We start from the raw sequence: 144,179 nt of genomic DNA, 5'->3' as shown, positions 1-144,179 counted from the left end.
TCACCAGACTATTGACCAGTTTGAGTTTGATGGTTGTGACAACTGTGACTCCTATCTCCAAATGAAGGGGAACCGTGAGATGGTTTACGACTGTACCAGTTCTTCTTTTGATGGGTAAGTGTCCTTGTATCAGTTCCTCACATAACTATCAGGGTTGTTTTCAGATAAGTCTTGAGGGTGAGATATCTGCCTGAAATCCAGCATTCTTTTGCTGTTGCTGGTTATAAATTATCATTTGATAAATTGGTGAGATAATAATCTTTAGCAGAACTTTTCCTTTTCAAAAAAAAAATGCAACAAGCTTTTTAAAAGCTTGTTTACTGACCTTCCAGCCTGATGTTATAGTAATGTAAAAGATAACTACTCAGAAAACCAAGTTTTTTCCATTTGCACGGTCTGGTCCACCCATTTCCTAGCTGTCAGCCACCTTAACAATATTTAAAGATCCTTGGCTGCTAAAAAGATATGCACATCTAATCTTTACTAGGCAAAATTAAATAGGGTATCGTTTAATTCTCCAGCAATGGAAGGTTACTAAAGGAATGATTATGTGCCAATAATATTCTGCAAGTTATCCATCTTGTCTCTGATTATACCTTTGCAAACATAATACCTCTTTAATTTTATTTGTATAGTTTTAAATTAGTTGTGACTTATGGTAAATACAGTAAATAGGAAATGCAGAATTGCTCTTCCCCCAAAGCTACATTTTGACTATAGTTTCTAGAAATCAAACTGAGATGCAAAATGAATACTCTTCTTTTATGAATGAATTTGCAGTTGTGCAGAGTCCGCAATGGGACAGATAACCTTTCACATTTAATGTTTTGTGTATTATTATAACAGGAAGTCTTCATTTAGCAACTGCCTTACAGTTAACAGCGGTGATGAAAAAGTAACTTTGCAACCATCCTCATCCTCTTTATGACCTTTGCAGGTCTGCAGAGGAAAGGAAAGCAGAAGTAAGATTATCAGCAAAGTTGTGGTTTCACTTAGCGACTACTTCATTTAACTACCAAGTTGTTGGTCCCAATTGTCAGTTGGTAAATGAACACTATCTTATATTAGACACCTTCTTACTTGGAAAAAAATAAGAATTCAAAAAATGATACCACTGGCATTTTGTCACCAAATTTCAGCAGCATGATCTTATGTGAAGGAAGGGGGTTCAGAATTTAAAAAGAGTTGTGATGTCTGCAGTTTGTAAGTTATCCACTCTTGGCCTACAGGAAAAGTGTGACTGGATTCATGAGAATTAAACAGGCGGTTATTTACATAGATTTTGAATTAGCATTATGGAGCATGATGTTACCAATAAGAAAGCAAATCCTTGATAAGATGTATACATTTTAATAAAGGTGTGGATCTCTTGAAAAAAAAAATCTGTTTAAAAAGTTGAGTGATCTTTACCAAAGATGTAGAAAAACTGCTAACTGGAGAGAATATTGTAGGAAATAGCTTTCCTCCTGAATATAAGAAATAGATGACAAATTACATATGTTACATATACTACATATATATGTAATTACATATATAAACCTCCTGCTTACCCTTTTAGGAATAAACAATAGTTCATTTATCAAGTTGCTCTTGATTATACATAGTAATTTGTATAGTTTCCTTTTTTTCTTGGGAATTGTACAAGACAATAATTTGAACAAAGAAACTTTGTTTCTAATTCTAATATAGTCTCCTTATCACTTATTTCCTTTCTGTTCTTTATTTTGGGCAACTTCTCTGCTATTGTAATTGCTTCTAGCTCATTCTGTTATATATCCTAAATATGGTTGTTGTTATGCCTATTAATATTTACTGATTTGGGGATCCAATAGTATAATTGGATACGTTGTATTGCTTTTGTTATTACTAACTTAAATGCTATATTTATTTATTTCATTAAAACCAACTGCAATCAATTTCTGGCACTTCACACAATAAACAAAAATAGTTTAAAATATTCATACTAGCAGTAAAATCAGCATAAAAATTTAAAAAATATATAGCAGTACAGTAAAATAACAAAAGAATAAAACCCTAAAATAATAAATCAGATGGCTCTTTTTGCAAAACAATAATTCCTGGAGACTGAGCCATTTACAGTCATAATTTGAGTAAGCATCAGTCAAGATAAGTATAAACAGTCAATTCAATGCCCTCCCATTTCTTTTTCTTCCATTCAATTGTGTCTGAGTCTTCCTGGATAAGTCCTTGCAGTTTTCTTGCCAAGGTATGCAGAAATAGTTTGCCATCGCCATTTTTCTAGGGCTAAGACAAAGTGACTAACCCAAGGCCACCCAGCTGGCTTTATGCTTAGAGTGGGACTAGAACTCTCTGTCTCCTGTTTCTGGCCTCATGCCTTAATAACTACAAGTGGTACCTCGGCACTCATTGTTAATTGGTTCCTCAAGGCACGACAAGTACTAAAAATGATGAGTTCCAAACAAACCATGTGACTTACCACATGACCCTTTGTTTCGGCTGGGAAGGACTTCCTGCCTGTCTCTTCCTATGCTGACTTCCTGTCCATTCTCTATGACCATCCCCCTTTTCCTATTGCAGCATGTCTAGTAGTAACCAATGAGTACTGGGACAACATTTTCACATCAAAATGCACCAAGTACCAAATCTGATGAGCTTTGAAGCAGTCGAGTACTGAGGTACTACTGTAAACCAAACTACCATTTTATTCATTCTCATATAGCTTTTGGAAGAGCATATTTTGTAGCTCTCCAAAAATTCAGGAAAGAGAGAGTGGTCTGGATATCCAGGTGTAAAGGAGAGTTTCCAAATAATTGATTTTGTCCAGAATCTTTTGTAGCTGCTTCCCTAATACCTCCTTATAATTTTTACTGGGAAGAGAAAGTAGGAAACTGCACCTCCACTTCTTTTAAAGCAGGGGTCCTCAAACTTGGCAGTTTTAAGACTTGTGGACTTCAACTCTCAGAATTCTCCAGCCAGCATAGCGTAGCTGGCTGGAGAATTCTGCATAGCATAGCTGTCTGGAGAATTCTGGGAGTTGAAATCCACAAGTCTTAAAACTGCCAAGTTTGAAGACCTCTGTTTTAAAGCATGTAGTAATGTGATACAGTAATACAGAGAACCATTGATTTTCTCATGGAGCCAGCAATCATGCCCTGTCTAACTATGTGTGGACTCCAAGAGGACAGAGAGGTGGCAGAGTTCAGACTGCTGCTGAAGACTCAACCATCACTCCATAAGATCAAAAGAATCCCAGATCACAGCAGAAAATATTACTTTGCTTATTACAGTGGACAGCAGATACAAGAGATGTTGTTTGCCATGAAACCTGGGCGTTTGGATGGCTAATTCATGCTGCATCCCTGCAGGTGTTCAGTTGCACCCATTTTTCTCTAAAAGGCTGCCAGATAATTTTTTACATGTCTGCTATACAGGAATTTGCAGGCACAATAAGTACAGAGAATAATTGTCACTTCAATAGTCTCATTGTAAAGTCAGTTTTGAACTCTTACCCCAATACACAGTTGTGTCTACTTTGTTTGGGAATTTTCCTTCCAGTAGTTTCTCAATTAACTAAGGAGTATCTTGGGATTGGCAATTGGTCAGACATCCTGATCCAGCATCCAGGATCTTCTGCTTACTCTTGTTTCATTTCTCCTATCACCCTGTCACTTCCACTCACTCTTCCAGTCCTCCATTCTAGTTCTTATAGTGCCTCAGATTCCATCTTTGGTTGTCCATCCTTCATTTTTATTTTGTAAATTTTGAACTGACTTCATATTTCCCAGAGGGGTTGAAATCTTATTGCTGCTGTTTTGGCTAAGCAAATCTCTTCCTTTTTTGGGTGTGTATGTGTATGTGTGTGACTTTTTTCAATTTTCTGACTTTCCTTGTCTTCTTGCAGCATTATTGCAATGATGAGTCCTGAGGACAGTTGGGTCTCCAAATGGCAACGGATCAGTGAGTTTCCATCTACCTTATATTTAATTATATAATTAAGATGTATTAGACAAATGACTGCATTCAAGTTTGAGAAAGATTGATGAATAAATTAAAGACAAATAGTAGATTGCTGAAAGGGAAATTTCTGTCTACAGGAACAAGTAGGTCACATTACTGATGTTTTTCAGTATTAGAAGCTTTCTGCAAGAGGGGTTCCTCCCATGCTGACAGCAGAGATGAAGTGAAATTTGCTAGCAATTTGGTGTTGTAAGAATTTCCTCACAACAATGTAACAATTAACAAAACATCATTATGGTCCAGGAGTGAAACATCGGCCCATGGAATATGCTTCACCTGTGAGAAAAAATTTCAGAACTCAGGGACATTCTTAGTTACATTTTTTGAAGGGACACTGCTAGTATTATTCAAAATGATTTCTTTGAATTTGGCACTATGAGCTCAAAAGCATGACATTTAAAAGGGTTAATTGAACATTTGAAGCTTAACTGTCCATTGGGAAATATAGTGATGAAATTATTTGAAAAAAAAGATAGTAGACACATTATTTGCATGTGTATTTGTTGATAGTTATTATTTTCAGTCTCTTGGAATTGTATTTACATGTGAAACAATCCTGAAATATTTTAAAGATAAACATTAAATCTGTGGTGTAACATTCTTCAATTGTGAACTTTTTAATGGACTTACTTAACACTTAACTTTGTACAAGGAATGTAATTTAATGACATGCTCACAACAGCAAGAATAAATATTGCTCAATACTTGAAGAAAAATATAATTCCGATAATAGCTAATTGGGAACTTAAAACTTGGACAATATACAACAGTGGCAAAATTAACACTATGTATACACAATAGATGTTTAACCAAATTTGAGCAAAAATGGTTTCCACACATATCATGCAGCATGGCAAATATAAGCATTTGTAATCTGTTTTTAAGAATGCCAAATGTTTACAAATATGGTAAATTAGCAGATGCACAAAAAGGGGCAAGTTAGAAATTGAATAGTCTCTTTTTTAACATTCTGGCTTGCTTTGCTTTTTTCCTTATCAACCTGCACAAAAACATTAGGTAACAACACAGTGGTAACCTTAATCTAACTAAATAGTTTAAGACCAAAATTTGTACTGTTTTACTGTTCAGCAAATGCTTTGAACATTGTGAAGCAGTTTTTAATTGTTAATAATCAATTCTGGATGTAATAGGCAAATAGTTTTATGTTCATTAATATTGATATTTCAGTTTGTAATCAGTATTGGTATATTATTTCTTTTTTTATCCTCAGTTGTCTACATTTATGTAAACATTAGAGCGTTAATTATCTTCAATCAATACTATGCTGTACAAGTATCAAAATAATACAATGCATTTTACAACAACACAAAACATATTTTAAAAAGCTTTCTGACAACTGATTAAAGTAACTTAGACTGAGAAAATAAGCACATGACATGGATACCCTTCCTGAAAGTTATATTATTTAAGCCATATTATTAAGCAGAAGACCCTGAGTTCAAATCCTGCTGTAACCATGAAAGCCAGCTGGATGACTCTGGGCCAGTCACTCTCTCATAACCCAACCTACTTCCCAGGGTTGTTGTGGGGAAAATAGGAGGAGGAAGGGGTGTTGGATATATTTGCCGCCTTGAATTATTTGTAAAAATAATAAAGGAGGGATACAAACAAATAAAAGCATTATTTTGCACTGCAATCTTCAGCAGTCATAATTCGCATTTGTTCCTGCTTTCCTAGGTAATTTCAAGCCAGGTGTGTATGCTGTGTCAGTGACTGGCCGTCTGCCCCAAGGTAATCTACAGCAGCGATCCCCAACCTTTACGGCTTGGTGGCCCGGGGGTGGGGGCGGTGGAGAGAGGGGAACTGGGCTGTGCAACCGGTAGCCAGCGTGTGCATGAGTGCACGCTAGCCCACCACTCACACAAGTTGAGCCTCGCACGAGTGTGTGCCAACCCACTACTTGTGCAAACCGAGCAGCGTGGCCTACTGCCACGGCCCAGGAGTTGGGGACCCCTGATCTACATGATCCTCTTCAGGAGGATGGATTTGGAGATCTTTTCTCCTTTCTAAAAATCCAACAATTGGAATAGAAATTTTTGCCCTGTTTGCTGTTGAGCCAAGGACACTGCGAGGGCCGCAGCTTCAAGGACCAATCATGGCTCTCCTTTTTTTAGCATCATTGTAATTTTGAATGGTCACTGAGCAAGTGGGTGGTAAGCAAGGATTAGCTGTACTTCATCCAAGTCCATTAAATTAATGGATATTTTTGTTATTGTTGTTGCAGGCATCGTACGGGAGTTGAAGAGCCGTGGAGTGGTCTACAAATCTCGGGATACAGCCATAAAGACCTAAGAATACCTTGTTTCTCAAATATGTCTTTCCAGCTTCCTTTTTTTGTAAATGCTGCCATATGGACTATTCTAAAGATATGGAGGATGATCTCTACATGGATCAGGTTTTTATTAAGGACTTTTAATGGGCTGCCTACTAGTGGTTCCATTTTTCTGGTTTTGAGGTAAATATGAAGGGGGGTTTCCTGAAAGACTTAAGGAAAGGGGTACCAGTAATTCCCAAGTGTTTCTGATTTCTCTTAGCTGTTTTTAATAAATTTGGTCATAGCATCAGAAATCTGCGCTCTGGCTTTTGCTGTTACAATTTTTTGTCTTCCTGTAATAGATGAGGTTTTTCTAGCCTGCCTGGTCTCAATTTGTAGGATTTTCTCTGAGAAGAGTATTACATATTCCATGAAAGACAGAAATAAGATTTTCTCTATCTTTCATGAAATATGTAGTATTATTTTGGATTCAAGACTTCCATGTTAGTTAAATCTTTAAACAATCTTTTCCTCACTTGGCCATATTTTTGCATAAGGAAGCTTTTTGCACAAGGACATTTCTGAATCAACTCATTTTTTTTTATATGCACTGAACTGTAAATTAATTAATTGGCTTGGGTTCAGTCAACATACTAAGACATTAAAAGATTGGTCTATCCATACCCTGTAAGAGCAACTAAGAGTGTAATAGACCTGTGTAAACACAGCAAAAATTGGTCAGATTCAGGATCAGCCCCCAATTCACTGGGATTTTGGCATACCAAACCTCTTTCCCCTTCACAATTATTGCTGGGACAATTATGTCAGGAGAGCTGCTGATGGGGATCATCTGTCCATATGATGATCCTGGTTAGGGTTATATGTGCATCTTTCCCTACTCCTAGCATCCCACTGTGTATCATCAATTTTCGGTTGCTCTGAGCAGCACAGGACACCAGTAGTTTCAGCAGGGGACCAGCAGACTGGCAGAGATCAAATTGCAGGTTGTCTGCTGCCATTTGTGTGGCATGAATGATGATCATTCGCAGGGGACGTCATGGGGACAGGAGAAGGAAGAAGTATTAGGTATGTTCACCACCTTGTATTACTTATAAAGTAATAAAGGTGGGATAAAAACCTAGTAAATAAATTGATGGATAATACAAGAAGGTAATATTTTCCATGATGGGCCACTGCACTAGGGGTAAGGGTTATGGGTTACAGGTTGTTTGCCTATGTCTTAAAACATGGGTGTAAAATGGTCGTGTTGGAGCTGCACACAGTCTCTGAAAGCTGTAATTATGACTTCAGAGCCCTAAGTTGCTATTGAACTGTCATGTTTGGTGTGAAAGAAGGAAAGAAGTAAATATATTGGGAACAATAATATTAATGGCAATGTAATTTGCATTACATGAAATTAAAAATATTTTTTTTTGCCCTTCATTTCAGTGTCTTTATCTCATTTGTTCTTTGAAATATGCTCACTGGCACATTATTCAACAGCCAGACATGGTTTTTTTTATAAATGTATAGTGATAACTTTCCACAGTCAATAAAATATAAGATTAACAGAGTTGGAAGGGACCTTATAGATCATCTAGTCCAACCCCCTGGCCAAGCTGGAGACCCTACACTAGTGATGGCAGACCTTTTCGGTATTGAGTGCCCAAACCGGAATGCGCATGCGTGTGCATGCATTGGAGCACCAGAAACCCGAAGACCAGCTGGCTGGTGAGTGTGTGCCTGTTTTTTGGATGTTTCAGGCTGTTTTTTGGGCCTTTTTCAGGCCATTTTTTGGCAGTTTTCAGCCTGAAAATGGCCCCAAAACAGCTCGGAAAACAGTCTGTTTCTTGGCCATTTTTGGACCATTTTCAGGCTGTTTTCCAGCACTCCAGCGCCCGTGAAGACCAGCTGGCTGGTGTGCATGTGCGCACCGGAAACCAGAAAAGCAGCTGGTGATGCCGCAGGTTCGCCATCATGGCCCTACATCATTTCTGACACATGGCAGTCCAGTCTCTTCTTGAAAGCTTCCAGTGATGAAGTTGCCTGGCATATACTAATGAAATATTTTTAATTGCTTTTTTTCTTATCCCCCTCCAAATATGTGGAATATCCAACTAAAATATTATTTTATATTATATTAGATCAGAATCAGATTGCGCACTGGAAACAATTACGAAGCAAAAGTTTAGCTGCCTTGACACGAAGGCACAAATCACTGCAGAAAACTCCAGTGGTTTGAAAAACTGAAGACGGTTGACAGGAGACAAGATAGCTAATACCATCATTGGTGGAGACAAACAAGCATGAGTTTAAAGCCTCAGGAAGTAGCTATCGGCAATCTGGAAAAATTGTGTCATGAAGAAGCCACTGAACAACAGCAAGAGGATATGAGCGACAAAGCCTCAAAGCCACAAGTCTTTCTCTTCTACATTTATACATTCACACCCACCATCCTAATTCTTTTGGGAATCAGCAACTTTATAAAGCACAGAGACAGAGTAAGAACAGTAACCCCCAAAATTGAAGGTCTGAGATAAGTTTGGTCTGGTGATTAAGGCACCAGGCTAGAAAGTGGGAGACTGAGTTCAAGTCCCGCTTTAGCCATGACAGCCATCTGGGTGACTCTGAACCCAACCTACCTCACAAGGTTATTGTGAGGGAAAAGAGGAGGAGGAAGGCAGGCTGGATATGTTTGTCACCCTGTAAAAAGGATAAAAATGAGATTCAAAACAAATTAAGAACAATTACTGTCTCTCTATTTTTCTATCTGCAAATCCTCGCCTTCACCATTTCCATACACTTTATTTTTTTTCCTCTAAACATCTTTTTGATGATCTTGCCACCTCCGTCCAGCCACTTCTTCCATCTTCTTTGCTTCCATTTTTCTTTCCGTTTTCATTATATGATCCAACCACTTTAACGTACAGTAGCCTTTCATAGTTGTTTGTTGGTCCCTTTCGGTTTCTTTTTTTTTTTTTTTTTTTTTTTTTTTTAATTAGATTTTATTATAACATATAGTAATACAATCGGTACATTTTCGGTTCATTGGTGCAGTTATATACATATATACATCTGCATACATTATTGCTTGTCTTTTGTTGATATTGTTTCTTGGAGCTAGATTTAATTTCAAACACTTAAAAATAATAGTGCTCAGCTCCCTAAGACTAAATCTAATACTATTCATATAGATTTTGTTAATTAGTTAAAATTTAATCTCTATTACCTTCTTTATTTCTTTCCCCCATCCATTCGTACCACATGTCCCACACGCTATAAAATTCTGAATCTTCTCTGTCATTAATTTCTGAAGTCAATTTGTTCATTTCGGCGCACTCCAATATTTTTCCAATAACATGTTCTTGAGGTGGTATTTGTTTTTCTTTCCAATACTGGGCAAAGGAAATTCTAGCGGCTGTCAGAATATGTATAATTAAATACTTTTTCTTTTTTGCATATTCAGTTTTCAAAATTCCCAGGAGAAAAGCTTTTGGGTCAAAATCAAAATTTTCTTTTATTATTTCTCTAATCCACACCCATATCATCCTCCAGAATTTTTGTGCCTGATTACATGTCCACCAGCAATGATAAAAAGTACCCTGCTGATGGTCACATTTCCAACATTTAGGGCTCGAATTGGGGTAGATCTTCGCTATCCTGGCTGGGGCCATATGCCATCTATAAAACAACTTGTATTGGTTTTCCTTATAAGCCGTCGCCTTTGTCATTTTAAGGTTATTATTCCATATTGAATCCCATTCGTTCAAATTTATATTCTGTCCTATATTTTTGGCCCATGCTAACATCGGTTCTTTAACTACTTCCTCTGCCATATCATACTCCAATAAATAATTATATAATTTAGCTAAAATTTTGTCGTCCGTACCCATCCATATCTTATCAAATCCATTTATGCTCATTTCAATGCCGAATTCCTCCTTATCTTTTTTATATCTGGATTTAATTTGGTTATATGGCCACCAGTCTATAGAAATACCTTGTTCCATCAATTCTTCCCTTGTTTTAAGGTTCCCTCCCCCATCTAATAATTCATTGTATCTGAACGTTTTACCCATTTCTAATACATTTGGATATATTATAGCCTCCATGGTGGAAAGCCATCTCGGAATTTTCCTATAGTGCTTCTGTCTCATCTCTCCCCATATTTGTATCAAGATCTCCCTTATTTTATGTCTATGGAAGTAAGTTTTTATCTTCTTCCCAGTATCCCAAAGATATGCATGCCAACCCTTCTGGAGATCATACCCTTCTAGAGTTAACAGTCTTTTATTTCTTAGGGTTGCCCATTCTTTCAGCCATACTAGGTTTGCAGCTTTTTGATATAACTCCCATTTAGGTAATCCGAAACCCCCTCTTTCCTTCTTGTCCTGTAAATTCCTAATTGCTATCCTTGGTTTCTTTCCCTCCCAAATAAATTTCCTGATGATGCTATTGAGCTCCAGAAAGAATTTTTTATCTAATTTAACAGGGACCGTTCGGAATAGATACAATAACTTGGGTAATATGCTCATTTTTATTGCCGCGATTCTGCCTAATAATGATATCTGTAGTCTTCCCCACTTTTCCAGATCCTGTTTAATATTTCTAATCAATGGTAAATAATTATCCTCTCTAAGGGCCGAGCACCTTGATGAAATCCAGACCCCCAGGTATTTTACCTTCTTGGCGATTTGGATCTCCATTGATTCTTCCAGTACTTTTTTCCTTGCCTCCGTCATATTTTTGTTAATAATTTAGTTTTGGATTTATTTAATTTAAGGCCTGCTACCTCCCCGTAATTGCCCAATTCTTCCAGAATTTTAGTGCCTGATTCTAATGGTTCTTCCATGATTAATACCACATCATCTGCAAATGCCTGTGTCTTATATATCTCTTTTCTAATTGTCAGACCCTTTATTTCATTATTGTTCCTAATCTTTCTCAAGAATACTTCTAGTGCTAAGATAAATAGAAGTGGGGATAGAGGGCACCCTTGTCGGACCCCTTTTCTAATTTGAAAAGCCTTAGTTAGTTCTCCATTCAGTAATATATTAGCCTTTTGTTTTTGATAGATTGTGGATATCGTATTGACAAAATTTGATCCGAATTCCATTTGGATAATTTGTTGTTTCATAAATTGCCAATTAAGATTGTCAAATGCCTTTTGGGCGTCGACAAAGACCAATGCCATTTCTTTGTTCGGGTGTTCCTCATAGTATTCCAATATGTCTATTATCATCCTTGTATTATTCCTGATTTGCCTCCCAGGGAGGAATCCATTTTGGTCGCTGTGTATTAATTTATTCAAAATTATTTTTAGCCTTCCTGCTAAAATACCCATATAGATTTTGTAGTCCGTATTCAGGAGGGATATCGGTCTGTAATTTTTAATTAATTTTGGGTCTTCTCCTTCTTTTTGGAGAAGAGTAATATACGCCTCTCTCCTGTCCCTTTCGGTTTCAATCCATATTTATTTCTATCCTGCCTTTATTAGGAGCCTGAGTGGCGCAGCAGACTAATGCTGTTAAAGGTAGTATTTAGCTTCCAGCTGCCTGCAATTACTGCAAGTTCAATTCTCACCAGGCTCAAGGTTGACTCAGCCTTCCATCCTTTCTAAGGTAGGTAAAATGAGGACCCGGTTTGTGGGGGCAATAAGCTGACTTTGTATAAAATATACAAAAGCATGAACGCTATTGCTTAACGCATTGTAAGCCGCCCTGAGTCTCCGGAGAAGGGTGGCATATAAATCAAAATAAATAAATAAATAAATTAAAATTATTTTTAGAAATAAGGTGGCAAATATTCAAACACCTTGCCTTCTTTTGGTGTTCATATTTTCACATGGTATACGGAGGCCCTGTCAAGTAATAGGCATAACCTCTGCATTTCGAATATAGAAAGATGATCAATGTTTAGGGACAGTGCAATAAGATGCGTGAATAGTAGCAACTGATGGCAACAGAGATGGAAAATTATGGGACTCAAAAGATTGGTGGTCCTCTTTAAGTTTTTTTTTTCTGCCACTTGGAGGCAGTACCAGACTGCCTTTTTTTTTTTAGCATAGCTTCCTAACTGCATGTCTCCAAGAGACTGCTGCAGTCTTCAGTACAGTAAATCAATGAGATATACTGATGGTTTCTGCAACTTGCGCTAATTTCTAAAAGTGATGAATGACTGACCATCTAGATCAGTGTTTCTCAACCTTGGTAGCTTGAAGATGAAGCCATCTTCAAGCTTCAAGGTTGAGAAACACTGATCTAGATGATATCTGTGTTGGAGATCACTAAGACAGCCACTTTTTCAGAATCTAAGAGAAAGCCTTGGCAAAGACTATATGTAATATGGCCCATAGAGTGAGTGTGTATGTGTGTGTGTGTTGCCCTGCACATACGCGCACACACACACACACACATACTATGGGACATATTACTGTTTATTGGGGAGGGAGGGACTCCAGTGGGCAGGGCAATATTGCAACATTGCATCAGAAAAGCATCATTTGTTTTACTGGGCCTTTGATTATTTGGAGGATAAAGGTAAAGGCAAAGGTTCCCCTCGCACATATGTGCTAGTCGTTCCTGACTCTAGGGGGCGGTGCTCATCTCCGTTTCAAAGCGGAAGAGCCAGCGCTGCCCGAAAATGTCTCCGTGGTCATGTGGCAGGCATGGCTAAACGCCAAAGCCGCACGGAACGCTGTTACCTTCCCACCAAAGGTGGTCCCTATTTTTCTACTTGCATTTTTTACATGCTTTTGAACTGCTAGGTTGGCAGAAGCTGGGACAGGTAACGGGAACTCACTCTGTTACGCGGCACTAGGGATTCGAACTGCTGAACTGTCAACCTTTCGATCGACAAGCTCAGCGTCTTAGCTACTGAGCCACCGCATCCCTTATGGGGATATATATTTGGGGGGATAGGGGATTGGAAAGGAGATCTTTTCTGTCTGTTAGTATATGTATTATTTCTCCTTTTATTTAATATATATTCCGAAGTTATTTTCAAATGATTTGTAGAAAAATGCCAAGAATATAAACATTTATGGTGTAATAATAAATAATTGTGTTACACCAATAGCACTGTACTATTAGCAAATAATATGCCTCCGGGAAGACAGGTGCAGAAGACACAACAATATAAATATCTGGGCTGCATATTGAATGATAGATGGGATTATAGCATGGACAGAAAGAGCAGGATGAACAGGTGAGGGTAGCTTTTCAAGAATGAGTAAACTTGTTTGCTCTGGGACCTAAAGACTGGAGCTTCGCTAGTCAGAAGTTGTTGTCATGTACAGCAAATTCTTTCATATGGAATGGAAGATGAGTAATGGCTCAAATCACAATTAGTAGGATAGATGCCTTTGAAGTGCAGATTTACAGAATACTTAAAATATCAAGGAAAATGTAGAACGTGTGTGGGAGAAAGAAACAACACACATTCTTGCTGAAAAAACATGTTTGTGTTTTGGCAGAAAGGCAATGGCTTTATGTTGGAGAGAAACATCAAAAGAACATACAACATTGTTGGATACCAATCTTTGAAGAAGAAGGCATTAAAAGAAGAAACTGTGTGGGACTCAGTTTTTGAAATGTGTCAAATCTATTCTAAAGATCAAATGATTAATTTACCTTAGACACGAATTCTTATTTCTGCATAAAATGAATAAAAATTGGGGATATTCTCTGGAGTATGAACATAGTCCTCGACTTAGCACGACAATTGAACCCAATATTTTTGTTGCTAAACGAGAGTCTCCTGCTTGAGCACGGGACTGGACTAGATGACTTCCAAGGTTTTTTCCAACTCTGTTATTCTGTTAATGAGACAGTTAAGTGAGTTTTGTCCCATGTAATGACCTTGCTTGCCACAGTCGTTAAGTGAATTCCTATAGTTATTAAATTACCAATACGGTTGTAAAGTCAATCTGGCTTCCCCATTGACTTTGCTTGTCAGAAGGTTGCTGCAACCGTCATAAATATGGATCAGTTGCCAAGTGTCTTAATTCTGATCATATGACCATGGGAATGCTGCAATGGTCTTTAATGTGAAAAACAGTCATGTCACATTTTTCAAAGCTGTTGTAACTCTGAACGGTCACTAAATGAACTGTTGTAAATTGAGGACTACCTGTACACAGGAAGTACGATTTTGAATTAAAAATCCTTTGAATTGACAATTCTGTGTTTACATGCAGCTGTTTAGACTTTGTGAGTAGTATATGCAATGCAAACCACGAATGTTACATTTATTTTGATACAGTTGTGAACATCTCTCTATGCAACTTGATTATTTTATGATGGATTATTGTTGGCTGCCTGAAGCACTAGCTATGGTGGAAAAACAAGATACTAAATTAAAGATGTCTCTTCTAGCATGCCAGAAATCTAGGGAGCAGGTTTCTTCCACAGTCAGGATTTTGATCATTAGCTAGGTAGTTATCAAGAACAAATGCAATATAAATAGCAACACCATTTTTTTTTATATTCTTGCCAAACTGGCAGAATGTGGAGGGAAATTACATAAGGGAACTCAGGACTCGGTCTGTCTGCAGAATAACTCTTTGAAAAATCGACAGAATGGGACCAAATCTGGTGCTGGGGGAGAGGCTGGCAGAAGATGTTTCCTCGTTTTCAGAAGGAGGAGAAGGAAACCGCTGGGTTTTCATGAGTGTATCATAAAGCAAAGGCTGGGCTGCAGTTTTATGTCGCTGCTCATAACAGGGCTCATCTTCTTCAGAATCTGGATTTTTGGCTCATCCGTGCTGCCTTTTAATGGAGTTATATTTGCTCACAGTGGGAGTCATCTTGCCCCGCTCCGCCTTGCTTTGCTGCCTTTCCTTTGAGATGACATGGGGGGAAAAATGTAATTACTGGGTATACTTTTTTTCTTTCTGGGCCAGAGAATGTCTTTTAATTTGCAGTGTAGGAGAAGGGTTTGCTCCTGAACCGCTGCTCTTCTGTTTTAACCCTTTTTGTCTCTGACAAGGCCTGCCTTAGGGGATCTGTCACGTTGGCGCTTTCACGCTGTGCTCATGTCTGCTGCCCGGGTGTCAATTCACATTTGACTTTTTGACTTCCAGATCTTAATTTGTTTAAGCTCTCTTGGGTGATGGCTTGAGCTGAAAAATCAGGGCTTTCTAATTAGGAAAAGGTGGCAGGTAGGTCAGCATGAATCTCTCTAAAGTCCTTAGCTGATTGGGGACGCTGCCTGTTTCCTGGTTACCTAGGGTTTTAAATCCTGTCTGTTAAATTCTTCTTTTTAAAATAGAGATGTTGAGGATTCTCAAAAACATGGATCCTTTATCCTTCTGTTGCCAAGTTCCTAAGTCCCTTCTTGGGACTTAGATTATACACTCAGACTCTATAATGATGAGCTATGCCCTTAAACATGAACACATCTTCTAATACAAGTGTATCAGGGGTGGGTTCTACTTACCTTTACTACCGGTTCGCAACGGGGCCGCCTGCACATGCAGAGAAGCTCCCTGATGACGGCCAGGTCAGTGGGCGGAACCTCCCACCGATTTTACTACTGGTTCTTGCGAACTGGTCTGAACCGGGGGCAACCCACCGCTGAAGTGTACACATGTGAACAGTGCAAAACTAAATTATCCAGTTTCAGAACCTGGAACGGAAGAGGTTTGTCTCTGATTCTTAGTCTTTATCCTAAATTATTTTTAGGGTTTTTAAAAAGTTTGTTCATCTGAGCAGAGGCATAACACATTTATTGAATGATTATGTTTCCCATTTCTTTACAAAGGATTTGGAGAAAGTAGAATTCAGAGAAGGGCACCACGGACTAGAAACCCTTAGGAAAAGAGATTGAAATAATTGGGAATGTATGTCTTAAAACAGGGAGGATAAGAGGGCATTCGTCTCATACTTGAAAGGATATCAATCAGAAGCTGTTTTTTATCAATTCAGAGCTCAAGTTGTGAAATAAGGCATTTAATTTTCTGAAAAGCAGGGCCAGAAACATTAGGCGTGCTGAACAACTTCCTAATTTAGGAAAATTTTCTTTACTGTAAGAGCTGGTCAGCAGTCAAATCAGTTAAAGGTAAAGGTTCCCCTCGCACATATGTGCTTGTCGTTCCTGAATCTAGGGGATGGTGCTCATCTCCTTTTCAAAGCTGAAGAGCCAGTGCTGTCTGAAGACGTCTCCGTGGTCATGTGGCAGGCACGACTAAACGCCAAAGCCACACGGAACGCTGTTACCTTCCCACCAAAGGTGGTCCCTATTTTTCTACTTGCATTTTTTACATGCTTTCGAACTGCTAGGTTGGCAGACGCTGGGACAAGTAACAGGAGCTCACCCCGTTATGCAACACTAGGGATTCAAATCGCTGAACTGCCGACCTTTCGATCGACAAGCTCAGTGTCTTAGCCACTGAGCCACCATGTCCCTTCAAATCAGTTACTAAACACCTATTAGACTTTGTGGATTGATCACTTCCATCATGTCAGTGGCACATAGACCTACCGGTATTCTCCCTATGATGAACCATGAATGAAGGTAAATATACGTGTCCCAGGATAATACTGCAAGATCCAATCTGGGTCAGTCATTGGGGTTTTGTCTTCCAAGTTTTCAGATTCGTGCTGGAGCCCATCTTCAGGGAACTTCTCTCTAGCAGAATGAACCATCCCTAACCTAGTCCTTCAGGTTCTCCAATGCTGTACTCATGGCCACTATAACTGAGTCCATCCACACATTTATTTCACTTGATATTTGGGGGGCTTAGTTCTGCCTATGAGCTGCCTTCCATATTTTAGAACGTATGACATCAGAGGGCCTATTTTGCTGCATAAACTGGTTATAAAAGATAATGTTAAGTCTTGTTAATACTGTCAGGCATGTGGTAGGAGTTTGACAGGCCCAAATTAAGTCCTAGATGTTTTTTTCTTTCTTTCTCTTGTGCAGCCCAGCCTTTCTCATCTTCTTTCAAATGTGCTGGCACTCCTTTGTATGCTGAATTTCAGAGGCATGATTCATCTTGTCTGATGGCTCTTGCTCTGTTGTCAAAATAATGTGCATGTTGTCCCCTTTTTATTAATGCAATCTTTGTATTGAGGGTATGAGTGCTCTCCTTTTGACAGCAACGATACTAAATCCATATCACGCTGCATTGGGATTAAAATGTGTCCTTCCCCCCCACTCTGAACTTTGAATAGGAATGAGGTAAGGAAGTGTGACACTTTAAATGCACCTCCTCTGCCTATGCATTTGGAAATAGTACTGACCTATTTTAAGTGCAATGTTGAACCACAGGCATTTCTGCTTAGCCTGGTAATATTTGCAGCTTAACTCTTAAGCATTTCCAAGTTGCTGCCTTAAGATTTGGAATTAATGAATGAGCAGGAAGGGACCTTGGAGGTCTTCTAGTCCAGCCCCCTGCTGAAGCAGGAGAACCTATACTATTTCAGATAAGTGACTGTCCAGCCTCTTCTCTTCTTAAAAACCTCCAGTGATGGAGCGCCCATAATTTCTGGAGGCAAGCTGTTCCACTGGTTAATTGTCCTCACTGTTAGGAAGTTTCTCCTTAATTCCAGGTTGCTTCTCTCTTTGATTAGTTTCCAACCATTGTTTCTTGCCTTCTGGTGCTTTGGAAAATAATCTGACCCCCTCTTCTTTGTGGCAGCCCCTCAAATACTGTAATACTGCTATCATGTCATCCCCTAATTCCAGTGGTGGGCTCCAAATTTTTTAACAACTGGTTCTCTGCCCTAATGACTCTGCTGGGTGGGTGTGGCTGGGTGGCATGGTTGGGTGGGGTCATGTGACTGAGCGTGGCGAACTCTACATCATTTGGGTGGGTGGTACCTGTATGGGACAGGCAGGGTTGGGGAGGGAATCCAGAGGTCTCTGGTGGGGGAGTGCGGGGGGGAGGAAAGAAAGATCCAACCTGTTTGTGTGTGTGTGCCAGAGTTTCAGCAGGTTCTGACCAGTTCTGGAGAACCGGTAGTGGAAATTTTGAGCAGTTCGGAGAACTGGTAGTAAAAATTCTGACTGGCTCCACCCCCATCTATTCTCTGCCTCCCAAGTCCCAGCTGATCTGGAGGAAATGGGGATTTTGCAGTAATCTTCCCCTGGATTGGGGAGGGAATGGAGATTTTAACAGTATCCTTCTTCTGCCATGGCCACCAAGCCATGCTATGCCCACCAAGACACACCCACAGAACCGGTAGTAAAAAAATTTGAAACCCACCACTGGTGTGTGTGTGTGTGTGTGAGAGAGAGAGAGGGGGGGGGAGAGAGGGAGGGAGAGAATGTGTCAAGCTAGACTGGGAAAGCTGGCTGCGAGAGGAAGAGAAGCTGGATAAGCTGCACCCAGATCCCCTTCTTCTCATGGCATCCCCCAGCAGAGGAGAGGAAGAGGGAGAAGAGGGCAGCGGTGGCCACTAGCATTGAGGGGAGAGTGCCACACAGAAACACCACCCCCTTCTCCCTCTCCGTTGCTGGGTGATCCTGTGCAAAGAAGGGTGCTAGCAGAGAGGGGAAGAGTGTGAGCTTGCTGCTTCTGGGATGAGGGGACCCGGGACACATCTGGTTGCAGCTCACCTGGCTTCTCTTCCTTTCACAGCCAGCTTTTTTTTGGCTGTTTTCAGGCCATTTTTGGGCCTTTTTCAGGCCTTTTTTGGGGCTGTTTTCAGGCCATTTTTCAGCCCAAAAAATGGGTGGGGGCAGAGCTAGCTGGTGGTCTGATTTGCCAGTTGTCCAAACTGCACAGAATCGGAAGAACCAGTTCAGGTGAACCAATCCAAACTGGCAGCAGCCCACCTCTGTCTAATTCTTCTTTTCTTTAGATTAGCCAAACCCAAATCCTGCAGCCATTCTTCATATGTTTTAGCCTACAGGCCTTTGGTCATCTTAGTTGCTCTTCTCTTAACTTTTTCCAAAGTCTCAAAATCTTTTTTGTAATGTGGTGACCAAAATTGGTTGCAGTATTCCAGGTGTGGTCTTACTAGGGTTTTATAAAGCTCTGAACATTGTCCCTCTGAAAATGTGCAAACTGTTTCCTCTTCCATTGCGGCAAATCTTCATGCACACTTAAGGAGTTGTGGAAAGGGGAAAGCAGTCCAATATTTTAAAATGGTTGCACCAAGTAGACCACCAACTATCCCACCAGTTAGCAGATAAAAATTTCCCATCGCGTCCATCTCTGCACATTCGAGGATTTTTTTAATTAAGTCCTGGACAAGTTAACAAAGGAAATTAACAAAAGAGAGGATACAGATTATTATAGATTATAGATTATTATAGAGTGTGGCACAGATGGTATGATTGGTGGGAGAAAAGGAAAAATGAAAAAAAGGAGTAAAAGAAAAAAGGGGGAAAGGGAAAAAAAAGGAGATTGTGTTGAAGATCAAACTATAGTGTAGTCGATATAAAGGAAGTTAGATTGTTTAAGCAGATTAATGAAAAAGTTAGAATATATGTAATAATAAAAAGGATCACCTTAAATGAGCTGATAACAACAGAAAAATGATATGTATATAAGTGTTGTATGTTTTGTGTTTATTTTAATGTGTTTAAAATAAAAAAACTTTTTTTAAAAAAAATTTCCATCGCTCTTGTCTCCATGTTAGAAGGAAATGAAAAAATGGACATGCTTGGGGTATGTGTGTCAAAACAGTCAAGATGGCAACTACACAATTGAATCCAACCCCTGCTCCCTTTTTAATGTGTGTCCTTATATGGCATATAAAAAGGGACAGGACTTTAATTATTGGCTTGTGGCTGCCACCTTGAGGGTTTTAATTTATCACCCTTCTGCTCAGTGGTGAAATACAATTTTTTTTTACTACAGGTTCTGTGGGCGCAGCTTGGTGGGCGTGGCAAGAGTAGGATACTGCAAAATCTCCATTCCCACCCCTGGGGGAAGGATATTGTAAATTCTCCATTCCCACTCCACTCTGGGACTAGCCAGAGATAATATTGCCTGTTGTCCAAACTCAAAATTTCCGCTACCGGTTCTCCAGAACCTGTCAGAACCTGCTGGATTTCACCCCTGCTTCTGCTCCATGGACATTCTTGAAATACTAAGATTTCTATGCAAGACAGCTGTTAAAGTTCGTTCGTTTGTTATTTCCTGCCATTATTATTTTTAGAAATAATTCAAGACGGCAAACATATCCACTTTCCTTCCCCCATTTTCCCCACAACAACAACCCTTTGAGGCGAGGTGAGTTGAGAAAAACTAACTGGCCCAAAGTCAAAATCGGTTTTCATGGCTAAGGTGGGACTAGAACTTATGGTCTTCTGGTTTCTAGCCTGATGCCTTAATGTATAGGAGTAGGCCTAAGGAAAAAAGTTGACAGGACATTATTGAAAAGCTGGGCAGGAGCTGCAGTCCTGCAGAGGCCAGCTGATCCTATTTATGCCTGCTTCTCAGGGATGAAATCCAGCAGGTTCTAACAGGTTCTGGAGAACTGGTAGCGGAAATTTTGAGTAGTTCGGAGAACCGACAAATACCACCTCTAGCTGGCCCCAGAGTGGGGTGGGAATGGAGATTTTGTAGTATCCTTCCCCTGCCACACCTACCAAGCCACGCCCACAGAACCGGTAGGGAAAAATTTTGGATTTCATCCCTGCTGCTTATCCTTGGTGCTCCCTGTTGTAAAGTGAGGGAAGAATGATTATCATTCTTCAGACATCCATCCGCTTCTAAACGGATGGATATGGATATGGTTTTTCAATGTGCATGTAATAACTGCATTGTACAGCCTTTCATTTCACAAATGGTGTGTAGATTTCATTCTGTTGTTAACCAAGCGGGAGGACAATCAGCTTTCAAAATTAGGCAGCAGCTGTTGCTGCAAAGCCAAGTCACACATCTGGTGGAGAAACTTCTGCCAGCTGATTGTGGGGAAGACTTGCGCACTCTGCCCTCTTAAGATGAAATTTGCTGTTATGGGCATATCACTGTTTTTCATCTGAGAGATTTGGGGTGAATTGCCAACTCTCTCCAGTTTTATACCAATGCAATCAGAATGTTGTTGGGTCCTTGTGATTTAGAGGCTGAATGTTCAGATCTCCCATTTAATGTTTTAGTCTTTGGAGCTACAGGAACTGCAATCTAAAAAGCAACAGATCTATTGCTTTTTAGATGATGTCATCCAAAGCTTCTATAATAGGCCAAACATCAGTAAGTGAACATTTCAGTTCTCTGGCAATGACCTCAAGTTGGCCTGTAAGAAGGAATAAAGGAACTGCAAACAAAGACTGATTTCATCATGAAACAGGTGAGTTGGAATTTACAATTGTATAGAATAGGTTAGACAAGCTAAGTATTTTTAATGTCACGATCAATAGTGTCCTGGCCTCCTGGTTTTTATGATAAATCCTTCAAGATAGCCTTGTAGTTATAAATCCAGTTCAAGTTCAGAATGCAAAACCATTCTGCTGGAGGATCAATGCATGTGAATGAGCAAGGAAATCACAAGTTGGGCTGAAGTCAAATGCAAGGGATATTCTTACAGCAAGGATGACCTTCAGAAGATCAGTTTTGTTCCAGTTGCTTTGTCATGCCCAAGTTGCTCCCCAATTATCAGAATTATCTGATCTCACTGCTAACCTTGATCAAGTCTAGTTACACTTGCCAGGTTAATATGGAAGGGCATTATTTGATTCAACTGATCATCAATAAAGGTGAGGATTTTATAGCTTTCCATCTTGTGCTTTTATGCAGTGGTGAAATCCAATTTTTTTTACTATCGGTTCTGTGGGCATGGCTTGGGGGGCGTGGTTTGGCTTGGTGGGCATGGCAGGGGAAGGAGACTGCAAAATCTCCATTCCCATCCCACTCCAGGGGAAGGATACTGCAAAATCCCCATTCCCTCTCCACTCCTTGGGAAAGGATATTGCAAAATCTCCATTCCCACCCCATTCTGGGGCCAGCCAGAGGTGGTATTTGCCGGTTCTCTGAACTATTCAAAATTTCCACTACCGGTTCTCCAGAACCTGTCAGAACCTGCTGGATTTCACCCCTGCTTTTATGTCTTTAGTAGATGAAGGTGCTTTAACAACAGGGTAGAAAAGACTCTGCATAATCTAGATCAGGTCCTTGGGTCCAAGCAAAGATGGTGGGATCTTTTGCTGGCTCGGCATAGTTGCTAAAGCTTGCAAGTATGGAATCTGGCTGTTGATAAGTCTTTTCCTGGTGGTCTTCTTCATCTAAGAATGACTCTAAAAGACAGAACCACGAGTGATTGATAGACAAGCAAAGTAAGTTGGACTGAGAAAAAGAGAGAGGGTGGGCCCAACTCACCTTGTGAATTCTATGTCCCTGAGTTTTGAACCTGAATTTCACCAGTCCAAATCCAATACCTTAAGCACAACACTACATATGCTGTGTGTAGTGCTGTTAATGCTGTTAATCCATTCAAGAATGCCTAATTGGTTCATCAATTAGTATGACATTCAGCAACTGTTTTGTTAATAGCCACAATTTAAAGGAAGTAATTTTTACTATGAGCACCTCCAGTATACCACCTCCTCCAGATTTTCAGCTCTTGGCCTTGTCTTTTCAACAGCTGAGTTCCTCGGTCTGGATAAATAGCAGCCATAACCAACCGATCAATACACCTCTGAATCACACTGTGAGCATCATATAGGGCACAATAAGATCTACCCCCAGTTTCTGGTTACCAGTTTTGAGCCATATTCTTCCACCACACCCATGAAGGGAAAACACTATATCGCAAGAGTATGCAAAAATAATTAGTAATATTCACCTGCCAATCAATGCAGATATCAATGATGCTATCCACCTATTAGGACTGTCAGAAACTGACTGGATAACAAGTTTAATCTGCTTCAGGCTTGGAATGATTTTTTTATTGCTCCTCCTGTGTGGCACAATATTCCCTGCTTTACAGCTGAACTAAAAAGATTAAATCTACCTTGTAAGACCTGATCAATCTTCAATAAAATTAGGACTCAACATGGCAGGTGCACTAGCCTCCTTCATAAATGGGGAAAGCTCTCCTCTTCGGAATAGTAGTTGCGATGTGGAGTAGTGCCCTCTGAGCACATATCAGGAAAACCTCAGAGACTTTCTGAGATTTTCTGAATGTAACTCCATCACGTATTGACTGTATAAATAGTCTACCTTTGAATTTGTAAATAGAGTAAATAGTTTCATGTTTGCTCATTGAGAATGTAATTATGATGGGCTTTTTAACATTTTTGCCACACGCTTCATAAATAATCAGCTCCTTCAGACTGCTTCTTGCTCTAAAAACAGTGGGTTGTAACTTTTTTCGTGCCCTGGATGTCCCTGAAAGTTTGGGGAAACCTCAGAAAAAATGAATTTAAATGGGTAATGTGCCATCCAAAAATGAATAGATATGGGTTGTATTAGAAAGTAAACCATACTGTTCAAGTATGGTTATCAAAATGTTAAAAAACAACAAATGTATAGTAATGTGTGTGTGTTTTTTTACTCATCTCTTAAATCAATAACAAGACAATATATACTGTTTTAAGGGCATAATAATTTTTTGATAGTGAGAGTGATTAAAATTAACAAACATTTTTGGAATCTGCAGACCATAAATCACTTTGCCAACATAACATGACTGTATTAAAAGCTAAATTTCAGTTAGAGGTTAGGGAAAATAAATTGGTATATTTTTCAAATCCATTTTCACAGATTCCCTAAAAATTATTCACAGACACCCCCCCAAGGGATCCCTAGACCCCCAATCAGAGTGGATAAAAATCAATGATTTTTTTAAAAAAATCAAAAAAAATCAGATTTTTTTTATTTAAATCGGATTTTTTTTAATTTAAATCAGATTTTTTTGATTTTTATCAAATTTATTTTAATAAAAAACTTTTGCGGTAAAAATCTATCGTTAAGATAGTTTACTATTTAAGATACATAAATAATTTAGTTTATTCAGCATGAAATGGAGCTTAGTTATGTAGCATGAGGCTGTATATTCTGCAACACTGGGACTATCGGTGAGTCAACAGTGGGTCAAAGGAATAGCAGAGATGACAGTTGCTCTTTAAAAATTATGATTTAAATCGAGTTGATTTAAATCAAGCCTTTTTACTAGTGATTTAAATCATGATTTAAACTGTGATTTAAATCAACTCGATTTAAATCAAACCCACCCTGCCTTGATAGTACAGTGGTTTAGTGCACCCTGTTATTAACACAGCTGCCTGCAATTTCTGCTGGTTCGAATCTCTCCAAGGCTCAAGGTTGACTCAGCCTTCCATCCTTTCTAAGGTAGGTGAAATGAGGACCCAGTTTGTGGGGGCAATAAGCTGACTTTCTATAAAAATATACAAAAGAATGAAGGCTATTGCTTAACGCATTGTAAGCCGCCCTGAGTCTCCGGAGAAGGGCGGCATATAAATCAAATTAAAAAAAAAAAAAAATTAAAGACTTTGACTTTGATTTGTCCCCTTTCCAATGGTATGAACTCAGCATAAGCAAAACGTACTATTAGGAGAATAGAACTTCCCTTTGATCCGGCTGCTCTAGGGTGGTCTGGCATTTTTCCAGGAGTTAATCTTCTGAATTGGAAACAGTTTGTGGTACATAGGGAGTGGTGCTCATTCTGAAACAGGCTTGTCTCATCTGGAATACCATCTCGAACACCACAATTTTCCGATTTGGCGAACTAACTTTTACAGAATCACTGGACCATGATTGACAGAATAGTATAGTCCAGAAAAGGAACAGAAGTATAACCTTTGTACATCCACATTTCTACATACTACTAACAATTGTGTTCCTGCAACCTCTGACTGTGGTTTAAACAGAGATGGGACTGGGTGCAGCTGTGAAATACAGGTGCAACTGGATGAAACAGAGCATCCTAGGGCAATGGCTTTGAACCAATGTACTCAAATGGGCTACTTTTGAGAATGCATCCAAAATCTAGGATCCATAATTTCCGTAGAAATGAAATTCAGCAAATTTTATAAAACACTTTATGACATAAAAATTATCATAAAACAATTTATGACAGAATACAGAATGCCATAAAACATTTCCTTTGCTGATGTTTCATTGTGCTATACCAGTGATGGCGAACCTTTTAGGCACCGAGTGCCCAAACTGCGCATGTGCACATGCCCAAAATGAAAGGTGCGTGCGAACACGTGCATGTGTGGATATGTGCGTGTGTATGCATGTACATGTGCAAATGTGCACATGCACAGACATGTGAATCAGTGCTGGGTTTCAAAATTTTTTACTACCGGTTCTGTGGGTGTGGCTTGGTGGGCGTGGCATGACTTGGTGGGTGTGGCTTGGTGGGCGTGGCAGGGGAAGGATACTGCAAAATCTCCATTCCCACCCCACTCCAGGGGAAGAATACTGTAAAATCTCCATTTCCTCCTGATCAGCTAGGACTTGGGAGGCAGAGAAGAGATGGGGGTGGGGCCAGTCAGAATTTTTACTACTGGTTCTCCGAACTACTCAAAATTTCCGCTATCGATTCTCCAGAACTGGTCAGAGCCTGCTGAAACCCACCTCTGGTGTGAATGTGCACATGCGTGGACATATTCGCGCGCATGCACAGACATTCATGCATGTGCATCAGAGACCCGAAGACCAGCTGGCTGGCGGGAGGTGGGGCTTCCCAACACCAGCAGTGTGGCAAGAGATGAGATCTTTTTCTTTCGTGAGCTTCTGTTTCGTCATTTGCAGGGAAACAGAAGCTCACGAAAGAAACGCCACCGAGATCTGACCTGGGGCGATGGCATGCGTGCCAGCAGAGAGGGCTCTGTGTGTTACCTCTGGCACGCGTGCCATAGGTTTGCCATCACGTTGCTATACAGTTCAACATGGCGTATTTTCAAGGAGATACATCTCTGAAGGTATTCCAACTTTTCAAGTGCTTTGGAAACCCTGCTATTGTTCAAGGCATTGAGGAATCGGATAAAGAAATATCTCTGAAACAATGACCAAAGAGGTCACAGGTGGTCTAGTTCAGGGGTGGGTTCTACTTACCTTTACTACCGGTTCGCAGCGGGGCCGCACGTTTGTGCAAGCGAAGCAAGCGCACATGTGCTCTTCTGCACATGCGCAGAAGTGTTTTGATGATGTTGGTGTCGGTGTGTGGAGCCTCCCGCCAGTTTTACTACCGGTTCTATAGAACCAGTGCGAACCAGGGGCAACCCACCACTGGTCTAGTTTTCCCCCTCCCCCCCTCCCTCCCTCCCTCCCTTCCTCCCCTCCCTCTCTCTCTCTACACATACAACATCCTAAACATTAACCTTGGGTTATCAAAATATAATTGCTGTGTTCTACCGGTATACCGAAACTATATATGTCTTATGACGATGGCCTGGTTCATATCACATACCAAGATAATGATTGCCTTCATATATATGAATATATAGAGTTCAATTTCAAATCTAGTTGCTGAATTCACAGTGCATATTAGCAACTTTCCCGTTTATTGAACAACCACTATTGGCTGTTTGTACATCACATAATATCATGGTTTACTTGAGTAACAAATGGTTAGATTTGCACATTGTAATACATGATCAGTTACTGTTTATTAACTAGGACAAATAACCCACAAACAACCCACTAAGCTAAAACAAAACCCCTTTATGGCTTAGCATATATGAATCAAATTGGTATCAAATTTGGACTGTTGTAGTTGAACCAAACTGGAGGACACCAGTATTTTTTGCTTTCCTAGCATTTTCTCATAAGTGCAGGGTCCACTTTAAAAAAAAGAGTTTTTTAGATCAACTGAATATGGATCCATTGGTTGCAACAGGAATTGACTGATGGGTTTTTCACCCAAGTCTGTGGGTGAGACATCATTGTGGGTGAGACAGAGTGACTGGCCCAAGTCACCCAGCCAGCTTTCATATCTAAGCTATGACTAGAACTCAGTCTCCTAATTTCTAGCCTGGTGCCTTAACCATTTAACCAAACTAGACAACAGATTGGGAAAGATGAATGCTAAACAGTGATCTGAATGATCAGTTTAGGAAGAGAAATCCCAAGGTTCAAATCCTCAAACCTCCAATAAAAAGAAAATAATCAAACAAAACACAACCATATTATAGGGATGGGAGATACCCACTTGAAAGCTGCCAACAGAGTCAACAATATTGTCCAAAATGGATTTGCAGGATATTTCAATTTTATTTATTAAATATATACCCTGAAGTTCATATTGATCAAGGCAATGGACATAATCCTCTATTATTTTCCTCACAACAACAGAGACTGGCCTTAAGAACCTTAAAATATGGCAGCTTAATTTGGTCGTAGGATGAAAACTGCCCTTTTGTTGTTTGTGGTTATAGTATAGTATGTGTGCGTGTGATATTTTCATATTTTCATAATATTCCTTTGTCAACCGCAGCCAATTGCCTGAGCCAGTATCCAGAGTCCTGAAAACTCATGCCTTATAATCAGCTGCTTACACTTGGGTCAAGGAATTATTATCTATTAAATTTGTTTGCCACCCTTCTCCCCACAAGGCGACTCTAGATGGCTTACAACATTAAGCTCATGATTAAGCCAGAAGCTCCTGCCCATCCTAGCCTGCTTTTTCCAATGAATTAAGACTGCAGCTGGGTTCATCCGCAGTAGAAAGCTACGTTTTTGTTAATCACGATTCTTGAGTTAAATTACTTGACTCTGTGGTTACTTCCCCAAAGCCCCATAACTTTAACCTTAGACTGTCTACTCTTGGCCTCACCCCATTCCTCACCCCATTCCTAAGAGGTCTGTAAGAGGCGTGCATAAAAGCACCAACATACCTACTGTCCCTTCCTACTGTTCCCATTTATTTGTATCCTTATCCCAGGGGTGAAATGCTACCGGTTCGGACTGGTTCGGCCGAACCGGTAGTGATGGCGGCGGGTGGTTCGGAGAACCGGTAGCGACGGCAGCATGAGGCTCCGCTCACTCGCCCGGTTGTCGTTACTTCCTGGTTTTAACCAGGAAGTAACCTGTTTTTTTACCCTCTGCGCATGCGCAAAACGGTTTGCGCATGCGCAGAGGGTCCACGTGCGCATGTGACATGTGCACTTCCGAACCGGTAGTTAAGGTAAGTAGATTTCACCCGACTTATCCTGTATACTTATAGCTGTTATCTTATACGTGTTTGACAAATAAATAAATAAATAAATAAATAAATAAATAAATAAATAAATAAATAAATAAATAAATAAATAAATAAATAAATAAATAAATAAATTCCAGTTGACTCAGTTCACACTTCCTGCCAATGCCAGATCAAAGCCAACTAAATCAGAGGCTACCTTGTGGTGCAAAGCATGGTCCGCTTCGCTTCCCTTTAGGCAGGCAAGGCCAAAGACAAGACCGGTTTAGCAAGGGAGAAGAAGAGCCCAGCCAAGGGACCGTGCGCGCGCCTCCATTCTGCCACCATTTCCATGGAAACCGCCTGAGCCACTTCTTATTGGAGGGCTCGCAAGAACCCGGCCCGGCCGCTCTCTGGCTCGGCTGCGGCTTCTTCTCGTTTCCGAAGCCTCAGGAAATTCGCTCCAGCCGGGTTTGGGGAAGCCAAAGGCGGCCAGTTGGCTCCGAAGCTGGTCCCCGGGGGCGGCGGGGCAGGGGGGGGGGCGCGACTGAGCATGAGGCAACCGTCCGGCCGGACGAAACCTCCCTAGTCCCGACAGCAGACGGGAGAGCGAGGAGGAGGAGGAGGAGGAGGCGGCAGCCCGAAGCTCAAGGAGACAGCGACCAGCCGAGCGAACCCGCCGAGAAGTGCCCGCCGTCAGTGAGGGCAATAAACGGACTGGAGCCCTGGACCTTTTGTACTATAGCGGAACGCGAGGGACGCCGCTGCCGCTGCCGCTGCCTCCGGCTCCTCCTCCTGCTGCCAAACCAGTGACAGCTCAGCAGGCGAAGGAGGTGCGAGCCGAGCCCCTCTCGCCGAGGAGCCGCTGCCGCCGCCAGGTCCTTCCACTCAGGCGGGGGAAGCAGCCGCAGCCGCAGCTCCTCTCTTCCCCCTCACTCAAAGGCTGCTCTTGGCTGGCGCTGGGATGCCAGCGCGGGTCCCCGAGCCCCGTGGCAGCCCCAACCCCGCCGTCGGTCTCGCTGCGGTGACCGCTCCCGCCTCCTCCGCCGCCTCCTCCAAGCCGAGTCCGAAGGGAACGTCGCCCCCGCTGCTCCGCGCCGAGAGATGAAGAGGCAGGGCTGGGGGAAGCCCAATGCGCAGCTCCTGCAGGATCGGGCGCGGAGCAAGCCCGGCGACGGAGCAGCTGAGCGCGGAGGGCACATCTTGGTGGGAGCTATGCCGGAAAGTGCCGGGAGCCCTGGAGGAGCCGAAGGGACCCAGACAGCTCTGGAGTTGGAAGTCCCGTCTCGGGGAAGCTCTCCGTACTCGGAACAAATGCCCGGGAGCACTGAAGTCTATCCCGCCGAAGGATTAGAAGGCTGTCCTGGGGAGGCACCGGTGCAGGTAAGGAGGTGGGTCGTCTAGTATTGTACGTGCTCCTTACGGGGAAGCCAACGGTTGGGTGCGATTTCCCGAGGGAGATCTTCCATGTTCAGAGACAGTCTATCCCTGAAAGTGTTAGGAGGATGCCTGGCCGGTGACATTTTCACAAGCGCTTGGTTGTCTTCAGATAGGAACCGGTAGGGTTGTTTCTGCCTGCGGAGTTTTCTTGCCTTCCTGTCTAATCTGTGCAAGACAGTCCGGCTCCAGCTGATAGGTGGAGAAATGTCTTTAACAACGTTAAAGGCTGATGGGTGGCAGGTAAAATGTAGAGCATCTTTTGAGATGGATGAAATGCAAAAGTTCGTTATTTTTTTTTTTTTAGAGCATGGAGGATCAGTTCACTGATTTGCCTCTCTGTCTCTCAAGATAATTTATTTTAATTGCAAGTGCTGAAGCCAAAAATAGGACCTGGAAGCCTTTTGGATCTTACTAGGAGTAGGAGGCAAGGGATTGCTGTTGGTTGCCGCTGGAAACAGAATACTGAGGATGGAGTAGATGGACCCTTTCGTCTGATCCTGTGTAGCTCCTCCTAGGTTGCTCTCATTTTACTCTGGATTTTCTGCCCTTGGTAACCAATGCAAAATCATAACTATCTTCTTTCTCATGGGAAGTGGGGTGTCTTCTTGTTACAAATCTATAGCTGCAAGGAAGGAGGTGGCAAACCTTATAGGAAGACATTAAGGAGGAACCATATTTCCCACATAGCATACCAGCTGCAGCACCCTTGCCATTTAAAAATCCCATTAGAAGGACCTTCCAAAGCTAGAAGAAGCCCCTTTATTTTCCGGAAAAGCTAAAGCATGGCAAAGATGCAGCAGTGTCCATTAACTATTACAGCTACATGCAGTTGACTTGTTCAGAAACGATGTACTTAATGGATGGGAGCAGCAGTAGGAAGGAGAATCTGCCTTGATGCCTTGCTGGTAGACCTCTTTGCAAGAATCCAGCGGCTACACTTGATTGAGTTTACTAATTTATTAATATTTATAGCTAGCACATTGTCCTTAGGATGGGGTAGGATACAATCCATAAAATAAGGGGGTAAAACACAGCAATTACACACCTAACATAATCAAGAGACACAGATGTTGACAAGAATCAACAGGGCATTACCAGACTGAGCTTATTAAATTCCAAATGATAGAGTGAAAAGTCTTTACTTGTCATAGAAATGTAAGCAAAGTGGCTTTTATCCTGGTCTCCAAGAAGGGACATTTGTTTTGGGGTTGCACAACAGAAGAGGTCCTTTTCTCTGCCCCCACTTTTCCTCACCTTGAGGTGCCAAGGAGGAACCACCCTGCAGGTTTTAATTTTCAGGCTTGCATATACTGGGACAAATTCTCCCTCTTAATAGTGGGTTCCTAAACTGTTTAGGGTTTTAAATGTCATTAGGAAAATGTTGAACATATGACTGGTAACATGTGAACAGTCAGGGCAGTTTGCTTTGAACTGCTAGTATTATTCAACATGCTAAACCCAAAAGCCAGGTTAACAAAATGCAATTTTTCTGTATTTTCTCCGCTATACTCAAATAAATACATCACATGATGGTTTAATATAATGAATGGAATTCATTCAATATGCTGAACCCCAATGTATAAGTCCCCCCTCCCCAATTTTAATCTAATTTGTGCAGACTCAGCTATTGAGAGACAAGGAGCTGGATCAGATAAAGAAAGAAACCTTTTGGTCAGTTCCTCTTATATTCTTCTGTGCTAATCATATTTTGCTTTTATGTGCTCCACCAGCAGACTAGCCAGAAACACCTATGAAAGATCCATTTTAAGTGAATGAGATTAGTGAAATGGATAGGGCTGTTTCCATCTACTGCTATCTTCTACATGCTGAAATGAAGGTGTGGGAGGGTGCCTCAGCCCAACCCACCTCACAGGATTGTTGTTCTGGAGAAAAATAGACAGAAAATATACTATGTATTCCACTATGACTCCTGGAAGAAAGGGACGATATAAATGCAAAACCTCCTTTGATATGTAGTGTTTGAATATATGTGTATGTTGTAAGGACTAATAAATTTTGTAAGGTATATATGCAAATCTATAAATTTTCAAAAATCTCTAAATCTAAATCTTCAAAAATATTCTTTTTATTATCTCAGTTGTTTCGAAATACCCTTTAGTAAGCTGTTTTTACTATTGCAGAAGGTATCTAGAAGCATCAAAGCTTGGTGAAGAATGGCTAGATGAAATCAGGGCTTCTCCGTAATCATTATGTTATCCCACTTATTGGTGAGGGTGGGTGGGGGTGGAAGGTATGTTTCCTTTAAGGTCACTGTAGAAGGAAGGGTGAATTTTGAGGTCCTAAATCATACTTACTGCTTGTCCCCCCCCCCACCCTTCTGAATCAGAAACCACAAAGCAAAACTCAATAGACTCAATGGATCTAAAACAATTTGCACACATCTGTCCTTATACTGCCTACTTTTGGGAGTGGCTCTACTTCAGGGTCTCAGTTACAGGAAGAACTTTCTAAGCAGAAGCATCCTGGATTCAGCTCCAACCCTTTTGTAAAAGTGATGGTCTGGATCCACCAGAAAATGCAAGATGTTTTGCTATTTATGTGATTTGGACTGTTGTGAAGAGAGCAAAAGCTATTTTTATATTCCCGAGAAGCTTACTGCATTGGACGCTGTTTAATGAGGGGAATTAGTCTGGATTCCTTGAAATTACAATGGTGACACACAAAAGAGGCGGGGCCCTTGAGTGATCCCTGCATTGGATCAAAGCACCCTGGTTTTTAATGAGCCCCTTACCCCTTGATTTTAATCTAGCTCCATGCTGTTCTATAAATCAAGGCATTTTTTAATTGCTGAAAATGCTTCCTTGGTCTTCTAGAAAGTGGTTGCATACTGAGAGTATCTATGCCAGTTGGGTATAATTTCCTGATAGGATTTGAGTCTCCCAACATGTTCAATTTTAGAAATCTAGCACAATGAAAAATCTGGGATAAATAAGGAGAATTTTACTTTAGATTCCTGAAATAGGGACTTTCTGATCTGTGTTATCATTTGTGATTCCTTCGACAGCTAGTACTTTACATTTTAGATCAAGTAACATGTTGCATGGTGCTTACCAATCAATCAAGCTGATACCCCACCCATCTCTCACACATACATGGGAAGCCAGAAGATAGTTGATCTTTCAAGACCTGGGAAGCTGGCCTTTTTGGTCACTGTTCCTGCCCTGTGGAGCAACATCCCCACCCTCACCCCCAAAATCTGTATGGTCCTGAGCTGTCTGACCTTTAAAAAGGCCTTGATGACCTAGCAGTTCATGGGTCAGGATACTGTGTGAGCCACAATGTTAGTGTTTATGTGAATTTTGATCCTGTGCTATATAGTCTCTTAATGTGTGTGTGAGTGTGGGGGGGGGGATTAGGTGGTTTCTGGATTATTATTATTTTTTTAAAAATGCCATTCTTAATGCTGTTAGCTACCTTTAGACATATGGGCAACCATAATGATTGAATAAAATAAAATAAAATAAAAATGTCTGGATTTCAATTTTTCACTATATTGTATACAGTATTCTGGCTTCAATGATAGAGCAAAATTTGTTTCCAAGCTAAGAAGCCAGCAGATACTTTTGTTTAGCAGCCCAGAAGGAGAGAAGGAATGAAAGAGATACTTAGTGGTGCTCGAAGGCAACAGAAACCCTGTTCTCACAGGTGCATCCCCGTCTCCCTTTGAACGGGTTTTAGAGAAGCTTCCTTTGAGTTCATAGATGCCACAATGGGAGATGTTTCTGCAGTGAAAAGCTGCTCATTGGGATTAGAGAACTGGATGCTAAAGGGGACGGTGGCATTGTGGCTGTATCCATGAGTGTGGGTCAGATCAACTTGCTTTGCATTTTGGTTTCTGAACTCTGCTTTTGAAAGGTCCAACTCTACAGATTAGAATGCATTCTGACAGCGAGTTTTTTAATTGCTTCTCTTGATATTTGTTTTTTTTAATTTATTTACTTATTTGAATCCCACCTTTATTATTTTTACAAATAACTCAAGGCAGGAACACATCCAACATATCTCCCACCTATTTTCCCCACCGCAACAACAACACTGTGTGATGAATTGAGTGATTGGTTAAGGTCACCCAGTTGGCTTTTATTGCTAAAATGGGATTTGAACTCATGGTCTTCTGCTTTCTAATCTGGTGCTTTAACCACTAGACCAAACTGGCTCACCACCTTAATCCCACCTTTATTAATTTTATAGTAATTTAAGGTGGTGAACATATGTAATGCTCATTCCTCCTCCTATTTTTCCCACAGCAACAATCCTGTGAGATGGGCTGGGCTGATAAAGTTTTGGTTTTTCCTCTTAAATGCTTTATTTTCTTGTTAAAAAGAATAAAAAGGGGGAAAGTGGTGGGAAAATACGGAAGGATTGTAAATCTAAGGCATAACTTTTGTTGTTAAATTAAAATGTAATTTGTAGTTCAGTATGTTATGGAGACCCAACCATTGTGTTAGCATGTTGTGGGAACAGCCTGGGAGAATGTGGCAAGATGATTGAGGCTATTTAGGGTTATTTACAGAACATGCTTAAACTGGATATTGAAGTCTCCCATTTTCTACATTTGAACAAACCACCGAGCCACAAAACCAAACCAAGTTCCAAAGTAACTGAGTTTAACATTTTTAATGGATGGTGTTGCTGGGTGTTTATCTGATCTGGTTCAAGTGTGACTTTGCCCACTCATGCAAATATGGCAAATATGTGCCAGAAACAAAGGAAGGGTTTGAGCACTAGAACATAACTCAGGTTGCTGCAGTCAAGTCATTGGATGGACCAAATTGAACAGAGCATCTTGATCATGGATCGGCTTTGATGGAGTGGTCCCATTATGTGAAAAACATGATGGGACAAGGCTTTCATCCCCCTTCTTCCTAAGCCAGTTCAAAAAGAGACCAGGACAAAAGCTAGCCCAGATAAAATTTAAGCTTAATTAAAAAGATGTTTGCTCTGCACACATTTACTGATTTTTCTTGTCGAAGAATGAATCATTGGCAATTTTGGGAAGAGTTATCAGGGTGATACCAAGTTTTGGTATCCAAGGCCAGGTTGTGAACATGTGCTGTGTATCACTGTGCCCTTAAAACTTAAGATTTTTTTTATCCCACCTTTATTATTTTTATAAATAACTTAAGGCAGAAAACTAGAAGCATTTGAAATGTGGATTTACAGACAACTGTTACGTATTAGTTGGGTTGACAAAATCAGAAATGAGGAGGTGATAAGCTGCCTGGAAAAGCCAAGGGAAATCATCAAAACCATAAAAAAGTGAAAGGTAGAATATTTTGGACATATGATGGGACACCCGGAAAAATACAGCATACTTCACTTAATCCACCAAGGAAAGATAGAAGGCAAACGAGGTCCAGGCAGAAGAAGAACATCATGGCTTCATAAGCTAAGGGATTGGTTTGGACAAAACTCAAAAGCATTTTTTCGTGTAGCTGTTGATAACAAAAGGATCGCCAACATGATTGCCAACATCTGATGACGGATATGGCAGAAGAAGGAGAAGGAGAAGGAGAAGAAGGAGGAGGAGGAGGAGGAGGAGGAGGAGGAGGAAGAGGAGGAGGAGGAGGAGGAGGAGGAGGAGGAGGAGGAGGAGGAGGAGGAGGAGAAGAAGAAGAAGAAAAGAAGAAGAAGAAGAAGAAGAAGAAGAAGAAAAAGAAGAAGAAGAAGAAGAAGAAGAAGAAGAAGAAGAAGAAGAAGAAGAAGAAGAAGAAGAAGAAGAAAAACATATCTAATACTCTTTTCTCCTCCTATTTTCCCCACAAACCAACCCTGTGAGGTGGGTTGGACTGAGAGAGTGACTGACCCAAAGTCATCCAGGTGAGGTTGCATGCCTAAAACAGGACTAGACCTCACCGGCTCACAGGTTTCTAGCCTGGTGCCTTCACCATGAGACCAAACTGCCTCTCTTAATTGTTTTCTGGTGGAAGAAGGAGGACTAACAGGAATCCTGAAAAAACTGAACAGTGAAATAGTAACTTCTTTTTAAGATGTTCCCTTTGCCTTTAGATGGGCCATTTTTGAATGTAGAGAATCTATTTTCAACTATCATGGGGAGGTATACAGCAAAGTTGAAGATGGTCAAATTATCTCTTTCTTCTTGTGATCAACCAGGTGGCTTTGGAAGTTCACAAGGAGTGGTTGAGAGTCATATTTTTCTCATATTAATTGCTCATCTTGTTTATGTCTTTGCTACTTAAACTGTACTCAGTTCCTTGTGTTACAAAATATATATTGAACTTGGCAGCAAGAGAGGCACCGCCAAAAATGGAGCAGTGTCACAGAATAACATCCACAGTTATAACAATGATCTTCCAGCATCCCCCATTGTGCTAGATTCTGTGCTTCCACACTGGAATTACATAGTCATCTCCATGTCAAAGATGAACAGCAAAGCAGTGTTGTCTTCAAACCTAAATAATTATCTATATTAGGTAAAACCAGAAAAAAAGCATTGTTCCAATAACCAAATTAATTGTATGATGTGAGTGCCGCCTGCGTATTCAATATGATCTTATGCAATGAGGACGAAAGGAAGTTGAGCCTAATAATTTCACTAATGAGATGTTCAGATACTTAATGACTACCTTGTTGATGATCTCAATAATGAAAAATAGTGAGTCAGCCTTTTAGACTTTGGAAGAACAATCTATGGATATGAATCCACCCCTGGAGTGTTTAAACCAGTGATTTTTCAACCTTAGCTTAACGCTGCTGAAGTCGAGAAACACCGGCTTAAACAGAGGTTTGATAGTCATCTGGAGCAGGGGTCTCCAACCTTGGCAACTTTAAGCCTGGCAGACTTCAACTCCCAGAATTCCCCAGCCAGTTTTTCTGGCTGGGGAATTCTGGGAGTTGAAGTCCGCCAGGCTTAAAGTTGCCAAGGTTGGAGACCCCTGATCTGGAGGAATGCAATAGTAATGGATTCCTGCCCTGGATAAGAAGTTGTACTGGATGATCTCCAATGTCCTGTCCAAATGATGTTTGATTATTCTGTGATTCCAATAGGCTTACCTTCCCCAGTAAAAATCTAATATTGCTTGGAGTATGAGCAGCCAGTGCTGCAGAGAGAAAAACAATGAATGTTGCTCTTCCAAAATACGTATTGAAACTAAACTCCCGTACATATCAGCTAGTATGGCCAAACCCTGACAGGGAATTACACATCTGGAAGCATGTGAGAGGCCCATTTGTTGTTTTCTCAGTAACTTCTGTTTACTTGCTTTGGGGCAATGCCAGATCCCAAACCAGCAGAACTTTGGAACCGATCCAATAAGACTCTTCGTATGAGTAAATGTTATTGAACTATAGTCTCTGCTTAATATCATGACTCTGATGTTGATTTATGTAAAAGAGAGGAACTTAAAGATCTTTAATGTGGGAGGGAGCCTGTGGTCCAACTCAATACCCATTGTTATATTTCTTCTCTTACAATATCTAATAATCTATTTACAGTATAGTATCATTTGATCAGTACAGCAATTTGTGATTATTGATTCCACAGATTGATACAGCACTGAACAATCTGTTTTCCCTCACATTTTCCCAGACATATATATATTGGAAGCTACATGCCAATAGTGAGGGATGATCCCAGCTCAATAGCAAAGGGGGAGATGAGATTGAAGACTCAGGAAAGGAGTTGCAAGATCCAATCTGGGTTGATCACCGGGACCAGAGGTTTTCTCTTCTGAGCTTTTGGAATTGTGCTGGAGCCCATCTTCATATATTTCTCTGTGGTCTTTGGGATGTTCTGTGTGTGATATCTATGTGGTGTATAGCTTTTTAGATGTAGATTGGGGTGTTGATCGGTGACTATTAAGTACTTGTGCTGCCAAGCCCTCACCTCCTAAGTACTTGATAAACTAATGGTAAATCAGCACTCCTGTTGATTGACCAGGGGGGGCATTTCCCAGGCTTCAATCACTTCCATGGCTGTTTTTATGCTTGCTTGTCCAACAATCTTAACTGCTGCAAAATTGAATGTATGTCCTTATTTATTTCAATGTGAGGCTACCAATGAGTTTGAGTCTCCTCATATAACCTCTCACTTGTGGTCTTGCAGTCTGGTGGTTTGCTTCCTCCCCATCTGTCCTACATTGTCCTACAAGGGCAATCTGGGGATCTGATAGATAATATTGGAAGTATCTCCCACCTCCATGTGATCTTTACAGTGCATAAGTCCGAAAGCTCGGAAGACAAAACCTGTGGTCCCGTTGACTGGCCCAGATTGGATCTTGCAACATTTTCCTGGGACACGTAAATTCGTCTTCATTTGTCAGGAATGAAGAAATGCTTAAAGACATATTGGTGAGGAGATGAAAAAAAAAAAGAAAAGACTTGGGGAAATGTTTTAGAATTCCAGGTCCCAGGTGAGGAGTTAGACAGGGAGACTCATGGAGCAGGTGGAGAAATCTTGTGGGTCCCAGGCTTATCTCAAGGAGCAGCAACCCTCCATAAATCTGAAGACAAGGGTGAAGGATCTACAATTCATCATCGTTTGCATCCTGCACAGATCCGCCATACGGTAAAGAAGGCTGCTCAGCTATGTGCCCCAGATTTGTAGTCTTAATGTGTCAGTTTGATTCATTCTCTTTGGGATGTCACCACTTTCCAGAATCAAATGACCTATCCTCTCAGAGAAGCCAATTACTTCTCATTCCGTGAGATTCAACCTTGAATGCATAGCAGGTTTTTTAAGTCCTTAGTCGATTTGAAGGGAACATTCGTTGCTCATAGAAAAAGAATTCAAACAGATGGGTGGCTAAGGGAGGATTGAAAGTGCAACTGGCTGCCTTAAATGCACCACGCTTTGCTGGAACAGCATGAATTTAATTATATCTGAGTTCTTCAAAGATTTTGCAAGGGGTAATTCCTGCTAGGCTGCAAAATGATAGTATTTGGTATGCTGCTGAATCACGGAGAGATTGCCTGGGGCAGAGGAGCACAACCCAGAACCTGAGGGTTGCTTATGACCTCCACGAAACTTATGTATATCTTTTGTCCCACATGTATCCCTAATCTAGATGCTCCTTTTCTTTACTCACTCTATGCCTCCTACTGAAAGAATAAAAATCATACATGTCAAATGTTTGCACACAATGAATATTACAGTTCTGTTTACACAACCAGCATAAACTGGCCATTGAATTAATTAATGCACTTTCATAATATATGGAATCATAACTTAGTATGTTGGCTGGGCTCCCATAAGATCCTAAGCTATAAATTAAACTAGCTGATTAGTGACAAGCAATCTTAGAATGCTCTGAGAATACACTTGCTAAGTCTTGATCTGACCTGGTTATTATTTATTTAGCGTATGGCATATCATACACGGACTAGCAGTATAAATTAATATTTCAACTAGATTAGTAGAACCCAATAAAATATAAATGTCAAAAAGATCTATGTTCAAATACCAATGTCTAGGCCATCTAACCATTGGAGCGCAGCATTGTTTATATTTAAAAAGTCAGATATATGCCCTCAGTTTACAGCTGGTCATGATGTGATCTACAGTTTGACGTGGCATCCAGCAATCACACTGAGGGGAGGTTGCCATGCCCCATTTACACAGAGAGTCCCAGCAGACACCATGTGAGACACAAATCCTATTCAGATTGTCCATTGCTGACGTGATAGTTCAAAGCCTGGCACCTTTTTTGTGGGGTCCCAAAGATGCTTTTTCAAGAGGCAACTGGACTTTGTGGTTTTTCTTTGAAGATGTTTCGCTTCAGCTCTGCTGAAGAAGCTTCTTGGATGAGAAGCGAAACATCTTCAAAGAAAAACCAGATAGTCCAGTTGCCTCTTGAAAAAAGCACCTTTGGGACAACCATGACCTGGATGACTGAGAATCTCCATAGACATTTTTGTGGGGGTCATTTATATGTCTTCCTATAACTGGACATTCAGCGACCCATTTATCTTTCCATTGGGAATTGATATTAAAGTTCTTGGGCAGATGTTGTGCAAGTGCCAGTGGGGGCTTCCTGGATTTGAGTCTTCAGGCTGATAAGTGAGGAAGGTTGGCATGTATTGGTAGGAGTGACCTGGTAAAATGGGTTGTATGAATACATCCCACGGGTAAAAGTGGTGGTGCAACATTCCATTTAAGAGCTACCTCCTCTAAATTAGACAGCTGTCAATCTCCTTAACCTGCTTGCTGGGGCATTATAAGAGGTAAAGTCCTATATCCCTGCAGGCAACAGACTGAGAAAATGTTGCTTCATTTATACTTCTAAAAATGAAGGGGAAATGCTGTTACTCTTTCGAACATTTCACGCATACAGTACCTTGTGCTCAATCATGGGGATGGGATCTAGTGAAGTCAGCGTAGGGGATGGCTGCTGCTTTCTTCTAAAAGGCTGACACGAGGTTGATATTTCTCAGGGAAAGACACTCAGCGCATGCCTCAAAGGTTTGCTTTATATAACAGCAAAAGAAAGTTTAAAAATACGATTCTTCCACACTGGGGAGATCTATCACCCTTTATGGTATTAAGAAGAACACATCTAAGATTTCTTTTATTATTTTGCCTTTGATTTTTATATCTTTTATTTACTGAGCCCTGCAGCTGTAAGATTGGGAAGGAAGAACAAAAAGCTCTGTGGGAGTATATTTTGTAGATGCCTGGAAGTTATTGTGTACCTTCAGTGCGTCTGCCATCATCAGTGAAGGCTCAGAGGCGTGGAGACGAAGCTAGATTAACTACTGTTGCTTTGGGAGAGAGCCAAAAGTTCCCAAATTCCCCTTTCCCTAAATAAACAGCTGGGGGGGGGGGAAGCCAGAGGATGTTTGAATAATGTTTCTGAAAAAGGATTTGTCTATTACTCCAAAGACATGATAACCAGTTATAATGATGTGGAAATTCAAGAGCAAAGGAGACAGTATTTGCCAGAATTGGATTTTTCACTGCACACAGCTGCTACTGAGAGATGATGAGGATGATACATATATATGAAAGCCTAGCTTGCATTCACACAACATCCTTGACCATGTTATTGGATCCACCCAATCTAATGGACCTACTAAATATGTTCTGTCAACCATAGAATTGTAAGGGGCCATTTAAGTCCTCAAGGCCTACCTCTGCTGTGTACAGACCTCCAAATTAAAGCATCCTAGACAGATGGGCTGTTCAGACTGTGCTTGGACACATTGTCTGAAAGGCGATCCACTATCTCTTGGGTCATTGACTCCGTTGACAAACTACTGTTGCTAGATCTCTATCTGTTCATGCAATTGGTCTAACCAGGTCAGTGAGAGACCCAGCAGATGTAAGACTGCCTAAATGCTGTTCAGAGTTAATTTTCTTCAGACTATTTTTGGCTCAGCCTTTTGTATTAATTCTCCCCGCTTCTTTGGTTTGTCGTTCAATAGATTAGGGATAACCAGGTTAAAAAATGTTGAAAGAAAGTGGCTTAGGATTCCATATCATAGCATTCCATCATCATCATCATCATCATCATCATCATCATCATCATCATCATCATCTATATTTTCTTATTTGTTTTGTTTCACACTTCTTAAGCACCCACCTCCATCAGAGAGGGGCTCATCTTTATCCTGTATAATGATTCTGGCAAGAAGCCTTGATCAAATATTTTTTTTATTCTGAGCAAGATCCTTCCCAGGGAAGCTATCCTTACTATCTCCTATGAAGATCGTATCGCTTAGGAAGGGAAGAACATAACATATTTCCTCGTAGCAGTCAGTGGGAGCCATTCTCTAAAAGAGGAGAAAATCTACCAGCATGACATTGACATAGTGGTGTATGTTGTTATTTTCTCAAGATAACTATTAAGAATTTGGTCCCATTCTACACACCTTGTAAGCATAGCCCTCTCCATCCTAGTCCAATCAAGATGGATTGGTGTTCAAGCTTATAAATGTTGGGAGCTATTGTTAACACATCTAAACGAAAGCGGAATAGGAAAATCTTCCTGGAAGGTTTGGAATTAATGGTGCTATTAGTAAAGAACGAGCTATTGCTGGTAATATCCTCCCCTTTTCCTCCTTTTTCTGTGTTTTCTTTAACTCCTCCTTCTGCTTTACAGTATGGTGTGAGTTATCCTTGTCTTCTGCGTCAAAACCAAGTGCTTCTGACAGCCCTAGAGGAGTTGCAGATGCGCTGTGCCAGCCTGAAGAAGGAAAACAGTCTGCTGGTAAGGGGCATGCAAGAGCTGAATACACTGTACCCAAATGTTGTTTAGCCAAGCAGGATTGACTAGTCTATGGCTCTCTGGATGTTGCTGGGCTTCAAGTCCTATCAACCTTGGCCATTAGCCAAGGCTGATGGTGATGGAAATTGAAGTGCAACACTATCTGGAGATCTGTAATTGACAATCCTGAGTTACTGTACTGGGCAGGAAGGAGGGTTTATTTAATTTCGAAGATGTTCCTTTCCAATGACATTTGAGGGAATAAAAAAAAAAGGTGCTTAAAACTCTTAGTTCCGAATGATGCAGACCAATGCTTTCAGCATAGGGCTGAACAAACTGTTTTGGCACTTGAAATAGAATATCTAAGCCATGCTCCACTTCTGCTAATTAAAACAGGGTACTACTTAGCAAGCTTTTGTCCTGCCAAAGTTCTACTGAGTGAAAGGGCAAGATTTCCATAGCTTTATAATTGCAGTTAGAATTCCTTGCTGGCTGCTTGGTTCAGATCTTTCTCCCATTTCTCCATCAATCTTAAAAACATTTTGAATGTACTGTATTGCCTTAAGATGCTGATGAACCTTGGATTGTAAGGGGCTGTTTTATCTTAAGCCAGGCTGTTGAGGCTAGAGGGCTGGACCCACCTGCTGATTGAAATGATGGGAACCAGGCTACAAAATGTAGATGAGGCCAGGATGAAGAAATGCATGAGGCCAACGCAACAAGGACATTCTTTTTAAATTAATACAATTAATTAAGCAGTATTTTTGGAAGGGTTCTGTAGGCTGCTTCTAAGACTTAAGGTGAGCACATGAGGCCTTGGGGCCTCAGATTCTACATACCTGCTCTACCTAATGCAAAATTCTCCAACCTAGTGCCCAGGGGTGAAATCTAAAAAGTTTTGCTACTGGTTCTGTGGGTGTGGCTTAATTAGTGGGTGGGGCTTTGGGGGGGTCAGGTGACTGGGTAGGTGTGGCTTGTTGGTCAGGTGGGCGTGACCAAGTCGACGTCACTTCTTTGCCCTTTTTTAACCTACAAAACACAACACAACACAACTGGCTCACCCACAATGTAAAAGCAGCTGTGCTAGACCCAAAATGGCCCCTGCAACAAGCAGGAACCTCATACAGCAACAAAAAGTCCAAAAAACCAACTTTCACACTTTACACACACAAAATTCCACATACAGCTTTGTGAGATTTTGTGTGTTTGTATAGTTATAGTGAAACACTACAGAAACACACAAAATCTCAGAAAGCTGCACAAATATTATTTTATTTTATTTTATTTTTATTTTTATATAAAAGCAGCTAAATTTAAAACTTCCTAAACTTTAAATGGCTAGGTCTAAAAAAAGAATGACTAAAAAATCCCCCCAATTAACTATTTTTTTTAAAGTTCCCAAAGGGGAAAAAAACTTACAGGCAGGCAGGCAGGCAGGCAGATAGAGCTGCTCACCGATGAGCTTGATTGCAGACAGGGAGATTCAGTTGCTTGCTGATGCAATGGATTGCAGGGATTACAGCAACCAAAGCAAAGCAGGCGTGTGAAGGTAAGCAAGCTGGAGGCTTGTGGGGGGAAAGGGTTTTTGCTACCAGTTCTCCGAACTGCCCGCCGCCATCGCTACCTACTCACCTGAGCCGGTCCGAACCGGGAGCGTTTCACCCCTGCTAGTGCCCCTCCAAATATCTCTACTGCAACTGGGAAAGATGGCAGTTGCAAACCCACTTATCTGGAGATCATCACAATGGACAAGGCTGAAGTTGTCGGCTTTGACTTGAAAACTTTCTTCAAGATCCCAGACAATGAAAGAAGTCCTGCTCCCAGAGAACTTGTCAGGATTCCGAGTAACGCCCCAACAAAAAAAGACTCCAAAGCTTGAGTTTCCTCAAAGTTCCATTTTATTAGATATGTCATATTGGCACATCTGGGAAAATCAGAATCTGAAAGTTTCCAGGTTTTCCTCACCCAAAGGAAAATCCAAGCCCCTGCCCAGCACCCACATGTCCATCACATGGCCCAATCAAAGCACCATCCCAACTGGAGATGCCTCCCAGCTTCCAGCCCTCCAGGTGCAGGGCAAGATGTCCTTGAACCTCTGAGAAAGGAATGTTATTATGACTATATGTCACCCTTGCTCCATACAATCCCCACTCCCAGTTTCCCACAGTAGTAAATGTGGCAATGCAAAACAGCCCTTCCCCCAAACAGAAGATCAGGAGAAACTCTTCTCCAGTTTTTGTGCTTACTACTTTTTCAGGAATTTTTGTGACCCTTTGTGTACCAATATGGGCTTTCTGAATCCACTGCTTTCTGAATGCAGGAATACATAATGTCATCTTCCGTCCAACTCTCAGTCCATTGCAAGTGCATCCCACTTAGGTGTTTTCCAATTGCAATTCAAAATTGCTGCTTTTCGACCCAAGATGTCTTAAGCCCTTCAGAGTAGATGGTCTCCACTGCTTTGTTCAGGTCTAGTAGCAGTTCCAGCTCTCATTGGCTGCAGTGCCTGACATGCCTCTTTTCCCCCCAGCAATTAGTTGCTACCCATTTCAAGCTAGGCTGTCAGACTATACAGTGTTCTCTGCTGGTCAGCTGTTGGTTTGTTTATTTTTAATAATCTTGCAGTTGATCCAAAATGACCTATTAAATTAATGAACCATCCTCTACTCTAGAAGCTCATGCTCCATTCAACCTTTACATCTGTGTATCTCCCTGTGTTAACTCTTTCAGTTTCTGCTCAGGCTGGGTGAAGCATACTACCTTGTTTTCCCATCCTCTACCCAGATATATAGCCTCAAGAACCACGGTGGCACAGTGGCTAGAATGCAGTATTGCAGGCTACTTCTGCTGACTGCTGACTACTAGCTGCAGTTCACCAGTTCGAGTCTCACCGGCTCAAGGTTGACTCAGCCTTCCATCCTGTAAAATGAGGACCCAGATTATTGGGGGCAGTATGCTGACTCTGTAAAACCGCTTAGAGTGGGCTGTAAAGCACTGTGAAGTGGTATATAAATTAAGTGCTATTGCTATTGCTCAGAAGATACCATAAAGAAAAAAAAGGGAAGGGTCTCTATGAAGGAGAGGCAGGATACAGGGACAATTGAGGAGGGAACAATCCCTAAAATAAAAGGGCAGGCACTGGTTGACCAGTTTAGGCAGAAGCAAGCCAGTAAGGCTTGACTTTCCTTCTTGGATGGGATGGACAAGATGCATAGGAACAGCCAATCTGTTCTAGTCCAGATTGAGCATATCCTTGATCAACTGATGGCAATCTCAAGATACATTAAGACCTGCCTCATCCCAGTTACATTGACCCATCCCACCTGGTCAAGCAGGGCGGATGTTCTGCATGTCCCATCAGTCAAGGAATTTCAGCTGGCAGGATCTAGCAGGAGGGCCTTCTGTGCTGTTGCTCCCACCCTTTCAAACATAAGAATCGAGGTGGTGCAGTGGTTAGAGTGCAGTACTGCAGGCTACTTCAGCTGACTGCTAGCTGTAGTTCGGCAGTTCAAATCTCACCGGCTCAAGGTTGACTCGGCCTTCCATCCTTCTGAGGTGGGTAAAATGAGGACCCAGATTGTTGGGGGCAATAGGCTGACTCTGTAAACCGCTTAGAGAGGGCTGTAAAAAGCACTATGAAGCGGTATATAAGTCTAAGTGCTTATAGATAGCTAAAGGTAGCTATTGCTATTGCTATTGCTATCTTACCCTCAGAGGTGAAGTGAGCTCCCACTCTTCTGGCTTTCTGGAAGAGTCTAAAGACCTGTCTCTGCCAATTAGCATGGGATCTAAGATGTAACCCTGGGGATGGCTGATGGCTTGAGAATATTCCTCCTGCCTAGTCAACCTTTTAGCCTTTTGAATTTCACTTTTATCTTGTAGGTATTAATTTTGTTCTTAATTCTGTTTTTAACCTGTGCTTTTACTCATGTGTTTATATTGTTTTATTATGTTGTTGTAAACCACACGGAGTCACTTAGGTAGGATGGGCAGTGTAAAAACTTAATAAATAAATCTGGAGTGGAATTTCTGAAGTTGCTTTAAGCTTAATAAACAGCTGGGAGATTTTAAATTTTAACCTAAAACGCATCATCCAAGCTGCTTTCATCTCAGGTTATGATTCATGTTCTAACTTAAACAATCATTGACGGACCATACCATACCTGGGGGAGAAAAAGGTGATTATACTGCCCTCTTTGCTGAATGAACTTATTTTCCCAAAATGGATCCCTCTCCAAAAGTAAAACTGGGTTAGAAAGGCAGTTCAGACCTTTCTCTCTTATTTTTTGTTTTCCAGCGTAAGACCTGCTTCCCAGAGACTCAGGAGAAGGTGAGGCATTTGAAGAGGAAGAATGCAGAGCTGGCGGTCATTGCAAAACGTCTGGAGGAGAGAGCCAGGAAGCTGCAAGAGGCCAACCTCAGAGTGGTAAGTGAGCCAACCCTGGGTGGCAGACAAGCCCAGTCAAGCTGCCCATATTGTTAGGCTTGGCACTCCACAAAGGTGATCACAGTTTACTACAATCTTTTTGATATTAAAAAGCAAACTTTTTTCAAAAGCAATGAATACTTTTTCTTGACTTATCAGAATCGTGAAGCCCTACATTAAGTCTGTTATAACTAGCCTACAAAGACTGAAGTTCTGATCTCTTCTCAACTATGATAATTACTGATTGATTTAGAGTTCTTGTCTTTCACCCTCTTTCACCTTTTACATGCATATACCCACATATTCTTTGTAGTTTATTAATGGTCGTTCCTCAAATGTGTTGTCATTTTTGTATGGAAGAATCTGTAGGAATCATGCTTTGTTTGCAAGAAAATTCCAATTTAATCCCTGGTGTGGACAAATGTGGTTAGGAAAATCCCAACCAGAAACCTTTGAGAAGAAATAAACTGTAACTCCCATCAACCTTAATCAGCATGATCAATAGTAAGGCATGATGAGAATTGCAATCCATTGACAGCTGGTAGACCTTAATTGCCTGCCCTTCCCTTAGAAATAGGTTTCTAGTCAAGTTAGATAGAATGGAGCCAGATAGACCAATGGTTTGTCTCTTAAGTCAGCTTATCTTCTTAGTCATTTATTTATTTGTCCCAAAGATTGGCCTGTTAGAATAGAATGGAATGGAATGGAATGGAATGGAATGGAATGGAATGGAATGGAATGGAATGGAATGGAATGGAATGGAATTTTTTATTGGCCAAGTGTGATTGGACACACAAGGAATTTGTCTTGGTGCATACGCTCTCAGAGTACATAAAAGAAAAGATACATTCATCAAGAATCATAAGATACAACACTTAATGATAGTCATAAGGTACAAATAAGCAATCAGGAAACAATATCAATATAAATCGTAAGGATACAAGCAACAAAGTTACAGTCATACAGTCATAAGTGGAAGGAGATGGGTGGTGGGAACAAGAAGATTAATAGTAATGCAGACCTAGTGAATAGTTTGACAGTGTTGAGGGAATTATTTGTTTAGCAGAGTGATGGCATTCGGGAAAAAACTGTTCTTGTGTCTAGTTGTTCTGGTGTGCAGTGCTCTATAGCGTCGTTTTGAGGGTAGGAGTTGAAACAGTTTATGTCCAGGTTATGAGGGGTCTGTAAAGATTGGCCTGTTAGACAACTGTCAGTCTTTTCTTGCTGTAGGTGAATGCACCAATAAATGTGAAGAGCTCCTGTGCAGGACTGTGCAAAAGAGCGCTGGCACGCCAACGGGCCACAGATCTCCAAGAACAAGCCAATGCACTCCTGATGAAAGACAAACAGATCAATGCTCTGCAGAGGGAATGTCAAGAACTTCAAGCTAAAATCATGGGTGGAAAGGTGAATGTTTACCACTGAATACACTCAGGCTGATGTTGTCCAGATGTGGTAAACCTCCATCCATTGTGAGTGAGCACTAGGATTTGGATCCAGGCCCATCTGGACCAGGATTATCACATTTTTCTGTCTCTGCTCCTACACTTCCAAGTGTGTCAGTACAGAAAAGTTGTCTCTTTATCATCATCCTCAGAAAAGCCTCGTGGATTTTAATTACTGTGACCAGAAGGCCATCTTCAGTCAGGGCACTGGCTGAGTATCTCTGATATCAAAGGATTTCCATTTAATATTCCAACTTTTAAGGGAGATTTTTTTTTCAGATAATGAATACTGCTACATCATTCTCTGAGGAAAGTGAATTTTCAGTTTGGGGAAAAACCTACTCAGAATTCTGGGATAAAGAAAAATATTCACTGCCAATAGGCAGTGCACAGTTGCAGAGGGAGAGCTAGGTAGGAAGAACAATTAAGTGCCAGAACGAATATGAATAAGTGTCCATAAGCCACCCCAAAGATTGGGAAACAAGGTTTGTAAGAATGACTGGAAGAAGATGCTGTTAACATGTAAAAGGTGGAGGAAAAATCTTATCAAGAACTAAAGGAAGTGGGACTTCATGCTCTGGACCAGTGTTTCTCAGTCTTGACAGTTTTAAGATAGTTAGAGTTCAACAGGCTGGCCAGGGGAATTCTAGGAGTTGAAGTCCACCTATCTTAAAGCTGTCAAGGAGAGATGTTTGAAAGTGAAGGAGAGGATGTAGGAACCTAAGAGGTAGGAAGATCAGAGACAAAGTGAGGCCCAGGTCACTGGTTGGGTGGAATGAGCCAGTTTAACTGTATGCTGCAGGTTTTCATGTCTGCTAATTTTTCTTTTCAGACTACTAGAATGTTATGAAATGTGCTTGAAATCTGAAACATGCCCCTTTTCACTATTAATATTATTAGGGCTGTTAAATAACTCAGACTTCCCACTGTTGCCCTTCAGAGTTATTGGGCTTCAGCTCTCATAATCTCCAGCCAGCACAGTTAAAGGGAGTCGAAGTCTCACAATTCTGGAGGGTGAACAGCTTGGTGAAATCTGAATTAGATTTGTGTTTGAAAAGGCATTTTTGGTTAATAACAGAGATTTATCAACATAGGTATTTTCTTTTTAAAAGCTTTTGTTCAAGTGCAGGCAACAAGTGTCATCCGAGAAGAGGGATTCTATCCTCTATGTGGGAGGAAGATAAATCGCTCTTCTAAGATGTTGCTTGAAGACACAATGGCATAGACATTTACCATCTAAGACGAAACAAACAGTAGTTGGTCATTTGCTGTGTAATATATTTCTCATATGCAAATATAAGCAGTTTTCTCTGGTTTTTAAGCCAACTAAGATTTATTTAATCTGGTCAGTGATAATTTCTGTTTTTCTAGGAAGGTCCTCCATGTCTGCCTCTTCTAGATTTCCAGCATTTACTCCGAGAATCTCAGAAGGAAGTGCTGCGGTTACAGAGACAGATTGCTCTGAAGAATTTTAAGGCAGCACTGGAGCCCTGTGGTCAGGGATCAGAAGACATTTCTTTAGCTTTTGCAGTGGACTTGGGGCTCACCACATCAGCCAGGACTACCTGCTCAAATGGTTTTTCTCCTACAAGGGTATCACAGCCATGGGAGGAACTGTGCATAGCAGTGGAGGAGACCAGCCAGGTAAATCCTTTGAACTCCTTCCAGTTTATAATCATGCATCTTGTCTACTTTTTAATTATCCACATGCTGGAAAATCTAGAACAAAATCCACCATTCTTAGAATACCAGATTTCTAAGTCCATCTATGCTATCTAACATGAGATACGGGGTTTGCTGTTGTACTATTCTATTGGTCCACTGCAGTTCTGAGATAGTGAAGACGTTCAACTGGAAGTGGGGCATATTTGAGAGATGAACTGCAGGAGAAATGACAATTAAATATGCCATTCTCTTATGTAATGGTCTGCATTTCCTGTTTTTTTATCTACTGCTTGTTTCATCCAGGTTGAAAGCAAAGAAAGAGAATCAAGTGAAGCTTAAAAGCATTGCCATAAACAGTATATTTATTTATAACACTTTATCGCACTGTTCAGCTAAAAGACCACCAGTGTGGCTTACATATCATTAGCGAGGAGATCCTAAAAATATGACATATACATTCTGTATTTGGAGAACATGCCTAAACAGCTACAGAACTATCCTATTCTTCTGGATGCTCACAATCTAGTGAGCTGGGTTCTCACAATGCTTTGGATGCCGTTAAAAAAAATACTCAGTAGGTTAGTTTGTTGTACAGATGTAGCTGCTAGGCTTTTATCTGATTAGGTTAAATATGCTGAGTGAACACAGACCAACAAAGGGAGAGGGGAGAAGTCAAGCACAAGTACAAGTTCTTAAAACGAACAACTGTTATCATGCCTATTTGGAATGAAAAGAGATCAAGCAACATGATGGAATGCCCGCCATGTAGATAACCTTCTGGACAGCCAAAGGTTCTTTGCAGTTGCTAACAGGGGTGAAGAGCCACCAACAGCTTCAGCATCAAGAGGGCGGTTGGAGCATCAAGGGGATGGTTGGTATGCAACACAAGCCTCACCTCTTTTGTACATGTGTCAATATCACATGCATGCACCATCCATCATTGCTGATTCTGATCTCTCCCCCGGCATCCCACCCCAGCAGATGCTGCCTGGAATAGCCCCACATCTCTCTTGTTCCTCTATTCCTTATTCAGATGGAACAGGTTAAAAATGGGTCCTTAGAATGCTGCTGAAGGAGGAGGAGGAGGAGGAGGAGGAGGAAGAGGAGCCAGCAGTGCAGCTTCAGGCCTGGGTGGAGCTGAGCTATTTGCACAAAGAAGAGAGCTGAGCTCTCCCTGGGTGTATTAGACATCATTTGTTTACCAATATGTCTTTTGCAGACTTCCTGAGCAAATGATGTTACTTCATTTCTACATGAAGTAGGCAGAGGTCTTCTGAAGCCAGAGGTCTTCAAACTTGGCAGCTTTAAGACTTGTGGACTTCAACTCCCAAAATTCTCCAGACAGTTATGCTGGCTGAAGAATTCTGGGAGTTGAAGTCCACAAGTCTTAAAGCTGCCAAGTTTGGGGACCCCTGACATAAGCACTCTGTTCAGATAATGTGGGGTAGAGAACAAGGGGAAATAGGATAAAAAGGCTGAAATGAAAACAACTGCAGAGAATTTCTTCTGATTTTGACTTTGTAGCATCACCCATAAGGGTTTTTAAAATAGACTTTATAGCACTGCTAAGAGTGCTTGAGTTTCTATGGAAAGCATACAGGATAGCCCCCAACATCATTTGGGACTGAAGAAGAGCTTCAAGGAAAGGGAAGTGGCACGAGATGACAGATGAGATTTATATCTTGATCAGACCTAGTAGTGCTTGAAAGATCAAAGGCTAATTCTGTGGGGTGTACCGTACTGGGAAGTGGGGAAAACATCCCAGAAGAAGTGTGGCAAATCATGCACTGTTGCCAAGGGAACTACACAGATGTGAATATGTCACCAAAGTTGAGCTGAACTCAAGAGTTTTTATTTTAGCATGTGGCCAGGATTGTTGGGAGATAAGCTTTTTGATTCCAGTAACACGCTCAGCAATCTGAGCCTGTCTCTCATGTGCTGCTGCATTTCTCTCATCACTAGACCATATTGTTGCCTCTTTCCCCTGCCCTATTGACCCATTAAATTATAGTGCCAATAGGTATAATACTCTGATTGACAGCTGCACCAGATCAGGAATTCCCCGACTTAATCTCACCCCAGCTATAAATACTTAGGTATAGCAATGGTGACTCACTGTTCTCTTCTTTCTTCCTGTTCTCTATTCCTTACATGCGAAACAAACAAAAATACATACTTCTATCACACTTGAACCTTCCTTGAAAATGTTGACTGAATGGAGAACGGGGGAGATTTGGAACTGCGCCGTGTTTGCACCTCTTCCGGATCCTACTTCAGATCCTGGAGGTTTGGGTGGTCAAGTCTGGGAGTTCCCACTATGCACTCAAGGGGTCCTTCCTCGGACCGCAGCTTGGAGCTTTTCCCTGCCCCGTGCCGAGCTGCAGATATTCCTCCCTCTTCCGGACGGCAAAGTGGTTCAGCCCACCGGACAATCCACCGGGCTGGAGCTGTGCCAGCGCGGAGCTGTCCCTGGTGCTGAAGCGGAAGGCGCAGCGGGCAGATAGGAAAGCGCCGGCCAGACGGGTTTTGTACAGGCCGCGTCGCCTTTGGGGTGGCAAAGGGTCTAACTAGGTGGAGGCGCGTTTGGCTGAAAAGAGGATCGGGAGGTTGAACCAGCTTTCCTGACGTTGCATTGGTGAGAAACCTAATGTTGTGTTGCCTGCTTTGAGGAGAGGGGCTCCATATCAGAGTTCCATAAATTTAAAGAGGGGTAGGTTTTAATCCCCTATTGAATGCATTACAAAGTATTCCTGAATATGTATATAATTCTTGTTCCTTAAGAGTGTAAATCATCTTAGGAAGCTGGAGGTTGGAGAGAGCATATTTCAGAAACATGATCTCCAAATAATGCAAAGCGGGTAGAATAAAAATCTACATTTGAAAAGCTATTAATAAGGGCTTTAGCTTCTTCTTCTATCAGTTCCCTAACAGAGCCTGGTTTTGTTTTGTTTTTTTAGTATTTTTTCTAGAACAGAGAAGTGGCCAGTCTATTTCACTTTGCAGGCAGATTACCTTTCCCAGGGCAGTTCCTGAAACCTCCAGCTGAAGCCATCCTGCATTTCTGGACAGTGAAAGGTGGATTTTGAAGAACCATTTCAATCCAAAGTAGAAATACTGGCCCAGATCTTGTTTCACACAAGGCAGTTTCCATTTGCTCATTCAGTGTTACAGTAGAAAGAGCCACCTCCTGATCAGAACATAAACGTTCCATCTATTCAGGAGCTTCTATAATTTGCTTGTTGTTTAATTTTTTTTTTTAAATATCAAATTTAGAGACCACCCAACTCAGAGCTACTCAGAATGTCTCAATTCCAGGAAAATAGAACTGTTGCAACTCGGGATGAAACCGCTTCCTTGATGAAAGAGTAGGATTTTAATCAACAGAAACATATAATATTAGGCAAATTTTCCTCCCACAGTTTTTCAGGTACTGCCAGATTAGTAAGGATTACAATCATAAACATTAATGTATACTTAGAACAGAACAGCCCTACACCCAGCTATCTTAGACTATATTTTCTATAAACTCCAGTTAGTACTAGCTTTGATTTTCCTGGCTGGGGATAATAGGGAATGAATCACGTTACTTAAAAGGTGCTAGGATAGGAAAAAGAATCTTAAAATCTCTGAATCTTCTTGCTCATTAATCATGCATGATTCACAGATAGAAGCTGAGAAATGATATTCTGGTTTACTATCAGAGTTTCCTGACATTAGTGGTTTGGGTGTTGATTGAAGTCAAGCCCTTGAGACACCTAAATATAGTGGTACTTTAGCTTTTATCTAGCTTTAATAAAAAGTAATGATTAATGTATAGAGAGGGAGCTTAGATTTTTTTCAGAATTGGAATTATATATATCTCCCAATTCTGAAAAATAAATTATGTGTGGGTGTGAATGTGCACACACTTCCATTCAATTGTGTCCACTTCTTGGAGATTGACTGAACAAGTCCCTGCAGTTTTCTTGGCAAGTTTTTCAAAAGTGGCTTGCCATTGCTTCCTTTCTAGGGCTGAGAGAAAGTGACTGGCCCAAGGTCACCCAGCTGTCTTTGTGCTTAAGGTAGGTGTAGAACTCAAGGTTGCCCGGTTTCTATACATTTTCTTTGAGAGAGATGGGCAATTCAGAAATATGATTGATAGATATACAGACAAACACATCTATCCAACTCACCAGAGCAGAGAGGCAGGGAATGTTGCGTGTCCCCTCTACTAAGGGCATACATCTGGCAGGACCCAGAAGAATAGTCTTCTCCATGGTGGTTTCTTCCTCTTGGAACATTATCTCCATGGAGATTAGATTGGCTCCCACTTTGACACTTTTTCACAAGGCCCTGAAGACCTGGTTTTGCCAATGGACCTGGGAAACCCTGAGTGGAATGGAATCCATAAAGTGACTTATCTGATTGATTGTTATTGCCGTGTGTGTGTGTGTGTGTGTAAGGTTATTGTTGTATATTGAGTTTTTATTGAGTCACTGAGAATGAGTGGGCAACCATATACATTTTCTTAAATAAATAATTAAAATAAATAATTAGAATAATGTTATATGACATCAAAGGTGTGGGATGATAATATATTTATCTTTTATATAATTTTAATATAAATTTATTGTTTATACAAGGAGAAGGAGTGGCATTGCCTGGGGGTGGAGTTAAGAGGAATCAACCTAGATGTATTATGTTCTCACAAGCAGTCTAAGTTCAACCACTTCTGAATTTCGTTAACTCTTATCTAGCACCTAATTAGTACTGACAGTTGAACAGATTCTTGTGTATAAACAAGAAGAATACATCAGCTTAACTGGAACCTAACATGTGGTCCTGATTCTTCACACCTGACAGACATGAAATTTGAGCCTGGACCTACTGATTACTAACTCAGTCTCTTGTATGTAAAAATATAAGGAGTTCTTTGTTAGATGCCATTTACAAGTTGAATCCACTTTTCCCAGCATACCATAAGCAGTTGTGATGGAAGGTGGACACCGAGGAAGGATGAGATACATTCCAAAGAAGTAAGAGAGCTCAGTCTGGATGTTACGTGTGAGAGTAAAAGGGTGAAGGCAGCCCTTCTTTGGTAGTTTACAGAGTATATTGTAGTTGCAGACAGTAGAGTCCACAGTCTAGCAAGATTTTTGTCTATAAATGTGAAAACAATAAAGAACTCAGCTGGGAAGAATTTCTACTTTGTAATTCTTGGATTTGGCCTGACAGCAGTGCTGTGTTCTGATTATACGTTATGCCTAAACTAATCATATGATGGTTTAATGTGATAGCCTGGCCCCCATAATTTGCACAGATAAATAGCCTGGTTCTCATGGTGTGCTGAATAACAAACCTTATTTTAGCCCGGTCTAGATTATTGTGTGAATTCAGCCATACCGAAGTCCACATTCCTGCCTAACCTCAGAGGTGACATCCTACACCCAGAGCAGGTCACAGCAGCAAACAGATTTTCAGGACAGAAACTTAGTCTTAAGACTGGGTGTTGTAAACTGCCCAGTGTTGTAAAGCATCCAGAATCACTTAGGTAAGATGGGCAGTGTAGAAATTTAATAAATTAATAAATTTAGTCAACTTGCTAACTCCTATCAGTAAAGAAAGACTGTGGATCACAAAATGAACAGGGCCATTTGCTCTTCAATTTTGCTGAAATTTGTCTCTTTTGTAGTCAGAGACGGGACTGTTTCCTTTCGGAAGAGTACAAAGAAGTGAAGACACATTGTTTTCTGCCCCTGAAGTCAAAGAGCATGTGAAGCATTTGGTGAGTTTTTTTAAAAAAAAATTATCACAGCATATGACAACATCTAGCAAAGATAAGGAGGGTGCTCTAGTTAGTCCTTGGATGGGACATTAACAGGAAATTCTAGAACTATTCAGTAGACTGGGGTGCTGAATTAAATTTCCAAAAAACAATGGCAAAAATTACTTTATGATCTGTATGCATCTTTAAGGAGTCTTGATCTTTACCTTGCAGAAACATTATCCTCAAAAGTAACTATAGGTAGTCCTCAACTTACAACATGCTTAGTGACCATTCAAAGTTACAAAGGCACTGAAAAAAGTGACTTATGACCATTGCAGCATCTCCACAATCACGTGATCAAAATTCGGATGCTTGACAAGTGACTCATATTTATGACAGTTGCAGTGTCCCAGGAGCATGTGATCACCTTTTGAGACCTTCTGACAAGCAAAGTCAATGTGGAACCCAGATTCACTTAACAGTCATATTAGTAACTTAACAACTGCAGTGATTCACTTAACAAATGTGGCAGGAAAGGTTGTAAAATGGGACAAAATTCACTTAGATAAATTTCTCACTTAGCAATAGAAAGTTTGGGCTTAAGTGTGGTCATAAGTCGAGGACTACCTGTACGCTTTTGCAACATAGTTCTGGAAAAGAAAACTTGAGCATGCCAAGCTGCTAAATCTAGGCCACTAGGGGTTTCAGCATCCTTAAAAATGGTGCCATCTCTTTTGAAATAGGTAAGGTTTGTTTGGCCATTTGCCTCTCAGTTTGATTGTCTGCTTTCCTCTTCTGATAGGACTCTGAGCTCACAAAGAAGAGGAAGCAATGTGAACATTTGGAGCATGAAGTAAAGAAGAAGCACAAGAGATGTGCAGAGCTTGTAAGTGAGTCCCCACCCCCATTGTTGGCATTGTGCTGTTTGCTTGCCTGCAGACTCCTAGAGCTACTTTCAACAGACAGAAGAGGGATGCCTACAAACTCCCTAGGAATGGAAGGTTCAATAGCAATAACTAGCTAATAATAGCAAATCACTGATGCAAGTAATACAGCAAGAACAAGAGATTACAAAGAGCGGCAATAGTTCATACAAAGGCTAGCAATTCCCTCCCCCCCAAGTTATACATTAAGAACAGTATCTGCTGGGTGTGGAGGGGAAATCCAAAAACTCAAGATGGTAATTGTGATTGTGTGAGTTATGTCCTGCCTCTTTTTTTACACGTATTGTGATATTTTTCTTTATAAAATTGGGGTTTTTATTGCATAGCCAGACCCATCATTTTGCCTTTTTATAAACAACAACAACATACTTATACACCGTGGATGTGCCATTAAGAAATCGAGCATTGATAATGTTTGATTTTTTTTGTTCAGAAGAAAATGAATTTAACACACATGTTAAACATGTCATTGGATCCTTCAGTGAGAAAGCTTTCTGTTACTTACAGTTTCTTCTGCAGGTTTTTAAATTCCTAAACCAACATTAAGGTGATATGTTTAGACTGGAATGAAATATCTTCATTGCTGTTGGAATTGACATGGAAGTGAGCTTTGTCAGAATGAGTTTTATGCTGAGTTTTATGCCTAAATCCAAGAGTGCAGAAAGGACAGCCTGGAGAATCACATAGTACCTATCAAGACCATTATGTCATGACCAGAATACTTTGAGTCAATGGAGCTAAGTTTTTTTTCCCTTTCAGTATTTCTGGAATTTAAGGAAGATTTTACAGAGCACAGTTGGTATTTTAAGCTTTGCAGGTGTTTAAAGTACTCATTTCACTGTTTTAAAACTCCCAAACCTAATTTTAAAAGGCTTTCAAGTTCTGTGTTGCATAGATACTTTTATCTAGCTTTCCTCCCAAATGTCCCTATTAAAAATGTTTTATTGGAAGTAAATAGCTTCCCTGTATGTATCATAATTTTAAATTGATTCATATATCAATTTAAAAGCATAGCAATGCTATACTGTGATAAGAATTACCTAAGTGACATCCATGGGTGTGTACATGGTAAAGCCTGCAAGATGATTGTGACTACATATTCTTTTGTGCACACAATGATCTATTTCATACTTCCTTTGTACATATATGTGCAAAGTGGGTAGAGCTTCAATCATGGCATTGCACCTGCCATCTTACAGATTTAGACATGGCCCCATAATGCCCATGGTTTAGCTCATTATTTAAATCCAGAATATTGGTTAAGTTGTGGGTTAGGGGTCCCTTAATCACATTTTAAAAGCATGCATTCCAAATCTGGATTAATGGCTGGCTGAAAAAAGTCATTTCTTCTTCAGAGAAATGAGAGAGGATGCAGTACTAGCTACAGAATAGAATCTTACACATTTCCCCCCATCTTCCTCTATGTAAATCTGTTTCTGCATGATTGTGTGCAAGTTTTTTCAAGACAAAGGACAGGAGAGAAACACTGCCAGTGAATGGTATCCAATTTAATTTGTAATCCACCCAGAGTCACCTTGTAGGGAGATGGGCAGCATAGAAATTGATTGAATGAATGAATGAATGAATGAATGAATGAATGAATGAATGGATGAATGGATGATGAGACGCTATCTGCCTATTTTGTATTTAGTAGGAGAAAAAACCGAGAGGCAATGACAAATGTTGTGAAATAAACTGCAGTCAAAGTCAAACCTTAACCATTGTGCATTATTATCAACAGGATTTATCAGGAAAGGAATCCTGAGTTCTCTTCTTCTTTCCAATAGCTTTTGCTAGGTAGCAACATGGAGCTTCTAGCAGGAGGAACAGCTGTTGATAATTTCAACAATCTTTTCCATTTTTTTCTCAAAATGCTTTTTTTATATCATGTTTTCATATTTTCATATATAGTCTGCACAAATATTATTCAGAAACTGCACTTTCTTTGTCTCAGAGCTGCATATTTATACCAGGTTGCACTTTTCTAAAAAGTCCTTTCTGAACCCCTGAACAGTGATAGTGGGGAGAGATTCCTTTATTCACAGAAAATCCATGCTTGCTTTCCCCCCACGCAGGAGAACGAACTGCAGGAAGTGCGGAGTGATAATGCCCGACTCTCTGAGGAGAATGCCGTGTTACAGGGGCAAGTCGAGTGGACAGAGAAGGTAATCATGAGATGTTATCTTATATCCCCCCCATTTAAAATTGTATAAGTTGGTGATTGTAGATCATGGCTTTAGTGTCCCCAAGGAGGTCTTCTTGAGGAATAAATATTTCATTGTAAACCAAGTTCATTCATCTTTCTGGTGTGTTGGCTACGGAAGTTGGGATATCAGTACACAAATACATACATTTCTGTAGAAAGACCCAACACCAGTTATGATCATGCTTACAGTTCCATCAAATTAATTTTGTATGGAACAAATTAATCAGACCCTAAAGCAGAAGGGATTGTAATGCTCCTTGTGTCAGAGAGAGCTTCTCCTTCTCCTTCTCCTCCTCCTCCTCCTCCTCCTCCTCCTCCTCCTCCTCCTCCTCCTCCTCCTCCTCCTCCTCCTCCTCCTCCTCCTCCTCCTCCTCCTCCTCCTCCTCCTCCTCCTAACCAACTGTATCTCCTATTGCAGGTTGAATCTGAAAATGCTGACTTAAGGCTGCAGGTTTCTGTAGTGACTGAGGAACGGGATTTGGCTCTTCAGAAAACCCAGGAACTCCAGGACAGGCTGGAGAGTCTCGGGCAGGCACTCAAGGTTTGTAGGAAAAGGCTGTTCCAGAGCAGCTACCTTCTGTTGATATCCTTCATTTTGGAAAATTGACCAGCAGAAATGGCAAATTTGGAATCGGGTTGTAATAGACTCCAGATTTTCTGATTAAAAGTTTATTTTGAGGATGTGGATAAGTGCAAATGTCACTTCTTTATTTGTGTTATTCATACTCCTATGATGAATCAAGAGCTTGAAATCAGGAACTGGCATCAACCTGAGACAATTTATAAAACAATTAAAGACGACCTTAGGAATGCTTGACAGACTGTCCATTTTATACACAGGCTCAGCAAAGCCCTCAGGTGGTGATCTTTATTTTCTGTTAAATGCTACTGAAATTCAATAATCAAGACAGTGAGCTGCAAGTCAGAAATAATTGTCCAGTTATGGCAAATGTAAAGATGCTCCTAATTTATGCTTAGCTCCTGGGGACTATACATATGCAATCATATTGTTCCTTGACAACTGGTCTAAGAAAGAGAAAAGCCACAAACTGATCCAGGACTATCTGCAGCTCCAAAAACCTTTGGGGTAACTACTAGCATAGCAAGGAGAAAATTATGCTATCATTTAAATGCACATTTAATCAAATTAAATGAATATTTTGACCCTCTTCTGACATTTTTTTTTCTTTTAGACATAGCCTATTCCTAGAAGCATAGAAGGAAACATCATTATTGACATTGTTGATATTATTGATCAGAGGTTAACATCAACTAGGTTCTATGAATGTCCTAATTAGCATAACTCAGGATGAAAAAAAAATGGTCTGGGAGAAAGCCACTCGGCTTTCTTATGTTTAAAATTTATTTGCTTGTTAAAATGAATTACCTGCCCCAATGGACTCTTCCTGATCTTCTTATTTTCCAGCACATGAGAGATGTTGCAGAACGAAGGCAGCAGCTGGAACATCAGCACGAGAAGGCCTTGCAGGCCTTGCAGAAGAAAAAAGATGAGGTCCGACAGCTGCAGCAGGTGACTTCTGTCAAAAGGAGACTTCTTTCTTCCAGGTTTATTCACACAAGCCTGATTCTTCCATCAGCCGAAGGCCCACATATGAATGTGTAAACAGACCCCATTGGCAAGAACTGACTTGCTTCGGAGGTTAAGGAAACATTCTAACGGTGGTGTTTTTACTCTGATGGATCATTCAGCCCATAGTAATGCCTAGTGCTGCATTGATGTGAACAGATGCAATCTGCCGAAGGATGGGGGAAACACCTCCCTACCATTGGGCAAGGTGAAATTGCTTATGCTTTCATCAACCAACAATTTGATTCTACCCTATTGATATTAAACACATTTTATTTATCATTCATTCATTTATTCAATCTGTCCCCATCTCGGTTAGCAGGATGGTCAACATCCTGCAAATTGAGTTTGGGTTTAATAATGATTTAATGAAAAGAAGGACTAGGGGGTGACATGATTGCAGTGTAACAATATTTGAGGGGCTCCCACAAAGAGGGAGTCTATTCAATCTATTATCCAAAGTACCTGAAAGCAGGACAAGAAGCAATGAATGGAACCTAGTCAAGGAGATAAGCAACCTAGAACTAAGGAGAAATTCCCTGACAGTGAGAGTAATTAATCAGTGGAACGATTTGCCTCCAGGAGTTGTAGGTGCTCTGATACTGGAGGTTTTTAAGAAGAGATTGGGCAACCATCTGTTTGAAATACTATAAGGTTTCCTGCCTGAGCAGGGAATTGGACTAGAAGACCTCCAAAGTCCCTTCCAACTCTTTGGTTCTATCAAACAGTCTGCAAATGACATATAATTGTATAATAAAATAACTGTAGTAAGAAAAAAAAAATAAGAGTGTATCAAGGAATACAAAACGGTCTTCCATTCACTGGCATCACTTAATTGCGGTAAGCCTTCTGAAATATCTAATAGAATCCAGATGGGCCATAATGTGGAGACCAACTCAGTATCAACTGGGGGGCTGTTCCATAATTGGGGTGCAAAGCAGTGGTGAAATCCTCCACAGTTTGCCACTGGTTCGCTGCCCGCACATGTGCACTGTGTGCCAAACGCATGTGCAGTGCATGTCAAATGCATTCTGCACGTGCACGCAAGCACAATACGCACCAAACACAAGCTGCGTGTGGAAAAAGAAGGCTTGGGAAGATAAGTAGAACAACGAGGGGGGGAACAGCTGTGCTGCACGATTTAGATTCACTAGAAAGCAGGATTTCTTGCTTTCTAGCGATTTTAAATCCCGTGGCACAGCTGATCATCGGAAATATTGGTTTGGTCCAACCAATAGCTTTTATCACTACCAGTTCACCCGAACCGGTGCAAACCGGTAGGATTTCACCACTGATGCAAAGGTGGCAAGTACCCCCACTTCCTCTCACCTTGTAGCATTTGTCAACCCAAGTAGTGTCTCCCTGGACTAAATTCCACATATACAGAATACTGAGATATTGTTGGTCATTTTTTGAAAGAATAGATCAAATTTCCCCATTACAATATAGCTTGATTATGGTTTACACTATTATGTGTATTCACCTGTTATAAACCATGGCTTAACATAAACCTAATCAGTACACCAAGTGCAAATACAAAATGACTAGGCAGAATTTATAAATTCAGTCAAGTCTACAAGCAAATCACCCACTTCTGTGTCAATGAAGATAAATATTCCTGGGATAGCCAGCCCCCTTAAACTTTCTTTTCTCTTGGATTTAGGCTCAGGCTGAAGCTAGGAAAGAACACGAAGGAGCAGTGCAGCTTTTAGAGGTAAGGAGAGGAGAAAATAAAAGAAGGGGAGGTAAAAACCAAAGAAAAAACCCCATTTAAGATACAGTCAGGTATAATTTAGTTTATTTAAAATAAACAAGAAATTTTCACATCGAACACTGCCAGCTCTATGTGGAGCATGTGCTTATCTTTAGAGAAGAAGACCCAATTAAATTTGTCACCATGGAAAATACCAAGAGATTTCCCACTGCAGTTCATTGGTTCGAAGGCAACGTCTCATCCGGTAATGGGCTATGAAAATAACCTTGGAAGACAGGAGAAAGAGGGTCTGAAATATCTCTTATCTGAGTGTTGCCCTGGCTACAGCTCTTTCTCCTGTCTCCCAAGGTTAATCTCACAATCCATTACACTTCCAGATGTGGGTTTTCAATTGATTTATCCAGTCCTGCAATCAATCACCAGATTTGTACTTAAGGAAGATGGTGATGTGCAGTTAACAACTTTTTTTCCCCTTCTGTTTCTTGTCTTGTCAGAATTCCTTGGATTCTATGCAGGTACTAATGGTTTCAGATGTGCCGAAAATGTCCTGTTTTTCCCTCTTTCCTCCAACAAATCTTGATTGCTTCAGAGGCGTTTGGAACAGAGAAATACTATGTTTTATATGCATTATGGAGAGTAGCCAATGAAAGAATTGGAGAAAAATTAAAAGGCACTCGAGAAGCAATAATGTATATTTCTCATTTCCAAACTTGCATATAATTGTTGCATCTGTATTAGCCCAGCAGAACAAGAGCAAGGTTTCAATTGCACAAGGCTGTTCTTTCCAATGACTGTCAGAGGAAGGGAAGAAATGTCCAAACAGTAATGGGTGTATGGGAAAATATGTAAATTTGACACACTTAATGTGTCCTTCACTCCAGATAGTCTTTGACTTATAACCGCAATTGAGACCAGAATTTCCATTGCTAAGGAAAGTTGTGTAGGAAGTTGTGCCCAATTTTATGAACTTTTTTGCCAGATATTAAAAGTAAATTACTGCAGTTCCTAAGTGAATCATGTGGTTGTTAGGCAAATCCCACTCCCCCCACTAACTTAGCTTGTTGGTGGATTACATGACCCTGGGACACTACAATCAACATAAACACATGCCGGTAGCAAGTGCCCAGATTTGGGGATTTGAGCTCAAATCACCCATTCCCACTCGATACACTAATCAAACCTGACTATAAATTGCTGATTCTCCATACCTTGCTCTTTGTTACTTGGCTATCATCTTTCCATCCTAAATGTTAAGCTTCACTGGTGGGATTTCTCCGGTCTGAAGGAACTCTTGCTGAAAAGTTAGCTAATGAGAAGGACTTCTTGTTCCTTTGAAGTCAGAAAATGGTTTTGTTTCCTGTTTCACTTGTCTTGATGGTTCCCCTCCCTAATCCTTAAATTGAGTTCATGTATCTGTTAATTAGCCATAAACATTTGGCTGGAAGAAGATTCCTTGCCCTTGTTCTTTGTGGCATGCAGAGAAGGAGATGATGTGCATGTATTGTTCTGTAGAAAAAGTAGTAATGTAAATGTGGTTAACATAGAAGCACTGTGTGTGTGGGGGAATGTATGATGAATAGAATGTCTTCTATTCATTGTCATTAATAACATGTCTAGTCTGCAATTGGGCTCTTACGTTTGGTAACCATAAAAGCAATAGCCCACCGAACCTCTTTTTACTGATGTTCTTTCATTCTTTCAGAGGCTTTTGCAGAAAGGAAAAAAAAACTAGGGATTTTTTTTCATTCTAGTCTCTTTGCAGTCACAATTCTTCCCCCTTTGTCAAGGTTCTAACGTTTTACACTGTTTCCTCTTGTGATGAGCTACAATGGCTGATCTTTGCACATGAAGGTTTATCCCACAGTCCAGCACAGGGCTGCCTTTTAAAACCGATTCCTATAACCTCCCAAAAAATTACTTGCTTTCCTCTACCAAAGATAGTGCTGAAAACCTTTACAAAAACAATTACAAAATATGTAATAAAAATACACTATGTAGCATGCAGAGTGAGAAAGCAGCACCTCCTAAAGTTTATGTTGCTTATGAAGAGAATGCCCTTGTCCCAAAAGAAAAGTACTCACTATCAGAGAAGGTGCCAACTTGATTTCCTGAAGATGCAAATTCCAGAATTTAGATCAGCCCTTTGACATGTCCCACCCTTTCCACCTGTGTCACTGCTGGGAAATGGAGACAGTCTCTCCATTGATCTTGACAAGCAGGCAAACTCATATAGAAGGGAATAGTTGCTGAGATACCACCAACGCTTTAAATTGCATCCAAAAACAAACAAGAAATTAATGCCCACATTTGCAGAAACTCTAATATAATTTTGCTATGCTGTCCCAAGCAGATGCATCATGAAATTAAATCTTTCAAAGATCTAGGATCTACTGGATGGGAAATGATTATGTAATCCATCCAAAATGCAGTACCCAGAAACAACAAATCACTCACTCACTCACTCACTCACTCAATCAATCAATCAATCAATCAAAGTCCTTCACCCAAGGACTCTAAGCCAACTTCTTCCATCTTAGAAGTTTCTAGTAATGTGATTGCAACTTCCATAGTTACCCAGCCAGAATTGAATAATGCTGAGAGTTCCGGTTGAAGCCCACTTAAGATAGGAGGGGAGGCACTTTTTGTCAGTGGACCGTAGTGGACTTAGGCTAGTCAGCGTGTGTCTGTGGATACTAATCTGCAAGATGAACCATCTTCCTCTGCTCCCTTAAAATCTCTTTCTGTTCCTAAGATCTGCCTTCAGCTGTAGCTAATGTTTTTTCTTTGTGATGCAGGCCCGTGTGAGAGAGTTGGAAAACCAATGTCGCAGCCACACAGAACAGTTTAACTTCCTCTCTCAGGAACTCAATCGATTTCGCCTCCAAACTGGAAAATTAGGTCTTCCATCCACTCCCTCCTTCTGTTCTTCCCTGGCGACTTCAGAGATCGTCTTTGCTACTTGCAAGAGTTCTCCGCAGCTCCCCAATGGCTTCAAGCAGAAAGGTGACGGTATACAAGAGAACCCTTGCATGTTTCTTTGGTGTTCTTGTTGACAACAGAATAATTCAGAAAGGGAAGCACCAAGTCATCTAAAAATTTTCAATATACATCTCAAAGTATATACAGGTAGTCCTCGACTTACAACAGTTCATTTAGTGACTGTTTGAAGTTACAACAGCAGTGAAAAGGTGGCTTATGACCATTTTCACACTTATGACTATTGCAGCATCCCCATGGTCACATGATCAAAATTTGGATGCTTGGCAACTGGCTCATATTTATGATGGTTGCAGTGTCCTGGGGTCATGTGATCACCCTTTGCGACTTTCTGACCAGCAAAGTCACCGGGGAAGCCAGATTCACTTAACAACCGTGTTAGTAACATAACAACGGCAGTGATTCACTTAGCAAGTGAAACTGTGGCAAGAAAGGTTGTAAAATGGGGTAAAATTCACTTAATAAATATTTCACTTAGCAACAGAAATTTTCATAAATATTTCACTTTAGCAACAGAAAGTCTTAAGTCGAGGACTACCTGTATTTTATAGGGTGCCTGCTGTAATGCTTGCTTTTCTCACCCTGATGTCATCTAAATGTGTTGGATTGTGATTCTTAGAATTTCTTATCAATTAGGCACTGCTGTCTTGGAATCCTGGGAATTATAGTCAGGGTAGAGTAGAGTTTTATTTGGAAATTAAGGTTTTGGTGATACAATAGACTGGTTTAGAATAAGATGTTAGAATTTGTGTTAAAAACTTTTCTTTTGATTTTTAATTTTAAAAGATGTATCGGGGAAATTGGGAATAGAGTTTGTTAAAGGAATGTAAGCAATTGTACCTATCTATGACCGGATCAAGACTTCGTTCTTAAAAGATATATTTTATGTTTATGTTTGGAAAAAAATAAAAAAATATTTTTCAAAAAAAAAAAAAAAGGAATCCTGGGAGTTATAGTCGGGGTGCCATACTAAGGAAGGACGTTTTAATTATTTTAGGATGATCTCAGTCATAACCTGAAGTAGATACTGTAGCTCATACAGAAGCACGGTGTTGCAGACAAAAGATCCTCCATTCAATCTACAACTACTTTAAATAGACTCAAGAAAAGATCTTGCTTAAAAACTGAAGAACTACTGCTGGTCAGTTTAGATGGTACAGAACTAGAATGACCAGTGATCCAATTACGGCCACCAGCTTTGCCCTTGCCAAACCATCAGCATATTTTCAGTGCTCTGCAGTGCTCCATGACTGTCCTAAATCAGACCGTGTTCCCTCCCAAGCAGCCAGAGGGAGAATAATAAAAACTGGCAGACTTGAAACCCCAACCCCCTCTCCGTTCTTTCTTCAGCATGTTTGCTTCTCTGTGGCAAGGAACAAAATAGGGAAAAAACTCCTCCAAGCTACTGTTGAGAATGCAGCAAAAGTACCTCTCAGAGCAGCCAGAAAGCAATTAACAAATTAAAAAACAAACAAAACCCAGGGATGAGCCATGATGCAACTTGAAAAAATCCAGAAGCCTTGGAGTTCCTCCCAGTACAGAAACACTGCCGGTAGCTGTGAAATTATTGATTGGTTAAATTTATTTACTTGCCCATCTCGTATCCAGCAACTCTGGGCAGCTTGAATGAAATTCTTCCTTTGCACCAGAGCAGCAGCTAAAGCAATTAATTTCAGAATGAAAAGTTCTGGAAGGCCCATAGCATAATGAGGTTATGCAAGGCTGGCACTGATGTTGATTTGGCAAACAAAAAAAAAAAAAACAAAACAAATTGGTAAAGAAAAATTCACAGTAACAAATAGTTTTCTTTTGTGTCAGGACCGCAGAAACACAAAAGACTGCCTCCTCTAAAGGGGACTGTTTCCCTATGAGCTTGGTTAAGATTGTTTTTCCCAACCTGATGGAGACTGATGGGGAAAGGGGACAACCCAGGTCATTGGCGGAGTGCCTAATGCTGTTTCGTCTTCTTGGCAGTGAGTGTGATCAGTTCCCTCTCCAGCATTGGAACACCTCCACCCAGTGGAAGCTGCTTGGAAGGAAAAACACCCAGAACTGTGACTCATTCGGACATGGAACAGGAGATCTTTGCTAAAGGCATTTCATATGGACTCAAGAGGAGCTTTAAATAGCTTCTTTATTTGTTTCTTGTTCCATCCTGAACGTTTTCTCTGTGTTTACCCCATGCTGGTAATTTCTCATTCACACACTGCAGTATTTTAAAGGTCATGGAATTGACTTTTCCTTTTCTTAACCAAAATTTTTAGTAGCCACGAAGTCCTTGGATTGTATATTAAAGATGGTCTGGGTAAATTAGAGAGTCTACAGTTTTTCAAAAGATTCAGCCTCTATGTCTATACAGTAGATTTAAATCAATGCAGTAAATTTAAGATTCTTTTCAAGTAGAAACTTCTGAAGAGGAATAAAATTCCTTCTTTCTTCTGGTTTGCGTATATGTGTGTGGGGGTGTGGGGGGTGGGGGGTGGGAAGAAAGGTGTTTCAAATTTTATTCAGGTGGTCCTCGACTTATGACCACAACTGAGCCCAAAATGTCCATTGCTAAGCAAGGCAGGCCACTTTATGACCTTTCCTGCCATAGTTGTTAAGCAAATCGCTGCAGTTGTTAAGTTAGTAACACAATTGCTAAGTGAATCTGGCTTCCCCATTGACCTTGCTTGTCACAAAAGGTGATCACATGACCCTAGGACATTGCAACCTTCACAAATACTTGCCAGTTGCCAAGTGTCCAAATTTTGATCACCTGACTATGGGGATGGTGCAAGGCTCATGTGAAAAATAGTCAGAAATCACTTTTTTCAGTGCTGTTGTAACTTTGAAAGGTCGCTAAATGAATGGTTGTAAGTCGAGGACTACCTGTATTTCAAAAAGGGAAAGTTGGTGTTGTATACCAGCTTTATGGTTCTTTTCTGTAATGAAACCTGAATGTTCTGTGAACTCTATGGCTTTGCTTGTCCTCCCTACCTAGCGTGATGTACAATGTTTGGTTTCAGATCCCGAAATTGTCCCTGTATCTCCACGGAGCAGTAGAAAAGTTCAAGATGAAGAGGTGGAAAGGTTCTCCCCTGTGGCACTTCGGCTCGTGGATCCTGTGGTGTCTCCTGTGGCCCGAAGTCCAGATACAAGCAGTCCCCCAGTTGCCTCAAAAAAAGCAATCAAGAGGTTGGAAGCCCAGTCCAGCTCTTCCAGATCTGAGTCCATGCACAACAACAGCCCCAAATCCTGCCCCACTCCTGAGGTCAGTAATGGATGTGTGAGGAGATGGCCAGAGTAGAGATGGTTGGGCTACCTCTCAACCCTTTCTCAATACAACATGGACATGAGATTGATCTGTGCTGTTTTGAACATTTGCAAACCTATATCCTATATTCCAGCATATATCCCCAGAAAAGTGAATAAGAGTAAACCTAGCCAAAAATAATGATCAACAAGCTCTAACTTCCTGTTTTCTTCTGAGCAAGTTAGAGAGAAAAATCTTCCTTCTCTTCTGAAGGGGATGAATTGACATAACAAAACTGTCAAACATTTGGATGTATTTTCCCCATTGTCAGTGGTTTGTCTTTTTGCACTTTTACTCAAAAAGGTAGTGACTCTCATCTTGGCCACTTTAAGATGAGTGGACTTGAACTCCTAGAATTCTGGGAATTGAAGTCCACACATCTTCAAGTGCCCAGGTTTGAGAAACACTGGTCTAGACAAATATATGTAGTCCTCAACTTATGAATGTAATGGAGCCCGGCATTTGGTATGTGGTAAATCATGATGGTTGTAAGTTGAGGCATCTATGTGACTAACCTGATTTTATGACCTTTTTTGCGGTGGTTGTCAATGCCATGGTCACTAAGCAAGTCAATGCATTTTTTGCTGGAAACATCAGGCTGCATAACTCCAGGATGCTGCAACCTGTTGTAAAGGTGAACCAGTTGCCAAGGGTCTGAAATGCAGTTATGTGACCACAGGGGGGCAACCACCATCAAAACTCCAGAACCAGGTCATCAGTACCTTTTTTTGGGGTGGGAGGGGGTTGTCATAATGTCGAATAGTCACTAAGTGAGCACTTGTTAAGTAAGGACTACCTATGAAGTGCAAGGCAATCAAACCGGTCAGTCCTAGAGGAGATCAACCCTGACTGCTCTTTAGAAGGCCAGATCCTGAAGATGAAACTCAAATACTTTGGCCACCTAATGAGAAGGAAGGACTCACTGGGGAAGAACCTAATGCTGGGAAAGATTGAGGGCAAAAGGAGAAGGGGACGACAGAGAACAAGGTGGCTGGATGGAGTCACCGAAGCAGTAGGTGTGAGCTTAAATGGACTCTGGGGGATGGTAGAGGACAGGAAGACCTGGAGGAATGTTGTCCATGGGGTCGCAATGGGTTGGATATGACTTTGCGACTAACAACAACAACCTGTAAGTCCTCCTCTTTTGCAAGACATGCAAAGCCCCAGTGCTTAACTGTTCCTCTCCCTCTGCTCTTCCCCCATGGCTCATCTATTTTAGAGAGAACATCTGCTAGGAAACGGAAATTCCCCATCCATGGAAACAGCAGAGTTGCAAGCCTTATCACAATGATCACCAGGGGCTCAACTTGCACCAAAATCAGGAGTGTTCTTTCAGCTACCAACATTATTAACCAACTGCTTGCTTCTCTAGAGAGAGAAAATAATTAAGGGTGCAGTAACTAAACAAATAAACAATTAAGGGTCCAACTGGAATATTCTGAGAGTTATGTAAAATTAGAGAAAATATGGCAGGGGATGGATCAATTCATTTATTATAATGTATCTATTTACTGTTTATTTATTCCATCTCTACGGTCTACCTTATCAACATAATAAATAGTATCTTCAGCAATAATGACAAAGATTGTTGTGAGCCACCTAGAGTTGATTTGGAGTTGGACAGCACCTGAATCAAATAAAATTAAAATACATAAAAACAAAAAGTCTAATTAAAAAGCAAAATTAAAAATTTACAGCCTAATTAAAACACAATTAATTTTTTTTAAAAAAAGCCTCACCCAACAGCAGCAAATCTCCAGAAAAGAGGTGTTTAAATAAGATATATTTTGTTTACGGGTGGAAAAATATCAGAAGTGAAATTAGCCTGATTTAGGAAAAAGAATAAGGGTGTTTGTTTGTTTTTTATTTGATTTATATGCCACCCTTCTCTGGAGACTCAGGGCGGCTTACAATGCATTAAGCAATAGCCTTCATCCTTTTGTATATTTATACAAAGTCAGCTTATTGCCCCCACAAACTGGGTCCTCATTTAACCTACCTTAGAAAGGATGGAAGGCTGAGTCAACCTTGAGCCTTGGCGAGATTTGAACCTGCAGTAATTGCAGGCAGCTGGTCTTAATAACCAGCTTAATAACAGGGTGCCTTAGACCACTGTACTACCAAAGCTCTTAAAGGTTAAGGTGTTTCTGGAAATGAGGCAGAGGGTTGCATCCAATTAGGCCAATGGCCAGATGTTAACCTGTTTTGGTTAGATGGGTCAAGAGAGATGCAGTTCTGTCATGTCTCAGCTGCCCTTTGGTTCCAAAATGGAACCAGAGCTTCAGCAGCACCATGCAGAAAAGCCCCCAGGATATCCCCCACTTCCCTCTAGTCTAGAACCTATTAAAGTCCATCAGTGGACCGCTTAAATGTTTCCAGCCTCCCTGCAGAGTGGGGCGGCATAAGTAATCTCAAGGGCCCTTATTTACTTATTTATTTATTTTAATATATTTAAGAACTGCCAATCTCACTTACAAAGGGACTCCGGGCAGTGCACAAATAAAATATTAAAAAGTATTAAAAGCATAAAAACAGTATATAAAATTTAATAAATAATAAATTTAAATTTAAAAGAGGCAAGGAATATTAAATTAAGAGACATGGTGGTGCAGTGGTTAGAATGCAGTATTGCAGGCTAAATCTGCTGACTGCCAGCAGTTCGATTCTCCCTGGCTCAAGTCCATCCTTCTGAAGTGGGTAAAATGAGGACCCAGATTGTTGGGGGCAATATACTGACTCTGTAAACTGCTTAGAGAGGGCTGTAAAGCAGTGGCCTCCAACCTTTTGAGCACCAGGGATTGGTTCCATAGAGAAAGGTTTTTCTGTGGACCGAAGGGGGCATAGCTTTGCATGCTGCCTACATCCCGTGGATGGGACTTTGCTTGTTTGCATGGCCCAGTTGCAGGCATGCTGCAGACCGGTGCCAGTCCATAGACTGGGGGTTGGGGATCCCTGCTGTAAAGTACTATGAAGTGGTATATAAGTCTAAGTGTTATTGCTATTAAAATTAATTAAAACATGGGGTAAGGGCATTTAGGCCACTAACCAGGCCCACAGCTATGGGCTCCTCTGTGCATCCTAAGTAAAGCTGCAAAGCTGAGTTGTCACACTTTTCCAGAAGGCCAGGAGAGTGGGGGCCCATCTCACCTTTGGGTGGGGAGTGTTCCACAGGGCAGTGGCAATGGCAGGGGAGGCTCTTTTCCTGGACCATACCAGTCACAATTCTTTAACTGATGGGGTCTGCAACATACCTTCCCTGCCTGATTGGTTGGGATGGGCTGATGTAAAGGGATAAAAATAGTTTGGTAGGAAACCAGGCCCCATGCCATGAAGGGCTTTAAAGGTCATAATCAATATCTTGAAATGGACTGAATTGGACTGTGCTAAATTTGGTTCCTGAACTAGACTGTTTTCTAGGTTTGCATAATGCACTGAGCTGTAAAATAACTAAGTGGGTTGAGTTTTTACAACATGCTGAATCGTTAAAACGAACAGTTCAAAGTTAAAATGAAGTTTGCCGTTAAGCCTTTATTTGCCTTAATTAAGCATCTTCTGCAAATACATCATTTCATCATCACCGTTTCATCATTTTCTACATGCCCTTAGGTGGATACAGCCAGTGAAATGGAAGAATTGGACATTGACAGCATCTCATTGGTACCTGAGCAGGAGAACCATGATCCAGTAAAACTTCAGGTCTTCTTGGCTCGATATAGGTAGGGTTGTACAAAGAAACCAACTGGGACATTAGATATTAAGAATGCAAATGATTTGTAGCAAATGTTGGATTTCATGTGATGTAACGGGAAAAATTATTGCATCTAGAGACTGATGGAGTCGTGTTTGCAGAGGTGGGTTTCAGCAGGTTCTGACCAGTTCTGGAGAACTGGTAGCAGAAATTTTGAGTAGTTCGGAGTAGTTCCGCCCCATCAATTCTCTGCCTCCTGAATCCCAGCTGATTAGTAAGAAATGGGGATTTTGCAGTAACCTTCTCCTGGAGTGGGGTGGGAATGGAGATTTTACAGTATCCTTCCCCTGCCACGTCCACCAAGCCATGCCATGCCACGCCCACCAAGCCACACCCACAGAACCGGTAGTAAAAAAATTTGAAGCCCACCACTGCGTGTTTGGTAAGGAAAGGCAATGAACAATTGCAAGTTATACATGGAAAGAGTGGCTATGCTAAGAATAAGACTAAGTGGATGAATTTGTGTATTTTGATAGAATGTCTTCAAAAATGGATGGAGAAAATGTGTTAATTAAGAATGTGTTAATTAACCCTAAAACATGCACAGGGACCAAATAGCTGTTGAATCAGTATGGGCGGAATATAAAAATGAGCATCTAATATAAAATGATGTTATATATTAGTCATATCAAGAGAATGAAAGAGTGAATTGCAAAATAGATGAAGTAAGTGAAGAATGGGAAGTGGATAATGTCATAGTTGATGGAACTGATATCCTGAGAAACAGAAAGATGACAGATTTACAAGAAAAAAAGCAATATATAGAAATGATGGAGACAAGAATGGTTTACAAAATGGAAAAAAAGGATAGGAATGTGAATGTTATAGTATAGGTTTAGTTAGGCTTCCTTTCCTTTCCTCTTATCTCCTCTCTTTCATCTCTTATTCTCTTTCTTTCTTTCTTTCTTTCTTTCTTTCTTTCTTTCTTTCTTTCTTTCTTCTTCTCCTTCCTTCCTTCCTTCCTTTCTATCTGCATTATGTGTAATGCTTTACTCTTAAAGAGGTTAGCCTGGGGGAAGGGATATGCATGCGTGGTTTTTCTCAAGATTTTCCTATTCACCAGGTTTATTTCAAAGCAGGAATGAATATCATCCAGATCATATTGGTCAATGATTATAAGAATGTCATCCATTCAGTTCAAAATATCAGTCAGTTTACCTTCTAATGACAGCTGGGGTATTTGATCTGCAGATACATATTGGCAGACTTCAGCTTGGATTGTAGAAACTGAAATATGTAGGAGATTAGCAGTTAAGATCTATCCTGATACAGCACAGAGAATAGCTGCTCTTTTTCATTCTTCACTTAGATCTTTTTTGTTTTGTTTTGAGCTGGATCACTGTGGCCACTCTGTGAATAATAAACAGGGATGACAGACCAAAAAATGCTTCAGAAGAAATGTTCATACCTGCTGCTCTCTAACTCACAACATAGTTATAGGAATTTGGCTTAGGTATTAATCTGGCAACCTGGTGGCTCAGCAGACTAAAAGCATTGTGATTAACACCAGCTGTCTGCAATTACTATAAGTTCAAAACTCACCAGGCTCAAGGTTGACTCAGCCTTCTATCCTTTCTAAGGTAGGTAAAATGAGGACCCAGTTTGTGGGGGCAATAAGCTGACTTGGTATAAAATATACAAAAGTATGAAGGCTATTGCTTAACGCATTGTAAGCCACCCTGAATCTCCGGAGAAGGGCGGCATATAAATCAAATTTTAAAAAAAGGTTATCAATTTTTTGGAAATTGGACCTTCTTTCTGAACTGTATCCAGTGTGTTTGGAATTCTTTCGTCCCCATTTTCATTTTCACATTTTATGCAAAACTCTTCCATGCAGAGTTTGTCTTAAATTTCAGTTTTGTCACTTAGTGTTCTTTTCTCCTCTTTTGCAGCATCAAAATTCTCATCAGTAACATAGCACGAAAAAGCAGGCTGGATTCCTAACCTGTAATCTTTTTATCCGTGCACAAACACATACACTTCCGTTATTAAAATCCTGCACAAAAACAATCTTAGGCAGTCATATATATATAAATCCACCAAGTCTGCTTTTTTTAATTTAGGTGCGGCATTTTTTAATATATAGCTGTACAGAAGTAATTGTGAAAGGAGAAAAAATACAAATGAGTAAAGCAATCTGCACAAACTCTCATTTTTTAAATTAATGTTAGATATTCCCTTAATTTAAAACGAACATTACAAGAAAGACCCAAAGGTGCTTTTTCAAAAGGCAACTGGACCTTCTTTGTTTTTGCTTGAAGACGTTTCACTTCTCATCCAAGAAGCTTCTTCAGTTCTTCTTCAGTTCTTCAAGCAAAAATTAAGAAAGTCCAGTTGCCTTTTGAAAAAGCACCTTTGGGACAACCATGACCTGGATGCCTGGGAATCTCCATAGACAATGGAATGGAAAATCCAAAGCAATACTACAGGATCATATGGAAAAGAAAAGACTCTTCATCTTTGGTATTGAATTTTCATGTCCTCTTTGCCTCAGCTAGAATACCTTTGCAGACAGTTTCCCTGCCATCCTCACCTTAAGAAGCAGATTCAGATGGTGGCCAAATTCCTTCTTGAAGTCTCCTATCAGACTTCAAAACGTTCTCCTTACATTCGTTTCAGTTACAATCCTTTTGATGGCCCCAATGAGAATCCTGAAGCTGAACTACCACTTACGGCTGGCGAGTATATTTACGTTTATGGAGAAATGGATGAAGATGGCTTTTTCGAAGGTATGCTGTAAGATGCATGAAAAAATGGAGTTGTAAAGGAGGCACAGTACAGAACAACTCATCAAAATAGCCTTGTCTATGGGAGTGGGCGGCTTTAATAAATTTAAAGTTTTGTTAATATTTATTACTGCTAATAAAAAACCTGGGATAAGTCGGGTGTTTTTAATAGGAATTCAGCCATCAGCAGGGGATGGGCTAATCCAAAGAATAGGAGATGATCATATAACTGATGGTTTTCATATTCCCTTTGTAAGAACCTTAAATGTAAAAAAGTAAGAAAACTGACTTTTCAAAGATTTTAGTTAAAATTATTCTATTTTACTGTTTAGATCAGTTTTTCAATTCAATTCAATGTTACTATTAATTTTTTTCAATTAATCTTACTGTAAGGAAAAAATTTAAAAATTAATTTTACCTGCTGTAGGCCTCAGCTGCATCTGAGCTGCTTACAGAAATAAAATCAGCACAATAAAAGAGACCTGATGTGGTATAATAATTAAGATGCCACTTGGAGTAGGGAGGTCCACACTGTAGTCCAACTACATTCATGGAAGTCACGGGATAACTTTGGGCCTGTCATTCTCAGCCCAACTGTATTTACCAATCATATACTTTTAATAACTCTATATGCTGGGCTGCCATTTATGGCTATTCTTCAGCAACCAGAAACATAAGAACGTAAAGTCTGGTTGTTGTTGTTAGTTGCGAAGTCGTGTTCAACCCATCGCAACCCCATGGACAACATTCCTCCAGGCCTTCCTGTCCTCTACCATCCTCTGGAGACCATTTAAGCTCACGCCGACTGCTTCAGTGACTCCATCCAGCCACCTCATTCTCTGGCCTCCCCTTCTTTTGCCGTCAATCTTTCCCAGCATTAGATTCTTCTCCAGTGGGTCTTTCCTTCTCAAAAGTCTGGTTAGTTCATCTTAAAGATCCAATCTTCCTGTTTTTCCAATCATAAACAATATCTTGCAGAGGGGAGACATATCTAAATCAGGAGAAATGTTTTGGAAATATATTTTAAATGGCCTGTGTTAGAATAGAATAGAATAGAATAGAATAGAATAGAATAGAATAGAATAGAATAGAATAGAATAGAATAGAGTAGAGTAGAGTAGGGTAGGGTAGGGTAGGGTAGGGTAGGGTAGGGTAGGGTAGGGTAGGGTAGGGTAGGGTAGGGTAGGGTAGGGTAGGGTAGTGTGGAGTGGAGTGGAGTGGAGTGGAGTAGTGGAGTGGAGTGTATAGGGCAGGGCAGAGCAGGGCAGGACAGGACAGAACAGAACAGAACAGAACAGAATAAAACTTTATTGTCACATTGAATGTACATTAATCAGCATACATTAAAATGAAATTTCATTGCATACAGCTTTCAAAGGGTCACCACCTCCAAATACACCACATAATTATGGATACATTACATAAACAGGATGCGGGGGTGGTGGTGAGTGATTTCATCTAACGCCACAGGTCTTCTGTTCTCTCATGTTGTTAAATTCATCTTCAGGGGAGCTGATGGATGGCCGGAGAGGCCTTGTCCCTTCCAACTTTGTGGAGCGACTTGCAGATGATGACCTGGTTACTTTCTTGCCTCAGGAACTCCATGATCTCTCCCAAAGCTCCCCTCTTGAGCGGAGTTTTCTCAGCATAAGTATCAGCAGTGGAGAGAGAAGTGATTATTCCTCGGAGGAGCTCAATGCCAGCACAGCTCCCTCTAGGCTAGAAGGGGACCAAGGAGAAGGAGGTATTTCCATTGCAGTGCCTTATCCCAGAAAGGTGACTCTAATCAAACAGTTTGCCTCTAGCCTCTTGGTGACATGGGATCCACCACTGGTGCCTAGTGGAAGCTGCTTGGATGTCCAGAGCTACAATGTCTATGTGGACACTGAACTCCGGGAAAATGTGAAGGCCAGTTCCCAGATGAAGGCCATGATTGACAAACTGGACTTGAAAACAAAAGCCTATCGTGTCTCCATACAGAGCGTTTCAGAGAGAGGGAGCTCAGACAGACTGCAGTGCACGTTCCTGGTGGGGTGTGGTTTTGCCTTAGCTCCAAGTCAGCTCCAAGTGCGGAGTGTCAAGGCCACTTCCGTGGAGCTCTCCTGGATGTCAAGCAACAGCAATTTCCCACATACCATATACCTCAACGGGGGAGCATGTGATATAGTGAAGGCTGGAATATATTGGTACACTTTTCGCAACCTGAACCCAAACACTTCCTACATTGCCACAGTCGAAATCCAGCCTCAACAGACTTTCTGGAAACCATTCCCAGAGGTGGAAGAGCAGGTCTTATCCACAGAGATCCAATTCACTACACCTTCAGCAGGTAAGTGAAGCTTTTAGAGATTCTGGAGAATTGGACGCAGTATTCCAACTGTGGCCTCACTAATGCAGTATCAAGTGGTATTATCACTGTTCTGGTTCTGAGATCACATCTGCCAGCTGTCAGGCCTGGAAGCCATCTTTTGCATTGGGCCTTCAGGCCTGCCACATTTACTACTGTGAGAAATTGGGAGGGGGGATTGTGTGGAGCACGGGTGATATATAGTCATAATAACATTCCTTTCTCAGAGAGTCATCTTGCCCTGCACCTGGAGGGTTGGAACTGGGAGGCATCTCCAGTAGGGACAATGTTTTGATTGGACCATGTGATGGACATGTGGGTGCTGGGCAGGGACTTGGATTTTCCTTTGGGTGGGGAAAACCTGGAAGCTTTCAGATTCGGGTTTTCCCTGACACCAGTTCTTCTTCAGAACCCTGTGATGTAAACCATCTGGTCCTGGCAATTTGAACTCATCTAGATTGGATAGGCGTTCTCTTATCAGTTTCTATTGCCTATTGCCTATCAAAATGCCTATTTTGATCTGCATTCCGGCTTTGTCTCCAATGGTGTTGCTTTTGGTAGGTCGGACTAACAACAACAACACAATTCTAAAGGAGGGGGACCCCATTGATACCTCAGTTTTGCGCTTTTCATAGATCAAGCAGTTTTCTTGTGTTTTATTGATTTGCTGGGTATTTTTGCAAATCTGCTTGTTACTAAATTTCTGGCTGTAACTACAATCCTGTTTATGGCTTCTGCTATGAGGATACAGAGGATCAAACCTTGAACATGTTTATCATGTTCATTGCTTATAAGTACTGATTCCTGAGATACAGGCACTACTTATACTTAGCATGTGATTAGAGGTAGATATTTTGTTAGATGGAAAATATTTTGTTTAAAGTTCTAAAAATTGCTTTGAGGGCTGAAATGAAAGACTTTACTGAAAACACTTTTGTTTCCATCCCTTCAATATCCTCCTTATAAGCCTCTTTTTCTTTAGCCTCAATTTTCCCTCCTTCCACATGGACCTCTGCTTGAGCTAGAAGACCTCCAAGTCCCTTGGACTAGAAGACCTCCAAGTCCCTTCCAATTCTGTTATTCTGTTATTCTGTTATTCTGTTATTCTGTTATTCTGTTATTCTGTTATTCTGTTATTCTGTTATTCTGTTATTCTGTTATTCTGTTATTCTGTTATTCTGTTATTCTGTTATTCTGTTATTCTGTTATTCTGTTTCTGTTACTCTGAGAGGTATTCTTTTCCTTAGTCCTTCAGTCTTAGGGAGTTTAGGTCAAGCTTCCTATAATCTTTTTGGGCCAAATCGATTTTACCATTCTGGTGTTTTTGCAGAAGAAATAGCCAATGACTCTTTCTTTAGGGTCTCCAGATGCTCCGCTGGATGTCCGAGTGGATCCTGGCCCCACATCTGGCATTCTGGTCATCAGCTGGTTGCCAGTCACCATTGATGCTGAAGGATCATCCAATGGAGTGCGTGTCACTGGCTATGCAGTGTATGCCGATGGACAAAAGGTACCAAATTGTTTTGGGCATGGCTGGAAGAAAATTAGGACAGTATCATGTTTACCCATAATAAGACATGGAGAAATAGACTGAACATGGAGGTAATAGTATCTAATAGTGGCAGGATTTTCTCCAGAACTCAGTTTGATATTCTTTTTATGCTGTAAGATTTAAAACATTTATCTTCTCACCTTACATTTCAATACATCATTCTTTACCTATTAGATTTGGTTCTGAATATAGGTAGTCCTTAACTTACAACCACAATTGGAACCAAAACTTCCATCGCTAAGCAAGGCAGTCATTGTGAGTCATCACATGACCATAACTGCTTTTATGACCTTTCCCCCCCACAGTCATTAAGAGAATCACATGGTTGTTAAATGAATCTAGCTTCCCCACTTGACTTTGCTTGTCATAAATTGTCTGGGAAGATCACAAATGACAATCAGTCAATCAGAATCAATCAATCAATAATCAGAATAGAGCTGGAAGGGATCATGTGACCCTGGGATGCTGCAGCCATCATAATACATGCTAGTATCCATGCCTGTGTTGCAATTGTGACTGTGGGGATGCTATAATGGTTGTGTGAGGACTGGTTGTAAGTCACTTTTTTCAGCAGAGTCATAACTTCAAACAGTCAGTAAATGAATGGTTGTAAGTCAAGGACTGTTTGTAGAGTTCATGTTTGTACATTCTTTTAGCACACAGAATAGACAGCTCTGATGGTTTGTCTTATCCACTAACTAATGCTTTATTAAAAGACTCACCCTTACTGTACAAAGATCTTATTAAAGATCTTTGTACGGTAGCTTTTTGGGGTTAGAGAAATTATGTAAAGTGCATAACACCCAGAGAAGTAATGAAATAATTAAAGGAAATTAAAAAAGGAAAAAAGTTTTAAATTTAGTTTACACCAATATATCCAGGGGTGGGCTGCTGGGGGTTTGCAGGGGTTCGGGAGAACCTCTAGCTAAGATTCTGTGCAGTTCGGAGAACCCCCAAATCTCACTTCCTGGCTGGCCCCACCCACCCCACCCCACCCCTCCCCTCCCAGGAGTCCCCACACGGCCCATTTTGGATGCAGGTAAGCATAGGGTGTGCGGGGAGGCTCGGGGAGGGCAAAAAACGGGCCTACCGGAAGTTTGGGAAGGTCAGAAACGGGCCCGTTTCCGGCCTCCAGAGGACTTCCAGAGCCTGGGGAGGCCATTTTTGCCCTCCTGGAGGCTCAAGAAAAGCCTCCTGAGCCTGGGGAGGGCAAAAATACACCCCCCCCATGGTGCAGGAGGTTAAGCCAGGCCCACCATAGCCAGCAACCGGGCAGAGAACCCCTTGCTAAAGTTTTTGAAGCCCACCCCTGGCTATAACTCTCCAATCTTCTATCTTTATAAACCATCCTCATGTTCAATGCATGTACCCATTTATAAACTGCCCTACTACCATCTCCCATCTTTCTAGTTAGAGACTCTCTTGCTTGTTCATCACTAAGATTGAACAATCCTACCCTCCTTTTTCTTTTTTGCAAAAGGTGCCTCAGCCTCTATCTTCCTACTTATTCAAGTTAATTACTCTTATTTCAGGTGATGGAAGTTACCTCCCCAACAGCTGGTAGTGTCCTGATTGAGATTTCCCAGCTGCAGATTCTCCAGCTCTGTCAGGAAGTAACTGTAAGAACTGTCTCTCTTTATGGAGAATCGGTGGATTCTGTGCCAGCTCAAATCCCCTCGGCGTTGTTGGAAGAAGTAGACCGATCTTCTGAATCTCAATTTCACTGTCACCCTTCCCGGCTTCTGGGTGGGGAAGCACAGGCTCTTCTTGTCACACGAACTTCTCAGGTTCCAGGGAAAGAACTGCCTTCTGCCACTAAGAACTCAGTTGCCAAACTCACCTTGCAGCCCACTATTACCAGTGAAAAATCTGGGGATCACGTGCATTCAGAGACATCCTCCAGTGTCAAGGCTTCCTTGACACCAACAGTGCAGGCTGGGTCACCAGAACTTGGAACTCTTCCAAGAGAAGAAGAGAATTATCTTCTGCCCTCTGCAGGCAGTGTGGTGAAGGAATATCTGACTGTACTCAAGAAGGAGGAATCTGGAGAAGACAACCAGGTAAATGTGAAATTCCTTCCTTCCTAGTAGATAAGCAGAGGTTGGGGAATGGGGAGGAATCCCTGAACACTGAAATAAACATCTTTCTGGCAATGGTATCAGGGGTGGGTTCTAAATTTTTTTACTACCGGTTCTATGGGCGTGGCTTATTTTGTGGGTGTGGCTTGGCGGGGGGTAATGTGACTGGGTGGGCGTGGCCAACTTTTTTTTTTTTTAACTTTTAAAAGCATTTTTTCTACAACCTTAAGAGGTTGCAGAAAAAAAATGCTTTTAGAAGCCTCTGACGATCAGGCAACTCAGCTGGGATCGCCAGAGGCTTTTGAAGGCATTTTTTTTCCTACAGTCTCTTCGGCTGAAGAGGTGGTAGAAAAAATGCTTTGACGATCCCGCGCAATCATCAGAGGCTTTTTTTTTTACTTTTTTACTTTTAAAAGCATTTTTCAGCCAAAGAGGTTGTAGAAAAAATGCTTTTAAAAGTAAAAAAAAAGCCTCTGATGAGGTGGGCAGGGTAAGCAAGCGGCGACCGGGCCGGTGGCCGGTTTGGGGGCATGACCAGCCAATGTTATTACCAGTTCTCCGAACTATTACAAATTTTTACTACCGGTTCTTGCGAACCGGTGCGAACCGGGAGCAACCCACCAGTGGATGGTATGCTATAATACAGGGGTGTCGAACTGGTGGCCAGTGGATCATATGCATCATGTGCAGGCTACGCCCACCCCAGCTCCACAAAGGGGAAAAACGTCGCGAAATATCATATGACAGCAAAGTGATGCTGTGAGTTTGACACCCGTGCTATAATAGCTACTGTACTACCAGTAATGGATAAAGCATTGGGTTTTGAAAGGGAATATCTGAAATTCAGTTTTCTTCAACCATGAAGTTGGTGAGGAATCTTGGGCCAGTCATTAGCTCAGTTTATAGATTGCACTAGGCCACAATTTCATCATGATTTGTCTTAACCCATGTAAACTATAATTTACAAAGCAGCAAAACATGATTTAGAAGTCAGTATCTGGTTTCCCAAGACAAGGGATTAATTTTTTTAGCTGTTTTAATGTTTTATTTGTATGCGACCCCAGATCTGTTGGAGTTGGGTGGCCAATACAATTAAATAAATAATAATAAACCCAAACATAGTTTAGAGTCATATGTGAACCCAGCTGTTGAATTCATCCTGGCGGGCTCCTCATGTATGGTCCAGATTAGAAAAAACACAGGACAAGTGTTTTCTCGGGATGAGAGAGCAGCAAACAAAAGGCTACAATCTCTTTTATTAGGTACCAAAATACAGCGTCATCAGAAGGCGTTATTATGACTACACATCTCACATTACGTACAAGAGATGGGAAAACAATAGTAATGATGCAAAGCGGAACTTTAACTCTGGCTTTTTACAATTCTCAGATATTATTAGGCGAGAGGCCCATCTCCGTTATCTGCTTCTCAGGAATGTGATTCTCAGGAAGGAGATAAGAGATATTTTTACTTTGTATCCCAGGATGTTTATACAAGGAGATATCTTTACTTTTGCAGGCACATCCTATGTTAAAAACAATGAGAGAATGAATAGGGCCCTTCATATAGTATCCATGTGAACCCGCTTTTCATTGTCTGGTTATTTCGGTGCTAAGCTCCATACAAGTGTCCAACCAGTTAAACTGGTTTAAACATATTTTATGGCCACCGCATTCCCACATTTCCTCTGTTTTTGTTTTTTGCAACTAGGTTCAGCTGTATTGTTATTATGATGTTCTCTTTATGCCTGGGAAACATGTCTATCATCATAGCAAACAAAGCAGGAATATATTGAATACTACAACATACAGAAATAAGCAAAGCAATGATCATGAGTACAGTAGACAATATGTTCTTCAGCCATCTGGTTTCTGCAAATGTTTTTAGCTCACCCATCCTTTTATTATGGTGAACAAAGTTAGTGGAAAAGTGGCCAGGAGATGTCAAGCGAGGTAGGCCATCAAGTTTCTGAGTTGTACATTTCCACAAATCACTCACACAAATTGTAAATACATCCGAATCCAGACACCCAAGAAAACCACATGTCAGGAGTTTGTAACCTCTGAGTTATCTTGGAAGCCCTATCTTGCAAGTCCCGAGCACCTCCTCTGACCACACCTGATTTGTTCCTCCAGTTCCAGAAGGGCTTTGGTTTCACTTATCAGGACGTCCTTCCTATTGGAGGGAATAAAACCTTTGCACATTTGCAGAAGGGAGGGGAGACATTGGATGCAGCAACAAAGCAAAACAAGCAGTACAATTATAGATACAATATTTGGCATAATTGATTTCAACCAAGAATCATCCAGGAGCCATGACCAAAGAGCAGTCCAGGTGTCAATGGCGCCAGATCCATTGGATGATAAGGGATTGTTTTTTGATCAAGTTTTCCATATGTTCTATGGTGTGACTGATGTTATACTGATAATCAGATACATAGGTACAACAACATGAATGTATAAGGGCACAATTGCCTCCTTTAGCTAAGGCATATCGGTTTTGTAAGACTACCTCTCTGATTTCAGCCAGTTCTTTATTCATCAGCTTCAGCACCTTGATAGTCTCGTTGAACATATATACTGTCCAGTTATTTAATAAATGAAGATCCCAATAGTTCATTGCCACCCGAGATTGGGCAAGATGCCTCTGGATATCTGAGTTTTTAATGAGCCACCCAGTGTCAGTGATGGGTGTGGTTTAGGAAATAGGAGTAGTGGAGTTTGTCCGATTAGCAGCTATTTGAATGTCTTTTATTACTGTCCCATCATGATTGAATATAGAGGCTGCTGACATGAAGGATCATGAGATGTAGGGGCAATAGATGCAAGATCGTGACTTAATTCCAGAATCCATGATATATAATCTCCTTTATGTAATTGTTACAGAGGCCCATTGTCCTTATCCACTCCCCCCTCAGCTGGAAATGTCAATATGGGAACCTTAGGTGGTGGAGTAGATTTAGGTAGAAAGTAAGGACCTTGTACATAGACAATGCGTTTGTGGCAGGAGCGTTCTTACATGGTCACTTGAGAGTCCCATAGCTAACAATGTCCAAGGCTATAAACAAATCATAGTCACTTATACGTGTGAAACAAAATTACTAGCAAAATCAGAAAAACAATTCTACTAACATTAGTATGTGTAAGAAAGTGTTAAAATGTATATGTACAATGTGAAGGTATTTTTTCTCCTGATGAAATCTTCCGCTGTGCGCAGGGGACCAACTTCCGGTGTAGTTCTGCAAAGCTGATGGTCACCACCTTGCGTTAAGAGTCTGTTGCCGGGAGGACTTAGCAAGATGTTTTTTCTCTTAAATCTCAACACCAGGGGTTTCTCCTTCTTTTTGTTGTAAATGAAATGGTCTTACGTGTCTTTTGGGGATCCAAATGATGCAATCATTGTCCTGGACAGCAGCATATCCATGGCCCCAGGTAATAAGGTCAGCAGGTCCTCTCCATGCAGGATCAGGTAGTTGGTGGAAATAGACCTTCGGTTTTAGGGCAGCTGATGGATAAGCAGAAAAATGACGGGTCGCAGCCGATGTGGGAGGCTGTCCAGTCAGGTTAAGAAAGTTCAAAGTATATAAACAAAGATTGAGTTTGTTTTGCATGGCTGGGAGGCCGAGGCATTTTTCCTCTTTCAATTTTATAAGCCAAATGTGTGTGTGATGGACCACTTGTTACAAAAGTTTGCAAAGGCAGTACTGGTGTAGTAGATCCATTGTCAGTTTTAAATTCAATTGGGCGTCCCATCGATGCAGAAATCCGAATACAATGATTTATTACATGTTTGGTTGCTTCTCCCCTTTGTGGAGATGCCATAATAAATCCTGAATAAGTGTCCACGGAAACATGCAAATATTTCCATGGGGCAAAGGATGGGTACTGAGTTACATCCATTTGCCAGATTTCACAAGTTTTAAGCCCTCTGGGGTTAACACCCATAGGGATAGAATGAGCTTGTTGACTACAGGTAGGACATTGTTGTATGATGGCAGTCACTTCAGCTGCCATGAGACCAAATTGTTTCGCTAATGCTTTTTATTTTGATGAAAATAGACATGACTGTCCCATGGTGTGATGGAAGATATAACCATGAGCGCAGTTGCAGCTTTGTCATTTCCCTCTTCCAATCTCTGTCTCCGCTACCCACAATATCTATAACCTTCCAATAAACAAATCTCCTTATAACACTAAACATTCAAGTCCTTTCTCCCACTGCCATTCTGACTTCCAAGCCAGCCCAAGTCTGTGCAAACCAACTTTCTTTTAAACAATTCAACTCCTTCTTACATTCCCTGTAACACTGGATTCTTTGCATACCAGTCTTTATTCAAAATAGCACAATTATCTATTCACAGCCTACAATATCCAATCAGTCCTAAAAATTTCCTCAACTCTTCAGGTGTTATCTTCTGTCATTAATTAAATGTCCTATATATTTTATCTCTCTTTCTACATATTGTAACTTCTAACTCATCTCTGTGATAATTCCAAACAAACAAACAAATAAACAAACAACAGACAAACAAAGAACAAACATGCCATCTGTTAAGTATGCAAAATGCACGTAGACATAAAAACAATAAGGAGTATTTTGAGTCAATGCTCTGAAATAGAATTGGGTATGAAAGTATTTAAAATGTCAAAAATGTTCAGAAGGAAAAAATCAAAATTGCATTCTGAGCCGTTCAGTGCTCTGCAAAGGCAGGTATCAGATATCACCCTTTCACTCCCGCCTTTCTCTGGCTGGTTCTCTGAGAGAAAAAAAAATGGTTAAAAGTACAAAGTAGCCCCCCCCCTCTTTCGTGCCTCTCATCTCCCAGGGAAAAAAGGGAGGGGGTGAGGGAAAGGAAAAAAATTTTAAAACAGACCAAGCCTCCCTTCTCCTCGGAGGGCAGGGAGAGAAAAGAAAAAAAAAGTGCTTATACACAAAATTACATTTCATGCAATCCAATACACACCCATTCACATCTGTACTGCAATCAGACCTTTTGTATAATACATCCTTCATGCGAATCAGTCATTCAAATTATTTCAATGAACTAGTTTATTCCCAAAACAGTGAAAAAATTCAGGCAACAGTCATAATCACAAAAAGTGATATGGGCCCATAACCATTGCCCGGTTTTCCACAGTTTCAAGTTCAAACCCAGTCAATTTTTGCTGGCCAGCCAAGCATATCAATTCCACACACTATCATTATAGATGCACATCAACAAAATATTTTTAACAGAAATCACTTCAAGTTGATTAGTTCAAATTATCTGAGTCTTCCCATTTAGACAGGCTCTACTTTTATTTCCTGCTAAACCCCGGGTGGGAAGAACAATAAACAATTTATTTATTTATTTTTTCATCCTGAGAAACATACTGAGAGTCAGAGATCAAATTAAAAGCTTGTTGAGAAAAAGTGTGAAAGCTAAGATAGTCGCAGACAATTAGTGTAAGATTCTTTCCAGATGTCCTTGTAAGCAGTGGCTCCTTTGGAGAAAATCATTAAGCAAGTAAACCTAGGATCTTTAGGCAAATGATATGAAATACAATTTACATAGTCAGTTAGAGCACATTGAAGAGATGAATCATTCCGAAGACAAAAGTAAAAGTCAGATTTTGAGATAGAAAGAATAATATTTATTAGATCAGTTCCATTTCTTCGTATGCCCAAGGTTATAATTTCAGCAATAGCTTAAATAAAGGGTAAAACATTTTTAGATGGTAATGAGACAAATAAAGCAATGTACTTTTTGCTGTTCTAAAACAGAATTAAATCTCCTGGCTTTTTCTTTTAGTCAATAACTCAAATAATGGACTAAGTAAATGCATAGGTAAAGAGAAATATGAGCAGTCCCAATTAATAGTACCCAGTAATTGTTGCAAATTTTACTTTGGGTAACTTTAAAAGCTGGAGCAGAAAGAGATTGCACATACAGATAAGGAGCTGTATTTTCTCTGGGGCAATGTGCAATTCATTTACACATAAATCATTTTGTATTTACAAAAAGCCAATTAGGTTGTATTTTTTGTGCTCCAATTTAAATGTCATCTATATGATGATCCTGACACACTTTAATCATATCTGCCAAATTAAGATTTTTTCCCAGCCCAACAATAGCTTTTAAGTGGTGTTGTTTTTTAGCTTTCTTTCTTTATGTTAGAGAAGGCTTGTTGACGCTTGCCAGAAACAAGCATTTTTCTGAAGGCTTGTTAAGCACATTCAGAAGAAGCTTGCAAAATTGCAGCCGGCAGACACACTGAAAGCATTTCAGCAATTTATTCTATCCATCCCCCTTTTTTTTTTTGTCTAACTGTTTCTTTAAATTCTGCTTAGTGGGGGTATAACTGACTCCTTCAGAATGAGCTGATGCTTAATTTCATGCCGTGCGTCTGCGTGGGTGATTTAACGTGAGAGCAATCTCTCAACAAAGTCTGAAAAGGAACTATTAACAGTGTCCTGAAGGCTTTTTTATTTATTTATTTTTAATGTATCATAAAACACTCTATAACTAATCTCCAGAGTGCAAAAAATTTTTCAGGGCTGGGGAGGTTTGTGGAGGCATGTTCCCATCTGCTTCCACATATTCACTTTTAAAGAGCCCTTTTATTGCCAAAAGTATTTTAGAAGGTAGATCAAATTCTTTTTTTATCACGGGCAGGACTTTCCCGTTATCTTTTTAAAAACAATAATATTAGTCTTGGATATCTCACCAAGCTCTTCAGATACTGCGTCTGCTGCTTGGAAAGACCTCCCCCCCATACTCACGAAAGATTGTCGCCGTGTTTCAGGCTAAATCGTGGTGCACAGCCTCTTCCAGGCGGTGAGAACAGGGGTTCCAAGAGACGTATAGCCTCAAGGGCTATCATGTCGGGGTACCTGGCAATTCTGCCTCCATACTCACGATTTATGGGAGGGTGCTTCGTCCGCAGACGACCGGCCCTGGTTTGCAGAGGCTTCTTCCAGCCGAATGAGTATGAAATTACCAAGAGACATATAGCACCAAGCAGGGTAATCACGTCGGGGACACCAGATGTTGAATTCATCCTGGCGGGCTCCTCATGTATGGTCCAGATTAGAAAAAACACAGGACAAGTGTTTTCTCGGGATGAGAGAGCAGCAAACAAAAGGCTACAATCTCTTTTATTAGGTACCAAAATACAGCGTCATCAGAAGGCGTTATTATGACTACACATCTCACATTACGTACAAGAGATGGGAAAACAATAGTAATGATGCAAAGCGGAACTTTAACTCTGGCTTTTTACAATTCTCAGATATTATTAGGCGAGAGGCCCATCTCCGTTATCTGCTTCTCAGGAATGTGATTCTCAGGAAGGAGATAAGAGATATTTTTACTTTGTATCCCAGGATGTTTATACAAGGAGATATCTTTACTTTTGCAGGCACATCCTATGTTAAAAACAATGAGAGAATGAATAGGGCCCTTCATATAGTATCCATGTGAACCCGCTTTTCATTGTCTGGTTATTTCGGTGCTAAGCTCCATACAAGTGTCCAACCAGTTAAACTGGTTTAAACATATTTTATGGCCACCGCATTCCCACACCCAGCTTTTTTTCCAAGTAACCAACTGTCAGTTCCACTTAGATAAACCAGATCCACAGGAAGGCTCAAACTACTCGTATTAAGATCAGCTATAATAATGAAATCTTACAAATTTGATTGTGCTGTATCTCTTCCCTTTCTTATATTCCATTGAATCGGGCAGATGTCTGCCTAAGCTGCCTTTAAATATTACCTCATTTGTTAGGATTTTTAAACAAATTTTGCAGCCCCTTTTGCCTATTGTTGAATACGTCTTGTATTGAACAGAGCAATAAAGCTATTGTTGTGGCCCACCAGCGGCCTGCACGGATCGTGGCTGATCCTGACCAAGAGGAGGCGGGTGTGGTGTCGCGCTAGCAGCCTACGCAGCCAGCGCTCGCGTCGGATAGCGAGGAGGCTGAAGAGGATGTGGTGCCAGAGGCAGAGACTCAGCCAGGGCCTTCAGAACCTCCAGAGGCTCCTTCAAGTGGAGAGAGCGAAGTGGAGGAGCCTCTCCTCAATGCTCGAGCACGCAGGGCTGCCAAAAGGCAGGAGTGGCTACTCAGGAGGAGGAGGTCTCCTCGAGAGTAGGGCTTGAGGATAATTGGCCACTCCCTTAGCCTATTTAAGTCGAACACAGCTAGTGCTTTCTTGCTGGAAACAACTTGTATTTTATTATTAGAGTATTTTGGTTTATCATATCTTGTTTTCTGGGCTGGTTGCCAATCTTTGCCGGTCTTGTTTATTCTTACTACTTAATAAATTTGATAAGGACAGTTGGTGTGTGTCAATATCCTCGGAAATCCGGAGCTGGGGCAGAACAGCTATGTATCCTGTTCCACAATACCTGTTGAAGTCAAAATCCATAATGTACATCGTGAAGCAACAGCAATTAGTTTAACTTCTTTCGCAAAACCACAGTTAAGCAAAAAGCACACAAAAGTCTGTTAGTATGAATCTTAGGGGAGATTTATGCACAATTGTAATTCCATTTTCATTCACACTGTGTTTTCCTCTAATAACCAACCCATAGTGCAGCATCAACTCTTACCATCCCCTAATTCAGCGGTCACCAACTGGTGGTCCGCGAGAAAATTTTGATGGTCCGCAGAAAAATTATTTGCATTTTTTATATTGCACTAAATACTATTTATCTTTTTAAAAAATTCATATTAGTGGTCTGCAAGATTTAAAATTATGAATTTGGTGGTCCCTGAGGTCTGAAAGGTTGGTGACCCCTGCCCTAGATGAGATATGTTCTCATATAACTTTACAGGAATCTCTCTCCCTCTCCCTCCCTCCCTCCCTCCCTCCTTCCTAATTAGAAAAAGAACATAACTGCTAATTTCACGTTTAATATCTATATTATTTTAATATCAAGAGATATTAATAATTAAGAGATATTAACGTAATATCTCTCTGCAACAATGTCCTCCCAGGAACTGCTGCTCACTGTGACAAAACAGGAGCCACATATTTCAAGCAGTGGTGCTAATAGCCTGGAGACCTTTGAAAGCTGCTCTGAAGAACAGGAGACCAATGTCCCATCCGAAAGAGAGCCAGATAACAATCAGAACTCCCTGGAACCAAAGATACCACCCATGGACAGACCTTCCATGCAAGAAGAAGACAGTGCCAGGGAGGTGGGCCAAAGCGAAGGACAAACTCCAGAGTCTTTAGTTGAGTCTTCAGGGAGGATGAAGCCGTTGAAAGAAGACTCCAGAGATGACTCCTCTCAGCTGGTGCCCAGGATCAGAAGAGAGGTTGGTATTCATTGATCAAAGGCCTCTTTGGTTTAGAAAAACCTAATGATCCGTAACTTCATACAAACCGCAAAGCCCTTTGGTCTTCGTGCAAGGGAGTGAATGTGCAGACATAATGATTGTTTATATTAACAGTTTGTAATATTTCCTGTCTGAGGCCTGCTAAAAACCAAATCAGCCAGGATTCAAGAAGTGCCTTTTTCTGGGAAAACTTTTGGCTAAAAGACAAAATATAATTGCTTTAAATAATACATTCCAAAACATCAAAGGTTATACCTGGAGGCTATACTGGGCTACACTGAAAAAAAGTCAAAATGCGGTCAAAACTCTCTTGTGCTATTACAGCTACCATCTTGGCTTTTTTGACCCTACCTTGCAGCTACCTCCGAAAACACCAAGATCAGTTTTAAAATTAACATCACCCAAAGTTTAAATGCAATTTCATATTTGAAGGTATACATTCAGTATGAAAGTGGTGATTTGGGAATGGGTTCAGTCAGTAGTGGAATTCAAATTTTTTTACTACCGGTTCTGTGGGCGTGGCATGGTGGGCGTGGTGTGGTGTGGCTTGGTGAGCGTGGCAGGGGAAGGATACTGCAAAATCTCCATTCCCACCCCACTCTAGTGGAAGGATACTGCAAAATCTCCATTCCCATCCCACTCCATGGGAAGGATACTGAAAAATCTCCATTCCCACCCCACTCCAGTGGAAGGATACTGCAAAATCTCCATTCCCATCCCACTCCATGGGAAGGATACTGTAAAATCTCCTTTCCCACCCCACTCCAGGAGAAGAATACTGCAAAATCTCCATTCCCACCCTACTCCAGGGGAAGGATACTGCAAAATTCCCATTCCCTCCCCACTCCTGGGGGAAGGATATTGCAAAATCTCCATTCCCACCCACTCCAGGGGAAGGATATTGCAAAATCTCCATTCCCACCCCACTCTGGGGCCAGCCAAAGGTGGTATTTGCCAGTTCTCCGAACTACTCAAAATTTCTGGTACCGGTTCTCCAGAACCGGTCAGAACCTGCTGAATAGCACCCTTGGATTCAGTTATTCATTCCAATTATACAGCATTCAGGTTTTTCACTAATAAGCCTTTCCTCTTGAATTTCTCTAGCAAGCGGAGAAAAGGTCAGATCCAGGAAATCGATCACTAAATCTTCTAACTGACCACAATCGTGGTTCTGACCTTTCTGATATCACGGAGGAAGAGGAAGAAGAGGACGAGAAGGAGGAGGAAGAAGAGAAGCCAGTTTCTGGTAGGCCAGGGGAGATGAAATGGAATCCAAGTGAATATGGCAGCAGAGAAAATGGAGACAAGGTATTCTTATTTTTGCTGTCTTTGTGAAGCCCTTAAGGAGGAGTTGCAGATTTGCTCAACTCCTTCAAACATCTTCATGAGATTATTTGCTTATTCGTGATATTCCCCAAACCCAGGGCATCTCCAAAAATTGCTGCAAATACTAATATAACATTTAATACCAGTATTAAATAAAAATAAAATAATATTAAAGAGCCATGGTGGCACAGGGATTAGAGTGCTGTACTGCAGGCAACTTCTGCTGACTGTGGGCTGCCTACAAGTTTGAATCTCACCAGGCTCAGGGTTGGCTCAGCCTTCCATCCTTCTGAGGTGGGTAAAATGAGGACCCAGATTGTTGGGGGCAATAGGCTGACTCTGTAAACCGCTTAGAGAGGGTTGTAAAAACACTGTGAAGCAATATATAAGTCTAAGTGCTTTTGCTAATATAGAGAGGAGATAAAATGAGGAAACACAGGGAGTTGTATTAACTGCATTTCATTAATTGAATTAAAATAATATACTTTTAAATTAAATCTGACTACAATAACATGTTTTTGTCCTGGCCCCATAGACCTCTGCTTGAAAAGAGTGCATATATTCTTCTCTACATTTGAATGGACTTTTTCTTTCATTGCATCAGTCAAGGTAGCTTTCATAGGGTTCTCAAAAAACATTCATGGAGTTCCCTAAAATCTCCTTCCTTCCTTCAGACTGTATTTCAGCCTTTGTCAAACTGATGCCTTCTAGATACGGCCAGATTGCAGCTTCCAGTTATCCTAGCCATCATGGCCTCAGCATATTTGGAGAACACCAAAATGTGGAAGGCTGAATCAAGTATTCTCTTCACACCAACTACAATCAGATGTCTTTAGAAAACCCATAAGTAGGGCAAAAACATTATAAGCTATATTACCAATATTGTACTCAGATATGAGCAATTCCATTTAGCTTTCACAGCTATTTTCTATTGGTAATACAACCCTTGCTTTAATCCCCTTTTAAATCTCTCAGATATAATGTCCAGTACCATAAACAGAGGGATAGAATCAAGATCACGTGAAGTGTTAATACCACTTTATAATGCCTTGGTAAGGCCACACTTGGAGTACTGCATTCAGTTTTGGTCTCCACGATGTAAAAAAGATGTTGAGACTCTAGAAAGAGTGCAGAGAAGAGCAACAAAGATGATTAGGGGACTGGAGGCTAAAACATATGAAGAACGGTTGCAGGAACTGGGTATGGCTAGTTTAATGAAAAGAAGGACTGGGGAGACATCATAGCAGTGTACCAATATCTCAGGGGCTGCCACAAAGAAGAGGAGGTCTACCTATTCTCCAAAGCACCTGAGGGTAGGATAAGAAGCAATAGGTAAAAACTAATCAAGGAGAGAAGCAACTTAGAACTAAGGAGAAATTTCCTGACAGTTAGAACAATTAATCAGTGGAACAATTTGCCTCTAGAAGTTGTGAATGCTCCAACACTGGAAATTTTTAAGAAGATGTTGGATAACCATTTGTCTGAAGTGGTGTAGGGTTTCTTGCCTGGGCAGGGGGTTGGACTAGAAGACCTTCAAGGTCCATTCCAACTCTGTTATTCTATTCTATTCTAATTCAACTAATGGAGGTGAATTCCAAAAATTAATAGTTTAAGGTTCAGGTTTTAAGGTGGTTTAAATGGTTAATGGAGCTTAGTGGTGATAGGAACACTAGGTATCGAATGGAATGGAATGGGATAGAAGGGATGAGATGAGATGAGATGAGATGAGATGAGATGAGATGAGATGAGATGAGATGAGATGGAAGGGACCTTGGAGGACTTGGAAGGTTACTTGATTCAGTAAGCCAACTCTAAGGAGAGTAAATTTAGGCCAAAATAGGCTTTTATTCCAGGTTCAAATTAACTCTCCCTACTTACCAGTAGTTATTCCTCAACCTAGCAAAGAGTAGGATTACCAAATCTGGAATGCAATAATCTAGATGGCCATCAGATGGCAGCAAAGAGAATCTCTTACTTTTTCCTGCTATCTAAAAGTCATCTGGATTTCTACAGCTCAGTTCATCCTCATTTTGCATATGTAGTTCTCTAACAAATTGGAGAGGAGGAGCTTTAAAAAGTGCTAGAAAAGCACATGCTTTTATAAGACATTGTGTCTGAAATGAGGAGCTGATTAGGCCCCTTTCTACTAACAATCTTCCTGGGTTAATGGAAATAAAATGGGAAGGATCTCTAACAGGGTCTCAAATAACCTTGTGTATCATGGTGAGGGTAGATAATTTCTTTTCCATTCATACTCCTGTCCCTACCCATCCCAGATCTTTATGGATTTTATTCTTGAGCAGCCTCAGGTTATCAATCATAATACGATCATTTTAGTCTTCTCTTTCTGATTGCAAGGAGAATCACCAGGGATCTTTCAGTGCTCTTGGTGATAGCTCCAGACATTTTTAACTTTCCAGTCCTGTGTCATACTGATTTCATTTTTCAGAATCACTTGCAAGCAACATTTGGTCTAGTCAGTTTTTCACAAGAGGATTTTTTTTTAAAAAAGGAAGAATTTCTTAAATGTGTAAATGAAAATGACCTAGTTTTGTACTTTTGATGATGGTGGAAAACCCTGACTGGATGGACTTTCCCTACATCAAGAAGAGACAGAGCAGTAGAACACTGACTGTCATTGGGGTGTCATCTGAAGAATTCCTAGTTGGGTTTCATGATCCTTGAGAGGAGGCTGACCAGGCAAATGCCATTATGGAAAAAGCTACAAAAAGCCAAACAACAGGAAATAACAGGCATCATTTTCTTATGTGCTAAGTTCATCAGAACATTAAAAGATTTTCTCTTATAATCTCTAAATGCTTTGGACTCCATTTCCTATAATTCCCAGCCAACTATTGTCAGCATTGCTATTGCCTAATACACATGTAAGTTATGTAGATGTGGAAAACTATCCTACATCCTTCCATGGGAGGAAGAATGGTATATAAATCATGGTGATCATGATAATCATAATATATTTCAGGTAGACTGAAGTAGCCATGTGATATGTAATACACCAAGAGATATTCCAGTTCCGGCTGTACAGCTGGAGATTCAACCATTTATTTGCCCATTTCCATTTTCCACATATTTTCTATGTAAAGAAATGGCTTCTTTAGCTTTGTAACATATGTCTTGGCAATGGATTCTAGCAAGGTTCAAACATTGAAAGAACCCTGCTGGAGCCAGATGAAAATAGATTTATCAAAATTAGAATCTTGCTTTCAATAGGGAAGCCCACAATCATGAAATAAAAACCCGTGCTTCACCAATAAGTTTGAAGGGTTGTTCTGCCTCTGAGTATCACTCTTCCATTTAATTACCTTCCTTCATAGTAATTGATTGACTTTTCACTTTGTGAATTTGTCTAGTCCTTATATAATGCCATCTACAGGAGTGATGGTAAGTGTTGTTTACCCACCTTTTAATGCCTAATTCCTCTTTCTCTCTTTGCTTCTTTCTTGATGGTCTGGTTTCTGGGTCTGGAGCACAGTTGGATCTTGGTGATACCGACAGTGATGAAGAAATCTTGGAACGGATTCTGGAAATGCCATTGCAAAAAAATTGCAGCAAGGCTCTGTTTAGTATTCCTGAAGTGACTGAAGAGGAGGAGGAGCAAGAACAGGAAGATGATGATGATGATGATGATGATGATGATGATGATGATGATGATGATGATGAAGGCTGGGACCCGGTCCTAAACCAACCTATTTCCATCCCTCTGAAAAAGAAGACTGTGGGAAGCTTCCAGAGTAAGCTTCCTAATCATACCAGAAGAATGCAAGGTCCTCTCTGTTCTTGGTCTAAAAGAAACCACAATCTTTCAGATCTGATCTTACCTGAAAAGACCCTTCTACAGACGTTTAGAGGGGAGTGTATGAATGAAACATCCAGTTGCTCTAGAAGATGGGATGGTGAAGATATGACCTATCAGTGGGATGATCGAAAGAAACCATCAAGATCTCCTCTTTTGGAATGGAGAAAATCCAGTCATTGCAAGGAGAAGACTCGTGTCCAACCCCAGGGACATAGGAAGCGAAAAGGAGACATCCGCGAGCCCAGTGTTTCTCTGCGGAGCAATTCCTACTACACTGGAGGTGGTCTTTACAGAGCGCAGAGCCTCACAGAGAATTTGGATGTCATCACCAACCTTGAGACGGAGGATGACTTGAAGCTGTGCAGCTGGGCAGGGCAAAGGCCTGATCAAATTTCTTCAAGGAGAATGATGCCCCAAGAGAAAAGGGAGAAAGCTGTGCAAGGCCTCCCCCGCTGCCTCAGCCCAGAGAATTTGGAGATTGACATTGAGTATGATTCAAACGAGGAAGAGGATTTAACCATCACTTCCACGCCAGTGAGCCTGTTGAGTTCAGATGGGAGGGCTGATGGATCACCAACAGATTGTGAGGAGGAATGGAGTGACTGCTCCAGCCAGTCAGGATCAGTCCAATCCAGTGGGCGACGAGAACTGAAGCGATCCAATAGTTGGGAGGGAGAGAGCACGGATTGGAGCACATCTCCCAGCCATTCATCTGGACATGGTGGATGGAGGAAGAAAGTCAATGGTGGCCCAGAAGAATGGAACAGGACTCGGGAGAAAAGTCCCTCTGTCTTGGGAGCCAGGCCAGAGCAGGCTTGGAAGGAGGGCCCACTTGGGCAAACATGGGTCTGTGAGACACTTCCTTCATCAGCTGGTGTTGTTACAGCAGCTTGCAAACAATTCTGACTGTGCTTTTGACCCTTTGCTCCTATGCTTGCTTGCATTCTGCTTATTGTGTTGAGTGCTTTACAAAATAGAGGCTTCTGTTTTTATTTGAAACTTAACAGCCCATTTGTGTGATACTCCTTATTGGCTTTTCTCATATTTTACTTTGGGATTGGCTATCAATCAGACATCACTGGCTGAAAATATCCAATGCAGTATTCCTTTTCCCCATTAATTTTTAGGGAAAGTCTGCAAACTTAAATACCCTTTATTATAAATCGTAAATCTCACATTTATTTTTATTTGCAAAACCTTCCAGAAAGAGGCTGTTATCTGATCAGTGTGGTCTAGGAATAATTTATATCAATGTAACCTGGATTGATAAGATTCAGTGGTCCACAAAGTATAGAAAACTCAAAGGAAATGAGATTTTCTCAGTTTCACAGCAAACGCCAGATCTCACAATGAATGGGGGAATATTTATTATGGCGTCAAAATGACAGTTTAACTGCAAAACTGAGCCTATGGAATTTGCTTTGCTTTTGGTCAGTGTTTTCTGGAAACACTCGCAAAAGAGGAATGCTGCATTCTAGCCTTTTGCATTTTGTGCTTTTGCTGCAGGGTGTAGCCGAAATGTCAGTGAATAAACACAGGTCTGATTCTGCCAAGGGTTCTCTTTCAGGTGACAGGTAGTCCCGGGTTGTTGGACTCAACATCTTACCAGTCCCCTGTCCAGAGAGACAGAAGATCTTCAAGAAAAAGTCAAGAAGGGACTCCACCACTCAGTGGAACTATTGGTGAGTTAGTTGCAGTTTACATTAGGGCTGTTTTAAAATTGGTGGTGATGGGAGGGACAATTTTAGCAAGAGTTGAACAAGGATGGCTCCAAACCTCCTTACAAGATCAGGTACACGAAGGAGTTAAAATCGCAGTATCAAGCCCATCCTTCCAAATTCACAGGCGCAACATCAGGGCTAGGAATTCTGTCGCGATAGACAGGCTCGGTCCAATTGTGGTTTGCTTTTGTGTCCTGGTTAGGAACTCGGAGGAGTGAATCAGCAGATGACAAGGGCTCAGCACGTCTGTTTGTGGCTCTTTTTGATTATGATCCTGTTTCGATGTCCCCTAATCGGGATGCTGCCGAAGAGGAGCTCCCATTTCAAGAGGGCCAGATTCTGAAGGTACGAGCGACACCAAGAAGAGACATATTGGCAGGGTTCAATTCTCACAGAGTAGGTGAATCTAGAACTCTCTGATTTATTTATTTTTTTAAAAAAGTTTACAGCTTGGCAGAATGCATGACTGTGGCCAATGGTTCAGCTGCAGAGTGCTCTGCTCAGAAGTAATTTTATTGGAATAACTACAAATAACTGGAGAAGTTTTCCAAGATGGTTCATCAAACTTGGAAGTACAGAAAGTTAGAGAATACATGCAAAAGTGAGCTTCAGTTTATTTATTTTTTATCATCTATCTTTATCTTTACTACAGAAGAGGGCAGTGGAGGGTGGGAGAGATACCTACTGAATCTATCTCCCCCCCCCCAACAATCTTGAAGTGTACCTGGTTTTCTTTCACAGGCCACTTAACCCAATTGTGGCTTTATTCTCAAAACAGATGAGATTGAAAGAATTGTCCTCTTAAGGTTTTCAGCAGATGTCATTAAAGGAGGAAGCGATGATGATTGCTGGATCTTCCTGGGCTGAACCAGAAGGTTTGAAAAGAGGCTGTCATGTTATATTTCCAGTGCAGTTACAGGCAGTCCTCGACTTATGACCACAATTGAGCCCAGAGTTGTAGGTTGTTGTAGTCTTTAAGCAGGTCACCTTGTGATCTGATTCAATTTGATAATCATTTTTATGACAGTTTGAGTCAGTGTGGTCTCTTTAAGTAAATTAGGTAGTTGTTAAATGGGCCATCTGGTCGTTAAGCAAATGCAATACATTTAGTGCTGAGGAATGACAAAAAATGTTGTGAATCACAATCATGTGATCTTGGGACATTGTAACTGGTGTGATTCACCTGCCATATGCCCGAAATGTGATCTTGCAACCATGGGGATGGGCTGGTGGTGGTGGTCATAACTTTGAGGAAGATGGTAAGTAGCTTTTTAAAAGTCTGTCATAACGTTGAAAAGTTGTTAAGCGACCAAGGGCTACTTGTGGTGTGCTTTGTGGAACTGTGTAAGATCTCTGATTAAATGGAGCGTTGTGAATGCTTCCAACCAAACACAGATGCAGCCTGTCTTAAAATTTTCCCAACCCATGCTGTGGGGAGGTACAGGGTGTTTCATTTCCATGATGATATTTTCCAAATATTTAAGAAACATTAGTATGATTTTCCCAATGTGACCACAGGAAGAATCATGGCTGAGTAGAAATTTGAATCCTAAGGCCCCTTTTCTAAGCCTTAGACCACTGCTAATCATTACCTCCTACTGGCTGTACAAAATTCCCAATGTGCTATTGATTTATAAAGAATTCCCACGTATTATCTTCAGCTCATAACAACCTCTAGCTTTGATTTCATATTTTCTCCTGGTTGTCCATACCATGACCCTGAGATCTCTTTTCTTGGGGTTGATAGATAATTGGAATTGGAATGGAATATTCTGTGCATTTGTATATCCCAATGTTTCTCAATTTTGGCACCTTGAAAATGTGTGGACTTCAACTTCCAGAATTCCCCAGCCATCCTCAAGTTGTGGGACTGCAATAATGAGTTAGCTTGGCTGGCTGGGGAATTCTGGGAGTTGAAGTCCACACATCTTCAAGACACCAAGGCTGAGAAACATTGGAATATCCCATTATTGCAAACCTCTTGGGGATGAATTTAGCAATGGGTTGAAAGAAGCAAATGGACATAAGCAAATATTCCTTTGGCACTGTTGCGATTGATTGTCTGCCTCCCCTTTTCACAGGTCTATGGTCACAAAGATGCAGATGGCTTCTACAGAGGGGAATGTGCAGGAAGAACAGGGTTCATACCCTGCAACATGGTGTCTGAACTCCGGGTGGACAGTGACAGTGCAAGAAAACAGCTGTTAGAAGAAGGCCACATTTCTACTGATATGCTGATGGAAAGTCTAGGTACTCTGCCCAAATTTATTTATCTTCTTGAACTTTGTCAGGCCAGGGTTGGGAACCTTTTTGAATGGGAAATCATGCTGGTTGCTATGTTCCAGTAGAAAAAGTAATGGATGAGGTTATGATAACACAACCCTCTCAGATACACATGCAAAACTATACACAAAATATCTCATGTTCACCCATATCACTGTGATGTGTCAGGGAAGGCAAATTAAAACTTGAGTTAGCAAGGATCTTGCTCAAGAAAACGTCAGTCTGATGATTGAACAGTTGGGCCTTGGGGAACCAGACATTCTCTCGGATCTATATGAGTAAAAGTGTAGACTATTCTATAGTAGTAGTCAAGGGTTGCATATAATTCATGGATTATAAGTGTCCACTTACCTTTTAAAGAATGTATAGTTAATTCACTTGAGCCTTGTTGTTTCTCTGTCTCAAAGGTGCCCACATAATGAATTAAATACTGAACAGTAAAATGCCAGGACAATGTTTAGATTGTTAGAAGAAGAAAATTCTATGTACAACATGATGGAATCAGACAGCAAAATAACAGATTCTGCTTACATTTGGGAATAACATTGTAGGACTTTTCAGCTCAGAATCTTCCATTGTAGCGGCTTTGTACCATGTTCTTCTGCCAGTTAGCTGAACGGTATAATATTCCAAAATCTGGGGAGAGGTTTTGGGCACTTAGTGATACCAGGAATATATATATTCTCTGGGCACTTTGGTGGTTCATCAAGTTCCCCAACAATGAACCTGTCCATTCAGAACAACAAAGATATATATATAGATAGATATATGCCTGTGTGTCCCTCCCACATGTTGGGTTAGACCAGGTGTCTCGGTAAACACTTAATATATATGTATGTATGTATGTATGTATGTATGTATGTATGTATGTATGTATCTATCAGTGGTGGGTTGCCCCTGGTTTGCACCGGTTCTATAGAACCGGTAGTAAAACTGGCGGGACGCTCCGCCCACTGACCCTGATGTCATCAAAACCCTTCTGCGCCTGCGCAGAAGCTTCTTCTGCGCGGCCCTGTTGTGAACTGGTAGTAAAGATAAGCCATTGTCTACATCATATTAATCCAGAAGTAAGCCTAGCGTCTTATTAAGTAACACAGGAGAATGGGCTATAGAGAATAATTTACTAAGTTATTGATTTGTATTGCTTGTTGATTTAATTGTGTTTTGTTTTGTTTAATCGAAGGGAATGGTGCATTTTCTCCCCCTCCATCGAACCCATCAAATCGCCCTTCAAAGCCTCGACGGTCTAAGAAAGGTCAGTACAGTATTTCATGATAGAAGCTGTTGATATCTTGTACCTATCAGGATAACAGGATTATCTTTTTTTATATAATATTTATTTATTTATTTATTTATTTATTTATGATATTTATTAAAGATTTATAAAGAGATAAAAGATGAAAAGATAGTAGTCTAAAGTAAGATTAAAGAAAAGAAAAAGAAGAAATAATGTGAAGTGAAAAGGTAAGCAAAATGTGGAAAGAAATACGAATAGAAAAAAGAAAAGAAAAGAAAAATCATTTCCAATCTTCTTTCAAGCAGACACAAACTTTATCCTCTCATCTCCCTCATTAACATTATATCATAATTCTTCTCATATTCTACCTTTTAAATCCATAAATCATCTGTTTATTTTTATTTTTTTCATTTTCAGCAAAAAGTCCATAAAAGGTTTCCAATCTTCAATAATAGTGCTTATTGGATGAGCAGCATGGTGGCCCAGTGGTGAAGACACTCACCTCCTAGTCGGAAGGTTGAGAGTTCAATCCTAGGTAGCAGCAGATATTTCTCCCCTAGGGCATAAAGAAAAAATATCTGCTGTGAACTCTGCATGGAATAGAAAACAAAGGCATCTGGCCAATAAACACTCAGCTGCATTTAGTCATCCTGACTCTACCCCAAATTAAGGGACTACAAGGTCATTAAAGGGAATAATAAAAGTACTTATTGTCTTAAGCAGGATTATCTTTTATGTGAATTCTGCATATCCATAAATTGGTTGGAACTGTATATTTTCATAGGACTTGTGTAAGCATTTGCATTTAGCCAGATCATTCCACCACTTCCCAAAATAAATCTCCTGGGCTACTGCCTTGCTTAAGACACGCTGGCAAACAAACACAGCTCACTCATAATACTTTTTGTCCCCCTGCAGAATCAATCAGGCTGGAAGATCAGGTTCCTGATTTAGGTAAGTGTTGCTTCTGTTTCATCCATTATTATGGGCTATAATGATATCTTAAGAGGGCATAAAATGTCTCTGTGATTGTAGAATCATAGAACAATGCTTCTACATTTCATAAAATCTTATGACGTAGGCTGTCAAGTTTATCCTTCTGCTCATAGCAGAAATCCAAGTGAAAACATCTCTGCCAAAAGCTGTTTAGCCTCTCCTTGGATGTATAGGTAATCCTTGACTTACGACCATAATTGAGCCCAAATTTTATGTTGCTAAGTGAGACATTTGTTAAGTGAATTTTGCCCCATTTTCTTGCCATAGCTGTTAAGTGAATTATTGCAGTTGTTAAGTGACTAACCCGGTTAAGTGAATCTGGCTTCCCCTTTGACTGTGCTTGCCAAAAGGTCGCAACAGCTTATCACATCATCTGGGGACACTGCATCTCTTATAAATATGAACCAGTTGCCAAGCATCAAAATTTTGGTCACCTGACCATGAGGATGATGCAGTGGTCATAAGTGTCAAAAAGTCACTTTTTTCCATGATATTGTAAATTTGAACAGTCACTAAATGAACTGTATTCATTCCTATTCAGTAAAGAAGAGCCCATTTCCTGTCTGGGTAATTGGTTCAGCTATCAACATGTTCTTATTGTTAGGAAGTCAAGTTTTTTAAAGTATTTAATCAGAACCTGCATTCTTCTGCCTTAAGTTCATTATTCTATGTCCTGCCCTCTGAAATCAAAGATCTCCCATTCTAAATAAATAAATAACTTTATTGTCATTGTACGTGTATACACAGTATACCCATACAACAAAATTCAATTAACACCCAAAGACCAGATCCAACACACATAACAATCCCCAAACACACTCCCACCCACCACAATTCCCCACCCCTAAACCACCGAAGAATCCACACAACAGATCAAGTAATGCTGTCCAACAGCTCACTGATGGTGGCACTTTAGTTCATTGTTGAGTGCAATTATAGCTCTGGGATAAAAACTATTCAGAAAATGTGTGGTCCGAGTTTTAATTGTTCTGTATCTTCTGCCAGAAGGCAACGATTCAAAAAGATTGTAAGCAGGATGGGAAGTCTCTCTGAGAATGTTATGCAACTTTCTCAAACAGCAAGATTCGAAGATGTCGTCCAGGGCTGGTAGCTGGAGTCCAATGATATTCTGGGCAGTTTTAATGATTCTCTGTAGAGCCTTTTTGTCTGCTACAGAGCTGCTCCCATACCATGCAAAAATGCCATATGTCAGGACACTCTCAATGGTGCTGCAATAGTAGGACAGAAGTAGATGCTGAGATAGATTTATCTTCCTGAGCATTCTCGGGAAGTACAGCCTCTTCTGTGCCTTCTTCACAAGCATGTTAGCATGAAAGGTCCTCCGAGATATAAATGCCCAGAAATTTAAAATTACCCACCCTCTCCACCTCCTCACCATTTATGTACAATGGTAGATGTATATCTCTCTTCCTCCTGTTCCTTTATGTGAAATTTTTTGGGTAGATGACTCCCTTCAGTCATTTGTTTCTCAGGGTTAAATATATTCAATACTTAGAAACAGAACTTAATTTCTAGTCCTGTGATCATCCTCACTGCTTTCTTTGAACCGGCTCTGAATCTTATTTAAAACTTGGCACAATAGTCTAAGTGGGATGTGACTAATGCATAATTGATTGACTGATTATGTGCCATAAAGTTGTTGTTTACTCAGTGACCACAAGATTTCCTCAATGATGATCTATCCTTCATCTGAAGGATCATCTGATCCTTCAGATCTTGCAACAGTGCATCCATCAACACCCTGAGTTTATCTACTTGGCTGTCGGTCATTATCTTCTCTTTCCTTCCACCTTTCCCAGTGTTCTCCAGTGCAGGGGTCTCCAACCTTGGCAACTTTAAGCCTGGCGGACTTCAACTCCCAGAATTCACCAGCCAGCAAAGCTGGAGGAAGAATTCTGGGAGTTGAAGTCTGCCAGGCTTAAAGTTGCCAAAGTTGGAGACCTCTGCTGGCTGGGGAATCTGGCTGGGGAATTCTGGGAGTTGAAGTCCTCAAGGCTTAAAGTTGCCATGGTTGGAGACCCCTGTTCCAGAGAATTAGGTTCATAATGTGCCTGAAAGAATTACTTCCTATGTTTTGGAAAAGTTGCTTCTGTTGAAGCAGACTAAAACTGAATCCCTCTCTTTGTAGTCCTGTCATTTCCTGTCCTGTGCATTTGTTTTTTGTTTCCTGTCTGTATAGGAAATGATCCTTGCTAGAATTTGAAGGCATAGAATCCATATTGTCTCAGTCTCAGAATCCAGAGTAGGGAAACTGGATTTGCAGCAGTCAAAGTCAAGCCTTTATAAATCACCTGGACCTTTCTTATATCTAGCAAATCCAGAATAAATTATGGAGTGCATTTTGAAATTTGCAACATAAATCATATAAAACAAAACATTTCATATAAATTTTGTCAATGTTTTGAACATGTCTGAAATTTATGTCTGGCAGAGAAGGGTTTTTTTCTTGGTAGAAGGTTGTATTGGCTCTTGGCCATGGAAGATCATAAGTTCATGACTAGATCGCAATGAACAGATAAGAGCTTTGTTAAGAGAGACCCTGCTTTAAAGGAACAAATGCAATTTCCCATTCTGATCTGCTAGTTGTAAATTACCTTTCTGGTTTAGAAGCACCTGGAAAGCAAAATCTGAGTTCTGAGGACCCTGTAAGAACAATGGTGGCCATTTTTGACTACAATCCCCAAGAGAATTCTCCTAATCCAGACACCGAGGTAAGATGAGGCTGCTTTTAGCTTAATCTTTGCAGCACTGTTAGTGGGTAGAGGTATGAACTGCTTAGCTTTGTGTATCAGTTAAGGAATTGCCATGGGCCCAATAAATCCTGGAGATTGTCTTGTTTCAGTGCTAGTTTCAGTGTATAAACTGAAAATGGAAGTAATCCCTTCCTTCTCCGTTGCTTCTATACTGATTTTCTACTATTGTATTGTGTGCATGAATTGAAAGAAAAAAGAAAAACAGAAGAAAGGCTAAAGTAATAATATAATAAAGAAAGAATATAGAGTTGCTCTGAATGATGAGATGGGTGGTATATAAAGTTTATATACAGTATGTGTGTGTATGACAGAGAGAGAGAAAAAAAAACTTCCAATCTTCATCACAAGTATAAACAAATTCTTTATCCTCTCTAAAGTCACAAACATCTCTTCATCCTATATCCCATCTCTTGTCTATAAGCAAATCCATAAAACATCATCATCTTTCAGTGATTTTCTACTATTGTTTTTAATGTTTTCCTCTAGGTTGAGCTCAGATTTTGTGCTGGGGACATTGTGACTGTGCTCAGTTCCATGGATGATGATGGGTTCTACTATGTACGTATCATGCCTTTCTTTCTGTTTTTTTTTTAATTCAAATGGTTCAAACAGTGATATAGCTGGTAAATCAGAGGCCTGCATTGCTATGAATGGAACTGGGGGGGTGATTGTCTCAAAGGTGCATTTTCAAGAGGCAACTGGACTTTCTCGTTTTTCTTTGATGACATTTTGCTTCTTATCCAAGAAGCTTCTTCAGCTCTGGGACAACCATGATCTGGATGACCGAGAATCTCCATAGACATGAGGGTGCGATTGTTTCTATATTAAGAGTTTGTGGAATATACTGTATATATCTAAAGTCTCATGTCTGTTTGATGGTAACCTTCAGTTGGGTGAAATGGTACATCACAGGGCAACAATTTTTGAATCAAAGAACCTCAAACGGGCTTATTTACAGAATGCATCCAAAATCTGAGATCCATGACTCCCACGAGACTGAAATTTTGGCAAAGTTGTGGCCATTTGAATGCCGGCCTGCTGCTGTGCCACTGCACAGTCAATCTCATCACGTAATTGTCATTTCCGTGACATTTCCAAGCTCCCTACAAGCTTCCTACAAAGAAAGTCAACGGGGAAGCCAGTAGCAAATTGAAAGTCATTCCCACTGCCTTTTTGGCCTCTCTTTGAGTAAGGAAATATTCCTGAAATGACAATCCAGCAGGTCACAGGTTGCGTGGCTGAATTCTACAGTAATTATTGCTTTCCAGAAAGCATTGCTGAGATCAGCAAAAGTGAAGAATCTGAGTGTTCCAGTTTGGAAATGAAAGCATCTGCTTTTCTTCTGAAAGGACTCCTGATCTTTTGACAGGTACATAGAGTAATAGGCAGAGATCCAAGATAGGAGATATATCACTAGTCCATCACTTTGCTTGGAAATAGAATGTGCACAAGAGATTGATGGTAGGAAAAAAGGAAGGCCGTCCCTTTCTCTGATTGGTTTTGAATCGTCAAGTGATCTCCAACTAAACATTTCCCTTCTTTATCTGCAGGGGGAGGTAAATGGACAGAAAGGTCTTGTTCCATCTAATTTCCTGGAAGCTTTGCCATCAGATGGAGCACTGGCAAGTGAGCCAAGCCTTGGAAGGCAGGTGAGGGAGACATGTTGCTTGATTGGGACTCAGATGTGAAAATGGGTTTTTATCACAGAACTGGGATGCCAGCAAATAGGTGTCTTTTCCTCCATCGATGTATTCCACCAGCCCAGATAACTGAGCTATCTTTGTTTCATTTATCTATTCTTGTATGCTCGTGGCATCCCTCAGCGAATGAGAAAAAGAAGAATCCAGTGATGCATGTGAGAAAGTCAAGAGAAGAGAGAAAGGCAGAGAACAATCCTGTAAGTCCCAGATCAAATCCTTCCGGAATGCTTTTTGCTAGTTAGTAAATCTTTTATATCTCTGGACATATTGGCATCAAGATGAGAGCAGAAACAAAATTTTCCTTCCCATTCTGCAAATCAAGGGGCCTACTTCAAACAGATGCTTAAGAATATCAAGATAGATCCTTTGAATCTCCCTTCAATTATTGTCATTCACCAGAGCCAGTGCTTGTCTACAGCCTAGTATGAATTTGGTATAAAGTTGGCTCTTTATACCAAGTTATCAGCCATAATTATCATTTCCAATGCTCCCTGCCAGTTTCCTACAAAGAAAGTCAATAGGGATGCTGGTAGGAAGTTGGAAGTCACTCCCATTGTTTTTTACCCACCGTTTAGGCAAGGAAATATCTTCGAAATGAATATTGGATCACAGGTTGCCTAGCTGAATTCTACAACAATTATTGCCTTCCAGAAAATATCACTGATGTCAGCAAATACAGGAATCTTGAGTGTTCCAGCTTATAAATGAAGTATCTGCTTTTCTTCAGAAAAAACTGTCCATTTGACAAGTACATTCAGTAATGGGCAGGATACCTCTGCATAAAGCATTTGTGCTACTCCCAGATCAGTTTTGTACCTGTGTGATCACCTGTCATAACCTTCATTCTGTATTGCAAAGGTTGTTGTTGCAAAACCAGATCTACTGTAATATGTTTTCCTGGAGTTGCTAGGTGGACAATTTTCTGCTGCTTGGAATTCCAAGTTCATTCCACCCCGGGAAAACCTCTCTCCATGTAACCGGTCCCTGGTGCCCAAAGGTTGAGGGCCACTGCTGTATACCCACACCCACAAATCTAAATTTGAATAAGATGCAAACCCATGTATTGTTATAGTCCAGGAATGGTTTTTAGTTAAAACTTAATGTAGATATTTATTCATAAAGTTTGAAATTATTTTGGATATTGAATTATTTATTATTGAGATGTGAGACAGTGAGATGCTTGCAATATTTTGTTTCTCATAATCACTATCTTTTTATTTCACAGTGGTATCCAGTGGATCATCTGATACACCTTCCATTTTTGCTTAGCACCTGGACCGTCCACTGCCTCAGAGTCTCAGGGTTGGGTATCTCTTGGGCCTCTCAATCCTGAGACCTGCCCTTCAGAGTAAGAAGAAGAACATATTCCTGAAGGGAGGGAAAATCCACTCCAGGTCAAGCAAGAAGAATGCTGCTGAGCTCAGCTGCCGTAGAATGTTGCAGTAAAAAAGAAATGAATCACGATGTAATCCACAATGGCATTTTATTTCCATGGATTGCAAGATGTGTCAAGTGGTTTGGGAAGCAAGTATGAGCTCCAGAAAGCGGGTTCTGTAGAGACATCTTGCTCACAATCTCTTCTCCAGTGTGTGGTATCGGCTGAAATATAATTCAGTGGATGTTCCCTGTTTTACCTTTCTTCCAGAAAATATCTCCCTTGTTTTGGAAATCAAAGCTGCTTTCTTAGGCTTTTTCTCTCAGCATATCACTTCTCTTGATCCTTTCTTTTATTGCCTCCTCCCAATCTGTTGCAAGTGGACATTTTTTTCCTCTAGGAATTGTCCTTCCCAGAAAGAATCGGTCAAGGATCTAATTTGGCTGGGTGTGGCTGAAGGGTGGTTGAATATATATTATCTGGGAGTTCCTGCCCAAGAGCCTTCATATTTGCCAGTGGAAGACTCACACAACTGTCTTCGTGTGGATTCTTGTTTTGATACAGCGACTTCTCTTTTTGTTGTACTCTAATGCTAAACTGGGTATCTTGCACATTTCTGTCCCTGAGTAGAAATCAGGGCATTTACCATTTGATGGTAAGTTAAGGACTTATTGATTGCCTTCAGGTACATAATTCTTGTACAGTACCACTTGATAAATAATTTACTGTAATAATACCACTAATCATTCCTTGGACATCAGATGTGACCAACAAGCATTAGTGGAGTGCATAATACCAGACATGTCACTGGAAGGGGGAAAAAAAATCACAAAATTGTGTCTCACTTACTTCGGCCATGTCATGCGGGGGAATTCATTGGAGAAAGCAATTATGTTGGGAGGAGTTAGTGGTAAAAAGAAAGCAGGCCACCGAACAACATATGATATGATCAACGTTAACACCAACCAGAGCATAGAAAAACTCGAAGAAGTTGTGCAAGATTGGAAGATGTGAAGAGGCCTGGCCGATAGACTCGCTAAGATTTGGGCCCAATTGAATGGATAATATCATCATCATCATCATCATTGCTAATCAGCTGACGGAATTTTATTTATCCTTACCTTTCTCACAGTTTTTCCTGGATTACATTCAAACAGTTTGAAACCTCTGAATATAAAATCTCATTAATATGTTGTGTCATCCTATAAAGTACCATATATGGGGAAAACATAACTTCTGCTCCAGGTATGTTCTGGGAGCTCCCACAATGCCAGTTAAGATGTGGGGGCAGCCTCTCAGAAGCATCCAAAGTATCCAGCTACTCAAGATCTTGTAGGAAGGAGATTTTTTCCCCCCTGCCCTACATCCCTGCTTCCAATCTTTGCGTTTTCATTAGGGAGGCTTTGACATGCCCACTGTCTTTTGGTCCACAGATTGTTACTGGCTAAAGGTGAGAGAATCAGAAAGCCAGGCTCATCCTCAGTTAAGGAGTACTCTCATCCTCCAAATAGTTGAAACATGTCCAAACTTGAGATCATAACATTTACCTGATACATGGGGAACAAAATCCCCCAAAATGCTACCATCTAGTAAAGCATGGAGATGGTGATTAGACAGATTTCTGGCTACAGATCTGTAGAATGTATGCAGCTCGAGAAGAGTTCTAACAGCCCATTTAGAACTTCTGTGCTAGATATGCAGCTTAAGTAAGCTTTCTGTTTTCCCTAGTTATGTTCTCTACTCAGAATGTAAAGGTAATAGGTCTCCTTGGCTATTGGTATTCACAGGTACACTACACCTGAAAGGGAGAGGTTTCATTTCATCTAATCTCAAACGATCTCTTATTTCTGTTCCATGAAGTTAACTAGTTTCTCCTTTAATACCATCTAAGCCTATGAAAATTAACACATTGTGCAATATAAATTATGTATTTTGAGAAGGTCTCTGTCCTGAATTTATACACTGTCAACAGCATTGTTGGATTCCCAATGCTGGCATTTTGAGTTTGGAAGAAAAGACTGTTTCAACCTTCGCTAATTTGCCAACTTCCAGATTCATTGGGACTACAGCTTCCATTCCCAACTTTGAACATTGTGAGTGAAAGTCCTAAGAATTTCAATCCCAACAACTCTGGAGAGTACCTATTTTATGGAAAGCTGCTCTTTCTCTTCTATGCCCCCTGTATAATTTATAATCCTCTGGAGTTTTTGCTTCACAGTTGCCTAGAACAATTCTTGACCACTGCCTATTATTGACATTGAGATTGCCAGTTGACCTTGATTTAGCTTAAATGGACCATCGATTGGGTTGCATTTTCTTCATTTCATAAAAGATGTTCAACTCACCCTTAGCCTATGCCCAAGAATATATCAAAATGCAGACTGTACTGTATTATGGAAACATAACGCTTTCTTTAAAATAGCTCTGAATGGCATCTTGATTCTTTTCTTGGTAGAAGACTTCTTTGCCAGGTTCAAAGTTGGACCTAAAATTGGAACCATGTTCTTATGAAGTGAAATTCTGAGGTGAATGTCCACTACTGAAGAAACAGAGAGAGAGGGGGAGAGGAAGAGAGGGGGGGGAAAGAGAGAGAATGGCTAAATTGGATTAAGTTGTTGATATGTACAAGTATGAGTGTATTCTTTGTCCCTGGTTATTGGCATTCTAAACTAAGAAGGCAGCCCAGACTCGACTGGTGTCCTTCTCCTGTGGTCTGCCTTTTGTAAGATTTCCAGCTGCTGAACAAGCAGCTCTAATGGTGAGGGTCAGTGGGCACTGTGCCAGCCCATGTGCCTAGCCTGTGGGAAGGGGTGCCCCTTATTCAGAGGTGACCCCATTTCATGACTGAGAGATTTGTGTGTGCGTGTTTTAATAAATGTGTCCCCCATTCTTGCAGCCAATGTACCTCTGCATGTTTGTTGGGAGAAGGAACCATTCTTGTTTTGTTCAGTATGGATTATTGAGAGGGGACGTTGGATGAGCTATGTTTTTATTTAAAAAAAAATAATTTATTATATTAAAGTCTATTTTCACAAAAAATCAAGTGTTCCTATCGGAAATTTGCTTCTTATCGGAAGAGATTGATGTGGGCTGAATGGAACTATTCAGTTGCCCTGATGGTGATCGTAGATTTACATTAGTGGCGGGTTGCCTCCGGTTCGGACCGGTTCTATAGAACTGGTAGTAAAACCGGAGGGAGGCTCCGCCCACCGAGCCCGATGTCATCAGAACGCTTCTGCGCATGCGCAGAAGAGAGCGCTCGCAGCCCCGTTGTGAACCGATAGTAAATGTAAGTAGAACCCACCCCTGATTTACATCCTGATTTACATCTTTCCTCTAGGACAGGCGTACCCAACCTTGGTGACTTTATGGGACTTTATGGGACTTCAACTCCCAGAACTCCTTACCAGTTTGGTAGGCAGCTTTACAGGTCTTTGGGCACTTGGGTTAGAAGAGGAAACCAACAGAACACTTTTTAATTTCTTAGCAGCTTCCAATTACCTTAAATCCTTAAGTGCTATGAGAAAATACTGGCAGAAAGTGGTAACGGGGTCCAGAAATATCCTATGGAGAATTGGCAGTGCCTCCTGACATTTACATGGCATATTCCTCGGTGGGACACAAACAAGCAGGTGAAAGCGATTGCCACTTTCTTTCTTTCTTTCTTTCTTTCTTTCTTTCTTTCTTTCTTTCTTTCTTTCTTTCTTTATTTCTTTATTTATTTATTTATTTATTTATTTATTTATTTATTTATCAGATTTCTAAACTGCCCTTCTCCTTTCGGACTCAGGGCGGTGAACAGCCAAAGTAAAACACTTTATACACAAAAGTTAAAATAGATTTAAAATAATTAAATAATTTGGCCCATAATTTAAAACATTTCAATTTAAAACCAATTTCAAATTTTAAAAACCCATCATAAAATCAGGACAGCCCGGCTAACTGAAAGAAGTAGGTTTTAAGGGCCCGACGAAAAGTCCGGAGGTCTGGAATTACTCGTATCTCTGGGGGTAGATTGTTCCAGAGGGTAGGTGCCACCACAGAGAAGGCTCTCCCCCTGGGGGTCGCCAGCCGACATTGTCTGGCCGATGGCACCCTGAGGAGGCCCTCTCTGTGGGAGCGAACTGGCCGGTGGGAGGCAATTGGTGGCAGAAGACGGTCCCGTAAGTACCCCGGCCCTAAACCATGGAGCGCTTTAAAGGTGATCACCAACACCTTGAAGCGCACCCGGAAGTCCACCGGAAGCCAATGCAGCTCGTGCAGGAGAGGGGTCACATGGGAGCGCCCCGTCGCCCCCTCTATTCACACAGGCTGAAATTCTTGAGCTACTTAGTAGTATGCTGGTCATCTTTCCCATACTGGTAGTTGTCTACTTACATGACAGACCTTCCCAGAGCTACTTATGACCCGTTTTCAGAATTATAGCAGCCAAACATTATACACATCCAATGGTCATGCAATTGCATTTTGAACATTTGGCAACCAGCCCACCTTTATGGCATTTGCAGCATCCTGCAGTTACTTGACCACAATTTGCAATATGTTTCACCAGGTTCCAACATTTACTTCTGGTTTCTGGCAACAAAACAAAACAAAACAAAACAAAACAAAACAAAACAAAACAAAACAAAACAAAACAAAACAAAACAAAACAAAATTTAATTTAATTTAATTTAATTTAACTTAATAATTTAATTTAATTTAATTTAATTTAATTATTTAATTTAATTTAATTTAATTTAATTTAATTTAATTTAATTTAATTTAATTTAATTTAATTTAATTTAATTTAATTTAATTTAATTTAATTATTTAATTTAATTTAATTTAATTTAATTTAATTTAATTTAATTTAATTTATATGCCGCCCCTCTCCGAAGACTCAGGGCGGCTCACAATACATTTAAAAATCATTATAAAAAGACATTGAAAAATTAAAAAACATTAAAAACATTAAAAACTCATTCACACCATTCATGGCCGGATCTCGCCAGAAGAGCGAGATCAACGGCCCCAGGCCTGCCGGAAAAGGCAGGTCTTCATCGCTTTTCAGAAGGCCAATAGGGTGGGGATGGTCCGGACCTCAGGAGGTAACTGGTTTCAGAGAGCTGGGGCAGCCACAGAGAAGGCCCTCCCCTGTGTGCCCGCCAGCCGACATTGTTTAGCTGACGGGACCCGGAGGAGACCAACTCTGTGGGATCTTACTGGTCACTGGGAGCTATGCGGCAGAAGGCGGTCTCGAAGATAACCTGGCCCTGAGCCATGTAGAGCTTTAAAGGTAATAACCAACACCTTGAATTGTGACCGGAGACCAATCGGGAGCCAGTGCAGCCCGCGGAGAATTGGTGTAATGTGGGTGTATCTAGGTGCACCCACGACAGCTCGCACGGCTGCGTTCTGGACCAACTGTAGTCTCCAAACACTTTTCAAGGGTAGCCCCATGTAGAGCGCGTTGCAATAATCTAACCGTGAGGTGACAAGGGCATGAGTGACTGTGAGGAGAGCCTCCCGATCCAAGTAGGGTTGCAATTGGTGCACCAGACGAACCTGTGCAAAGGTCCCCCTAGCCACAGCAGTCAGATGTTGCTGTAATCTTAGCTGTGAGTCTAGGAGGACACCCAAATTGCGAGCCCGTTCTGAGGGGGACAATTTCTCCCCCCCCCAGAACCAAGGATGGACAATCGACATAGTCTTTAGGAGGCAATACCCACAGCCACTTGGTCTTGTCTGGGTTAAGTCTGAGCCAAGAGCGACTCCCATCCAGACCCTCACAGTCTCCAGGCACCGGCACATCACATCCACCGCATCACTAAATTGACGCGGGGTAGATATACAGCTGGATATCATCCGCATATTGCTGATATCTCACCCCGTGTCGTTGGATGATCTCACCCAGTGGCTTCATGTAGATGGTAAATAGGAGGGAAGAGAGGACTGAGCTCTGAGGCACCCCACAGACGAGGGGCCTAGGGGTCGACCTCTGTCCTCCTACCAACACCAACTGTGACCAACCAGAGAGATAGGAGGAGAACCACCATAACACGGTGCCTCCCACTCCCAGCTCCCTCAGTCGTCCTAGAAGGATACCATGGTCAATGGTATTGAAAGCCGCTGAGAGGTTAAGTAGCACCAAGATGGAGCCCATCTTAGGCTCGCCAGAGATCATCCATCAGTGTGACCAAAGCAGTTTCCATGCTGTAGCCAGGCCTGAAGCCAGACTGAAAAGAGTCTAGATAATCCATTTCCTCCAATGACCACAGGAGCTGAAGTGCCACCACTTTCTCTACAACCTTTCCCACAAAGGGTAGGTTGGAGACTGGATGAAAGTTCTTTAATTCTGCTGGATCCAGGGAAGGCTTCTTGAGGAGGGGCCTTACAACCGCTTCCTTTAATGGTTGCAGGAAGGCCCCTTCCCTCAAGGGCGTGTTAACTAAAGCCTGGAGCCAGCCTCGTGTCACCTCCCTGCTGGCCAAAACCAGCCAGGAGGGACACGGGTCCAACAAACAAGTGGCGGAACTCATCGCTCCTACAGCCTTGTCCACTTCCTCAGGAGTCACAGGCTCAAACTCATCCCACACAATAGGACTAAGACCTGTCCCCTTCATCTCGGTCAGAATTGCCCAATCAGAGTCCAGGTCCATCCGAATCTGAGCGACTTTATCCAACAGAAACTGCACAAACTCCTCAGCTCTACCCTGCAAAGGCTCCTCCACTCCCCCTACATGAAGGAGGAAGCGAGTCACCCTAAATAGGGTGGCTGGGCACGAATCAGCGGATGCAATGAGTGTGGAAAAATGCGAGCATTTTGCTGCCCATATCGCCACTAAATAAGTCCTAATAAAGGCTCTTAAGAGTGTTCGGTCAGATTCGGAGTTACTGGTCCTCCAGCGTTGCTCTAGATGTCTCTTCTGGCGCTTCATCTCCCAGAGCTCCTCGGTAAATCAGGGAGCTTTCCTGGATCCACCGCCATGGAGAGGTCGCAAAGGCGCAATCCGGTCCAGTACCCCAGATGCCACTCTATTCCAGGCAGCCACCAGGGACTCAGCCAGACTGTGGACAAGGGAGTCAGGTATCTCCCCAAGCTCCTTCTGGAACCCTTCAGGGTCTATTCCACCTGGGGCGGAACTACTTAATCGGCTTCGCCTCCCTGCAATGGAGGAGTAGCGCCCTGAAGTCTAACCTCAGCAGGAAATGATCTGACCATGACAAGGGAGAAGCATCTATACCCCTTAATTCCAGATCATATCTCCACTGCCCTGATAGAAACACCAGGTCAAGTGTTAGTCCCCCCCTATGAGTCGGACCCTGAACTACTTGGGTCAGGTCCATGGTTGTCATAGAAGCTATGAACTCCTGAGCCGCATCTGAGGATTCACCAAGTGGTGGCAAATTGAAGTCCCCCAGTACCATAAACCTGGGGAACTCCACCGCCAGCCCGGCTACTGCCTCTAGCAGCACAGGCAGGGCTGTTGTAACACAGCTGGGAGGCAGGTACGTCAACAACAAGCCCAACTGAGCCCCTGAGTCCAACCTCAAGAGGAGAGACTCACACCCAACAATATCAGGGGCAGGGATCCTGCGAGGGCAAAGATTCTTCCAGACAATAGCTGCCACTCCTCCACCCCTTCCCTGGAGTCGCGGCTGATGCAATATCTGGAACCTGTCTGGGCACATCTCTGAGAGGGGCACACCCCCTCCTGGCCCAGCCAGGTCTCAGTTATGCATGCCAGGTCAGCCCCCTCCTCCAGAATTAAGTCCTGAACCCCGTCCATTGGAGAAAATGGATTCATTTAGCGACCACCACATTTGCTTAATGACTGCAAGGTTCATTTAAAGAGCATTGTAAAAATGGTTGTAACTTTGAATCCAGTCCTGTGATCCTTCCACTTACAAGAGCAACAGTTTATGGTTGTAATTATAGGCTCAATTTGGGCTGTAAGTCAAGAACTACTTGTACAGGACACACTGTGCTGTCCCAAAGGTGCTTTTTTTTCCCCCAAGAGGCAACTGGACTTTTTTTTTTATATTTTTGAAGACGTTTTGCTTCTCATCCAAGAACCTTCTTCTTCTCTGACTGGATGGTGGAGAATGGAAGGATTTATGTTCCTTGCAGACAGCTGGTCATTTGCATCCTTTTAGAGGGTCATTGAGGCTACTTGGAGGTTTATCTGCGTCAGTGGTGAAATCTGAACCGGTTTACTACTGGTTCACTGGCTGCACATGCGTGCCGCGTGCCAAACTCATGCTGCGTGCACATGTGCAGTGCACACCATGCGCCAAATGCAAGATGCCCCCATGCGCACACACACACAGTGCACACCAAAACGAGGCATGGAGCAAGTAGAACAGCGCGCAGGGGTGTGTGATCAGCTGTGGCACGCAATCTTCGGAGCCTTTTTTTTACCTTTTAAAAGCTTTTTTTTACAACCTATTCGGCCGAATAGTTGTAAAAAATGCTTTTAAAAGAAAAGAAAAGTTCCAACAATCGCACGTCGCTCACCTGATCATCGGAACTTTTTTTTTTTTTACATTTTTTGCTACCGGTTCGGCAAATCTGTAGCCTTCTTTACTACCGGTTCGGGTGAACCGGACCAAACCGGGAGCATTTCACCCTGATCTGTGTCCTCAGGGTCACCTGAGTCATAGAGAAGTTGGAACCTTTAGAAGTTTTCTACAGGATGTTTTCTGCAGGATGTTTTATTGTGGAACACAAGTGCAGGCTGTTGGGAATGAGTCCGTGTTGTCTGCATCTCAAACTGAAGCACAAATGTAGTCTGCAATTTCTCTGTGCCTTTGTTACCCAGTGTTTCAGGTAATTCAGAATTGATATTTGCTTCGCAGAGCAAAATAGAAAGGCAGCTACAATGACTGGAGGAGAGGGGCCTTCACTAGCCAACTGAAGTGGGGCATTACTGTATCTACAAGGAAATGCTACAGACAGACCATGTAGGGCTGCTTGTGTCAGCAAAAGTCAGAAAACACCACTTGAATAGAAATTAGAAAAAAGAAAAGCAGAGGCTACCATCAGCTTAAATCTGAAGTAGTGATCCAGAGGGTGCTATTAATAGTGGGGTGTGGCCTGATGACCCCTTAGTTACCAATCTTCGTTGTGCCCATGTTATTTGCAGCATTCCTTGCTAATGGTATTAATATTGGACAATTTGGGCACAATGTCCAAAATTCAACAAATGCCTTGTAGTCTGTGCGTTGCCTTCTGTTCTATTGTGTAATACATTAAACTTAATTCTGAATTTACCAGTTTTCTGGGTTTGCAAACTAGGATCTTTAATTTAGAAACTGTTGCCTGCATCTCACTAACTCATGCAGGTACGGAAGGACAACTGTGAGCCCAATAGCTACATTCATACAGCATATCATGGTTGGCAATTGTTTACTTATTTTTGTGTAGTTAAATACTTTATATGAACCTGGCCCATTTCGTTTAATTTGTAATCAAATGTATTTTGCCAATCTCAAAAACAGATACATTTTAAATCAGTTTCAAGGGATTGTGCTAACCTAAAGGTGGATTGAGGATCAATGCCTCAAAAGTTCAGTGACACATTTATTGTGGTCAAAGCTCCTCTTGTGTAGAGGGGGGAAGTTGCATTGCAGCATTTTTAACTGAAGCTGCAATGCGACTCACATGGCCGTACTAACCGTTGCTTTCAAAGGAAATGTGTTGTAATTGCTTCGAATGTTGATCTTTTTAATTGCCCCAAATGGGCTTTTTAAATTCATCCAACCCAGCCGCAGATCTCCAGAATTTCAAGCAGGGATATTTCCCAATTGCATCTGAGATGTTACAAAGATGAGTTTGGAGCCATTAGTGCACAAGCAAGTGATCTGTGAATAAACCATTTGTTTGCTTATAGAATTTACAGGTAGCCCTTGACTTACAACAGTCTATTTAGTGACTATTCAAAGTTACAATAGCCATGAAAAAGGTGACCGTTTTTCACACTTGTGACCGTTGCACATCGCCATGGTCATACGATCAAAATTTAGGTAACTTGGTTCATATTTATGATGGTTGCAGTGTCCATGGGTCATATGCTCAACTTTTGCGACCTTCTGACAAGCAAATTCAATGGGGAAGCCAGGTTCACTTAACAACCATATTACTAACTTAACAACGGCAATGAGCCACTTAACAACTGTGACAAGAAATTTGTAAAATGGGGCAAAACTCACTTAACAAATCCCAAAGGTACTTTTTTCAAGATTGACTCAGCCTTCTATCCTTCCGAGGTCTGTAAAATGAGGTACCTAGATTGTTGGGGGCAGTATGCTGACTCTGTAAACCGCTTAGAGAGGGCTGTAAAGCACTCTAAAGCGGTATATAAGACTAAGTGCTATTGCTATTGCTATTCAAGGGGCAACTAGACTTTCTTGTTTTTCTTTGAATATGTTTCGCTTCTCATCCAAGAAGCTTCTTCAGCTCTGATTCTTCAGCTTCTTGGATGAGAAGTGAACCGTTTTCAAAGAAAAACAAGAAAGTTCAGTTGCCTCTTGAAAAAAGTACCTTTGGGACAATCATGACCTGGATGACTAAGAATTTCCATAATCACTTAACGGTTTCACTTTGCAACATAAATTTTGGGCTCAATTGTGGTCATACGTTGAGGATTACTAATATATATAGCCACCAAACTCAGTGTAGTGATTCCAAGTGGCTTACAATATAAGAATTGGTTTTAAGAAAACAACACTGTCTGACTGATTGTATTATATTGTATCATAATAAATTTCAATATTTTTTTTTTTAAAAAAAGAATTGGTTTTAAGAAATCAATTAAAAAAAAAAACAGCATTGCAACAAAAATTGAGGCTCCTAAAATCTATTGAAACCCATAGATGTGAGACTGGGCCTATGGAAAAAGCCAAGGCTTTCCAGAAAACTAACAAGGTGATCTGCATCTTTCGGGAGATGCTGTTCTATAAGGTGAAATGTGACTGAGAAAGCAGATATACTGGATCCTATTAGATGGTACTGTTCCAGAGAAGGGACCTGGAGTATGACCACTCTGTTGCACCTGATGACATAGGTACAAATAACTGGGACAGTGTTGTGGTCCGCCAGCAGCCTGCGGAGCTGGCAGCGGAGTCAGAGAGCGATGAGGCTGAGGAAAAACATGGGCCAGTCCTGGAGGCTGGGGAAGGCCTGGATGAGGGCTCTGTGTTGGAGGCAGAGATGGGGTCAGGGCCATCGGGGAGTGATGCGCAGACTATGGAGGCTGACAGAGGCTGACAGTAGAGAGGCAGAGGAACAGGAGGAGCCTGTTCCTAGTGCACGTATGAGAAGAGCTTCCAGAAGGCAGGAGCAGCTAAAGCAGAGAGGACAACTCAGGAGTAGGGCCAAGAGATGATTGGACCCTCCCATAAGGCTTAAAAGACCAGCAACGGCTCTTGGCCTCTTTGTTGGAAAACAACCATTGAGAAATTTGCTTCGTGTTTGGATGTATTTCTTTCTTGTCAGCATCTTCTGTTCCTGAACTGTTGCCAAGAAAAGCCTTTGGCAGTTTGCCTAATTATCCCAAGGTCAGAGATAAACTGAAGAATGGTGTTTTGAGGACTTTGCTTTCATTTAATTTGGAATAGGATGAGAATGAGTTAATTCTCAGCTGTTTTAATAAAATCTGTTTGTTTTTGGAACTGTTCTGCATTTAATATTAACTACGTGGGCCTGGGTCACAACAGGCAGTCCTGCATATAATCTGGCCCTATGCCATCTAGCGTTTTTAAGTGACTACCATCACCTCAATTAGGTCAAGATATGGCCTCACATTTCTGGTGCTGGGCGAACCGGTTGCTATAATATGTGAAGCCCATCCTGGCTGAGGGTGAGAAATGCTGATATAGAGCAGACTAGAAAATGGGAGCAAATTAAATTCTTTCTGAGAAACATGGCAGGTTTTCTGTACATAAAGAGCCACACGTGTATTGCTCATGTAGATTTCCTGAACATTAGAGGTGGCAGTTGAGTTTTAAAAAAAAAAATCCAATAATTTAAAACTAGATATCCCAAAACGAATCTGCAACTCAAGGAACAATTAAGGGCAGAATGATGAGAAACAGCAAAAAGGGTGAAGAAATGTTTATCTAGCATTGGAATTCAGTGTCTGTGGCTCCAGCAATGTTTTAGAATCTCTTTATACTGCATCTCCTTTGGCATATAAATAACATCCAGGTCAGGGGTGGGTTCTACTTACCTTGACTACCGGTTTGTAATGGGATAGCGTGCGAGCGAATGCGCAGAAGCTTCTGCGTATGTGCAGATTGCCGATGATGACATCCGGGGCGGTGGGCGGGGCCTCCCGCCAATTTTACTATCGGTTCTTGCGAACCGGTCCAAACCGGGGACAGCCCACTACTGATCCAGGTCCTGCTTTCCAAGGGTAACCTCAGGATATGGTCAGAAAGGCCAAGATGGCAGCCCTAAGGGCTCCACTTTTTAAAAATATGTACCAGTATCTTGGCTTTTTTTTAAAAAAACTTGGATTATGCACTGACCGCCAACATCTGCCAGCCAGTCACTCTAGCTCAGTGTTTCTCAACCTTGGAAGCTTGAAGATGGGTGGACTTCAACTCCCAGAATCCCCCAGCCAGCGTTTTCAAGCTTCCAAGGTTGAGAAACACTGCTTTAGCTGGTCACATTGAGGTTTCTGACTTTGCTAAAACCTAATATTAGTAATTGCATGAGGCAGCTCTCAGCTTGCGAAAATCCTCCATCAACGAACTTTCATGCAATAGAAATAGCACATGCTGCAAGGCGTTGCATGATCTGGTTCGATGGAGAAATAACATTTTTTGTTCCTGGTTTGGATTGTGCCATCTTTTTAAAGCAATTTCACTTCCAGAGTGGAAAGAACAGAATTGCTTAGAAAGTTGATCACCTGCCTCTTCCTGCCTCAGATCACAGGATGAATATGCAACAATCCTGGGTACAAATTCTTGCTCAGCCACAATTCTGTCTAATTACTACAGGTAGTCCTCGACTTACAACCACGACTAAGCCCCAAATTTCTGTTGTGAAGTATGACATTTGTTAAGTGAGTTTTGACCCATTTTACGACCTTTCTTGCCACAGTCATTAACTGAATCACTGCAGTTATTAAGTTAGTAACACCGCTGTTAAGTGAAACTGGCTTCCTCATTGATTTTGCTTGTCACAAGGTTGCAAAAAGGGACAGTGCAATGGTCATAAATGTGAGCCAGTTGCCAAGCATCAAATTTTGATCACATGGGAATGCTACAATGGTCGTAAGTGTGAAAAACAGTCATAAGTAACTTTTTTCAATGCCATTGTAACTTCTAACTATCACTAAATGAACTGTTGTAAGTCAAGGACTAATCCAGAATTGTGAGCACTGGTGCGATTTGCCCAGCACCTCTATGAAAAGTGACAATCATTTCTTTCACACTGAGATTACTTCTTTATACCTGGGCACAGCTAACATGATTTCGTGGCTAGGTCATACAACAAATTGCAACTAGCAAAAGAAATATCTGGTGCTCAAGTACAGAATAAAAGACATTTTCCTGACAGCAATCTATGAGGAAAGAAATTGGTTGATTTTAATAGACTCATTTCTGCAAGTAGCAGCACCTTGCTAGGTTTGGTCATTAGGAGAAATATTGTATATATCTTGAGAGGACACCCCACCATGTGCAACAAGACATTTGAGAGCAGGCACTGGTGCAATGCCTATGGCTCCTTATGTTTTAAGAAAAAAATGTGCATTTTTTTTTCTGTGCAAGCGAGGGAAAAGACCACGGTGGCATCCATGCCCAGCCCAACCTCAAAACATCTTTTTGGCTTCAAACTACTCATCAGCCTGGATGTGTCTTGTCAGACTTGGAGCACCTGTTTAAAATTTCGTTTTGAGACTGAGAAGGTTCGTCCTCAAGGTTGTTGTGGGTACATACATAATCAGAAATCTGTAGCTTGAGGATAGCTGCATGTTATGTTTCAGGGAATGTTGATGCTGAAATAAACAAGGATTATTTTTGAGCAAAACAGTTCAGCATTCTGAATAATTGTGATCTAGAGGAAAGTGTTGTTCTGTTAAGTGATAAGAATGCATTTGGGGACTAAGGCAAGATAGTAGAGAGAATACAGTGTATACGTAGGTCACTGAAAGACTCCAGAATGAATGAGAATGGGGTTTGGTGAGTATCTACTTATTAAACACCAAGTCTGTTGGTGAAAAAGTTTGGTGTATTGTGATGGTATTGGGAAAAACCTTGGGAGACAGGTGCAGCTAGCAGGGGTCGGCAACCTTAAACCCTCAAAGAGCCACAAAGGTACTAACCCGAAGCCCCCCATTCAATTCTGAAGCCGACCGGTCCGGTTCCCCCACCATAGAGTCTCCTCCTAGTGCAGTGTCTTTTTTCCTCCACCTGTCCTAACCAAAAGCCCTATCAATTGTGGAGCTGACCGGAAAACCTGCCCCTTGCCATAGAGTCTCCTCCTGGCATGCCATGCTTCCACCCCACCCCCACCCCCCAACTGGAAGCTCCTCTCAAAATTGTGGCAGTGACCAGTGACAGGGAGCTGCAGCAGAGGGATGAAAGAGCCACATACGGCTCCAGAGCCGCAGGTTGCTGATCCCTGAGCTAAGGGAATGGTCAGATAAGAGGGAGATGAGCCCGCAGCAGGAATATGGTTGGGCAAGGAGCTCAGAAGAAACCCTCCCTAATATAGGGGCTATAAGGAGGATGGGATAGAGAAATACTTTTAAACTTGCAAAATTCTGTTAATGTAGCTCAATAACAAAGTAGAATTAGCTTATCTGATCATGTTTACTTATCTAATCAAGCTGACAATTGCACAGTTTAAGCATATTTCAATAAATAATAATAATAATATTTATTTGTCTATCTACCTAGAAAAGAGTGCACATATATCTAAAACTATTATTGTCTTTATGAAGAAAAACCGAGAGAATGAGTAGAAGATGCTATGGTAATCTGATTTAGGACATTTTCTTGGTGGGGGCCAAGACTGGTTCAAAGTAAAAATTGAAAGAAAAGGAAAGAAGTGGGAGGAAAAGTTAGAGTAAATATAGAATGACTAGAGGAAAAGGAAACAAGAGTGGCACATGAAAAAGTAGGGCATAGGAAACAAAGATCTTTAAGTGTTTGAAACAGATTATTATTATAGAGTACTAAAGAAATGTATAGAAAGATATTAATTGGAAGTCTGAAAGAGTTCAGTCTGTAAAACTGGAATGCTAATGTGACAGAAGCTGGGGATGAGAAAAATGCATATAAGTGTGAGAAAGATACTAACAGAATCCGCAATGGTCTGGGAATCAGCGTCTCCACTAGATAATTGGCAGTCAGACTGAAACTAATGAAGTAAAAATAGCAAATGGGGACAATCCTTTACTCAAACTTCCTCAAACTTTCAAATAAGTTACCCAGATCTAATCTACATAACAAAAGATAAGATCTGCAAACACAACAGAGTTAATTAAATTAGGTTTCCCAGCAGAACTGCATTTTCACAAGAATACATACCTACACACACATGCACCCCTCAAGTGTCACCTTAGAATCAACACATAGACATTTCTACTCCCTGGACAAGCTCCCCCTATAAAAGTCTGCCGCTATACCCCATTTCTCTGCAGCTGCCCCTAAAGGCAAACTGTTTGCTTTTAGGAATAAATATTTCTTCTTTCTTCACAGCTCATTTTTATTTATTCTTACACATCCCCAGCTCAAGTTCGGACCCCAAATTATTCTTCTGACAATATTATACAATGTTTATATGAAGAAAAAAAAATTCTAAAACCAGTAGTCAAAGGGATAAGAACTAGTTAAAATTAAGAGAAACAAAGAAAATCTAGCATCTGTTTTATGCTGGACAACGTGCGAAAGCTGCCTCCATGACTAACAATTGGAAGAATACCATTATTGTGGTATTCAAAGAGAAAGAAACAGTGATTTCTCCAGAATCTAGAAATTGTTTTCAATTAGCAGGCATTGGGATGTCCCACAACAAACTCCACACTCTATGTGTGTGATGTTGTGATGCACGTATGAAAGGGGCAAGCATGTACAGCAATCCCACAATGCATTTTTCATACTAGATCTTCTTCCTTTCAGATGCAGTCTTTATAGCAGTGAATGTAAAAACCATAGGAGGATTAGTTTTTTTCTAAGTAGACTGCAGAATTCTGACTGAAAGGGTACAAGACGTGAGACAGAGTAAAAATCAGAAGTTCAGTGAATCTCTACTTTGAGCAGGGAATGTGCAGACTGTGCATCATTGGGAACTTTCAAGAAGAGGCTGGACTGCCATCTGTCAGAAATGGTGTAGGGCAGCGATGGCTAACCTTTTTACCGTTGCGTGCCAAAAGTGGGGGAGCATGGGGGGAGGGGTCACGTCCAGGTGTGTCCACACTCATAATTCAATGCCCCCCCGGGCCCCGCACATGCACGCACGATCCCCCTGCGCTCCCCTCCCGCTTTTACCACACAATGGCAAAAAGGTTACCGGTGGGCCCGGGAGGCCTGTTTTTTGCCCTCCCCAGGCTCCAAAGGCTTTCTTGGAGCCTGGGGAGGGCGAAAACGGCCTTCCCAATTCTCCCGGAGGCCATCCGGAGGCTGAAAATGGCCCGTTTCCCGACTTCCGGTGGGCCCAGAAGGCCTGAAAATCAGCTGGCGCTGAGCTAGGGCAACTCTCGCGTCCCCACAGATATGGCTCCATGTGCCACCTGTGGCACGCGTGCCATAGGTTCGCCATCACGGGTGTAGGGTCTCCTGCTTGGGTGGGGGGTTGGACTAAATGACCTACAAGGTCCCTTCCAACTCTGTTAATCTGTTAAAAGACTAGATTCTTTCTTTGCAACAAATCATTGAGAAAAGTATGAGTTGAAAAAAGGTTTAGTAAAGATAGAATGTTTGCCAGTTTGGATAACATGAAATATCTAGTTTGGAAATATTGTTTGCAAATATGAAATTTAAGTTTGGAGCTGATTGCTTTAAGGATTTTATATATAACAGGATTGGACCTTGCGGTCTAGGAAATCGAAATGAAACAGGAAAAGGACCTATTTGTCTCTGCCAATCCAATATTTTCTTCCCGGCAAACAGTCTTCAAACAACCAAAATAACATCAATAATACAGTACATAGATGTCACCAGACAGCACAAGAAATAAAATTAACTTGTTTTATCAGTCACCTTTGGTGAGATGGGTGGTGAGATTAAGTTTAATCATAAATAAATAAATAAAAACAAATAAAATAAATGGATACAAAGAGGTGGAAGAGCTCAGACATAACAACAAGGTGTGGCCAGGAACTGATTGCGGAGAACAAACTGCTTGTGTGCAACTTCAAGTCAAACTAAAGCAGAACGAAGACAACCGGTTTCCACAATAAATTCTTGACCATATACAGTATCCCTAATTTTCAAGGAGAACATCAAAAATCTGTTCTGTACCTGATTGAAAGGGAGCCAGAGGGAATGCCATGCATATGCCATGCAAATTAATGCATTATAGAACATTAAACAAATTAATGCATCATAGATCCAATAAATTCAGAGTTCTCATTTGAGGCACAAAAGACCAGGCTCAACATTTTGGACACATTATGTGAAGACCAGATTCTTTGACAAGTTGATAATGGTAGTCTATGGAGATTCTCATTCATCCAGGTCATGGTTATCCCAAAGGTGCTTTTTCGAGAGGCAACTGGATTTCCTTGTTTTTTCTTTGAAGACGTTTCGCTTCTCATCCAAGAACAGCTGAAGAAGCTTCTTGGATGAGAAGCAAAACATCTTCAAAGAAAAACCAGAAAGTTGCCTCTTGGAAAAGCACCTTTCATAATGGTAGAAAATGTGGAACAAAAGAGAATGAGTAGCAGCTGAGAAAAATGGACTTACTTACAGCATGCACCATTGGGAGATCTGAAGGGTCAGATTAAATCAACACTGATTTAATAGCACATGATTTATCTAGTGGAAATAAAGGATGTGTGAGTATAAATGGAATGGAATGGAGTAAAAGTGGAATAATAGGGAATAGGATAAATATGTAAGAAGTTCTTTTGTTTATGGAACTTATATATTTATGGACAAATGAAGAAGGAATATGACTGAGAATCTGAATTATTTGCTGCAAATATCAAGCAAGTAACAAGGAATATGGATCTGAAAGTCAATGTGTCAAAGACCAGGGTTGACTGGAAAAAAAAAATAGATGGAGAAATGCTATGACATGCAAATGCCGGCAGAACCGTAATGGGTATTCTATAGTCCAATGCATTGTGGAGCTGTGCATAACTGTGTCCTTTTGCCCATTTTGTCAGAAGGAAGTGAAAGTTAGACATGTCAAAAGAAACATAATGGTAACTTGAATAAATACTCAAAAAATATATGTGATGAAGCAAGAAGAGGTAGGGTCAACATTAGAATGTGTGGCTGATAAATAAATGTGGATAGAATACAAAAGAAAGAAATATTTTACATTGAGATGGCTCGGTCAGAAAGAGTGTTAATAAGGATCAAAATGTAAAATAAATATATGAAGAAAGAGGAAATGGGTTGAGAGAAAAAGGAAGATCATGGTTGCATGTGATGGACATGATGCTGGAAAAGAGAGGTGAGATGTTTAAAGAACAGATGTTAATGTGGGGAGTGGTCTATAGGAATGAGTGGAAACAATGATAGAAAGGTATGAAGAAGAATAGTAAATGGTGTTGGCATGAACTACATTTAGGTTTCCATTTCTTTCATCTCCTGCCTTTTTTTTATTTTATTTGTCCATTATATCTTGCTCTTTTTCTAAGATTTGCATAAACTTGCTTCCCCAAAAGGGACTAATGTGATGAGTATGGAAGAATCTATGTATTTTTAAACATAAAATATCACGTTACACACATTTAAAGGTTTTTTTTTTCTTTTTGTTCTTGACGGGGTTCCTCCAATTCACACAGCATCCCTCTCCTGACCTTGCAGAACAATTTATCTTCGCTTTTGATAGCTCAAACCAGGGGTGAAATCCAGCGGGTTCTAACAGGTTCTGGAGAACCGGTAGCAGAAATTTTGAGCAGATTTTGCAGTATCCTTCCCCTGCCATGCCCACCAAGCCTCGCCCACAGAACCAGTAGTAAAAAAATTTGGATTTTCACCACTGGCTCAAACCCAACTTCCCAATGTCTCCCATGCTCTGCCCGTGACTAGATTCTGTCTCTCTCATAGATTCTCAAGCAGGTTCTTGCTGCTCTTCAAGACAAAGTATCTTGAGTTGAATGGAGTTGTTGCTCTGTTCCCCCAAAGCCTACCAGTTACTTTGCAGAAGCATTTGGGTTGCAACACATCAAAAGCATGCCAGGTTGTGGAAAAGTAGGACACCAAATCTAGCTTGCAAAATTCTGGACCACCGTAGTAGCAAAAATGCAGAGAGTAGAGAAATTGATTTCTTCCACTAGTCCTCTGGACTTTTGTAGAAAAGATCTAAAAGCCCAGGAAAGCTGCTGTATGATTCTTCTACATTTTCAGAGCATTATCAGTAGGTAGGATGTATCTTAAAAAGGAGGGAAAAAGAAAAGGGGTGTGACTTTTCTTCTGTAAATGGTCCCTCCCATCTTCTAGAAAATAGTTGATTTCCAGGCATCTAAGGTCAGAACTGGAGAAGATGGCAAGTAAGTGATTTTGAAATCCTTCTTAAAATTAATTATCTTAGTGCATTGCTCAGAAACTACCTGATGGACTTGAGTGTTCTCCATTCCTTTCATTTTTCATTAGCTCTCCTTAACTAGTAAAATTCCCTATTTCAGCCTTCCTCAACTGGAGGGCCATCAGATATGTTAGATTACAGCTCCTATTCGGATAGATAAGAAATAGTGCATATTGTAATTCAGTGTATCTGGAGAGCATCACATTGGATAAAGTCGTTCTGTTTTGATTAGGAAATCTACAGTGGGAAGCAGAACCATTGCATCTTTAAGTGACAGCATAAAAAGAAGTCTCTTCCCTCCACCCTCCTCCCGGCATCAGCTTTGCTCAATCAGAGCTGATTGCAGGCTTTTGAGTTTTACCTAAGTTTGACAAATAGGATAGAAGCAAAGTATCTACATGCCAATAAGGCTAAACTACCTTGTATTTCAAGTTTTTGTGAATATTTATGGGATGATCATATTAACTCTTTGTACCTTAATATTTTAAATATTTCCAGAGTGAGATTTCTAGTGTATAACAAAAACCTTTCTATATTTAACTTTTCCTTTGGCACAATTAGCTTAGGCTTAGGAACTTTGCATTCTGTTCTTGAAGAACAATGTAACATTCCTTGATAGTTTTATGGCTATATAACATGACTCACTCTTTTGCCTAATAGCAATTTATAGTGACAGCTGCAGTCATTTGTTCTATTCATTAAATTTTTAAGCTGTCCATTTCCCCCTACAAGGTGAGTCCGGACAGCTCCTCCTACCATCATTGGTAGTCATCCTATCATAATTGGTTCACAATTATTGTAACTGTGGACAGAGCTTTACTTGACTTCAGCCTTGGTTGGGTGAGGCTATGAAAATGTTCTACACCAGGAGTATAAAACTTGCAGCCCACGGCCCAGATGCGCCCTGCCCACCCCCATTTTAGCAAAGGGGGCAAAAGTCATGATATGTTATGTGACACTGCGAGTTTGACACTCTGTTCTACGCCATTAATGCAGAAATGATCTAGAACTAAGAAACTGCATATACAGCATCTCTTCTGGATGTGACTGTGATTGACAGCTGCTGTCCCCAAAATGACTCTCTTACAGAGCTTTCCTCTATTTTGAGGAATGCATTTACTCTGAATCTTTTAGGGCCCCAAACATCCGCCAGCCCTAGAATTTTCTTCTTCTTTTTCAATTGCTGTGATCTGTTTCATGGTCATTCAAAGTTTAGTTCCCATGGCAGTGATTTCAACAACTTTGGGTATTTTCTCTGTCATATGTCTGGGGGCAAAGAGGAAGGAGAAATAGAGTAAATCAAGCATGCACTTTAATGTACATAAATTGATTTTTCCCTCTTGCTATTGAATGCAGAAACAATGGACAGAGATTGAAAGAAAGACAGAAGGAAGGGAAACAAGCAAAACATATATAATACAATTGTGGCATTTGTGTTTTTATAAATGGGGATGGGGATTTTTATTTCAGTTTTTTTTCAAGAGGGATATAATTACACTACCTGGGCTAGAGAAAATAGGGTGCCCGCTCCATTTGCTATCACCTATGGATGATCCAGATTTTTCCTGCCCAGTTGTGGTAGCTCTAGAATGGCGGAAGGAAAGAAAATTCCAGATCTAGGACAAGCATTTTTATACCCAGACATTGTCCTGTCCAAGTCTGTGGATCTAGACCAGGGGTCAGCAACCTGTGGCTCTGGAGCCGCATGTGGCTCTTTCACCCTTCTGCTGCGGCTCCCTGTCACTCAAAATATGCATCACAATCGCCAATGTGCGACACCCGCTGGCACGTGATTTTTTTAAGCTTTTCAACCCCTGTTAGGCCAACCATGGATAAATCCAAGAAAAGAAAAGTTTCAGGAGAAAACAGACTGTTTAATTCAACTACATAGGCTAGTTTTGTGGCTGCTCAGGAAATAGTCAGGCATGGGAAGAGTTTTGTGGCTCCCGGTGTTTTCTTTTCTGTGGGAAATGGGTCCAAATGGCTCTTTGAGTGTTTAAGGTTGCAGATCCCGGGTTTAGACTCTAGAGTAACTGGCTTCTGACATTCTAAATTCGTATTAAAATTCAGTTTGACAATTAAAGATTACTTTCCCAAATGATTTGCAAGTAACTCATATCAAACCTTTGCTTTCTCCAAGGCCTAAGGCTGTTCTTTGTTCTTCTGGGTATTCTAATAGCAGTAAAGCTTCACGAGGCAGATAACCTTTCTCTGCAAGGTAAGGCCATTCACTTTAGAACCACTTGTTAAAATTGAGTTGAAGTGTCTGTAGAGGTCTGCATGTGTCCCCACTTCTTGTAAAAATGCAGCCTAAACAGTTCATCATTTAAGAACAAGCTGCAGGAACAAATGCCGTTTTCCAAGTGTTTTTGATTGCCTCAGTGTGAACAACTCACTTACAGCAGAAAAAAAACAACCTAAGATCATAGACTGCTAACATTTGAAGTGATGCAGAAATTCAGTCTGTATTTCCTTTATTGGTGGACACTCAAAAGTCTGCCAAATATCCCTAAGGCAGTATTTCTGAACCGTGGTGGCTGTAAGACCTGTAGAAGTCAATTCCCAATTGTGTGGCTGCTATCTTGATTATTTTGATCTCCCTTACAGACAACTCTCATTGGAAGCAGACGTTTCTAATAGTTGCCAGGATGATGTCTGTGCATAACAGCACCTCTGTGACAATGATGGATTTGATACATGCCAGATCACGTGAATGCTGTATATAATTTGCATCACTGGCATGAAAGCATATTACACATGGGCCATCACACATTCCCTCCATCGACACTCATGCTTAGAATCTATTCCATCTTTGGTGGTACCACGGTATAGAGAAGGGCCACCAAGAGATATGCACTGTCAGAATTCTGGGAATTGAAGTTTTCTAGGCTTAAAGTTGCCAAGGTTGGAGACCCCTGCCCCTAAACAACCTTTTACACAGCCATGACTTGTGTAAGCTTTTCCTGGTAAATCTCAGGTACCCATCCATAACATTAGTAACTGACAAGGTTTAAAGTACTGTGTGAGCACAGAGTCAATTTTAATAGACAATTACGGTACTTAACAAAATATACCACTGATCTTACAAGAGGCTTCTCAAAGATGATGGCTTCTAGATATGCTGGAATATAACTTTTGGAATTCAGATTAGGGACCAGGTTAAGGAAGCTATATTCTCATCAGTTTGTTTTTGTGGGATTTGATTGAAGTGTCTCCTTCAACAAAATCCAAACCAAGTGTCTCTTTTAGACACAGCAAAGAAACTGGAACCTCAATTCCTTCTGCAGAATGTGGAAGAAGCCAAGAAATTAGTTGATGCTGCCTATGAATACACCCAGAACTGGTAAGATTTTGCACAAAGTTTCCCGAAGCCAGGTTTATTTTTGCCTTTTCCCGTCTGCTCTATTTGATGAAGATTTGCTGCGTTGTTTGCTAGATGACTTCTCTGTGTGAATGTTCAGACAAAAATTCACGCAATGTGCCATGTTGTTTCATTTGGAAAACATGGATATTTCTGCCAGTTACAAACTGATTCAGTAGTTTAGCTATTCCTGTTTTCATCCCATATCTTCATTCCAGTGGTGAAATACAAATTTTTCTACTACTGGTTCTGTGGGTGTGACTTGGTGGGCATGGCTTGGTGGGTGTGGCAGCGGAAGGATACTGCAAAATCTCCATTCCCACCCCACTCGGGGGCCAGCCAGAGGTGGTATTTGTCGGTTCTCTGAACTACTCAAAATTTCTGCTCCTGTTTCTCTGAATTGCTCAAAATTTCCGCTACCGGTTCTCCAGAACCTGTCAGAACCTGCTGTATTTCACCCCTGCTTCATTCTGCATGTTTTGCTGCAGCTTTTGAATTGTGGATGTTTTTATTTTTCATTGTGATTGAAAATCTCACAGTATGGAATTGATTTGGCAGTATACAATTGGAATCAAAATACCAACAGGCATACTGTTTGCCTGCCTGCGCGTCATTAAGGGCACAGAAGCCTTACAAAATCAAGGTGATAATATTCATTTTAGCCAATGGGATGAAATCAAAGGGCGAATGATTAACATGAAGAAATGTAAAGTATTAGATTAGGATTATGGAGGCGTAGTTCATCCCTAGATTTCATTAGATGATACAAAACAGTCTCCGCCTCTCAAGTTAGCATCCTTGGCTTTGTCATTGTAACACACACTTTGCGGTGGGCGGGGGGGACTTTTATTCTGCATTCTTGATTTAGGTATTTTCCGATTCACCAGGTTAGAAGAAAAACTAAAGAAAGAGACAGTACGCCCTTCAGAAATCCTAGTGTCTTTCAAACAACCTATAGGAAAAACTCGGTTGCATGTGAAAGCTGCTCATTATATGCTGGTGACCTTGGACCTCTTGAAAGAGAAGCTACAGAATGCATTTCCTCAGGAATTCAATATCACAGGTATTTTGCATACTTTGAACTAATACACTAACCAAAAGTAAAAATCAAGTTTTCCTTGTCAGTTGGGTTCAACTCTAGGGCACAGTGCTCATCTCCGTTTCTTGGCCAAGGGAGCCAGCGTAATCTGAAGGCATTTTCTGTGGCCTTGTGGCTAGCATGGCTATATGCCAAAAATGGACAGAATGCTGTTACCGTCCCATCAAAGTGATACCTATTAATCTACTTGCATTTGCATGCTTTCGAACTGCTAGGTGGGCAGGAAAAAGTAACCAAAAGTAGGGGAAATAAAATGCTGGGTTTTCTTCCATGCTTAATTTACATTCTTTGCTATTTGCACATCATAACCTCTGCAATAACTTAGCTTATCACAGGCAGATCAAAACTAATGCTAATGCTGAGTGTTTCAATTTGAAAACTCCAACCCCAATGTTGATAGTGTAAGCTTTTAAAATATCAAATGGTGCTCATAAGCATGCAGCCTCACGCATTACCATCTCACGGAAAGTAGGTTGTGCTTTAACATTTGCCCTTCTCTACTTCTTGCAATGCAGTTTCCCTAGTGGAGAACAAACCTATATGAAGGGAAATACACCCGTTCCTGGAAAGATAGATACAGATTTATTAGGAGAAGCTTTGCAAAAACAATGTGCATTTGTCAAAACTGTACAGTTTGGAAAAATGTGCAAAGATACTTTAAAAAATGCCTGCAATCTATTTTTTTTTTAAAAAAATCTCAAACTTGTAGAAGCCTAAGATGAACTAAATATGAGGAACTGAGAAGAAACTGAATTGACAGATTTACCCATTCATTTTGACCGCAGAGTACATGTACATTTCTTGTCCAATCATTTTCAAAGAGGAAGCAAGAGAGAAATGTTTTTTCATCTAAGAATGTAATCATTTTATGTTAGATGTCAGTTGATGGTTGGGTGGGGCAACCAAAAATGACATGGATAATTATTATTTGTAAGAAGCTAATATTTTATATGGAAGCATCTGTCTTCATGATAATTTCATGGGAAATGTTTTCAGAGAATGCTTTTGATTGTTTTTTTTTCTCAAATCTTGTCCTATGCGAACAAAAGGAAGACCCTTTTGTTTTCTTTATCATTTTCAATAGCTTTTATGATGTGTTAAACAGATTCAGTTGCATAATAATGCATGAGACTGAATTAAAACATTGTCCAGAGCCCCCTTTAAGGGAGATGGACAGTTTAGAAATATGAAATATAAACAAACAAACAATAAATAAATATCTGCAAGTTATGGCAGAAAGAAACCTTAATGCTGATATACCTATAATTATATCAAGTTTATTTTTATATGCTTTACCAAAGCCTATTAGAGCATTACATTTTAAGAAGAACATTGGGAAACTGGAGATGATCCAGAGAAGAATGGCTAAGAGGGTGGGCAGTTAAAAATTAACTCCTATTTATTAACATTACCCAAGGGGTGGGTATATTTAAATTTAGAGAAAAGAAGATCTTCAAATTGGTAGTTGAAGCTAGATTAGAGTATTCTTAATTGTTCCTAAGGTAGAACTCAGTTCAATGGATGGAAATTAAAGAGAAAGAGATTGGGGGCTGACAAAAAAAAAAACCCAACCCTGTAAGAGCTGCTAATCAATGGAACATCATGTGATGGTGGGCTCTTCTACCTTGAAGTCATTTAAGGACCACCCAAGCAGGCATGCTTCAGAGATGCTATACTTGTATTCTGCTTTGCAGATCCTACATTGAGCAATAGATTGACTTGAAGACTTCAAGAGGGCTGCTATTGAACAACATGCTTAACTTGGCTTCAAGATGGCTGCTATTGAACAGCATGCTTAACTATTTAACCCATTTTCTGAATTTGCATAATACCTTGACTCCTAAAGCAGCCACATAACCTGCTAAGCTTTACACACGGACAAAAAATAAAACAGTTAAAATGTACCAAGTTTAGCATGTTTTAGGAATACAGCCACTAAGTAAATTACTGATTACCGTAGAATGGTTGGTTGGAGCTGCTATGAATGGCATTTAATAGCTATCCAACATCTCTGAAAAAGGAAAATATTTCACCTTTTGACCCAAAGGTCCTTTTTTTAAAAGGCAGCTGGACACTGTTTTTCTTGATGATATTTTGCTTCTCATCCAAGAAGCTTCTTCTATTCTCCCAGAGGTGCTTTTTTCAAGAGGCAGCTGGACTGTCTGGTAAGAACTTTCTTCAGTTCTGTTCTTCAGTTCTTCACTTCAGAAGTGAAGAAGCTCCTTGGATGAGAAGCAAAACATCTTCAAGAAAAAAAATAAAGTCCAGTTACATTTTGAAATAGCACCTTTGGGACAATCATGACTTGGATAACTGAGACTCTCCATAAACTTTCACCTTTTGAATTTCCTCATCCTTACAAAACATAAATCCTGCTTTCGGTTTTTAAAGTATAATTCAGAAGGCAAATGATTCTACTCTTGCATTCTTCTGTTAAATTTGCAGCCCTGAAGTCTAAATCCCTTTGCTTTCCTACAGATGTGCTCTCGCCTTCCCAGATGCACACTATCTACAAGGCAACTGGATGTGCTTCCCAAGAGATCCGTACAAAGGAATGTGATGAGAAGAGCCCTTACCGAACCATTACAGGCGAATGCAATAACCTGTATGTTTCTAGAATAGAATCGGATAATGTTTTGGTGGCCAAGACCCTAGTCTAACTGTTTTTAAGTGCTAATGGCTGCTAGGTGAAGAGGATCATATCTTAAGTTTTAAAGAAACTATTATGGGTTCCTTTTTAAAAAAAAAACTGTGATGTTTAGTTTAAGACTTACATTAGTTTTATCAGTGGTGGAATTCAAATTTTTTTACTACTGGTTCTGTGGGTGTGGCTTGGTGGGCATGGCTTGTGGGCATGGCAGGGGAAGCATACTGCAAAATCTCCATTCCCTCCCCATTCCTAGGGGAAGGATATTGCAAAATCTCCATTCCCACCCCCTCTGGGGCCAGCCAGAGGTAATATTTGCCGGTTCTCTGAACTACTCAAAATTTCCACTACCGGTTCTCCAGAACCTGTCAGAACCTGCTGAATAGTACTCCTGGTTTTCATCCGTTGCTCACCTCAAAATGGCCAGAAAATGTAGCATCAGTTTCTGACCATGGATCAAGCATTGGTCATAAGAGGCTTCAAAAGATGCCTGGGTCATAGGTTATCTTCCCACTCTTTCAGTAGAGTCTATTGCAGGGGTGTCAAACTGGCAGGCCAGATGCGTCACGTGAAGGTCACACCTACCCCAGCTCTGCAAAGGGGGAAAATGTCACAAAATGTCATGTGACATGGCGAGTTTGACACCTGTGGTCTATTGCACATGCAAGAGTATGGCTCTTGGCCCTAACCTATTGTGCTTAAGAGGATATGATGGGAAAGGCCTAAGAAAGTCATCCGGCTGCCCCATGGAAGCTTGCACTCCAACAGTGAGGTCATTGGGACGTGACCATGTCTAGAATGGCATGAACCACTTCTTTTTGTTGGGAGATTTATTCCTGGAAGACATTAGGGCTGCCCTCAACTGATAAGAATGGTCTGGTCTGGTCTGGCAAAGAATAAAACATTCCGAAATTCTCCAAAATGTGCAATCTCTGAAGTTGGCACTTACAAACTAGATGTATTCTGTTAACTCAACCAGTTGAATTTTATCCCACAAACTAAGGTTAAATAAACTAAAGCTGAGTATGACGAATAAAATCAGTTACTGAATCCGGAACAAGCTCTCTTCAGGTGTGGAGTGTCAGTCTAGCTCAAGGGTGTCAAACTTGATTTCATTGAGGGCCACATCAGGGTTGTGTTTGACCTTCGTAGGTGGGCCAGGGGGGCCAGGGGGGATGTGGGCAGCTTGACATCACTCATGTCAGGGACGCCTTTGGTGGCCCAAGCACTCTGCTAGCAAAAACGGGCTCACAAGCTCTGTTTTCAGCTGGGATGGCCTCCTGCAACTTCTGCTAGCAAAAATGGAGCTGGGGAGGGTCACACGCGGCCCTCCTGGGCTCCATTTTTGCTGGCAGAGGCACCGCAGGCTGGTCTTTTGCTGTTCCCAGGGCATCCCCATAGGCCAGTTCTAAGCACCCTGTAGGCCTGATTCGGCCTGCGGGCCTTGAGTTTGACAGCCCTGGTCTAATTGGCTCTCCATGATCAGCCCTCTTTCCTGTAGAACAGCTATTATTGTTCAGTTAGGTTTACACTAGAATGGAATTGGCAATAGAAGTCAACACCTGCCAACCTTGGATGACTTTGGACCCGTTTAGGGTGGGATACAGGCAGGGGTAGGTTCTAAAATATTTTACTACCAGTTCTGTGGGCGTGGCTTATTTTGTGGGTGTGGCTTGATGGGGGGTAATGTGACTGGGTGGGTGTGGCCAACTATTTTTTTTTAACTTTTAAAAGTATTTTTTCTACAACCTTATGAGGTTGCAGAAGAAAATGCTTTTAAAAGCCTCTGACAATCAGGCAACTCAGCTGGGATCGCCAGAAGCTTTTAAAGGCATTTTTTTCTGCAACCTCTTCAGTTGAAGAGGTTGTAGGAAATAAAATGCCTTTAAAAGCCTCTGGCGATCCCAGCTGAGTTGCCTGATCGTCAGAGGTTTTTTGTTTTTTTTTACTTTTAAAAGCATTTTTTCGGCCGAAGAGGTTGTAGAAAAAATGCTTTTAAAAGTAAAAAAAAAAAAGCCTCTGATGAGGTGGGTGGGATAAGCAAGCGGTGACCAGGCCGGGGACCAGTTTGGGGGCGTGGCCAGCCAATGTTATTACTGGTTCTCCAAACTACTACAAATTTTTACTACCGGTTCTTCCGAACCGGTGCGAACCAGGAGGAACCCACCACTGGATACAGGTTGTCTAGACAAGGAAGTTCAAGAAGTTTCCTGGAAAGAGACAGCCAAATCACTTTTATGACATGCCCATTGCCAAGAAATCTGCTAGTATACCATCCTCAGGAAGAAGCTGGTCATCCTGGCATCTTTTCTATCTCAGTTTGTAATTCAACATATGAGAATCCAAATACAGGTAGTCCTCAATTTACAGCAGTTTGTTTAGTGGCCGTTCAAAGTTACAATGGCCCTGAAAAAAGTGACTTCTGACCGTTTCCCCATTTGCGCCCATTGCAGTATCTCCATGGTCACGTGATTAAAATTCAGATGTTTGGCTACCAACTCATATTTATGACAGCCGCAGTGTCGCAGATCATGTGATTTACTTTTGGTGACCTCCTGACAAGGAAAGCCAAATTCACTTAACAGCTGCAGTGATTCACTTAACACTTTTCTTGGTGGCAAGAAAAGTCCTAAAATGAGGCAATTACCATTTTTACCTCAAATGAGGTAATGACCCCATTTTTACCTCAAATGAGGACTTATCCATATTGGACTTTCTTCTGGAACTAAACCTCAATACTTAATCAGAATATGGATGATGTATTTGCCGCAACATGTGTGAATGCAATTGAACTTTATTATTGGATTTTAAGGGTTAGCATTGTGTGTAAACCAAGTCTTATTGCTTTTAAAAACTCCCTTCTAAATGAACTTTTGGATTTAACGAAATATTGCAGGAGAATTCCTACTTTGGGATCTAGCAACCGTCCGTATGTCAGGTGGCTGCCTCAAGAATATGAAGATGGCGTATCTCTCCCACGTGGCTGGACAGAAACGAAGCCGTATTTTGGACATCCTCTGCCCTTAGTAAGATATAATCCCTATTTAATTCCAGGATGCTTAGTTTGAACAGAGGAAAGGATCCAGGATTTTAAGGGAGAAAAACAATTGGAAGGGAGGAGAGAAACCAAGAGTTGAGGCAAGGAGAATAGAGAAATGGAATAATTGATGTAATTGAAGTATCGTAGCCAGAAATGAACTAAGGAGTCCTAAATTTGTCTGCCAGAGAAGAAGTGATCCAGGTAGAATTTAAGGCCTATACATGATCTGGTGCTTTTGTACACTAGTTACAGCAATAAAAAACAGGAATAGAGAGGGATTTTCATGAAGAATCATATCTTATAGTTTTGCAAATGAAAAGATAGAAACTTTGTTGTGGTCAAATCCTGACTCACTTAAATAAACTTTGAAGATATAACATAAATATATCAACTATCAAACAACTATGGTGCACATTGGGCTTCCAATTTGCTGAGCAGCCCTGAACAAAATCACAACCACGACTTAGACCTTTGGTCTATTATATTTCAAAGACAAGACCAATTAAGAGGGAGATACAGTGTCATTTATAGCACAGCATTGGTATGTTCTTTGAAAAACCAATCTGGATGACTTTATTATGATCACGTCCTACTAGGTTAGCATGCTAGCTGTGCTGTCTTTGAAATGCAGTTAGTCCTCAACTTACCATCATTCGTTTATTGACTGCTTGAAGTTACAACACTTATATATTTATGAAGTTGCAACACCCTTGCAGCATCCCAGGTTCATGTGATCAAAATTTGGGTGCTTGGCAACTAAATTGCTAATCCGGCATAAGAGTAGAGATCTGGTGTTTGAATGCATCGTTGGCACTGTGCACATAAAAATATTTTGTAAGCCCTAGGAGAAAAATAACAATAAAGTTAAGGGAAGAATAAACAAGAGGGCAGAAATAAGACAATCTCATGATGATTTAATCTGCTCGGCATCTGCAGGCTACTGAAGCTTTCTCAAAACAGATTGAAAGAACCAAGCACCCTGAAAAAAAGACTTGATTATTTTACTGGATGCTGCGCAGAAGGACTTCAGATTGAAATGTTCTATCGCAGGTCCCATATATAAGGCCTCTGAAATTCAAATACTTAATAGTAATAATTAGCAAATACCCTGTTTCCCTGAAAATAAGACATCCCCTGATAATAAGCCCAATTGGGCTTTTGAGGGCATGCGCTGAAATAAGCCCCCCAAAAATAAGCCCTCCCAAAAATAAGCCCTCCTCAACAATATTTAATAGCATGTACGGCCAATTACCGCCGTTTCCTCTGGTTAGGGTTAGGGAGACAGAGCTGGAAATCAGGTAAGACGACAAGAGAAGCCCCTTCTTGCTCCATGCGCCCCAGAATAATAAGACCTCACTGAAAATAAGGCCAGGCACTTATTTAGGGGTTCAAAAAAATATAAGATAGTGTCTTATTTTCAGGGAAACACGGTAATATATTTGATATAATAATAAAATACAATACAATAAGGTTAGATAATAGATAATTAGATAAACCTTTTTATTTAATCCTTTTAGTTAATTGCTTTTAATGACGTTCCAGGATGCCAGCCATTTGTATTTAAGTCTTCTGCCTGAAGACCTTGTGAAGGCATTCCTCTCTCTTGTCCCATCAAGAACGAGACTCCTAGAGCAGTGGTTCTCAAACTTTTCTTCACCACGGACCCCCTTTAAATACCTTTTGTGGCCATGGACCGGACCCCCAAGATTTAAATCATAAATCATTTCTTCAAGCATTCATGGAGGACCTCGCAGCCTCACAGGGGTCCACGGACCACAGGTTGAGAACCACTGTCCTAGATGATTTCATTGGCAGTTTGTGAAAGTATATCTTTACATTCCTTCTCCTAAATTATCATCTAGCGATTTGTAGTTGTTTCCAGGTTTCATAAACCCTTTTCCTTTCCTTCTGTCTCTGCCATTCTTGATAATAATTTCTTGGTAACAGGTCCGGGCTGTATCCAATGACATCGTCTTCTTCCCTAATGTGAACGTCACTAATGATCCTTTCCGCTCAGTCTTGTTTATGCAATGGGGGCAGTTTATTGATCATGATTTGGATTTTGGACCTTCTGTGACAGCCACCCTCACCTTCATAAAAGGATTAGATTGTGGGAAAAGCTGTGAGAAAGCGCCGCCGTGTTTTCCAATCAAGGTATGAGAAATTCTGAATCTAATTCTGCATGGATTAGCAAACTACCAAGAGACATTCGGGATGAGTGTCCCAAAGGTGCTTTTTCAAGAGGCAACTGGATTTTCTTTGTTTTCCCTTGAAAACGTTTTGCTTCTCCTCCAAGAAGCTTCTTCAGTTCTAACTGATAAACCTCCAAGTGACCTCAACAACTCTCAGAGAGAGTGCTAACCACCAGATGACTGCAAGGAATATAAATCTTTCCAGTCTCCACCCTTCAGTCAAAATTGAAGAATTTTGAAGAAATGTCTTCAAAAACAAAGAACATCCAGTTGTCTCTTCAAAAAGCACCTTTGGGAAAACCATAACCTGGATGACTGAGAATCTCCATAGATATTGAGGATGAATGGAAAGCTCATCAGCAGGGAATTCCTGAGTCTTCATACTTTCAGGGCTTCTACTGCCAACCACTTAAATTTGTCAGCCTCTGTTCTTCATCTTCCCAATGCTTCCTAGTTCTGCTTTTCCATTTTTATCTCAATCTCCCTGTCCACTCCCTTGGTGTCTATTCTAAGCATGTGCAAGCGAAGAGATAGAACATGTCCAGCATTTCCTGCTCCGCTTGATAGACTAGATCCAGAGGAAAGCATGATTAAATTAACAGTGAGATTCATAAGGATCTGGGCTTCCTAATGACGTTTTGGGCAAGAGTCTCCTCTGCTCTTTGTCAGAAATACTACAGTTATGCTAGTTTGTTTGAGATGTTCCTATTTTGGTATTTTGTTACTGGCTGCCTCTAAATGCATAATAGATAAAACTCATTTAATTTTGTTCAGTGGGTTACAAAGAAGTTCCCAACAGGCCTAACAGTTAAAGTGCTGGATTGCCATTGGGGAGATCCAGGTTCTAGTCATTTTTGGCAATTAAAACTCACTGGGTTATTTTGGGCCAACCACTCTTTCTCTCTCTTAGCCCAGGCAACCTTAAAAATGAAGAGGGAGTAGTATATAACTCACTTTGTGCTCTAGAAGAAAAAAAGAGAGAATGTTTAATCATAAAGGACTATTTTGTCCAAAGTCATTAAAGTACAGGAGTCTTTGAATCCTCAACTTTTTATTTATATAAATTTATATAGTTTATATAAATTTATATAGTTTCTCCCCAAAAAATCAAGACAGGATTTCTTCAACATTTCTTGTTCATATAGTTATCCCCTTTCCTGGACCCATTACAGCCTACTCAATTATACCCTTTCCTGGACCAACAATATCTGCTCATTGTTAACTACACCTTAGTCACCTTCCATCTTGATTGTTGCAATATGCTCTACATGGTGCTGCGCTTGAGAAGTATCCAGAAGCTTTTAAAAGCCTCTGACGATCCAAGTTTAGCCACGTGATCATCAGAGGCTTTTTTTTTACTTTTAAAAGCATTTTTTTTGCCAAAGATATTGTAGAAAAAAATGCATTTAAAAGTAAAAAAAAAAACCAGCCTCTGATGATCGCGTGGCTCAGTTGGACATGGTGGGGTGGGTGCAGGGATTTTTGCTACCAGTTCTCCGAACCACCTGCCGCCATCGCTACTGGATTGGGTGATCTGATCCGAACCGGGAGCATTTCACCCCTGCCTGCTTGCCTTGCTTGACTGGCCTGGCTCTGTGCGAGTTCGCAGCAACACAGCTCTGCTCTGGGTTGTGCTGCAGGCCCACTGAACTCTTCCTGTGATGAGGACTCCCTGGAACCAAATTCCTTGAACTGTGGCTGCTCTCAGAATTCAGCTGCTCTTCTGGACTTATAGCACCCAGGAACTATTGGAGGTGCATGTTTAGAGCTTGGCTCCTGGACTTGCAGTGAGTGGTGGGACTTTGGGGGGGCAAGTTAGCGCAATAAAAAGGAGTTAAGCCTTCGTTCTGGCTGTGTTGATTCCATGCCTAGCCGTGGGTCATGAAACAGAACATAATTCTGCCAATGGACCTGGGGACCCCATAGTCACATGGAGCCCATTAAGTGGCTGGTCTGATTTTTGTCACTAGGTACATGGGGGTTTATTGGTTTTTGTACTGGGATTTTACCTTTGTAAGCCCCCCCCCCCCCAGAGTCCAATGTGAATGAGTTGGGCAGCCATACAAATTTTTATTTATTTATTTATATGCCACCCTTCTCCAGAGACTCAGGGCAGCTTACAATGCATTAAGCAATAGCCTTCATACTTTTGTATATTTTATACAAAGTCAGCTTATTGCCCTCACAAACTGGGTCCTCATTTTACCTACCTTAGAAAAGATGGAAGGCTGAGTCAACCTTGAGCCTGGTGAGAATTGAACTCGCAGTAATTGCAGGCAGCTGGAAGCTAAATACTACCTTTAACAGTAGCATTAGTCTGCTTCTGTTTTCTTAATAAATACATATTAAAAAAGACAGCATTGTTGAGCCAGCATGCTTACTAGATCTAACCTCCTGATCTGACTTGAAGAGCTTCAGAGGCTCACTTATGTGGCCATGATTACTCGGGCTGATAGGGGTTGAAGTCAGTGGTAGGTTTCTACTGATTCGCCCCGGTTCGGACGAACCAGTAGCGGTGGCAGCAGGATGCTCCGCCCACCCACCCAGACGTCATCACGGACGCTCTGCACATGTGCAGAAGGTTCTGTGCATGTGCAGAAGCACTGTCCACGAGCAAAGCAAGCGCATGCACACGTGCGCTCCCAGTTCCCAACCGGTAGCGAAGGTAAGTGAAACCCACTACTAGTTGAAGTCCAAAACCCATCACCAAAAGTAACTCATTCCAGAATTGGATCATATTTATACACTTTCCAAGCATGCCTCTGTTGTGTTGTGTGTTCCTTTTAAATATTAATGGAAGAAAGAGGGAAAGCATGAGGATAATGGTGCCTACTGTACCATTATCTACAATATCCTGTAAAACTGCAGGATATTGGATATTCCTTTGCTTGGCATATTCCTCTGCTTGGCAAAATAAAGGAAATGTTTTTTGAACCTGGGAATTTAAGCTCCTCTTCATCTTTTTGTTCTAGATCCCACCCCATGATCCTACACAAAAGCGTGAGTGCATGCCCTTTACCCGTTCAGCTCCTGCCTGCAATGGTGGCTATGCCATCCGCAACCAGATCAATGCACTCACATCCTTTGTTGATGCCAGTATGGTATATGCCAGTGAAGACAAGTGGGCAATGCAGCTAAGAAATTTCACAAACGACCTAGGACTGTTGGCTGTGAATAACAGGTTCAACGATCGAGGCCTTTCCTTTCTCCCCTTTGGCAATCCTGAAGGCTTTCGGGAAAATTGCAATGTAACAAATGCAACCCTTGGAATCCCCTGTTTTTTGGCAGGTAAGTTATTTGAGAGGTGCACCATTTGTTTGGGGCTGCTTTTGCAAACTGAAGTCACACCTAGTGAAAGGGATAGCAGGAAGAGATAAAAGGAATAGACAGCTGCAAAAAAGATGATTAGGAGACTGGAAGCTAAAACATATAAAAAAACGGTTGCTGGAATTGTTTAGTTTAATGAAAAGAAGGACTAGGGGTGACATGATAGCAGTGTTCCAGTATCTCAGAGGCTGCCACAAAGAAAAGAGAGTCAAGCTATTCTCCAAAGCTCCTGAACACAGGAGTAGAAGCAACGGATGGAAACTGGAGAAAACCAACCTAAGCTAAGTAGAAATTTCCTGACAGAACAATTAATTACTGGAACAGTTGCCTCCTGAAGCTGTGGGTGCTCCATCACTGGAGGTTTTTAAGAAGAGATTGGACAACTATTTGTCTGAAATGATATAAGGTTTCCTGCTTGAGAAGGAGGTTGGACTAGAAGACCTCCAAGGTCCCTTCCAACTCTGTTATTGTGTAAAAGGCGGATCTGAATACTGCGGACACTTGGAGAGCTGCTGTCACTCATTTAATTTAATTTAATTTAATTTAATTTAATTATTTAATTTAATATTTAAATTTATATACCGCCCTTCTCCCGAAGGACTCAGGGCGGTGAACAGCCAGAAATAAAAAACATCAAATACAAAATTTAAAAAACAATTTAAAAATATATTAAACAATTTGGCCCGACAGTTAAAATCCCCCATTTAAAATCCAAATTAAAATTATACAATTGGGGAGATCTAGACAATATGGATGAGCTGCGAAGCTTAGCTTCACATAGCCTTGCAGAAGCTAAAATTAACTTCCTCTAAATTGCATGCTGGCTGGGGTTATTTGCATGACTTATTAACCCTTTCCCTTCACTCACTAGAGAAGATTTACACAAGATATCTTTTTTGGCGACATACACACACACCCCTCCAAATATCTGCTTCTTGTTCAAACTCCTCACTTGGAACGAAATATTGATTTATGACATCTCTGTTGCAATGATGCTTTCTTATTCTGACTTTTAAAGGTGACAATCGAGTTAATGAAATGCCAGGGTTGATTGCATTGCAAACGCTTTTCATGCGGGAGCACAACCGTTTGGCCACTGAGCTGAAGAGGCTGAACCCACAAATGCGTGGAGAAGAACTCTATCAGGAGACCCGGAAAATCGTGGGAGCACTGATGCAGGTGTGGGATGAATAGTTCCATAACTCTTTTACATAAAACGAAGGCACAATTCTATTTACTGTATTTTTCGGAGTATAAGACGTACCTTTTCCCCACCTAAAAGGGGGTAAAAATTTGGGTGCATCTTATACACTGAATGTAGCCCCACCCATCCATTGGCCCCCACCTTTTGGCCTCTGCCTCCCAGCAATTTACCTCCTTGCAGCAAGCAGCAAGAAGAAGCAGCCCATTTCAGTTTCAGCACAACCTAATTAACACAAGTTGATTGTCCCCGACTCTCAGCTGCTTCAGGCTGCAGGGATTGCCATTGCCTATTGCTGCATAGGCCTCTGCTGCTTGCTGCAAGGAGGTAAATTGCTGGGAGCAGATTTTTTTTTCTTGTGCTAATCAAGCTATGCTAAAAACGAAAATGAAAGTAAAGCAGGCTGTTTGCTGCACGAGGCAAAATTGCTGGGAGGCAGAGGCAGATTTCTTTTTCTTGTTTTCCTCACCAAAAAAGGTAGGTGCGTCTTATAGTCCGGAGCGTCTTATACTCCGAAAAATACGGTAAGTGGCTTAACTGCTTTGTGCAGCCCAGAATAACCAGTCCTACAGAGCAGGGTTGGGGAACTATGGTCTTTGTGACATGTGGACTTCAACTCCCAGAATCCTGAGCCAGCCATGC

At 41.0% G+C, this 144,179-nt stretch overlaps 3 protein-coding genes across 3 annotated transcripts in view; all 3 read left to right on the top strand.

The window, feature by feature from the left end:
- SUPT4H1 (SPT4 homolog, DSIF elongation factor subunit) overlaps nucleotides 1–7,717 on the top strand; it is a 10,287-nt gene extending 2,570 nt beyond the window's left edge. The window contains exons 2-5 of the mRNA XM_070946310.1: nucleotides 8–114; nucleotides 3,884–3,939; nucleotides 5,698–5,751; nucleotides 6,245–7,717. Of these exons, the coding sequence (XP_070802411.1) occupies nucleotides 8–114; nucleotides 3,884–3,939; nucleotides 5,698–5,751; nucleotides 6,245–6,312 (285 nt within the window). The 3' untranslated portion in view covers nucleotides 6,313–7,717. The remainder of the gene's footprint in view (nucleotides 1–7; nucleotides 115–3,883; nucleotides 3,940–5,697; nucleotides 5,752–6,244) is intronic.
- A 21,704-nt stretch (nucleotides 7,718–29,421) lies between these two features.
- TSPOAP1 (TSPO associated protein 1) lies at nucleotides 29,422–106,900 on the top strand. Its single transcript, XM_070932118.1, has 32 exons — nucleotides 29,422–29,700; nucleotides 41,838–41,945; nucleotides 46,240–46,368; nucleotides 47,599–47,775; nucleotides 49,185–49,457; nucleotides 55,150–55,242; nucleotides 56,027–56,110; nucleotides 58,244–58,333; nucleotides 58,793–58,915; nucleotides 59,801–59,905; nucleotides 61,626–61,676; nucleotides 62,171–62,191; nucleotides 64,472–64,679; nucleotides 67,682–67,926; nucleotides 71,575–71,684; nucleotides 74,336–74,445; nucleotides 75,950–76,771; nucleotides 78,148–78,299; nucleotides 79,874–80,401; nucleotides 89,401–89,724; nucleotides 90,850–91,053; nucleotides 94,565–95,734; nucleotides 96,456–96,570; nucleotides 96,812–96,954; nucleotides 98,691–98,859; nucleotides 100,076–100,147; nucleotides 101,048–101,083; nucleotides 103,754–103,857; nucleotides 104,386–104,457; nucleotides 105,450–105,548; nucleotides 105,723–105,796; nucleotides 106,825–106,900. Exons 1-31 carry the CDS (start codon nucleotides 29,422–29,424, stop codon nucleotides 105,747–105,749), a joined length of 6,243 nt encoding a protein of 2,080 aa, XP_070788219.1. The 3' UTR covers nucleotides 105,750–105,796; nucleotides 106,825–106,900.
- Nucleotides 106,901–128,806: 21,906 nt separating this feature from the next.
- Nucleotides 128,807–144,179, top strand: part of LOC139308442 (myeloperoxidase-like) — a gene marked incomplete at its 5' end in the record, with an annotated part of 24,506 nt that continues 9,133 nt past the window's right edge. Inside the window, 8 exons of the mRNA XM_070931970.1 lie at nucleotides 128,807–128,888; nucleotides 129,920–130,013; nucleotides 130,919–131,094; nucleotides 133,609–133,735; nucleotides 136,674–136,803; nucleotides 138,765–138,971; nucleotides 141,982–142,297; nucleotides 143,355–143,515. Coding sequence (XP_070788071.1) covers nucleotides 128,807–128,888; nucleotides 129,920–130,013; nucleotides 130,919–131,094; nucleotides 133,609–133,735; nucleotides 136,674–136,803; nucleotides 138,765–138,971; nucleotides 141,982–142,297; nucleotides 143,355–143,515 — 1,293 coding nt within the window. The remainder of the gene's footprint in view (nucleotides 128,889–129,919; nucleotides 130,014–130,918; nucleotides 131,095–133,608; nucleotides 133,736–136,673; nucleotides 136,804–138,764; nucleotides 138,972–141,981; nucleotides 142,298–143,354; nucleotides 143,516–144,179) is intronic.

The sequence above is a fragment of the Pituophis catenifer genome, unplaced genomic scaffold (assembly GCF_029215685.1).
Source record: "Pituophis catenifer annectens isolate HBS135680 unplaced genomic scaffold, rPitCat1.0.hap2 SCAF_1, whole genome shotgun sequence".
Taxonomy (NCBI): domain Eukaryota; kingdom Metazoa; phylum Chordata; class Lepidosauria; order Squamata; family Colubridae; genus Pituophis; species Pituophis catenifer.
Note: the sequence above shows the minus strand (reverse complement) of the source record. Positions and strands in the feature narration are given on the sequence as shown.

Coding starts and splice junctions, on each gene's coding strand:
- TSPOAP1 (XM_070932118.1), top strand. CDS start 29,422: ATGAAGAGGCAGGGCTGGGGGAAGCCCAATGCGCAGCTCCTGCAGGAT. Junction 76,772..78,147: donor ATTCACTACACCTTCAGCAG/GTAAGTGAAGCT, acceptor CTCTTTCTTTAG/GGTCTCCAGATGCTCCGCTG. Junction 104,458..105,449: donor ATGATGATGGGTTCTACTAT/GTACGTATCATG, acceptor CTTTATCTGCAG/GGGGAGGTAAATGGACAGAA.